This window comes from Triticum urartu, chromosome 1 (genome assembly GCF_003073215.2).
Source record: "Triticum urartu cultivar G1812 chromosome 1, Tu2.1, whole genome shotgun sequence".
In the NCBI taxonomy this organism is placed as follows: domain Eukaryota; kingdom Viridiplantae; phylum Streptophyta; class Magnoliopsida; order Poales; family Poaceae; genus Triticum; species Triticum urartu.
Window position 1 is genome coordinate 182013741 of NC_053022.1, and position 144179 is coordinate 182157919.

Below are 144179 nucleotides of genomic sequence, written 5' to 3' on the forward strand. Positions count from 1 at the left end.
TTCAAAGAAAGACCTTGGTGAAGCTGCTTACATATTAAGCATCAAAATCTATAGAGATAGATCAAGACGCTTGATAAGTTTTTTCAATGAGTACATACCTTGACAATATTTTGAAGTAGTTCAAAAATGGAACAGTCAAAGAAAGAGTTCTTGGTTGTGTTACAAGGTATGAAATTGAGTAAGACTCAAAGCCCGACCACAACAGAAGATAGAAAGAGAATGAAAGTCATTCCCTATGCCTCAGCCATAGGTTCTATAAAGTATGCCATGATGTGTACCAGATCTATTGTATACCCTACACTGTGTTAAGCAAGGGAGTACAATAGTGATCTAAGAGTAGATCACTGGACATTGGTCAAAATTATCCTTAGTGGAATAAGGAAATATTTCTCGATTATGGAGGTGACAAAAGGTTCGTCGTAAAAAAGTTACGTCGATGCAAGTTTTGACACAGATCTGGATGACTCTAAGGCTCGATCTAGATACATATTGAAAGTGGGAGCAATTAGCTAGAGTAGCTCCATGCAGAGCATTGTAGACATAGAATTCGCAAAATACTTAAGGATCTGTATGTGACAGACCCGTTGACTAAAATTATCTCACAAGCAAAACATGATCACACCTTAGTACTCTTTGGGTGTTAATCACATAAATGATGTGAACTAGATTATTGACTCTAGTAAACCCTTAGGGTATAGGTCACATGACGATGTGAACTATGGGTGTTAATCACATGGTGATGTGAACTCTTAGTGTTGAATCACATGGCAATGTGAACTAGATTATTGACTCTAGTGCAAGTGGGAGACTGAAGGAAATATGCCCTAGAGGCAATAATAAAGTTATTATTTATTTCCTTATATCATGATAAATGTTTATTATTCATGCTAGAATTGTATTAACCGGAAACATAATACATGTGTGAATACATAGACAAACAGAGTGTCACTAGTATGCCTCTACTTGACTAGCTCGTTAATCGAAGATGGTTATGTTTCCTAACCATAAACAAAAGAGTTGTTATTTGATTAACGGGATCACATCATTAGGTGAATGATCTGATTGACATGACCCATTCCATTAGCTTAGCACCCGATCGTTTAGTATGTTGCTATTGCTTTCTTCATGACTTATACATGTTCCTATGACTATGAGATTATGCAACTCCCGTTTGCCGGAGGAACACTTTGTGTGCTACCAAACGTCACAACGTAACTGGGTGATTATAAAGGTGCTCTACAGGTGTCTCCAAAGGTACATGTTGGGTTGGCGTATTTCGAGATTAGGATTTGTCACTCCGATTGTCGGAGAGGTATCTCTGGGCCCTCTCGGTAATGCACATCACATAAGCCTTGCAAGCATTGCAACTAATGAGTTAGTTGTGAGATGATCTATTACGGAACGAGTAAAGAGACTTGCCGGTAACGAGATTGAACTAGGTATTGAGATACCGACGATCGAATCTCGGGCAAGTAACATACCGATGACAAAGGGAACAACGTATGTTGTTATGCGGTCTGACCGATAAAGATCTTCGTAGAATATGTAGGAGCCAATATGGGCATCCAGGTCCTGCTATTGGTTATTGACCGGAGACGTGTCTCGGTCATGTCTACATTGTTGTCGAACCGTAGGGTCCGCACGCTTAAGGTTTCGATGACAGTTATATAATGAGTTTATGAGTTTTGATGTACCGAAGGAGTTCGGAGTCCCGGATGAGATCGGGGACATGACGAGGAGTCTCGAAATGGTCGAGATGTAAAGATCGATATATTGGACGACTATATTCGGACATCGGAAAGGTTCCGAGTGGTTCGGGTATTTTTCGGAGTACCGGGGAGTTAGGGAATACGGGGGAGAAGTATTGGGCCTTATTGGGCCATACGGGAAAGAGAGAGGGGCTGCCTAGGGCAGGCCGCGCCCCCCCCCCCCCCCCCCCCCCCCCCCAAGGCCTAGTCCGAATTGGACTAGGGGGAGGGGCTGCGCCCCCTCCTTCCTTCCCTTCTCCCTTCCCCTTCCTTGTCTCCTACTCCTACTACATGGAAGGACTCCTAGTTGGACTAGGAAAGGGGGAATCCTACTCCCGGACTCCCCTAGGGTGCGCCATAGAGAGGGCCGGCCCTCCCCTCCTCCACTCCTTTATATACGGGGGCAGGGGGCACCCCATAGACACACCAGTTGATCTTCGTGATCGTTCCTTAGCCGTGTGCGGTGCCCCCCTCCACCATATTCCACCTCGGTCATATTGTAGCGGTGCTTAGGCGAAGCCCTGCAACGGTTGAACATCAAGATCGTCACCACGCCGTCGTGCTGACGGAACTCCTCCCCGAAGCTTTGCTGGATCGGAGCCCGGGGAGCGTCATCGAGCTGAACGTGTGCCAAGAACTCGGAGGTGCCGGAGTAACGGTGCTTGGATCGGTTGGACCGGGAAGACGTATGACTACTTCCTCTACGTTGCGTCAACGCTTCCGCTTCAGTCTACGAGGGTACGTAGACAACACTCTCCCCTCTCGTTGCTATGCATCACCATGATCTTGCGTGTGCATAGGAATTTTTTTGAAATTACTACGTTCCCCAACAAGTTGATCCACGTGATCATATTCTTAGCCGTGTGCGGTGCCCCCTTCCACCATAATCCTCGATAATATTGTAGCAGTGCTTAGGCGAAGCCCTGCGACGGTAGTACATCAAGATCCTCACCACGCCGTCGTGCTGACGGAACTCTTCCCTGACACTTTGCTAGATCGGAGTCCAGGGATCGTCATCGAGCTGAACGTGTGCTAAAACTCGGAGGTGCCGTAGTTTCGGAACTTGATCGGTCGGGCCGTCAAGACGTACGACTACATCAACCGCGTTGTGCTAACGCTTCCGCTATCGGTCTACAAGGGTACGTAGATCACACTCTCCCCTCTCGTTGCTATGCATCACCATGATCTTGCGTGTGCGTAGGAATTTTTTTGAAATTACTACGTTCCCCAACATATACTTCATCAGTGAAGAATATGACATCAATTCATCAGATCAATTTCATCAAGTAAAAGAATTGATAAAGCAGTATGAGGACGTGAGAAATGAAAATTCATTTCTTCATGATTAGCCTGCGTCCTATCAGGCATGCTCAGGTCTCCAGCAAATTCTTCAGACGATTACGTGCGTCTGGAGACCTGACCCTGCAGAAGAGATTAGTTCTTTTTCTTCACCACCCACATCTGAAGGGGTGGCAAAGAGTTCATCATTCTGCGAGCTCCATACGAGAAGGATGGCATAGAAGCCAGTCCATTTCGTTTCATATAAGAGGGGTTAGAGTAAGCATAAGAGTATGCGGAGAAATTCTTCGAGGACTTATGGACATAATGATTTGAAGAATAATGCATATATCCATAATCCTTAGATCTTCCCTGCGAAACAGACGGGTTAGCACGATGATGTTCATATGAGGACTTTGATCCATATGAGGAATTTGGTCCGTATGAGGACTTAAATCCATATGAAGAATTTGGTCCATATGAAGAATTTGATCTGGGGTTCCTATTCTTCACAGGTGGCGTCATGATGACATTCACCTGAAGATTTTCAAGGCATCTTTTGGGAACCCAGATTTTCTTCATAGGGGAGCCGTTCCTGCAGTTAGTGCCAACATATCTAGCAAATACTTCACCATTCTGATTTTTGAACAGTTTATAGTTGGAGTCAATTGACTCATCATCAGAATGAGGAGTTTCACATGCAAATCCAGATAAGTTAGATGGATCAACTGGAGGTCCCTTTGCAGCAACCCATGTAGTTTTGGGGTACTGCTCAGGCTTCCAATATGTACCATCAGCATTGGGTTTCCTCTCAAAGGTGATACCCTCTTTCCTAGGGTTCCTGTTGAGGATCTGCCTTTTAAGCACATCACAAAGAGCCTGATGCCCTTTGAGGCTTTTGTACATGCCTGTCGTGTACAATTCCTTTAGCCCTGCATCGTCAGTGATACTAGCAATGTCCTCAGATGAGGAATTAGTGATAGCAGAGGCATGTGAAGAATTTGAAACATTAGCAGTATTTGAACATTCAGGTGAAGAATTAGCAGATTCACGTTCAATGCACTTCAAGCATGGAGGAACAAATTCTTCCTGAGATGCGCTGATTTGTTGAGCAAGTAATGAATCGCGCTCCTTCTGAAGATCTTCATAACTCACTCTTAGCTTCTCAAGATCTTGCTTTCTTTGAAGAAATTCATAAGAAAACTTCTCATGGTCAGATAAGAGAGTGTTATGTTGATCTTGAAGGGTGTCATACTTAGTATGAAGTCTCTGAAGACTTTCAGCCAAAGCTTTTGACTGATCCATTTCTTCACCCAACATATCATCGCTCTTGTTTAGCATATAGTGAACTTTTTCCAAAGCTCTTTGTTGTTTAGTGGCAAGGGAAGCAAGTTTGACATAGCTGGGTCCAAATTCATCACTAGACTCGGATAGGTAGCATTCAGTTACCTCAGCATCTTTTGCCATAAGGCATGATGCAGAAGATGATGATTCTGGTTCGAATGTCATCGTTTTGAGAGATTCCTTGAAGTCCTCAAACCAAGGATCATGACAGGTTCGATGACCTTCATAGACCTCAGAGAGACGGTCCCAGATGAGTTTCGCATGATCAAGATGCATGATATTCCTGAACTGATTTTGTGACAGACTGGAGCAGATGACATCCTTCGCCGTGAGGTTTAGAAGAGTGTACTTGCGAATGTCATCGGCTTCCGCCATCTTGCATAGATCGGTCAGACCAATCTCAGTGACGGTCCACAGCTCATTGTTCATCGCCATGAGGCGTTTCTTCATCATGGCCTTCCACTTGGGATACTCGTGACCGTCAAATATGGGGCATGTCACTTTCGTCATACCTGCGGTCGACATAACCAAAACTCCAGGCGGTTAAACCAAAATCACACAGAACAAGGGAGTACCTTGCTCTGATACCAATTGAAAGTGCGTTATATCGACTAGAGGGGGGTGAATAGGCGATTTTTATGAAATTCTTCACTGAGGAATTTGCCGTTGAGGAACTTCCTTAGCGAAGAACTACTAGCAACGGAAGAAGTACTCAAAAGTAAACATAACAAAATACAAGCATAGTCATCATGATGAAATGAAGACAGGCACAGAGTACAGGAAGCGTAATCACAGGATAACACAGGATGAAGACAAACAGACTGAAGAAATTGAACTGAGGAAATTGAGAAAGTCTTCAGTCAAAGTCTTCAAACACAAATATGAACAAACACACAACACAGTTATGAGGAAATGAAAGAGTTGAGGAAATAGAACCAGTAAGCTTGGTGAAGACAATGATTTGGTAGACCGGTTCCAACTGTTGTCTCAGTTGTACGTCTGGTTGGAGCGGCTGAGTATTTGAACTCGAGGACACACAGTCCCGGACACCCAGTCCTGAACACGCAGCTCAGGACACCCAGTCCTCACCGTATTCTCCTTGAACTAAGGTCACACAGACCTCGTCCAATCACTCGTGGTAAGTCTTCAGGCGACTTCCAAACCTTCACAAACTTGGTCACTCGGCGATCCACAATTCCTCTTGGATGCTCTAGACCATGACGCCTAACCGTCTGGAAGAAGCACAGTCTTCAAAGGTAACAAGCGTCGGATCCACGCAGGATCAATCTCTTCAATGATGCACAATCACTTGGGGTTTGTAGGTGTTTGGGTTTTGGGTTTTTGGTTTTTCCTCACTTGATGATTTTCGCTCAAAGTCCTCAGAGGATGGGTTGCTCTCAAATGACAAGTGTCAGTTTCTCTCGGAGCAGCCAACCAGCTAGTGGTTGTAGGGGGCGGCTATTTATAGCCTAGGGAGCAGCCCGACATGATAAGACACAAATGCCCTTCAATGATATGACTGTTAGGTGGATAGATATTTTGGGACAGCTGGCGCATAGCACAGCAACGGTCGGAATTTTGAGTAGTAAAATCCTCAGGGCTATCATGTTCCTCACTGTGTAGGTAATCCACACTGGCGAATTCCTAACTCCTCAGTAAGGACTAATTCCTCAGAGACCAGCAGAACCTCGTCTCTGTCACTGAAGAAATTGACTGAACTGTATGAGATTTCCAATGGCTTCACTCGAAGGGATTGGTAGGTGTAGGATTTTGAGTTGAGCATCACATGGAAATTTTTCCTTAGTACTTCCTCGACCCCCTTTAACAGTACGGTGTTTCCTATGACTCAAGAAAGAGAAAAACAAAACTATGAAAATGAAAGTCTTCAAGCTTCATATTCCTCGCATGAATATCAAGTCTTCACGGACACACCAATTTCTTCACTTTCAAAGTCTTCATGAAAGTCTTCAGAGATGCCAAAATCTTCAGTTGAAGATATTCATTTTTAGGGGTCGACTTTTCCTGTAAATATCAAACTCCTCATAGACTTATAGACCTGTGTACACTCACAAACGCATTAGTCCCTTAACCTATAAGTCTTCAATACACCAAAATCACTAAGGGGCACTAGATGCACTTACACCTTCTCTCTTGTATGAAAACTAATTTCAGATGAATATCCTTGCTCAAAGGATAATAGGATCTCACGACAATACTGGGCTCTGCATTGCTCTTGTCAGTACCTCTTGCCCTTTGCCAGCATACTTACACTCATTGCTGTTTGATTATGTAGCATCATTGTAAATGTTCGCTTCTTTATCCTCCCTTTGCTTGAAATTATAAGATCTATATTTACTCTTAGATAAATGTAGAATTAACACAATGGTTATGAAGTTTTGGATTGCTCATGTAAGTACCTATTGTCATGTACTCCCGAATTAATTGCTGATCAATTGGATGTATTTAGAACTTAATGGTGCTAGATCCATTTGAGCGACAAGTAATAATGGACGGTGGTGCTATTACTGTACATGCATCGCGAGATAGTTTATTGTCTAGCATTACTCTGCATCTTATCTGCCCTGCCCTCCACTTTCTCCAAATTATCATATCTACATTTACTCTTACCAAAATGTTGAATAAAGCCAATGCCACTGCACACGTTGATGTCTGCATTCCTCTTGTCAGTACCTTTTGCCTTGTAACGCTGTACTTAATTAATTGCTATTTGATTATGTATCATCAGTCTGCACCTGAGCTTCATTATCCTCTATTTCTTCCAATATTATTTGATCTATATTTACTCTTTGCAAAATGTAGAATAATGGCAACGCTTATAAAGAATTTTCTTTGGGGAATTTATTGAATTATCCTTCCATCAACATGGAGAAGGGCTCTGTCCAGGCCGTGTTAACATGTAATGTAAGTTCATCCTTCTCAAGCCTTCAAACTTTGTTCTAGTATAGATTTGGATAGGCAACATTTCCTCCACTGTTGTTTACTTTGTTTTTTACATGTGATTGGATGTTTGCAACAACTACCAGTTTTAAATTGTAGTTGTAAAACATGTTCCTTATGCTGAACAGATCCATTTATTTGCTTATATAATTGTGAAACCTATTACATGTCTCCTTATTTCTCTTCCAGAGTCATATCTCTTATGTCAGGCAGAACTTTAGGGAAGATAGTGAGCCAAACCATCTTGAGGACAGCGAGATGACCCCAAGGTCCTATCTTGATGAAGACAGTGAGTTGAAGCTACTCACCAGCGGGTGTGAGACAACCTCTGTGCAGTCGCTGCCTCAATCAGTTCGACTTCTTCAGTCTCAACTTAAAGCGGAAAGGCTTGCTTCAGCTCAGCTCCGACTTGAAGTCAAAGATATAATGAAGATGTCAGGCGACTGCCGTGCGCACTATGGTGCCATACAGCTAGGGATGAAGCATCTATCGTTGACACAACTAAGGTCTCATCAGCTTGTTCGGCTGCTTGCGGGGCCCAACCTTTCCAGGTGTAACGCCCCGAGACCGTTGCGCCAGGTGTCTTCCAATTATTTGCCGTCGTTGCCATGTCATTAGCTTGTGTGTTGCATCTTGCCATGTCATCATCTGCATTGCATCATCATGTTTTCAAAACTTGCATCCGTCCGGGTTTCCCCAGTTCCGTCCGTTGTCCGTTCTGAGCCCAGACACACTTGCACGCGCCCGCGGCACGTCCGAATTATTATTTTATAAGTGGCCGGAAAATGTTCTCGGATTGGGTTGAAAGTTGGTGTGTGGTCTTATTATAGTGTAGATAGACCGCCTGTCAAGTTTCATCGCATTCGGAGTTCGTTTGATAGCCCAACGGATAACGATAGCGACATTATAGTCGGTCTAACGTCAGACGTTTTCGGTCTCCAGAAACAGTCGTCGGGCCTCTCTCTTATCTTCTCACAGCTCGAGCCCTTCCGCACAGTCCACTACCTACCGCCAGGCCCAACCTAACCCCTCTCGTCAGCCCGTGGACCTCCCCTCGCACGCGTCCAAAAGTTGTCCCGAACCCGACCCGGGCAGTCATCACCGTTGGATCCGGATCATCCCCGAACGTCTAGAAAACATCTCCGTTTTATTATTTGATATCCCTAGCCTATTTATCCGGGAACGTCCGATTAAGATCGGAGGGACCTTTTACCCCTAAACCTAAACGGCTTGCTATATATATATATACAGGGCAAACCCTAAAATCTAGGGACATTGTCCCATCCACCAAATCCCTCTCCTCTCCGCCGCCACCCACTCACCATCCCCATCGGGATCCTCCCAGATCCATCCACCCATTCCTAGCCGATCCCGACCAACTCCCTCGTTTTCAGCACTGGGCCAACCTCCTCCTCCGCCGGATCCACCCAATCCCGCAACCTCCTCCCGCAGCACGCCCGTCCTCAAGCCCCTGCCCCGAGCCTTCCCGTGCTCCTCCTCCTTGCTTCGTCGTCCAGCGCCGCCGCCAGGGACCGAATTAGCTAGCAAGATGAGCGTCGATGCCTGCTTCTTCTTCATCTTCCCGGGCTCCTTCTGTTTCCATCTCTCATCACCCTTCTTTTCTCTCTTTCTGTGAGCAAGGGATCCGCCATCGACAGCCGCAGCAGCGAACCTCCATGGACCCCGGCCGCTAACTCGGAGCTCCTCGTTGCCAAGTCCCGTGCCCCTGCTTCCCTGAGACCCGCGTCGTCGCAGCCGTGCTCCTTCCCCGAGCGTGCCTTGCCGTCGTCCAGCCGTGCGCGCCGTCACCCGTTCGTCTCCGATGGATCCGGGAAGCCGCCCATACGGGACCTCGTCAGCCTCCTGCTCCTTCGCCGCCCCGCGTCCCGCGCCATGGAAGCCCGTGCAAGCTTCCAGTGCCGCCTCGTCCTTGCTCCACCACCATCTCCGGGAGGCAACGCTCACGCCACTGTTTACCTGTCGCTGCCGTTTTTCTTCAGAAACGAGCAGAGTGAAGCGTCCATGCCCTTTGTTGACCAATTCCAGATCGACCGTGCCCTCCCCGTCGATCGCCTGGGCCACCCCTCCCACTCCTCCAAGGCCAGCGAGCCTCCTCAGCCTGGCAGCGACTGGCCCAGCCGCAAGCCCCGCGGCCCATCTTCCTCCTCCACAAACTGGGCCTCAGCCCAAAGTGAGCAGCCCCTCTGTTTTTGTCCTGTTGTTGGGCCAACAGTTTCGGCCCGACGTGTCTTTTTTTCCTGCTGCGAATTTGTCTAATTTTCAGAGAAAGACAGTTTTGCAGAAAAGCCCTTGTTCTTCATGCATTTAATAACTTCACAACCGTGCACCGGATCTAAATAAATTATATATGAAAGTTGCTTAGAATTTTGTCTAGTTTAATAATATGCAACTTTCATCCATGTTTGAAATGTTTAAAATGCTGTTTGATTAAATTTTCTTCTATGTCATGTTAAAATGCTTTAATTCATAACTAAATAACCGTAGCTCCAAACTTAACAAACTTTATATGTAAATGGGGTAGAAAAATGCCTAGTTTAACATGATGTGTTTACTTTGCATGTTTAATAACTCTAAAATATGGTTTAGAGCAGAACAGTACCAAACTGTAAAATATGCACATGAGGTTTTTTCGGAATTGTTGTTTGTTATTTCCGGCCTCATTTAAACTTGCCTAGATAGATAGTTTCTTTATGCTTCATCCCTTGCCATGCCATGCTTCATTAAACCGGACATGCATCATACTCGATTGTGCATCATGCCATGTTGATGTGTTGGTTGTTTACTATGTTGTTTACTTCTTTCCGGTGTTGCTTCTTCGGGTTGGTTCCGTTAACGCCGCGCTGTGAGGAACCGTTCGACTACGTCCGTTTGTCTTCTTCATGGACTCATTCTTCTTCCTTGCGGGATTTCAGGCAAGATGACCATACCCTCGAAATCACTTCTATCTTTGCTTGCTAGTTGCTCGCTCTTTTGCTATGCCTATGCTGCGATACCTACCACTTGCTTATCATGCCTCCCATATTGTTGAACCAAGCCTCTAACCCACCTTGTCCTAGCAAACCGTTGTTTGGCTATGTTACCGCTTTGCTCAGCCCCTCTTATAGCGTTGTTAGTTGCAGGTGAAGATTGAATTTTGTTCCTTGTTGGAACATGGAGATGTTGTTCCTTGTTGGAACATGTTTACTTGTTAGGATATCACAATATCTCTTATTTAATTAATGCATCTATATACTTGGTAAAGGGTGGAAGGCTCAGCCTTATGCCTGGTGTTTTGTTCCACTCTTGCCGCCCTAGTTTCCGTCATATCGGTGTTATGTTCCCGGATTTTGCGTTCCTTACGTGGTTGTGTTATAATGGGAACCCCTTGATAGTTCGCTTTGAATAAAACTCCTCCAGCAAGGCCCAACCTTGGTTTTACCATTCGCCACCTAGCCTTTTCTTTTGCCTTGGGAGTCGCGCTCTCGAGGGTCATCATTATTTTAACCCCCCCCCCCGGGCCAGTGCTCCTCTGAGTGTTGGTCCACCTTGTCAGCCGCCGGTGGCCACCAGGGGCAACTCTAGGCTGGCCTACTGGAAGTTTGGACAATCCGGTGTGCCCTGAGAACGAGATATGTGCAGCTCCTATCAGGATTTGTCGGCACATTCGGGTGGCTTTGCTGGTCTTGTTTTACCATTGTCGAAATGTCTTGTAACCGGGATTCCGAGTCTGATCGGGTCTTCCCGCTAGAAGAAATATCCTTCATTGACCATGAGAGCTTGTGATGGGCTAAGTTGGGACACCCCTGCAGGGATTTGAAATTTCGAAAGCCATGCCCGCGGTTATGGGCAGATGGGAATTTGTTAATGTCCGATTGTAGAAAACCTGAAGTTGACCTTAATTAAAATACATCAACCGCGTGTGTTACTGTGATGGTCTCTTTCCGGCGGAGTCCGGGAAGTGAACACGGTGTTAGAGCAATGTTTGACGTAGGCTGTTCTAGGATCACTTCTTGATCATAGTTTCTCGACCGTGCTTTGCCTTCTCTTCTCGCTCTCTTTTGCGTATGTTAGCCACCATATATGCTAGTCGCTTGCTGCAGCTCCACAGCATACCTTTACCTTACCCATAAGCTTAAATAGTCTTGATTGCGAGGGTGTGAGATTGCTGAGTCCCCGTGACTCACAGATACTTCCAAAACCAGTTTGCAGGTACCGATGTTACCGAGCAGGTGACGCAACCAAGCTCAAGGAGGAGCTCGATGAAGATCTTGTCCTTTGTGTTGTTTCATTTTAGTTGATCAGTAGTGGAGCCCAGTTGGGGTTGATCGGGGACCTTGTCGCATTTGGGGTTCTTCTTTTATTTTGGTTCCGTAGTCGGACCATGATTGTATTTGGATGATGTAATGCTTTATTCATGTATTGTGTGAAGTGGCGATTGTAAGCCAACTATGTATTCTTTTCCCTTATGTATTACATGGGTTGTGTGAAGATTACCTCACTTGCGACATTGCTTTCAATGCGGTTATGCCTCTAAGTCATGCTTCGACACGTGGGAGATATAGCCGCATCGAGGGCGTTACACCAGGCCTAGTGCCTTCTGAAGTGCTCTCGGTTTTGTATATTCTTTTGTCGGCACGTTTATATGCACTAGTGGCGACCTTTGATGCCCAGTGTATGTAATCCGCGGTCATGTTGCGCTTTATTATCACCGGTAGCGAACTTTGATTCCTAGTGGATGTAATATGCCGTAATTTCTTTATTGTATAGTCTAGGTTTATTCTTTGGTCGGTATGCTATAATTTAGGGTGGAAGGTTCAATGGATCTCAGTGTTGTCGGTCTTCAAGCCGGCCCGTTACTCATATGGGCCAAAACGTGGGCCTATAATCATCTTGGGCCATTAGCAGGTCTAAACCTATAGTAGTTTCCCGCCTTTAACATGCCGATTAAAGTTCTGGCCACCTGGGCCAGAGAATACCATGGGCTTTTAACAGGCTAAAACCTAGACTGGGCTAGCATTGAGCCGAAAAATTCACGGGCCAATATAGGCCGAAATTGCCTAAGGCCCATGTTGGGCCCAAATAGGACGATCAGTTAACACGCCAAAATATATCTCGGGCCTGTTTGGCCCAATAAAATTATGGGCTTTAAGCAGGCCGGTATCCACGCCGGCCATAGGCCCAAAAGTGTCACGGGCCATTATTAGATGGGTTGTAAGCAGGCCGAATTCAATGCGAGCTGTAATTAGGCCAACTGTTACACGGGCCATTAACAGGCTGATAGGCCAGTTTGCTGAAATTTATCCACGAAGACTATGGGCCATTAAGAGGCCTAAAGTTACTTCGGACAAGAAATAGCCCAGTTTCTGCGTGGGCCATTAAATGGCCTAAAGTTAAACCGGGCCGACAATGTCCCAGATACTCCACGGGCCGCTAACAGGCCGAAACTATTACCGGGCCGAACTGGTAAACGGGCATTTAATAGGCTGAAATACAAATCTGTCTTAGAACGGGACCAAAGGTACAGTGCCTGTTAAGGGGCCTGATCCGATATGGGCCGTAATTTGGCCGAAAACTTAGCAGGCTGTGAACGGGCCTGATCTGATATGGGCCTCAATTTGACCCAAAACATGGCAGGCTGTTAACGGGCTAGCCCACTAGTGTCTGAAAAAACATGGCGGGCCTTTAGCTGGGCTGGCCTTTTCACCGGAATGGGCCTCTATTGGGCCATGCCACGTGTCGACGTATCATAGGTGCCTCCTATCTAATGAGTGGATGACATCTGTCCCAACGAGGAGCTGACACGTGGTTCCGTCGGCCAATGAGAATTTTACACGTGGAAAATCCCCATTGGTCCGGGCTGTTAACGGGTTATCGAATCCAAAACTGGACCCGATAGCTTAACGGCGAGCCGTTACGGTCGATCCCACGTGTTGGTCACCCTTGACGAAAGCACTTCTATGACGCGCGCTTTATCGTCATGGAAGTGGACACTTCCGTGATGATAATTTTGGTAATGTCATGGAACACTTCTACGATAGCACAGGTATGACTATCTTGATTCTGTCATAAAATCGTCATGGATGTACATGCATGACAGAAAACATGACCTACTATGACAAACACGTATCATCACGAAAGTGTATTTTTTGTAGTGTATCAAAATATATTCTTGAGTCTCAACCAATTGTGTTTGGTGGATCCAATGCATGCACTTTGATATGGAACCTTAGGTCCCAACATCTTATTTCCATCTCCTCATGGTCTAGATGAATCTTTCTCTACGTCTAGAGAACGAATAACCATGCAAATTATGGATGGATAAGGCTTGTCCACAATAAATTTCTCCAATATAATCTGGATATAGACAACATGGTGTACCATAATGTATGAGCGAAGGTTCTGGAGGTATTACCCAAATCCTTCATCTCAAATTCTGTTATTTAGATGATCACATGCTTAACATGTATGGGTAATCATCAGTGTAGGAGTAATCCTTGTGTGTAAGGAACTCCCTACGTCAGTTGTACCAAATGTATCGACAATAATAAGCCATATGGTGACTTATTGATTTTACACAATGTATGTTGTGTTTTGTATTTCGATTCAGAAGTGAGATTCCATCGGGAACCATCTCTATGTGAATCTAGTGATCCACATGGATATGTATGCATCTATCAACTGCAGAGATAGATGATATTGTATGATGTCTACTACACAACCTTCTTCTTGTAGACGTTGTTGGGCCTCCAAGTGTAGAGGTTTGTAGGACAGTAGCAAATTTCCCTCAAGTGGATGACCTAAGGTTTATCAATCCGTAGGAGGCGTAGGATGAAAATGGTCTCTCTCAAGCAACCCTGCAACCAAATAACAAAGAGTCTCTTGTGTCCCCAACACACCCAATACAATGGTAAATTGTATAGGTGCACTAGTTCGGCGAAGAGATGGTGATACAAGTGGTATATGGATAGTAGATGACGGTTTTTGTAATCTGAAAATATAAAAACAGCAAGGTAACTAATGATAAAAGTGAGCATAAACGGTATTGCAATGCTAGGAAACAAGGCCTAGGGTTCATACTTTCACTAGTGCAAGTTCTCTCAACAATAATAACATAATTGGATCACATAACTATCCCTCAACATGCAACAAAGAGTCACTCCAAAGTCACTAATAGCGGAGAACGAACGAAGAGATTATTGTAGGGTACGAAACCACCTCAAAGTTATTCTTTCCAATCAATCCGTTGGGCTATTCCTATAAGTGTCACAAACAGCCCTAGAGTTCGTACTAGAATAACACCTTAAGACACAAATCAACCAAAACCATAATGTCAGCTAGATACTCCAATGTCACCTCAATTATTCGTGGGTATGATTATACGATATGCATCACACAATCTCAGATTCATCTATTCAACCAACACATAGAACCTCACAGAGTGCCCCAAAGTTTCTACCAGAGAATCACAATGAAAACGTGTGCCAACCCCTATGCATAGGTTCATGGGCGGAACCCGCAAGTTGATCACCAAAACATACATCAAGTGAATCACGTGATATCCCATTGTCACCACAGATATGCATGGCAAGACATACATCAAGTGTTCTCAAACTTTAAAGACTCAATCCGATAAGATAAATTCAAAGGGGAAACTCAATCCATTACAAGAGAGTAGAGGGGGAGAAACATCATAAGATCCAACTATAATAGCAAAGCTCGCGATACATCAAGATCGTACCACCTCAAGAACATGAGAGAGAGAGAGAGATCAAACACATAGCTACTGGTACGTACCCTCAGCCTCGAGGGATAACTACTCCCTCCTTGTCATGGAGAGCACCGGGATGATGAAGATAGCCACCGGAGAGGGATTCCCCCTCCGGTAGGGTGCCGGAACGGGTATAGATTGGTTTTCGGTGTCTACGGAGGCTTCTGGCGGTGGAACTCCCGATCTATTGTGCTCCCCGATAGTTTTAGGGCATATGGATATATATATAGGCAGAAGAAGTACATCAGGGGAGCCACGAGGGGCCCACGAGGGTGGAGGGCGTGCCCAGGGGGTGGGTGCGCCCCCCTACCTCGTGCCTTCCTCGTTGCTTCCCTTACGTAGACCCCAAGTCTTCTGGATTGCTTCCGTTCCAAAAATAAGTTCCGTGAAGTTTCACGTCAATTAGACTCCGTTTGATTTCCCTTTTCTGCGATACTCTAAAACAAGGAAAAAACAAAAACTGGCACTGGGCTCTAGGTTAATAGGTTAGTCCCAAAAATCATATAAAATATCATATAAATGCATATAAAACATCCAAGGTTGATAATATAATAGCATGGAACAATCAAAAATTATAGATACGTTGGAGACGTATGAGCACCCCAAGCTTAATTCCTGCTCGTCCTCGAGTAGGTAAATGATAAAAATAGAATTTTTGATGTGGAATGCTACCTAACATATTCATCACGTGTTTCTCTTTATTGTAGCAAGAATATTCAGATCCATAAGATTCAAGACAAAAGTTTAATATTGACATAAAAATAATAATACTTCAAGCATACTAACTAAGCAATTATGTCCTCTTCAAAATAACATGGCCAAAGAAAGTTATCCCTACAAAATCATATAGTCTGGCTATGCTCCATCTTCACCACACAAAATATTTAAATCATGCACAACCCCGATGACAAGCCAAGCAATTGTTTCATACTTTTGATGTTCTCAAACTTTTTCAATCTTCACGCAATACATGAGCGTGAGCCATGGACATAACACTATAGGTGGAATAGAATGGTGGTTGCAGAGAAGACAAAAAGGGAGAAGATAGTCTCACATCAACTAGGCGTATCAATGGGCTATGGAGATGCCCATTAATAGATACCAATGTGAGTGAGTAGGGATTGCCATGCAACGGATGCACTAGAGCTATAAATGCATGAAAGCTCAACAAAAGAAACTAAGTGGGTGTGCATCCAACTTGCTTGCTCACGAAGACCTAGGGCACTTGAGGAGGCCCATTGTTGGAATATACAAGCCAAGTTCTATAATGAAAGATTCCCACTAGTATATTAAAGTGACAACATAGGAGACTCTCTATCATGAAGATTATGGTGCTACTTTGAAGCACAAGTGTGGTAAAAGGATAGTAGCATTGTCCCTTCTCTATTTTTCTCTCTCTTTTTAGTTTTTATTTGGGCCTTCTCTTTTTTTATGGCCTCTTTTTTTCGTCCGGAGTCTCATCCCGACTTGTCGGGGAATCATAGTCTCCATCATCCTTTCCTCACTGGGACAATGCTCTAATAATGATGATCATCACACTTTTATTTTCTTACAACTCAAGAATTACAACTCGATACTTAGAACAAAATATGACTCTATATGAATGCCTCCGGCGGTGTACCGGGATGTGCAATGACTCAAGAGTGACATGTATGGAAGAATTATGAACGGTGGCTTTGCCACAAATACGATGTCAACTACATGATCATGCAAAGCAATATGACAATGATGAAGTGTGTCATAATAACGGAACGGTGGAAAGTTGCATGGCAATATATCTCGGAATGGCTATGGAAATGCCATAATAGGTAGGTATGGTGGTTGTTTTGAGGAAGATATATGGTGGGTTTATGGTACCGGTGAAAGTTCTGCGGTACTAGAGAGGCTAGCAATGGTGGAAGGGTGAGAGTGCGTATAATCCATGGACTCAACATTAGTCATAAAGAACTCACATGCTTATTGCAAAAATCTATTAGTTATCGAAACAAAGTACTACGCGCATGCTCCTAGGGGGATAGATTGGTAGGAAAAGACCATCGCTCGTCCCCGACCGCCACTCATAAGGAAGACAATCAATAAATAAATCATGCTCCGACTTCATCACATAACAGTTCACCATACGTGCATGCTACGGGAATCACAAACTTCAACACAAGTATTTCTCAAATTCACAACTACTCAACTAGCATGACTATAATATCACCATCTTTATATCTCAAAACAATCATCAAGTATCAAACTTCTCATAGTATTCAATGCACTCTATATGAAAGTTTTTATTATATCCCTCTTGGATGCCCATCATATTAGGACTAATTTGCTAACCAAAGCAAATTACCATGCTGTTCTAAAAGACTCTCAAAATAATATAAGTGAAGCACGAAAATAAGTAAACAACACATGAAAAACAGAATCTGTCAAAAACAGAACAGTCTGTAGTAATCTATATCAAATGTACACTTCTGGAACTCATAAAATTCTCAAATAAATTGGTGGAGCTGAGTAATTTGTCTATTAATCATCTGCAAAAACAATTAACTAAATAGCACTCTCCAATAAAAAATGGTAGCAATTCTCGTGAGCGCTAAAGTTCCTGTTTTTTACAGCAAGATCAACAAGACTTTCCCCAAGTCTTCCCAACAGTTCTACTTGGAACAAACACTAATTAAAATATAAAAACTCAATCATAACAAAGGCCAGATAAATTATTTATTTCTAAACAGGAGCAAAAAGCAAGGAACAAAAATAAAGTTGGGTTGCCTCCCAACAAGCGCTATCGTTTAACGCCCCTAGCTAGGCATGATGATTTCAATGATGCTCACATAAAAGATAAGAATTGTAACATAAAGAGAGCATCATGAAGAATATGACTAGCACATTTAAGTATAACCCACTTCCTATGCATAGGGATTTTGCAAGCAAACAACTTATGGGAACAAGAATCATCTTGCATAGGAAGGTAAAACAAGCATAACTTCATAACTTTAAGCACATAGAGAGGAAACTTGATATTATTGCAATTCCTACAAGCATATATTCCTCCCTCATAATAATTTTCAGTAGCATCATGAATGAATTCAACAATATAACCAGCACCTAAAGCATTCTTTTCATGATCTACAAGCATAGAAATTTTATTACTCTCCACATAAGCAAAATTCTTCTCATTCGTAATAGTGGGAGTATCATAAGAAACTCGAATACTATAAATTGTTTCCAAATTAAAAGAGTAATGTTCAGAAAAGGGGTAATCATAATCATGACAAGTTTTATAAATATAATCATCACTACTTTTTATAGCATATGTATCATCACAATAATTATCATAAGTAGCAACTTTGTTCTCGTCATAATCAATTGAAACCTCTTCCAAGATAGTGGAATCATCACTAAATAAAGTCATGAACTCTCCAAATCCACTTTCATAATTATCATAATAAGATTCAACATCCTCCAAAATAGTGGGATCATTACTTCCTAAAGTTGACACTCTTCCAAACACACTTTCATCAATATAATCATCATAAGCAGGAGGCATGTTTTGCATATCAAATTTTGGGAGACTAAAAATATCATCTTCATTAAACATAGCATCCCCAAGCTTGGGAAAAACATTAATTGCAGCAAATATATTCTCAAAAACATCATATTCATCAAACATAGCATCCCCAAGCTTGGGCCTTTTCATATCATAAGCATAATCACCCTCATCATTAATAGTATAGATAGCACCAATAGTATAGCAATTATCATATTCTTCCAAGCAAGTGCCAAAAAGATTTTCAAGATCATAAGAAGTATCATTATCTTCCCAATCATAATCATCACAACAAGCAATAGGCATAACGAGATCATCATCAAGTGAAACATCTTCCACAATTATATTTTCATGAGGCACAACAGTAATAGGAGCAGCATTATTTGGGAGAGATATCTTTTACCTCTCTTCCTTTTTCTTTTCTTCTTCTTCACCACATCATGTGTGGGTTCAATACTCTTTTTGGAGCTCCTTATTAATGAGGTTGGTTGAATAGAAGGCTCCTCCTCGTTACCTGATTCATCATAAGAAATAATAGGAGGATATTGGGAAATCTCTTCCCTTTCATTAGTATTCTCTTCATCCTCTATTTGTTTTCTTTTCTTTATGTAATTGGCAATATAAGGGTTTTCAATGCAATTCACCACACAATACATATAAATTTCCTCTAGATCAAAATTAAGAACTCTATAAAGGGCAAATTCTGGAATAACCTTAGTTATACGTTTCGTTTCTTCATAACCCAAGATCAAACTAAGTTCATTATGATGTGCAAGAGAAATCAAGTCATCACAATTTTTGGACACGATACGATCATGAAACAATTTGCATTGGGTACTGAAATGATCACGTTCATTGCAAAGTTCACAAGTACGGCTAAGAAAATTTAAATTTTCAGCACAAACATCTAGCCTTTCTTGCAACCATTTAGTTTCTAAGTACTTATAACTCATGCAATATCTATCTTCCCTATTTGGTGTGTACTTGCAAACCCAACGCACTCCACAAAAATTGACATGTTTATAGGAGACATTTTCATCATAACTAGTGCAATCATAATTAGTACTATGGATATTCAAGGAGTTCACACTAACAACATTGCAATCATGCTCATCATTCAAAGATTTAGTGCCAAACATTTTAATGCATTCTTCTTCTAACACTTTGGCACAATTTTCCTTTCCATCATACTCACGAAAGATATTAAAAAGATGAAGCGTATGAGGTAAACTCAATTCCATTTTTTATAGTTTTCTTTTATAAACTAAACTAGTGATAAAACAAGAAACTAAAAGACTCGATTGCAAGATCTAAAGATATACCTTCAAGCACTCACCTCCCCGGCAACGGCGCCAGAAAAGAGCTTGATGTCTACTACAAAACCTTCTTCTTGTAGACATTGTTGGGCCTCCAAGTGCAGAGGTTTATAGGACAGTAGAAAATTTCCCTCAAGTGGATGACCTAAGGTTTATCAATCCGTAGGAGGCGTAGGATGAAGATGGTCTCTCTCAAGCAACCCTGCAACCAAATAACAAAGAGTCTCTTGTGTCCCCAACACACACAATACAATGGTAAATTGTATAGGTGCACTATTTCAGCAAAGAGATGGTGATACAAGTGGTATATGGATAGTAGATAATGGTTTTTGTAATCTAAAAATATAAAAACAGCAAGGTAACTAATGATAAAAGTGAGCACAAACGGTATTGCAATGCTAGGAAACAAGGCCTAGGGTTCATACTTTCACTAGTGCAAGTTCTCTCAACAATAATAACATAATTGGATCACATAACTGTCCCTCAACATTGAAAGTGCAACTATCCCTAGGTGGTTTTGGTAATTCATAACAACATATAGCTCATTGAGCTGATACTATTCCAAGATGATTATTTCAGGAAAGCTCAATGATTGGCATGGCATGGATGTGAAAGTGGAACCCTCAAAATGCTAAGGACAAAGGATTGGCTCAAGCTCAAAAGCTCAAGACTCTTCATTTTATATTTTAGTGATCCAAGATCACATTGAGTCTTTAGGAAAAGCCAATACTATCAAGGAGGGATGAGGTGTTGCTTAATGAGCCTCTTGCTTCATGTGCTTAGTGATATGCTCCAAAACCCTCAACTACTTTCCCATATCCACATATGACCTAAACCCTAAGCCAAACTCGGTCCTACCGATTCTTCCTATCCAGCGCCACCGAGTTTCACTTGTCATTAGCCACTGCCAAACCCTAGCAATTCGGTCCTACCGATAGGGATCTCGGTCTCACCGAGATGGGGTTGCAAACTCTCTGTTTCCCTTTCGTAACTTTTCGGTCCCACCGAAAGAGCGAATCGGTCCCACCGAGATTGCAATGTAAAGTCAGTGTTTCCCCTTTGTAACTTTTCGGTCTCACCGAGTTCCACTCGGTCTCACCGAAAGAGCAAATCGGTCCCACTGAGTTTGCCTGACCAACTCTCTGGTTAGCTAATTACCAAATTCGGTCTCACCGAGTTTGTGTAATCGGTCTCACCGAGATTACGTTATGCCCAAACCCTAACCACATCGGTCCTACCGAGTTGCATATCAGTCCCACCGAAAATCACTAACGGTCACTAGGTTTACATTTTCAATCCGACCGAGCTTATTGATTCGGTCCCATCGAGATTGGAAAACTGTGTAACGGTTGGATTTTGTGTGGAGGCTATATATACCCCTCCACCTTCTTCTCATTCGAGAAGAGAGCTATCAGAACACACGCACCATTCCAACTCATATGTTCTGAGAGAGAACCACCTACTCATGTGTTGAGACCAAGACATTCCATTCCTACCATATGAATCTTGATCTCTAGCCTTCCCAAGTTGCTTTCCACTCAAACCCTCTTTCCACCAAATCCAAATCCTATGAGAGAGAGTTGAGTGTTGGGAGACTATCATTTCAAGCACAAGAGCAAGGAGTTCATTACCTACACACCATTTGTTACTTCTTGGAGAGTGGTGTCTCCTAGATTGGCTAGGTGTCACTTGGGAGCCTCCGACAAGATTGTGGAGTTGAACCAAGGAGTTTGTAAGGGCAAGGAGATCGCCTACTTCGTGAAGATCTACCGCTAGTGAGGCAAGTCCTGTGTGGGCGATGGCCATGGTGGGATAGGCAAGGTTGCTTCTTCGTGGACCCTTTGTGGGTGGTTGCTTCTTCGTGGACCCTTCGTGGGTGGAGCCCTGTGTGGACTCACGCAACCGTTACCCTTGGGTGGAGCCCTGTGTGGACTCGCACAACCGTTACCCTTCATGGGTTGAAGTCCCCATCAACGTGGATGTAGGATAGCACCACCTATCCGAACCACGGGAAAAACATATGTGTCTCCAATAGTGTTTGAATTCTCCAAACCCTTCCCTTTACATTCTTGCAAGTTGCATGCTTTACTTTCCGCTGCCTATATACTCTTTGCATGCTTGCTTGAATTATGTGATGATTGCTTGACTTGTCCTAAATTAGCTAAAATCTGCCAAGAACTAAAATTGGGAAAAGGTTAAGTTTTTATTTGGTCAAGTAGTCTAATCACCCCCCCTCTAGACATACTTTCGATCCTACAAGTGGTATCAGAGCTTTGGTCTCCATTTGCTTGATCTCCATAGCTTTTGGTGGTCATAGCCTTGGTTTCACAACCTAGGAGAGTATGGCGTCTAGCGAGGGAAATTATCACCGTAGAGGTCCTTACTTTGATGGTACTAATTTTGCTAGTTGGAAGCATAAAATGAAAATGCATATTCTTGGACATAACCCTGCCGTTTGGGCTATTGTGTGTGTTGGTTTGCAAGGTGACTTCTTTGATGGGAGAGAACCGAACCGTGAAGCTACCGCGGATGAGTTGAAGATGTTGCAATACAATGCTCAAGCTTGTGATATTCTCTTCAACGGATTGTGCCCCGAAGAATTCAACAAAATCAGCCGTCTTGAGAATGCAAAGGAAATTTGGGACACTTTGATTGATATGCACGAAGGTACCGACTCCGTCAAGGAATCCAAGTTGGATGTGCTCCAAAGCCAACTTGACAAGTTCAAGATGAAGGATGGTGAAGGTGTCGCCGAAATGTACTCTAGGCTTGCTCTCATCACAAATGAGATTGCCGGCTTAGGAAGTGAAGAGATGACCGATAAATTCATCATCAAGAAGATTCTAAGAGCCTTGGATGGAAAATATGATACCGTGTGCACATTGATCCAAATGATGCCCAATTACAAAGATCTCAAGCCAACGGAAGTGAATGGAAGAATTGTTGCTCATGAGATGTCACTTAAGGATAAAGAGGAACTTCACAACAAATCAAGTGGTGCCTATAAAGCCTCATGTGAAGCCCCTACATCATCAAGTGAGAAACAAGACTTCAATGAAGAATTGAGCTTAATGGTGAAGAACTTCAACAAGTTCTACAAGAGTAGAAGCAAAGATAGAAGCTTCAAGTCAAGGTCCTACAATGACAAAAGATCTTCTAGTCAAGAGCGAAACTGCTACAATTGTGGAAGACCCGGACACTATTCAAATGAGTGTATGGCTCCCTACAAAAGAAGAGAAGATTCTCCAAAAAGAAGAAGCAAAGAATCACCACCAAGAGAGAGAAGGAGTAGAGATGATCGTTATGAACGAAGATACTCACGGAGAAGCAAGGATTCGGAAAGGAAGGAAAAATCATCAAGGAGCTACACAAGACGAAGACATCAAGCTCATGTTGGTGAATGGGTATCCGGCTCTGACTCCGACAGCCACTCCGAGAGAAGTTATTACTCCGGCTCCGAAGATACTCAAGATGAAGGTGTTGCCGGTCTAGCACTTGTGTCAACCAACTCCTACGACATATTTGACTCACCAAATGAGGGAATTGGAAGATGTTTCATGGCCAAAGGTCCTAAGGTAACACACCCCGAGTATGTTGATTTCAATAGTGATGAAGATGACTTGTTGGGTGATGATTAGCTTGTTGACAACTCTAGTGATGAATACTATGATGAAATGTCAATTAAACATGCTAATCAAGATAAAACGAATGACAATGATAAGGAGAAGATTGAGGCCCTAACTAAAGAACTAAAAACTCTTAAGTTAGCTCATGACACTATCTTCGAAGATCATCGAGAACTTTTAAGAGCTCATGAGAAATTACGCTTTGAAAAGCTCAATCTTGAGCAAGAGCATGAGTTCTTAAAAGCAATCAATGATGATCTCCGCAAGAAAAGTTCTTCTTACATTGCCAAGCGTTTACTCTTATCCACTTACATGCCTCAAGTCAAGTCTAACAAGAAAGATTCTTCCTCTAGTAGTAACAATGATCATGCTAAATCCAATATTGTTGCTTCTAGTAGTTCTCTTGATTCCACTAATGATTCTCTTCGCCAAGTTACACTTGAGAAAGAAAATAGCTTATTGAAGGGAATTATAAAGAAAGGAGTGTAAAAAAGCCTTGCCGGGAGTAAGCAATTCGAGGAAATTGTGCGCAAGCAAGGAATGCACCGGAGGAATCAAGGTGTTGGTTTTGAACGAAAGTTCAATGCCAATGGAGTTGAGTGGGAAGAAGATCAATACCCCAAGACAAAGTTTGTCCCTCAACAAGAGAAGTATACTTCTTTCAAGGGGACACAAGCTCAAGATGATCTTCCACCACAAGACTACAAGCAAAAAGGCAAGGACAAGCTTCAAGAGGAAATCGATGCATTTGAAGAAGCTCCAAAGACCTTAGTCAAGTGGATTCCCAAGACTACTTCAAGTTCCACTTCATCAAGTACGACTACAACTCCAAGGATTCCCATCAAGATGATGTGGATCCAAAAGAAGAAGAACTAGAGAGTTCTTGAGGGTGACTCCGCCAACATACTTCACTCTTATCATTTTGGCAAGAACAAGTGCAATCAACTTCCACATCTTGCACTAGTTCAAGGAGTCACAAACCCTCTTGTTGGTAAAACAAGGGACAAGGTAACCTAAAAAGTTTTCATGGACATCATCTTTTGTGTGCATCACTCTATGTCTATGGATATCCTTGCTTGTTCCTTGTGGGACTAACCCATGTAGGTATTGAAAGTGCAATTCACTCAAATGGATAGCTCCAAGAGATCTACATCAACATTGAGCATCCACATCTTCAATATCTACATGAAGTCATCATCGACAAAACCCAAGGTTAGTTCATCCCTCTTAAGGGGGATATCACATCTAGGGGGAGCTTTACTCTAAGACTTGAGCTAAAGCAACTCTAAAGATGTGAACAAAACAATGCTTTATGTAAAAGTGGTAACCCCACTTGAGCTTAAACGATGAGTATGACCTATGATCAAGTGCTCTCACTTGACTCCTAAGTCAATATACTCATATATACCGAGTTTCAGTAACTGCACGTAGTTATGAATCTCGGTGCCACCGAGTCGTTCCACTCGGTCACACCGACAGGGTCAGGCTATATATAGTCACGGGCAAAATTTGAAAATTTCTCCGAACCCTTCGCCCGCGCGATAGCCTGCTCTGCCCTCGAGGTCTCCGGATCGTCTTCTCGCCGCCAGCAGCCTCCGGTCGCTGGTCTCCGTCGCCGTCAACGGGAATTCTGCCCCGCCGTTGCCGCCGTAGCAAGTCCCCACCGAACTAGGGTATGGACTTGATCTTTGTGCTATTCCTCAATCTGATTCCTAGCACATTGTGATCATATTGATTCTTGCCACATTTGAGAAACTTCTATCTAGTCAAAACGCCCATAGATTAGGTTTGATTCGAAAATTCTAGGTTTAGGTTTCCGCTGAAACCATCTCGGACCCACCGAGTTGAAAAACTCGGTCCCACCGATTTGGCTTATGCCATTGCACAAGTGAGACTCGGTCTGACCGAGAATTACTTATCGGTGTGACCGATTTTTGAACTCAGTGAAACCATAGCAGTCTCGGTGCCACCAAACTGTGACTCGGTCCTACCGAGTTCACTAGTTTAGGTTCCAAAACTGCTTCGGTATCACCGAGTTTGAAAATCGGTAGATCCGAGATGATTTCAGTAGGAAACTAAAACTAAGTTTTTGGATCATTCTTTTGCAAAAATACTCTGCATTTTGTGATGCTCATCTTTTCTATCTCATCTATAATCTATTCACAGGGTCAGCAGTTAGTTTGCAGCATGTCAGACCAGAGTGATAGCCAGAATCTGTCAGAACAACAAGTGGTGATGAGTGAGGGCACTAGTCCCTCTAGTTCATCTGATGAAGGCAGCAGGAGCACTCCTAGTAACTTGCCAAAGGCTGCCACGAGACAAAGGAAGAAGAGGACTTCAGATTCCGAGGATGAGGACTATGTGGCAGAGGAACATGCCACTTCTAAGAGAATTGAGCCAGCTCAAGGCACTAAGCCAGGTCTGAAAATCAAGAGGCCAGCAGGCAGGCAGCCCATGTCAAAGGCTAGAGCCTCAACTGAGAAGCCCACTCCCCAAGAGCCAGTGGCAGCTGAGGGCAAGAAAAGGAAGGAGAGGGTGAAGAAGACTGTGGCTAGAGTGCTTGGAAAAGCTTCCATCATGGAAGAAGAAGAGGAAGAAGAGGTAGCTGCACCAGCACCCAAGGCACCCAAGCTGATGGGTGATGCCATAAGGTCAGGGGCTACTGCATCTAAGCCCAAAGCTACCTCCAAGCCAAAACCTAAGAGAAATACAAGGAGCATTCCTGCAGCTGAGAAGAACAAGGCCCCAGTGCCTGAGACTGTTGCTGAGGATGAGGAGGAGAATGTCCTGAGAAAGCTAAAGCCCAAGATTCCAGACCACAACGATGCTCATCCTGTGGCTGAGGATATGAAGCTCAGGAGAGATTCAGGGCTGAGGAAGTGGAGAGAAGCAGACCCGTATGCTTCAAGGAGAAGGACAGCAGTGGACTACAGGTTTCACACCAAGGAGCAGCAGGATTTCTATGAGACTGTTTTGCTAGATAAGAAGCCAATTGTCTGTGACATGAGATGGGTTGACTGGACCTACATGAGGGAGAAGGAGGAATACTACCCAGGAGTATTTGACAGCTTTAATGCTTGTGGAGTAGCTGACTTTGTTGGGCAGAAGCTCACAAAGTGGAACGAGGAACTGATCATGCAATTCTACTCCACGGCACACTTTTATCCAGATGGGAGGATCACATGGATTTCTGAGGGTACAAGGTACCAATCCACAGTTGCTGAGTGGGCACAGATCATAAATGCCCTAGAGGAGCAAGATGATGACTTGGATATCTATGCCAAGAAGAAGATGGACCATAACTCCATGTCCAATATGTACAAGGAAATTCCCAATGAAGCTCTTGACACCTTCAAGTTTGGCTCTGTGCATTACCTTCTGTCAGGACTCCCGATGATCAATTGGATACTAAGACACACCTTATTGCCTAAGTCTGGAGATCACAAGATGATCAGAGGCCATGCTATCAACTTGCTACATGTGTTTGATGTGCCTCAGAAGTTCAAGGTGATGAGCCTCATAGTGGAAACAATTAAGAGGACTGCAGCAGATCAAAAGAGGAGCTGCGGATATGCCCCTCAAATTCAGGAGCTCATCAACTCCAAGATGGCACGGGCATATATCTATTGGACAAGGAACACCTGCCCATCCGTCCAGATTTCGAGGACAATCAAGTTGTCATGACTGAGAACGAGCCATCATCTGCCCAAGCATTTGCAAAGAAGGAGAAGGCGAGGAAGGAGAAAGCTGCCAAGATGCCTACCCAAGAGGAGGCATCTGAATACTTCTTGAAGACTAAACAAGAGCAGCTTGGTTACTTGATTGCATCCACGCTGAGGATTGAGAAAAGTCTGGCCACCCTCACTCAGAATCAGCAGAGCCTAGAGAGAATCATGGAATAGAAGTTCTATGACCTGGATGTCAAGGTAACAGAAGTTCAGTCTGCAGTGGAGCAGCTCCAGGAGGACATGCAGAAGAGGAGAGGCAGGACTACCACTCATACCTTTGCCAGAATGCCACGAGGCCCGAGGTCATCTCCCGTGCCAGTTGCTGACACCAGAGCCACCACTTCAGCACCAGCTACAGCCTCAGTTCCACCAGCTCCAGCATCTACTTCAGCTCCAACTCCAGCGACTACTTCAGCATCTACCGAAGCCTTCGTCCTTGGAGTGATCCGGACTCCACCACCACCTGAAGATCAAGCCTGAGCGTCGATCTAGTGCTATGCATTTTCTAGGAACTTTTTGGTAACTTGTTGCCAAAGGGGGAGAAGATGTATAGATCATAGGCTTCGAGAGAGAGAGTGTTGCTTTTCTCTCTTGCTTTATTTGGTGGTTTTTCGAACTTGTTTGCTTTTGAGTGCTTGTTTGGTACTACGTCATTATTTGTGAGACATTGATAATCATGTGTTTGATCATAAGCTACACTTAATGTTTGCTTAATATTATCATCTTATCTATCTTGTGTGATCATTCACTTTTCTTGGTGATGAGTGCATGTATTTCATTCTTATCATTTTAAGCGCTCCACCAAGATGTATGTGACATGGAAGAGTAACCCATGACTCTAACTCTTTGTGCATTTGCAGTCCAAAGCAAATTTTAAATATGCACAAATTTAGGGGGAGCTCTTACTTATCACATACTTCTCAAAGCGACGATATATTTCATGCTTATTATCATTTGTCGAAGCTTTGATCTATATGTTGGTCATCAATTACCAAAAAGGGGGAGATTGAAAGTGCAACTATCCCTAGGTGGTTTTGGTAATTCATAACAACATATAGCTCATTGAGCTAATACTATTCCAAGATGATTATTTCAGGAAAGCTCAATGGATTGGCATGGCATGGATGTGAAAGTGGAACCCTCAAATGCTAAGACAAAGGATTTGCTTCAAGCTCAAAAAGCTCAAAGACTCTTTCATTTTATATTTTAGTGATCCAGATCACATTGAGTCTTTTAGGAAAGCCAATACTATCAAGGAGGATGAGGTGTTGCTAATGAAGCCTCTTGCTTCATGTGCTTAGTGATATGCTCCAAAACCCTCAACATACTTTCCATATCCACATATGACCTAAACCCTAAGCAAACTCGGTCCCTACGATTCTTCCTATCCGGCGCCACCGAGTTTCACTTGTCATTTAGCCACTGCCAAAACCCTAGCAATTCGTCCTACCGATAAGGATCTCGGTCTCACCCGAGATGGGGTTGCAAACTCTCTGTTTCCCTTTCGTAACTTTTCGGTCCCACCGAAGAGCGAATCGGTCCCACCGAGATTGCAATGTTAAAGTCAGTGTTTCCCCTTTGTAAACTTTTCGGTCTCACCGAGTTCCACTCAGGTCTCACCGAAAGAGCAAATCGGTCCCACGAGTTTGCCTGACCCAACTCTCTGGTTAGCTAATTACCAATTCGGTCACCGAGTTTGTGTAATCGGTCTCACCGAGATTACGTTATGCCCAAACCTAACCAATCGGTTCCTACCGAGTTGCATATCAGTCCCACCGAAAATCACTAACGGTCACTAGGTTTACATTTTCGGTCCGACCGAGCTTATTGAATCGGGTCCCACCGAGATGGAAAACTGTTGTGTAACGGTTGGATTTTGTGTGGAGGCTATATATAACCCCTCCACCTCCTTCTCATTGAGAAGAGAGCTATCAGAACACACACCACCATTCCAACTCATATGTTCTGAGAGAGAACCACCTACTCATGTGTTGAGACCAAGACATTCCATTCCTACCATATGAATCTTGATCTCTAGCCTTCCCAAGTTTCTTTCCACTCAAACCCTCTTTCCACCAAATCCAAATCCTATGAGAGAGAGTTGAGTGTTGGGAGACTATCATTTCAAGCACAAGAGCAAGGAGTTCATTACCTACACACCATTTGTTACTTCTTGGAGAGTGGTGTCTCCTAGATTGGCTAGGTGTCACTTGGGAGCCTCCGACAAGATTGTGGAGTTGAACCAAGGAGTTTGTAAGGGCAAGGAGATTGCCTACTTCGTGAAGATCTACCGCTAGTGAGGCAAGTCCTGTGTGGGTGATGGCCATGGTGGGATAGGCAAGGTTGCTTCTTCGTGGACCCTTTGTGGGTGGTTGCTTCTTCGTGGACCCTTCGTGGGTGGAGCCCTGTGTGGACTCGCGCAACCGTTACCCTTGGGTGGAGCCCTGTGTGGACTCGCGCAACCGTTACCCTTCGTGGGTTGAAGTCTCCATCAATGTGGATGTAGGACAGCACCACCTATCCGAACCATGGGAAAAACATCTGTGTCTCCAATAGCGTTTGAATTCTCCAAACCCTTCCCTTTACATTCTTGCAAGTTGCATGCTTTACTTTCCGCTGCCTATATACTCTTTGCATGCTTGCTTGAATTATGTGATGATTGCTTGACTTGTCCTAAATTAGCTAAAATCTACCAAGAACTAAAATTGGGAAAAGGTTAAGTTTTTATTTGGTCAAGTAGTCTAATCACCCCCCCTCTAGACATACTTTCGATCCTACAAACATGCAACAAAGAGTCACTCCAAAGTCACTAATAGCGGAGAACGAACGAAGAGATTATTGTAGGGTATGAAACCACCTGAAAGTTATTCTTTCCAATCAATCCATTGGGCTATTCCTATAAGTGTCACAAATAGCCCTAGAGTTCGTACTAGAATAACACCTTAAGACACAAATCAACCAAAACCCTAATGTCACCTAGATACTCCCATGTCACCTCAAGTATCCGTGGGTATGATTATACGATATGCATCACACAATCTCAGATTCATCTATTCAACCAACACATAGAACCTCAAAGAGTGCCCCAAAGTTTCTACCGAAGAATCACGACGAAAACGTGTGCCAACCCCTATGCATAGGTTCCTGGGCGGAACCCGCAAGTTGGTCACCAAAACATACATCAAGTGAATCACGTGATATCCCATTGTCACCACAGATACGCACGGCAAGACATACATCAAGTGTTCTCAAATCTTTAAAGAGTCAATCCGATAAGATAACTTCAAAGGGGAAACTCAATCCATTACAAGAGAGTAGAGGGGGAGAAACATCATAAGATCCAACTATAATAGCAAAGCTCGCGATACATCAAGATCGTACCACCTCAAGAACACGAGAGAGAGAGAGAGAGATCAAACACATAGCTACTGGTACATACCCTCAGCCCCAAGGGAGAACTACTCCCTCCTCGTCATGGAGAGCACCGGGATGATGAAGATAGCCACCGGAGAGGGATTCCCCCTCCGGCAGGGTGCCGGAACGGGTCTAGATTGGTTTTCGGTGGCTACGGAGGCTTCTAGCGACGGAACTCCTGATCTATTGTGCTCCCCGATAGTTTTAGGGTATATGAATATATATATATAGGCGGAAGAAGCACATCAGGGGAGCCACGAGGGGCCCACGAGGGTGGAGGGCGCGCCCAGGGGGTGGGCGCGCCCCCTACCTCGTGCCTTCCTTGTTTCTTCCCTTACGTAGGCCCCAAGTCTTCTGGATTGCTTCCGTTCCAAAAATAAGTTCCGTGAAGTTTCAGGTCAATTGGACTCCGTTTGATTTTTCCTTTTCTGCGATACTCTAAAACAAGGAAAAAACAGAAACTGGCACTGGGCTCTGGGTTAATAGGTTAGTCCCCAAAATCATATAAAATAGCATATAAATGCATATAAAACATCCAAGGTTGATAATATAATAGCATGGAACAATCAAAAATTATAGATACGTTGGAGACGTATCATTGTACTGCCAATGATATAAGTAATCGGATAGAGATTCCACCTCTGGAGAATAGTTGGGTATCTGCGTGAACCCTTGTGCTACAATACTTGCTCTATGTTTCACCACCCTGCTATTCTCAATTATGTTTGCAGAAGAAAACTGGTGTAGGTATTGCTTATGAATACCTTCCCATTATTGAGCAAGATTATTTCTACCTAGATTGTATCCTTTGCTTGAGTTCAGTCCGAGTGTTGTTCACACTTTGCCATGGCCATGGTCTTTGGATCTGATTCATTTGAAAGGTTTCTGCAATCTAGTTGAAAAATGTATGTCGAAAGTTGTAGTCTTCCGGAGATATGTTTCTCTAGAATCTATATATCAATTTAGAGTTGATGGAAATATCGTTACCCATGGTGACTGTTCGCCATTTCCAATGCAATTGAGTCGGGTATTCTGATGTCCCGGTCATTGTGTGCACTATGACCTGGGTTGGTGGAGGTTGCCCATCCACTGGGTGTATACCACCCATTAGGTGTCTGTCAACGTGAAGTTGACTTGCATTTACTGATTCAGAAGCCTCGATATCCCTGCTTGCGAGAAGCTGAATCCTGATGTAATTTTTCCATACATCTCCCATTGTTGCTTCGAACGGAGAGTGAAGTGGATTGTGTTGGTACATTCACTCTTTCAGGCATTTTTTGCAGGATTGTAGGATTGTGTGACACCTTTATAGTCAGTAAATGAATCTGGCAAGTTATTTGCAATGTGTTGCAAATCTTCTGGACGCATGGTTCAGATCTTCGAGTACGTGGATTTGAGGCAGAAATGTATTGAACATTCCACTAATTTCCTGGCATTCTTTATGGTACTTGAACTCTCCCCCTAATGCCTATAAATGTTCCTCATTGAATCGCCATACTGGCCTTGAATAACTCCCCGTCCGAGGGGCTTGAGGTATTGACGAACATATAGTTATTCCTCACATAGATCCCAACTATATGTTGAGGGGCCAATGATGTATGTCGGGGTGGTGATATCGGTGTGTAACCGAATTACCACAAGTGGGAAATACTTGGTAGATTTCTACATATCAAAGATAGAGAGGGATAATATTATGCAGTTCGGTCATGAGCGTGTAAAACTACATCACTCCAACGTAAAGTTGGTAAGTTGTAATTCCAGAGTAAAGATAATGCAATGAGCTTAACTCTTTGGATAAAGGATTCTACCAATCCATTTTGAGTCTAGACATTAGGACAAAGTGCTAACCTTCTATCCTAGGGCCATATTAAAGGCACAAAGGAGAATTATGCAACGTTGCCCATTCGATTTGCTTGAAATCGATGGTTAGGATAATCAACAAATGGTTTTTGTGTGGATAAAGACACACTTGAGACCATCATGCATATGTGTCTTTTAAAACCATGGAATACCCGAATAGTCTAGTCAATGGTTGGGAAGAGTGACTTACCTTGCCTTGATGCATTCAAGGAGTTTGAGTGGTTCAGCATAGACTTCAAGGTGCGTGAGCCTTAAAATTAGCTTCCCTGCATCAGATGTAGCGCACATAAAATCCAAATATTGTTAGAATTTAGCATCATAATAGTAACCAATGGAATTGCTGATAGTTTCTATTTCAACCCAATGTCCCGATGACCAAGGCGAGTATGCCAAGTTTGTCATACAAAAGACATTCTTGAAAACTATCTTGTACGCAACATGTGCTACGGGTTTTGTAGTATGTGTAATACAATCCAGACGATAAGGAGATAATGTGTTTTCCATATCCATATATGTTGAAGAGAAAATATTCCTCTTTATTTGTTGGGGAACGTAGCATGCAATTTCAAAAAAATTCCTACGATCACGCAGGATCTATCTAGGAGATGCATAGAAACGAGAGGGAGAGAGTGTGTCCACGTACCCTCGTAGACCGAAAGCGGAAGCGTTAGGTTAACACGGTTGATGTAGTCAAACGTCTTCACGATCCAACCGATCCAAGTACCGAACGTACGGCACCTCCGTGTTCAGCACACATTCAGCTCGATACGTCCATCAAACTCTTGATCCAGTAGAGGGTCGAGGGAGAGTTCCGACAGCATGACGGCATGGTGACGGTGATGGTGATGTGATCCGCGCAGGGCTTCGCCTAAGCACTACGATGCTATGACCGGAGGAGTAAACTATGGAGGGGGGCACCGCACACGGCTAGGAGAACAACTGTTGTTCCTTTGGGGTGCCCCCGCCCCCCGTATATAAAGGAGGGGAAGAGGAGGTGGACGGCCCAAGGGGCGCGCGCCATGGGGGGAGTCCTACTAGGACTCCACTCCTAGTAGGATTCGCCCCCCCTTCCTTCCAACGGAGAGGGGAAAAGGGAAAGGGGGAGAGGGAGAAGGAAAGGGGGGCCGCGCCCCCTTCCCTTGTCCAATTCGGATAGGGCAGGGGGAGGCGCGCGCCTCCTCCTGTGGCCTTCCTCCCTCTCGCCACTATGGCCCATTAGGCCCATTAACTTTCCGAGGGGGTCCGTTAACCTCCCGGTACTCTAAAAAATCCCCGAACCTCTTCAGAACCATTCCGGTGTCCGTATATAACCTTCCAATATATGAATCTTTACCTCTTGACCATTTCGAGACTCCTCATCATGTCCGTGATCTCATCCGGGACTCCAAACAAACTTCGGTCACCAAAACACATAACTTATAATACAAATCGTCATCAAACGTTAAGCGTGCGGACCCTACAAGTTCAAGAACTATGTAGACATGACCGAGACACATCTCCGGTCAATAACCAATAGCGGCACCTGGATGCTCATATTGGTTCCTACATATTCTATGAAGATCTTTATCGGTCAAACCGCATAACAACATACGTCATTCCCTTTGTCATTGGTATGTTACTTGCCCGAGATTCGATCGTCGGTATCATCATACCTAGTTCAATCTCGTTACCGGCAAGTCTCTTTACTCGTTTGGTAGTGCACCATCACGTAACTAACTCATTAGTCACATTGCTTGCAAGGCTTATAGTGATGTGCATTACCGAGAGGGCCCAGAGATACCTCTCCGATACTCGAAGTGAAAAATCCTAATCTCGATCTATGACAACTCAACAAACACCTTCGGAGACACCTAAAGAGCATCTTTATAATCACCTAGTTACGTTGTGACGTTTGATAGAACACATGGTGTCTTTCCGGTATTCGGGAGTTGCATAATCTCATCGTCAGAGGAATATGTATAAGTCATGAAGAAAGCAATAGAAATAAAACTAAATGATCATTATGCTAAGCTAACGGATGGGTCATGTCCATCACATCATTCTCCTAATGATGTGATCCCGTTCATCAAATGACAACACATGTCTATGGTCAGGAAACTTAACCATCTTTGATTAACGAGCTAGTCTAGTAGAGGCATACTAGGGATACTTTGTTTTGTCTATGTATTCACACATGTATCAAGTTTCCGGTTAATACAATTCTAGCATGAATAATAAACATTCATCATGATATAAGGAAATATAAATAACATCTTTATTATTGCCTCTAGGGCATATTTCATTCATTATTGTCATCATAAGTTTCGCTATGGAAAATATTTTGATGGATATCTCCATAGTTCAGTAGGGTACGAGTTGAACAGGGACACAATAAAGCATCCTTGATGGTACTCGAGTACCCATAGGGATAGTAAATATGACTTGGATTGAGCCAACTATTACCTCATCGCGTCTAGCGATTTCAAAATATCTCCTTTTCTATCAATGAGGGTGGAAACATTTTACTTCCCTGAGTATAGAGTTCGTGGTGCATATGCCCACAATACACATATCATCTTTCATTAGATTGACCCCGTAGAAATCTACATATAGACTTCAGGATTCTCATATGAAAATTATTGTCAGATATATAGAATACATACATATGTATTGTACCAAAGTGCTGATACAATATATGATGAAAAAATACTTATGTTCTTATTGGAACATCATAAATGGACATAAATTATATTGACCACTTAGGAGATTGAGAGACTATTCATAGCCTCCAGACATGTCGGTTGAGGCATATTCAAGTATTCAACCATCACATTCTTCGTGCCCATAGGGTCCCTTCACCATTGGTGATGTCGGGTTGAAGGTTTAAGTGAGCAAACCTTTGCCCTTGAGGTCCTCTGCGTTCCAGGGATTGTTAATACAGAATACCAAATGCTAAGATGTGGATCGATATAATGCCTTATGACGTATAAGACAACATTTTTTTCTATTAGTAGTGTGATCCCAACCAGAAGTGAATCCTACGGGTCTTAGATTGCACACATTATCCCACGAAACACAAGAGCGATCATGTTCTCCATGGCCTGGGTAGGGCAATGGTGGCCCTTGAGGGCGAATGCCTAAAATCCCTAGCCATCAGGTACCAAAGATAATTAATTTACGGTCAGTAAAGTAAAGACCATCATGGTTAGTGTTGTAATGAATTTTGCAAAATTAATGGATATTTCAAGGAGTTACTTGAAACCATTAGTGTGAACTTCAAATTGTTAAGCATAACACCTTGTAGATACTCCCCAAAATAAATTTTGGGGTCCATCTCTCATCACTAGATAGTATAATCTAATGAAATCAGTAGATACTCATATTTCTAGTACCTTATGTCATAACTTAATAAAATGTATGGAAGAGAATATTGTTGAGTAATCATAATGTCAAATATGACAAAATGTAGGCTTAAGCAGTAGTGGTGATAATCTACAAAGCAGTAGAACTACACACTATCTAGTGATCCCAATACATCAATTCAAAGAAATCACTTTGAATTTTGCATCCATATTTGCAAGATATTGAAAATCTCAATTGCAAATAGATGTCATTATTCTCGACAGGCCCGTATGTGGGCAGGTGCAACCGGAGCAACTGCACATGAAGGGGAACGTAGTAATTTCAAAAAATTTCCTACGCACACGCAAGATCATGATGATGCATAGCAACGAGGGGAGAGTGTGATCTACGTACCCTTGTAGATCGACAACGGAAGCGTTTGGTTGATGTAGTCGTACGTCTTCACGGCCCGACCGATCAAGCACCGAAACTACGGCACCTCCGAGTTTTAGCACATGTTCAGCTCGATGACGATCCCCGGACTCCGATCCAGCAAAGTTTCGGGGAAGAGTTCCGTCAGCACGACGGCGTGGTGACGATCTTGATGTACTACTGCCGCAGGGCTTCGCCTAAGCACCGCTACAATATTATCGAGGACTATGGTGGCTGGGGGGCGCCGCACACGGCTAAGAGTAAGATCACGTGGATCAACTTGTGTGTTTCTGGGGTGCCCCTGCCTCCGTATATAAAGGACTAGAGGGGGGGTGCGGCCAGCCTAGGAGAGGCGCGCCAGGAGAGTCATACTCCCTCTGGGAGTAGGATTCCCCCCCCCCAATCCTAGTTGGAATAGGATTCGCGGAGGGGGGAAAAGAGAGAGGGTGGCTGGCCCCCTCTCCTTGTCCTATTCGGACCAAGGGAGGGGAGGGGCGCGCGGCCCATCTTGGGCTGCCTCTTCTCTTTTCCACTAAGGCCCACTATGGCCCATATAGCTCCCGGGGGGTTCCGGTAACCTCCCGGTACTCCGGTAAAATCCCGAATTCATCCGGAACACTTCCGATATCCAAACATAGGCTTCCAATATATCAATCTTTACGTCTCGACCATTTCAAGACTCCTCGTCATGTCCGTGATCACATCCGGGACTCCGAACAAACTTCGGTACATCAAAATGCATAAACTCATAATATAACTGTCATCGTAACCTTAAGCGTGCGGACCCTACGGGTTCGAGAACAATGTAGACATGACCAAGACATGTCTCCGGTCAATAACCAATAGCGGAACCTGGATGCTCATATTGGCTCCTACATATTCTACGAAGATCTTTATCGGTCAGACCGCATAACAACATACGTTGTTCCCTTTGTCATCGGTATGTTACTTGCCCGAGATTCAATCGTCGGTATTCCAATACCTAGTTCAATCTCGTTACCGGCAAGTCTCTTTACTCGTTCTGTAATACATCATCCCGCAACTAACTCATTAGTTGCAATGCTTGCAAGGCTTAAGTGATGTGCATTACCGAGAGGGCCCAGAGATACCTCTCCGACAATCGGAGTGACAAATCCTAATCTCGAAATACGCCAACCCAACATATACCTTTGGAGACACCTGTAGAGCTCCTTTATAATCACCCAGTTACGTTGTGACGTTTGGTAGCACACAAAGTGTTCCTCCGGTAAATGGGAGTTGCATAATCTCATAGTCATAGGAACATGTATAAGTTATGAAGAAAGTAATAGCAACTCACTAAACGACCGGGTGCTAAGCTAATGGAATGGGTCATGTCAATCAGATCATTCACTTAATGATGTGATCCCGTTAATCAAATAACAACTCTTTGTTTATGGTTAGGAAACATAACCATCTTTGATTAACGAGCTAGTCAAGTAGAGGCATACTAGTGACACTTTGTTTGTCTATGTATTCACACATGTATTATGTTTCCGGTTAATACAATTCTAGCATGAATAATAAACATTTATCATGATATAAGGAAATAAATAATAACTTTATTATTGCCTCTAGGGAATATTTCCTTCAGCACAGGCCCCCCAAGATCTTGGGGCCCCTAATTTTTTAAGTACAGTACATGATTATTATTACTATAGTTAATCTAGCATTACTAGAGATTAAATAAGGCACCCATGGCCCAGTCATGTCCCGGTCTTATCTTCACAAGAGTCGACGCAGTGGCGTATGCAAACGCATCAAATTCTGCTCAGTGTCAGCCATAAATCAAATCGCTACAACTTAATACTTCGTCTCCTCGTCTCCTCTCTCTGACTTTTCTCCAATGGATTCATAATTTAATATTTCAAAGTAATAAATATTTTTTTGGGGTATGATTTATATCTTTGATATTTCTCAATGGTTAATGGAAAATATTCCAATTAATTTTCCTGTATATGGGGCCTAAATTCTCATTTCGCACCGGGGCCAAAAATTTTGAGGTACGGCTCTAATTCTCGACATGTGGGAAACATGGAAATATATTACATCATAGATAGATTCTGGAATACATGGTACTCAACAGAAAAACAATACTGAAATAGATGTACTGAATTTAACAGAGTCTAAAACAGGAATAAAATCATTGCTAGAAGTGCTTTTAGAACACTAATGTTCTGCTAAAAAGCTAGTAATTAAGTAGGGGCTGGTGGTGGCCCAGTAAGCTTGCAAATGGGCCAACTAAGGCAGCCATCGCAAAAGCCAGACCAGCCTGGTCAACCGGTCGGATAAGGGAGAGAGCGACCAGGAGCAAATCTAGCCATGTCTCAATCCCCATCCCAGGACAGACACAGGCGGAGATTCCCATGGTCGGTCGGGCGCATCACCGGCGGCGAGATGAGCTCCCGCCGCGCTCGTCCTCGTCGGAAGAATCTCCAAGAAGGAGGGTGTCGGGCGCGACGCCGTTGGAGGCGCCGTTCGCGAGCCCGAGCGCCGGCGGGCTCCATGTGCTAACGCAGCCGGAGCGGCTGCTCGACGGCGGGCTCGCCAGCGGGACACCGAGCTCCAAGACGCGACGGCTGAATCTCATGCACGGCAAAGACGGAGGAGTGGCAGGGGAGCCGCAGCCCATGGGGGACAGCATATGCGGGTATCTCGGCGGCACGAAGGCGAGCGCGTGACTTGCGGCGATCTCAACAACCGCGGGGGTCGGAGATGGCAGCGACGCGGCCTCGTGCTTGTCGTTGTCAAGGACGACGATGTCGTTCCCCAGAGGCAGAACTGCTTCAACAGGGGCGACGGGGTCGACGTGCAGCATTGGAATTTCCGGTCCGGCGTCCAGTCAGTTGATCACCGCGGGCACCAGAGGCGCGAAGTGCTGCGCTTGCGCGGCCGGCTCAAAAGCCTGCACTGGCAGCGGCGTACATTGTAAGTCCGGCTCTAGGATCTGCACCGACATGCTCGCGACGCCTGTTCTGGTGGTGGTGACGACGACCCTAGCAACGCGCGCACTCCACGCTGGAAGCAGCGGAGTCTGCCAAAACCATTGTTAGGATTTAAAAAGTAGATTAATTAGCACATGCTAATTAATGAATAATCATTAGCAAAGGGATGTGTCCAACCCCGAATAGTCATGTCTCTTCTCTCTCTGTTCAACATGCACCTGTTCGGAGGGATGCTTCCGAACAGGCAGATCTTCTTCCCACTTCTTTCAGATGTATATATACTTGAGAATCAATAGAAATCAATGATAATCATCCATTACTTTCATTCAATCTCATTTTACTCGAACACGTTATCAGCACGCTCTTAACCCAGAGCAATTTAGCCACACAGGAGTCCGCAACAGCGGAGAGATATCTGACGCATTTGAAGGCGCAACAATGTCTTGAGCGCGACGCCCGTCCGATGACAAAGTCCTCCGATGCTCTGTCCACGGCACACCAGGAAGCACCCAGCGCCCGACGGCCATGTCGCTGCCCCCGGCGAGGCTAACAAGAACATAAGAAAAGGATACATGTCATCAAGACTCAAGCATGAAGACTGGCTCCAGAAAGCCCAAAGCGATTTTCAATTCTTGATCTAATTGCTACGATTGACATCAGTGCTAGTACTAATTACCTACAGTAATTGTTTTGTTCTTAGCTAGCATGAGTGGCGGAGCTAGGCAGGTTCTTCAGGGGGGCAAGTAGAAATAATAGATGTGTGTGTTTGTACTCCAAGCACCCCTTCAAAAATTTCTTCCAATTTTTATTAAGGCTGTAGGGTACGGTTAGAATTTAATTATTAATCCCCGTTTTTCCTAATTGAGACGGTTGCCTCACATTTTTTTGGTGACACCCATCAAGGGCTATATATATGTTTATGTAATTCCATTATCAATGAGAATAAGGATTCTCTCGTTTTACTTTGCAACACATTATCAGCACACTCTGCCGAGAGCGACTTGGACGCACAGGGAAGAAAAGATAGAAGAGGCCTCCAAGAAACATGATTTCCATCCAGCGCTTACGACGATGCCTTCCAGCGGCGAGGACGCGACCGCCCATCGCCCGACGTTGCCTTGAAGATCAAAGGGAGCACATATGATCTCTCAGAGACCGATAGCTTGGGCCGTTGATGGAGAACTTCAACACCATCGTGACCTACAAACACACTGAATGAGAATCAATCAACGTGGATCGACCATCGTCCGGTTTGCATATGCACTCATTTAATTTAGAGTTAAATACACTATAGATGCCCTAACTTGTCTGGCGCGGTCAGTTTAGTGCCTAAACTTAAAAAATACATAAAAATGGTGCCGTAACTTGTCTAGGCATTGGGGGGTGGCAAAGTGTATATTTTTTATACTCCAAGCACCCCTTCAAAAATTTCTTCCAATTTTTATTAAGGCTGACGGGCCATGGTCCCTGTAGGCTACGGTTAGAATTTAATTAATCCTATTAATTCCCGTTTTTTCTAATTGAGACGGTTGCCTCACATCTTTTTGGTGACACCCTTTAGGGGCTATATATATGTTTATGTAATTCCATCATCAATGAGAACAAGGATTCTCTCGTTTTACTTTGCAACACATTATCAGCACACTCTGTCGAGAGCGATTTGGACGCACAGGGAAGAAAAGATAGAAGAGGCCTCCAAGAAACATGGTTTCCATCCAGCGCTTACGATGATGGCTTCCGGCGGCGAGGACGCGACCGCCCATCGCCCGACGTTGCCTTGAAGATCAACGGGAGCACGGATGATCTCTCAGAGACCGATAGCTTGGGCCGTTGATGGAGAACTTCAACACCATCGTGACCTACAAACACACTGAATGAGAATCAATCAACGTGGATCGACCATCGTCCGGTTTGCATATGCACTCATTTAATTTAGAGTTAAATACACTATAGATGCCCTAACTTGTCTGGCGCGGTCAGTTTAGTGCCTAAACTTAAAAAATACATAAAAATGGTGCCGTAACTTGTCTAGGCATTGGGGGGTGGCAAAGTGTATATTTTTTATACTCCAAGCACCCCTTCAAAAATTTCTTCCAATTTTTATTAAGGCTGAGGGGCCATGGTCCCTGTAGGCTACGGTTAGAATTTAATTAATCCTATTAATTCCCGTTTTTCCTAATGGAGACGGTTTCCTCACATCTTTTTGGTGACACCCTTCAGGGGCTATATATATGTTTATGTAATTCCATCATCAATGAGGACAAGGATTCTCTCGTTTTACTTTGCAACACATTATCAGCACACTCTGCCGAGAGCGACTTGGACGCACAGGGAAGAAAAGATAGAAGAGGCCTCCAAGAAACATGGTTTCCATCCAGCGCTTACGACGATGCCTTCCGGCGGCGAGGACGCGACCGCCCATCGCCCGACGTTGCCTTGAAGATCAACGGGAGCACGGATGATCTCTCAGAGACCGATAGTTTGGGCCGTTGATGGAGAACTTCAACACCATCATGACCTACAAACACACTGAATGAGAATCAATCAATCGTGGATCGACCATCGTCCGGTTTGCATATGCACTCATTTAATTTAGAGTTAAATACACTGTAGATGCCCTAACTTGTCTGGCACGGTCAGTTTAGTGCCTAAACTTGAGAAATACATAAAAGTGGTGCCGTAACTTGTCTAGGCATTCAAATACGGTGCCTCTGAACGTATACCGTCGTATCAAGTGCCCGTGTGGCATGCCAGCATGTCGCTAGGCCACATGTCAGTTGTTGCGGACATGTTATGAGTTGTGCATGTAGTTTTTACAAAAATACCCCTGGACTTCAGTTAATTCTAAAAAAAATCGTTGCGGGCGCTGGACGCACGCTTATTTTTTTAGGAGAACACGCCTATACTTTAATTAACTTTCACAAAAGTATAAACACAAGATTGCCTGAAGAGAATTCGAACCATGGACTTCCTGCTTGGCTAACAAACAAGCGGACCAAGGGCATACGTTGGCTCTCTTCTTGATATTTTTTTGCAAGTGTTAATTAAAATGAAGGGGTATTTTTTGCGTGAATTAATTAAAATCCAAGGGCATTCCTATAAAAAAACACGCATAGCTCACGGCGCGCCCAGCGCCTACAACAACTGACATGTGGCCCAGCGACACAATCGCATACCGTGCGGGCACTCGATACAGCGGCATACGTCCAGAGGCACCGTATTTGAATGACCAGACAAGTTACGACACCATTTTTGTGTACTTTTCAAGTTTAGACACCAAACTGATCATGTTGGACAAGTTGCACATGTAGTGTATTTAACTCTTTAATTTAATTCATTGATTGATTGGCTATAAGCATGTTCAGTGCGTACTTGTTTGAGCGGATAAACCGACGCATTGCATACTTTTCTCCATCGTTGTTGATCGGGACGGCGATCGAACGCGACGGAGCCGTGCCCCTGGCAAGCGGCGGCCAACCGGCCGCTGCTCCCCATTCCGATGGCAGGGGCAAACGACGAACGGAGGAGGCGCCCTTGCGCAGTGCTCCTTCCTTCGACCGACTGGTGCGCCGCGGCACCATGGGGAACGACGACTACGGCCTCGCCCCGGTCCTCCTTGCAGAGCCATGGCCCTCAGCCCGGCTTGACGCGGCACAGATGCCTGAGGTGCAGCCGCGCCTCTATCATGCCGGTAATGGGCATCGACCTACCGCGGCTCCCTCGGGCGCACGCTCGGTGACGCACCCTCGGCCTCGGCTACAGCGTGGGTCACCCCATGGCGCACGACTGCTCATGTCTGCGCTCTCTCCTACAGAGGTCTCTCTTTGGTGCAGCGCGCTGTGCGTGGTCTGGCGAGTGGCGGACCCCGACGGCGCGGTACCCGGCCCAACGCGATGCTTCTCATCCCAGCGGGACCTTGGCGGAGACGAGGCTCTTCCTCCGGCAGGCAGCCCGCCCCCGACGCTCAGCGAGGTCCGAGTTCGACGTGAGGCGTCCTCCGGGGTTTCCCGTGGCACGTATGCCTAAGGAATTGGCGGCAACGCAGCAATTCCTACCGCGCGGAGATTTCCCGCTGACCAGCGGCGGAAGCCCATGGCTGCCCGCGCCACGGCCGCTCCCGCGGCGACGCCACCTGTCGCCGCTCACATACACGTGCCGACTGTGCCCGAGACCTCAGCCCTCGTGTGGCATGGTGGCGCCCTAGGCCAGCCATGGTTGGCGGCGGCGATCCTCTCTTCTGGCGAGCAAGTCCTCCCGGCACGCGCCATGTGTGTCATCGTCCCGTCGGCGGCGGTTACGACTTCCGGTCAGTAACCGCACGGAGTGAGAGAGAAACCAGGGAAAACCTTATCTCTTGCGAGTTTCCACTAATTCCTGTACGTTTCCGGATAATTCAACATGGTCAAAGTAGTGCTATTCACTAGCACTTGTCATCTTTAGACCATGTATACGCATTTAACCCATTTTCTGTTAAGTTATAAAATTTCAGAAATGTGTGTGGTGAAATGTGATTGCTATTGCAATACACCGACATTATTTTGCGATTGAGATTAAATTTTCTCGCACAACAATATTGGTTTGCCATTGAGAAATATATATTTTCTCGCAAAACAATCTCATTGCGATTGAGATCAATTTTCTCTCGCAACATATTAATTCACCCCGCTGAATTATCTTGCAATTTGATACAAGATCATCTTATTTTATTTGATGTGTGTACAATTCAAGTTTTTCACTTGAGGATCAAATTTGCAACATCACTACTATTCATTACAATAGTAGTGTGTATCTATTGAGTACCTTGTATTCCAGAATAAACTATGATGTAATATATTTCCATGTTATTCTACATGTTGAGATTATACATTCATTATTTGTAATCAAGACTCTAATTTCTTGCAAATAAAAATCAATTCATCTTAATTGAGCCTGTTGTCTCAATACGAGCAAAATTGATATGCAATTTTTTAGTGATTTTTTCAAATTGATGTATTGGGATCACAAGGTAGTGTGTAGATCTACTACTTTGCAGATTATCACCACTACTGTTAAAGACTATATTTTGTCATTATAATTGATTTACAAAGTGTTCTCCCACACATTTTACTAAATCATGACATAAGGCATTACGAGTGAGTATCTACTGATTTCATCAAATTATACTCTCTAGTGTTGCGAGAACTACTCCATTTTGGAGATTATCTTCAAGGTGTCATATTTAGCAATTTGAGATTCACACTAATGGTTTCAAGATAACTTCTTGAAATACCCATTGATTTTCCTAAGTTCATTACAACATCAACCATGATGGTATTTAATTTATTGGTTGTAAAATTAACTATCTTTAGTTTACCCATAGAGGTAACACATGGCTATAGAGTTTGAGGCATTCGCCCTCAATGGCCACCACTACCCTAGATGGGTGTAGGATCGAGAAGAGGTGTCTAGGAGGGGGGGGGGGGATTAGACCCTCAACGAAGAAAAGTAATAATTTTTAATTTCTTCAAGTTAAGGTGGAGTTTTAGCACAAGTTTAAACATCCACAATACATTTCAAGCAAGCATGTCAAGAGTATATGGACATCGTAAAGTAAAGCATTCGAGTTGCAAGAATGTAAAGGGATGTGATTGGAGTATGCAAACACAATTGGAGACACGGAGATTTTTGGGGTGGTTCCGATAGGTGTTGCTATCGTACATCCACGTTGATGGAGACTTCAACCCACGAAAGGTAACGGTTGCGCGAGTCCACGGAGGGCTCCACCCACGAAGGGTCCACGAAGAAGCAACCTTCTCTATCCCACCATGGCCATCACCCACGAAGGACTTGCCTCACTTGGGTAGATCTTCACGAAGTAGGCGATCTCCTTGCCCGTACAAACTCCTTGGTTCAACTCCACAATCTTGATGGAGGCTCCCAAGTAACACCTAACTAATCTAAGAGACACCACTCTCCAGAAGGTAATAGATGGCGTGTTGATGATGAACTCCTTGCTCTTGTGCTTCAAATGATAGTCTCCCCAACACTCAACTCTCTCTCACAGATTTGGATTTGGTGAAAAGATGATTTGAGTGGAATGCAACTTGGCAAGGCTAGAGATCAAGATTCTTGTGGTTGGAATGGAATATCTTGGTCTCAACACATGAGTAGGTGGTTCTCTCTCAGAAAATGTATGATGGAAGTGTAGACACGTTCTGATTGCTCTCTCCATGAATGAAGAGTGGGTGGAGGGGTATATATAGCCTCCACACAAAATCTAGTCGTTACACACATTTCACCAAACTCAGTGGGACCGAATCGAGAAACTCGGTCAGACTGATATGGTTCAAAATGTGAACGTTAGGAATTTCGGTGGGACCGATATGATCAACTCGGTGGGACCGATGTGCTAGGGTTAGGGTAAAACCTCAACTCGGTTTGACCTATTACACAAATTCGGTGGGACCGATTTTGGTAATAAGCAAAACAGAGAGTTGGTGAAGCAAACTCGATGGGACCGATTGCATATCTCGGTGCGACCGAAATTATTGCAACAGGTAACAGAGAGTTTACAAGCCCATCTCGGTGAGACCGAGATTCCATCAATGAGATTGAACTGATTAGGGTTTCTGGCAGTGGCTATGTCAAATGAACTCGGTGGCGCCGGATAGATCAAATCGGTGGGGCCGAGTTTGACTTTGGTTTAGGACATATATCGAAATGAGAAAGTGGTTGAGGGCTTTGGAGCATATCACTAAGCACTTTGAGCAAGCAAGCCATTAAGCAACACCTCACCCCCTTTTAATAGTATTGGATTTTCCTATGGACTCAATGTCATCTTGGATCACTAAAATGAAAATGAAGAGTCTTGAGCTTTTGCCAATCCTTGTCCTTAGCTTCTTGAAGGGGTTCCACATCCTCTTGTCCATGCCACTCCACTGTTGAACTCATCTAAAATATACTAGATAAATGTATTAGTCCAACAAGAGATATGTTGACATTAATTACCAAAAACACCTAGGGAGCACTTGTGCTTTCAATCTCGCCCTTTTGATAATTGATGACAACATTCATCAAAGCTTTAGATAAAGATATGAAGAATAACAAGTAAAGCTTTGGAAAGACATGTAACATGCATAGGCTCCCCCTACATGTATGCAATCATGTAAATATGGAATATAAGAGAATGTGAATGCATAAGCATGATAGAGCAAGCAATGAGTTACATGTATCTTGGCTATATGCATCAGAGCAAATGATGTGGATTTAAGAAGTGTGCCTTCATGTTCATGAGTCCTTCTTGCAAACAATATGTACATTAGCAAGAGATCATCATGGACATGAGTGTGATGCATATACTTACCTTGTGGTCTTAAGTTGGCTTTGGAAGAGATGAACCTGAGTAAACAAGGTTAGATAACACAGAAACTTCTACTAAACATAGCAAGAACCGCAAACCACAAGAGTACCAAGATTGGGATGACATGTAGTGAGTGAGTTCTGGGTACTCTATTTGAGTATAGACATGGGCCCAAACAGTAAAGATATGCAGTGAATTCTAAGATTTCCTTCCCTTAGATGTCTTTTTCCCCCTGAATCTTATATGGGATACTAGGAGAAGGTAGGGACAAGAAAATCAGAGCAAAACGAGAAAAAACGCACAAAGAAATCATAACACATACTAACATGTCTTTCCCCTCTTAAGGACATGTGACTTCTCTCCTCTTGAATACCAAGCATCTGGGCTCTCTCTCTCTTTGATGTGATTGAGCACTCTCCCCCTTTGATGTGATTAAGCTTTGATGTGATCTTTCTCTCCCCCTTTGACATCAATTTCCAAGAAGGGGTTTTCTGGAGTGTGAGTCGAATAGGTTTGGTCCTTGAGTCACATGACAAAGCAATATAGAATGTGATGCAGGTAGAGGACAAGAATCATTGAGTGGAGCTGAAACAAATATGCAGGATGCAAATGGCAAAGTGTCTCCTCAGCATTGAAATAGGTAACACCGAGTTGTTTTCTTTGGTGGCACCGAAGTAGTTCGGTTAGACCGAAAAAGACAAACCGGTGAGGCCATGTTCAATATAGAGAGAAAACAGTTGTCATCTCGGCTCACTAGGCAAATAAGATCTCACGAAGATTTGCAATGAATTGGATGCAGGGAATGCAGACAAGAACGGAGAAATTAAAGAAATCTAGATGAAGTTTTTTTATTAAAGAAGGGGAACTAATATGCAAGAGACAAATGTAAGAACTCAGAGAAACACAAGAGAACTTCATCTAGAATTGGTCGGCGACAAAGTCGCCTATGTTAAAAGCTGTCAGGACCCCAGTCCTAAGTCACACCGATCTAGCATGTAACACATCATATCACTTTGCGGCCTCACGCACGGTATTCCCACGGGTGCCACCATACCTGGCCTGGGACCGTTTGCGCCTTTTGGCTCATGTATATGATAGTGTCAATAGCATCCATATGAAAAAGAACCCGGGATGACATGACTAGTCGTAAAGTAGCACTAACTTACAGGGACAGGCATACATGACCCAGCAACGAACATGTCGGTCATCAACGTATGAACCCAAGTCGTAGCAAGATATAAGGACTTAAAGGAACAACGCGTGGAATTTCCCCGAAGGGACAGACACAGGAACGAAGAAGGACGCATGCCGGCCAACCTAAGTGTTCCGGGGTAGTAGCAAGCTACCATGGCTCAGTGGAAGCACTAGGAGACACAGAGTATATTGATTGAGGAGTCAAGTGAGAACACTTGATCATAGGTCATACTCATTGTTTAAGCTAAAAATGGGGTTACCATTTTCTGTTTAAGCATTTTGATGTATTCACATCTTGTTGAGCTGCTTTGACCCATGACTTGGGGTAAAACTTCTCTAAGATGGAATAACATACCTTGGGTGGTGGTGTTGATCTTGATCGTGTAGTTGAACTTGTGTGGGATGCTCAAGGTTGATGTAGCTCATCGAGAGTTGGGAGCACCACTTGTAGTTTTGAGTTCATCTACCTACATATGTTAGTCTTGCAAGGAAGAGCAATTGTGTATCCAAAATGACAATCATGAAATTTGATATCAAGTGAAATTTGATGTAAAGAAGTTGTCAAAGGATATGTTGAAAGATTTCATGCTTCCTTGTCTTCAACCACCATATTGTAGAGTCTTGGTGATGTAGAGATTGCTTAAGATGTGAGTGTTTTGCATTCTCATAGATTTATATTCATCCAAGTACCTACAATGGTTAGATAGCATGCAAGGGTGCAAGTATATATCCAAGACATATGATCATCATCATAAGAGAAGTATCAAGGATTAGTCAAAGGCTCATGACTTGCATGTATCCAAATGGAGTGACTACTCCAAGTTTGAGGCATCAATGATATTCAATTCACCTCTCAAATGGCAAAATACTTTCTCATCAAGCGGTTTGGTGAATATATCCGCCAATTGCTTATCGGTACGAACATGCTTAAGATCTATGTATCCTTTGGCAACATGATCTCGAATGAAATGATGACGAACTTCAGTATGCTTAGTTCGAGAATGCTGCACGGGATTGTGAGCAATATTAATAGCACTTTCATTGTCAGAAAGCAATGGAACATGTTTCACATAGATCCCATAATCTTTAAGAGTTTGGGTCATCCAAAGTAATTGAGCACAACATGAACCGGCGGCAATGTATTCCGCTTCGGCGGTAGATAAGGATACCGAGTTTTGTTTCTTGGAGGACCAAGACACAAGAGATCTACCAAGAAATTGACAAGTACCCGAAGTGGACTTTCTATCAACCTTGTCTCTGGCATAGTCCGAGTCGGAATAGCCAACAAGATCAAAAGAAGATCTCTTAGGATACCAAATGCCAAAATTTGGTGTATGTATTAAGTATCTCAATATCCTTTTCACAGCTTTAAGATGACATTCTTTGGGGGCCGCTTGATATTGTGCACACGTGCACACACTTAGCATACTATCGGGATGGTAGGCACATAGATATAACAATGAACCAATCATAAAGCGATAAACCTTTTGGTCAACCGGCTCGCCATCCTTGGTCAAGTCAAGATGTCCACTAGTAGGCATGGGTGTATCCATACCTTTGCATTCTTGCATGCTGAACTTCTTGAATAGGTCCTTGGTATACTTTGTTTGGGAAATAAAGGTACCCTCCTTAATTTGCTTGATTTGCAAACCAAGAAAGAATTTGAGTTCACTCATCATAGACATCTCAAACTTCTCCGACATTAGCTTTCCAAAATTTTCACTAAAATGAGGGTTAGTTGAACCAAATATGATATCATCAACATAAATTTGGCACACAAATAATTCACCATTAACCCTTTTAGTAAAAAGAGTAGAATCAATTTTTCCAATCTCAAAGCCTTTTTCAATAAGGAACTTGGCCAAGCATTTATACCATGCTCTAGGAGCTTGTTTAAGACCATAAAGAGCTTTGTGAAGTTTGTAAACATGGCCGGGTTTCTTAGGATTAACAAAGCCAGGAGGTTGTTTAACATAAACTTCCTCCTCAATTTCACCATTTAGAAAAGCACTTTTAATGTCCATTTGGTACAAGGTAATATCATGGTGATTTGCATAGGCAAGTAAGATGCGGATGGACTCAAGTATAGCAACGGGGGCATATGTCTCACCATAGTCCATACCTTCGACTTGAGTGTAGCCTTGGGCGACGAGACGTGCTTTGTTGAGATCGACTTGTCCATCTTCGTCTTGCTTGTTGCGAAACACCCATTTGGTACCAATGATGTTGTGGTTGTTGTCGGGCTTCTCGACCAATGTCCACACTTGATTCCTCTCAAAGTTGTGTAGCTCTTCATGCATGGCATTTATCCAATCTGGATCTTCCAATGCTTCTTCAACCTTCATAGGTTCAATACTAGAGATGAATGAATAATGTTCACAAAAATTAGCCAAACGAGTTTTAGAGCGAGTATGCTCCCGGTTTGGATATCATTGAAGATTTGTTCGACGGGATGGTCTCTTGTGACTCTTGATCTAACTCGTGAGAGCTTTTGCTTGGGTCGGGGTGGAACATCTTCTTCATCATCTTGTTCTTCCTCTTGGCCTTCTTCGTTGTTGATGTTGTCGTTCTCTTGTCGAGGTGGAGAAGGCGGTTGATGAGGTTCATCTTGGTACTACCTCGTTTTCTTCAACTTGGTGTGTCCCACTTGTGGATGCCTCTGTGTCAACTCTTGGTTCACCTTGTTGTGAGGTAGAAGCTTCCACTTGGACGGACGAGGTACTCTCCTTCACCTCCGTTGGACGAATCTTGCTAATAGACAAGTCTTGGTTTGCTTCTGAAGGGTCTTTATCTCCTACATCAATTGGCAATTGCTATACTTGCGAGCCGTTAGATTCAACAAACTTCACATCTACCATCTCTTCAACCTTTTAGGTGAAGTTGTTGTAGACATGGTAGGTGTGAGAGTTTGAGCCATAGCCAAATAGGAAACCCTCATGAGATTTAGGAGCAAATTTAGAACGACGATGCTTATCAAGAATGTAACACTTGGAGCCTAATACTCGAAAGTATCCAACTTAGGGTTTGTTACCGGTGAGAAGCTCGTATGCCGTCTTGCCGAGTAGCTTGTGAAGATATAAGCGATTTGTTGCATGACAAGCTGTCTCAACCATTTCAGCCCAAAAGTATTTTGGCGTCTTGTCCTCATCAAGCATCATTCTCGCCATCTCAATAAGAGTTCGGTTCTTCCTCTCAACAACTCCATTTTGTTGAGGTGTGTACGTAGCCGAGAACTCGTGTGAAATCCCTTCTTCATCAAGAAAGGTATCCACATTTGTGTTCTTGAACTCTGTTCTGTTGTCGCTGCGAACCTTCTTGATCTTCACTTAAAATTGATTTTTGGGCCTTCCTAGCGAAATTCTTGAAGATCTTTTGGACCTACGATTTATCAACAAGAAAGAACACCCACGTAAATCTTGAAAAATCATCTACTATGACTAGACCAAATGAGTTTCCATCGACACTTTTATAGGCATTGGGACCAAAGAGATCCATATGAAATAGCTCGAGCGGTCTTCTCGTGGTCATGATGTTCTTCACGGGGTGGCTTCCTCCAACTTGTTTTCTTGCTTGACAAGCACTGCATAATCTATCCTTGTCAAATATAACATCTTTCACTCCAAGGATATGATCACCTTTAATAAGCTTATCAAGGTTTCGCATGCCCACGTGACCTAACCTTCTATGCCACAACCAGCCTTTAGAAGATTTAGCAATTAAGCAAGTTCTAGGTTGAGCCTTTTTTAGTGAAATCAACAATGTATAGATCACCTCTACGTATACCGGTAAAGACCATTTTATGATTATCTCTACGAAACACTTGGCAATCTACTTCAGTAAATATAACATTCAAACCAAAGTCAGCAAGTCTAGATACGGAAAGTAAATTATAGCCAAGGGATTCAACGAGCATAACATTTTGTATGGAGCTATCATGTGAGATGGCCAACTTACCAAGGCCAACCACCTTACCCTTTGAGTTGTCACCAAAGGTAACATACTTTCGAGGGCCTTTGTTTTCAGCAAGCTCACGAAACATGTCCTTGTCTTCGGTCATGTGATTGGTACATCCACTATCAAGGACCCATTACTTTCCTCCAGCCATGTAGTCACGAATATTAGCCATAAGACCAAAGTGTCTCATAGACTCATCGAGATCAAACTCACTATCATCATCCTCATCATAGTATCCATGTTTAACATCGTATTGTGATGAATCAATTCCTAGAGAGAGTGATTCATTAGATAAATGATCATCACAATATTCATCTTTATGAATTCTAATGGCTTCGGAGATGATATTGCTAATGACTCCAACATCTCCTTTGGCACGCATGAGGTTAGTAAGCTCAAATAGACAATCACCAAACTTAGGATCATTGGATTTCATCTTACTCAAAGCAATGGACTTGTGAAGAATCTCATCTAAGTTTTGCAAGGAATAATTTGGAAATCGTTCCTCGAGAAATCTCCATATGGTGTAAGCACAATCAAGAGCAGGAAAGCTAGCAATCAAGTTTCTAGGCAAACCTCTAGTGATAAGATTAACAGTTCTAAGATTACGGATCATGTCCATAGACTCATCAAGGGTATGATGCAAAGGATCAACGTGAGGTGCACAAGGGCTAGTAATGATATTCATGGAAAATCTCAGGCATCTCAATTTTCCATTCATGAAAGAACTCTCCATCAAGTATAGACACTCTACATCTAAGACTCCCCAACATAGACTCATCCATCTTCCTCCAAAGGTGTTTAAACCAAAGCAATGGAGACCAATGCTCTGATACCAATTGTAGGATCGAGAAGAGGTGTCTAGAGGGGGGGGGGTGATTAGACCCTCAACAAAGAAAAGTAGCAGTTTTTAATTTCTTCAAGTTAAGGTGGAGTTTTAGCACAAGTTTAAACATTCACAATACATTTCAAGCAAGCATGGCAAGAGTATATGAACAACGGAAAAGTAAAGCATGCGAGTTGCAAGAATGTAAAGGGATGGAATTGGAGTATGCAAACGCAATTGGAGACACGGAGATTTTTGGCGTGGTTCCGATAGGTGGTGCTATCGTACATCCACGTTGATGGAGACTTCAACCGACGAAGGGTAACAGTTGTGCAAGTCCACGGAGGACTCCACCCACGAAGGGTCCACGAAGAAGCAACCTTCTCTATCCCACCATGGCCATCGCCCACGAAGGACTTGCCTCACTTGGGTAGATCTTCATGAAGTAGGCGATCTCCTTGCCCATACAAACTCCTTGGTTCAACTCCACAATCTTGACGGAGGCTCCCAAGTAACACCTAACCAATCTAGGATACACCACTCTCCAAAAGGTTATAGATGGTGTGTTGATGATGAACTCCTTGCTCTTGTGCTTTGAATGATAGTCTCCCCAACACTCAACTCTCTCACACAGATTTGGATTTGGTGGAAAGATGATTTGAGTGGAAAGCAACTTGGGAAGGCCAGAGATCAAAATTCTTGTGTTTGGAATGGAATATCTTGGTCTCAACACATGATAGGTGGTTCTCTCTAAGAAAATGTATGCTGGAAGTGTAGGCACGTTCTGATTGCTCTCTCCATGAATGAAGAGTGGGTGGAGGGGTATATATAGCCTCCACACAAAATCTAGTCGTTACACACATTTCACCAAACTCGGTGGGACCGACTCGAGAAACTCGGTCAGACCGATATGGTTCAAAATGTGAACATTAGGAATTTTGGTGGGACCGATATGATCAACTCGGTGGGACCGATGTGCTAGGGTTAGGGTAAAACCTCAACTCGGTTTGATCGATTACACAAACTCGGTGGGACTGATTTTGGTAATAAGCAAAACAGAGAGTTGGTCAAGCAGACTTGTTGGGACCGATTGCATATCTCGGTCCGACCGAAATTATTGCAATAGGTAACAGAGAGTTTGCAAGCCCATCTCGGTGAGACCGAGATCCCATCGGTGAGACCGAACTGATTAGGGTTTCGGGCAGTGGCTATGTCAAATGAACTCGGTGGCACCGGATAGATCAAATCGGTGGGGCCAAGTTTGACTTTTGGTTTAGGACATATGTGGAAATGAGAAAGTGGTTGAGGGCTTTGGAGCATATCGCTAAGAACTTTGAGCAAGCAAGCCATTAAGCGACACCTCATCCCTTTCTAATAGTATTGGATTTCCCTATGGACTCAATGTGATCTTGGATCACTAAAATGAAAATGAAGAGTCTTGAGATTTTGCCAATCCTTGTCCTTAGCTTCTTGAAGGGGTTCCACATCCTCTTGTCCATGCCACTCCACTGTTGAACTCATCTGAAATATACTAGATAAAGGTATTAGTCCAACCAGAGATATATCATTAATTACCAAAAACACCCAGGGAGCACTTGTGCTTTCACTGGGCCATGGACATCATGACCGCTCGTGTCTCGTGGGATAATCTGTGCAATCCTGGATTCATCTCTAGTCAGGATCACACCGCAAATAGAAAAATGGTGTCTTATATGTCATAAGGCATTAGATTCAGATCTCAGCATTTGGTTATTCTATATCAGCAATTCCTAGGGTACAATGAACCTCAAGGGCAAAGGTTTGAATTTTACTTCAACCTTCAATCCGACATCACCAGCTGTGACGGGACCCTATGGGCACGGAACGTGATGGTTGAATATGCCTAAACAGACATGTTTGGAGACTGAATAGTCTTTCAATCTTCTGAGTGGTCAATACAATTAATGTCCATTTATGATGTTGTAACAACAACATAAGTATTGTTGTCATCATATATTGTATATCACAATATATTGTATCAACACTTTGATACAAATACGTTTGTATGTATTCTATATATCTGACAGTGATTTTCATATCGAGAATCTTCATGTCTATAAATATATTTCGACGGGAATCAATCCGATGAAAAATGATATGTGCCTTGTGGTCATATGCACCACAAACTCAGGGAAGTCCAATATTTCCACTCTCATCGAGTCATATTTACTATCCCTATGGGTACTCGAGTAACATCGGGATGCTTTATTGCTTCCCAGGTTTAACTCGTACCCTACTAAACTATGGAGGTATCCGTCAAAATAGTTTCCATAGCGAAACCTATGATGACAACAAACAGAAATAACTTCTTTTTACCATATGCAATGGATATGGAAAGCACATTATCTCTATATCATCTGGATTGTACTACACATACGACACAACCCGTAGCACATGTTGCGTACGAGATAGTTTTCCAGTGTGTCTTGTACATGAAAAACTTGGCATACTCGCCTTGGTCATCGAGACATTGGGCTAAAACCGAAACTATCAGCAATTCCAATAGTTTACGATTATTATGATGCTAAATTCTAACAACATTAATGTTCAACACATTTTCTGCCCCAATTCCACGTACTCAAAGATCTGAACCATGCGTTCAGAAGCTTTGCAACACATTGCAAATAACCTGCCAGATTCATTTACTGACTATAAATGTGTCACACAATCCTGCAACCCTGCAAAAATATGCCTGAAAGAGTGAATGTACCAAGGAAAACCACTCCACTCCCCGTTCGAAGCAACAGGTGGAGATGTATGGAAAAAGTACATCAGGATTCGGCTTCTAGCAAGCAAGGATATCAAGGCCTATGAATCAGTAAATGCAAGTCAACTTCACGTTGACCCACACCTAATGGGTAGTATACACCCTGTGGATGGGAAACTTCCACCAACCCAGGTCATAGTGCACACAGTGACTGGGACATCGAAATACCTGACTCAACCGCATTGGGAAATCATGAGTAGTCAGCATGGGTAACAATATTTCCATCAACTCTATATTGATATATAGATTCTGGAGAAACATATAACCGGAAGTCTACAATTTTCGACATATATTTCTCAACTAGATTATAAAAATCCTTTCAAACGATTCAAATCCAAAGACCATGACCATTGAAAAGTGTGAACAACACTCGGAGTAATATCAAGCAAAGGGTATCATCTAGGTTAAATAATCTCGCTCAATAATGGGAAGGTATTCATAAGCAATACCTACACCAGTTTTCTTCTAGAAACAGGATTGAGAACACCAAGGTGGTTAAATAGGGAGCAAGTATTGCAGCACAATGGTTCATGTAGATACCCAACTATTCTCCAGAGGTGGAATCTCTTTCCGATAACTTATATCATTGGCAGTACAAAATCATCTATCTCTGCAGTTGATAGATGTAGTGATTACATATCCATGTGGATCACCAGATTCAGACATATATGATTGATTCGATGGAATCTCAATTCTGAATCGAAATACAAAATGCAACATACATTGTGTAAAATCAGTAAGTCACCATACGCCTTATCATTATCGGTACATATGGTACAACTGACGTAGTGAGATCCTTATACACAAGGATTACTCCTACAATGATGATTATCCATGTTTGTGTGTCTGCAATGACGACACATGTAATCATCTAAATGACCGAGTTTAAAATGAAGGATTTGGGTAAACCAAAATACCGCTCGTTACTACGAATTGAGCACCTTCATTCATACATTATGGTATACTATGTTGTCTATATCCATAATATTGGAAAATTCATTGTGGACAAATCTTATCCATCCATAACTCTCATGGTAGTTCATTCTCTAGACGTAGAGAAAGATCTACTTAGACCAAGAAATGATGGAAATAAGATATTGGGACTCAACGTTCCGTAATGCCATGGACCCACCAAACACAAATTGGTTGGTACTCAAGAATATCTTTCGATATCTCCAAGGCATCAAACATCTTGTCTGGGTTTTTTCGGTTTCACAGAAATGTGAACACCGATATCATTGGATACATCGATCAGATCCCCACTATGTCAGATTGTAGACACACTTAGTGTTCCTACTAGGTGCGGTAGCCCTCTCATGAAGAGTCTTCAAAACATACCTCATGGCTACATCCACCAACCATTATCTCAACGATAATTTTTCTTGTGTTACCCGGATGCAAACATGTTACATAATAAGCAATATCATTATATTGCATATCTTGCAAGTCAAATCATGCGACTGATTTGTTCACCAGGTCTCTACCAACTTCTATGTTCCATAAATGTGTTCATGGAATTGGTATATGACGACTTCGGAATATGCAAGAATCAAGGAGAATGTCTTCCTGAATTGTTCCTATTAAAAGCACCATATTATACTCTTTTTCCCTTCATGAGTTTACTTTATAGGTTCTCATAAAGGTTTTTAATGAGGTAATATCAACACAAGATCATAAGTCATATTTTCTGTTTTCCCCACCGGGTTTTTTAAGAAAGTATATGTGACATATTTAGTGTCCTCTAAAACTCTGAGTTTTCTCGCATTGAGTTAAAAGAGACAATAATCATTATATGTTGCATTATTTTTTTTCTTATTTTTCCCACTGGGTTTGAAGGAGTTTTGGCAACATATCAAACACCTATCTCATATTTTTCCCACAGGGTTTTTGGAGGAACTTTCTCAACATGATTATATTTACACTAGCAAGCATGGATTTGAAGGAAATATGCCCTAGAGGCAATAGTAAAGTTATTATTTATTTCCTTATATCATGCTAAATTTTTATTATTCATGCTAGAATTGTATTAACCGGAAACATAATACATGTGTGAATACATAGACAAACAGATTGTCACTAGTATGCCTCTACTTGACTAGCTCGTTGATCAAAGATGGTTATGTTTCCTAACCATAGACATGAGTTGTCATTTGATTAACGGGGTCACATCATTAGGAGAATGATGTGATTGACATGACCCATTCCATTAGCTTAGCACACGATCGTTTAGTATTCTGCTTTTGCTTTCTTCATGACTTATACATGTTCCTATGACTATGAGATTATGCAACTCCCATTTACCGGAGGAACACTTTGTGTGCTACCAAACGTCACAACGTAACTGGGTGATTATAAAGGTGCTCTACAGGTGTCTCCAAAGGTACTTGTTGGGTTGGCGTATTTCGAGATTAGGATTTGTCACTCCGATTGTCGGAGAGGTATCTCTGGGCCCTCTCAGTAATGCACATCACTTAAGCCTTGCAAGCATTGCAACTAATGAGTTAGTTGCGGGATGATGTATTACGGAACGAGTAAAGAGACTTGCCGGTAACGAGATAGAAGTAGGTATTGAGATACCGACGATCGAATCTCGGGCAAGTAACATACCGATGACAAAGGGAACAACGTATGTTGTTCTGCTGTTTGACTGATAAAGATCTTTGTAGAATATGTGGGAGCCAATATGAGCATCCAGGTTCCGCTATTGGTTATTGACTGGAGACTTGTCTCGGTCATGTCTACATAGTTCTCGAACCCGTAGGGCCCGCACGCTTAACGTTACGATGACGGTTATATTATGAGTTTATATGTTTTGATGTACCGAAGGTTGTTCGGAGTCCCGGATGTGATCAAGGACAAGACAAGGAGTCTCGAAATGGTCGAGAAATGAAGATTGATATATTGGAAGCCTATGTTTGGATGTCGGAAGTGTTCCGGGTGAAATCAGGATTTTACCAGAGTACCGGGAGGTTACCGGAACCCCCCGGGAGCTTAATGGGCCTATATGGGCCTTAGTGGAAATAGAGGGAAGCAAGGAGAGTGTGGGGCGCGCCCCCCAAGGCCCAAACCGAATTGGTTTAGGGAAAGGGGGGCCTGCCCCCTCTTTCCTTCTCCTCTCTCTTTCCTTCTCCCGAATCCTATTCCAACTAGGAAAGGGGGGGAGTCCTATTCTCGGTGGGAGTAGGACTCCTCCTGGCGCGCCCTCTCCCTGGCCGGCCGCACCCCCCTTGCTCCTTTATATACGGGGCCAGGGGGCACCCCATAGACACAACAATTGATCTGTTTGATCTTTTAGCCGCGTGCGGTGCCCCCCTCCACCATAGTCCACCTCGATAATACTGTAGTGGTGCTTAGGCGAAGCCCTGCGTCGGTAGAACATCAACATCGTAACCACGCCGTCGTGCTGACGAAACTCTCCCTCAACACTCGGCTGGATCGGAGTTCGAGGGACGTCATCGGGCTGAACGTGTGCTGAACTCGGAGGTGCCGTACGTTCAGTACTTGATCGGTCAGATCGTGAAGACATAAGACTACATCAACAACGTTGTACTAACGCTTCCGCTTTCGATCTACGAGGGTACGTGGACAACACTCTCCCCTCTCGTTGCTATGCATCACCATGATCTTGCGTGTGCGTAGGAATTTTTTTGAAATTACTACGTTCCCCAACAGTGGCATCCGAGCCAGGTTTTATGCGTAGATGTCATATGCACGAGTAGAACACAGGTGAGTTGTGGGCGATATAAGTCATACTGCTTACCAGCATGTCATACTTTGGTTCGGTGGTATTGTTGGATAAAGCGGCCCGGACCGACATTACGCGTACGCTTACGCGAGATTGGTTCTACCGACGTGCTTTGCACACAGGTAGCTGGCGGGTGTCAGTTTCTCCTACTTTAGTTGAACCGAGTGTGGCTACGCCCGGTCCTTGCGAAGGTTAAAACAACACCAACTTGACAAACTATCGTTGTGGTTTTGATGCGTAGGTAAGAACGGTTCTTGCTAAGCCCGTAGCAGCCACGTAAAACTTGCAACAACAAAGTAGAGGACATCTAACTTGTTTTTGCAGGGCATGTTGTGATGTGATATGGTCAAGACATGATGCTAAATTTTATTGTATGAGATGATCATGTTTTGTAACCGAGTTATCGGCAACTGGCAGGAGCCATATGGTTGTCGCTTTATTGTATGCAATGCAATCGCCCTGTAATGCTTTACTTTATCACTAAGCAATAGTGATAGTCATGGAAGCATAAGATTGGCGAGACGACAACGATGCTACGATGGAGATCAAGGTGTCGCGCTGGTGACGATGGTGATCGACGGTGCTTCGGAGATGGAGATCACAAGCACAAGATGATGATGGCCATATCATATCACTTATACTGATTGCATGTGATGTTTATCTTTTATGCATCTTATCTTGCTTTGATTGACGGTAGCATTATAAGATGATCTCTCACTAAATTTCAAGATAAAAGTGTTCTCCCTGAGTATGCACCGTTGCCAAAGTTCATCATGCCCAGACACCAGGTGATGATTGGGTGTGATAAGCTCTACGTCCATCTACAACGGGTGCAAGATAGTTTTGCACACGCAGAATACTCAGGTTAAACTTGACGAGCCTAGCATATGCAGATATGGCCTGGAACACTGAGACCGAAAGGTCGAGCGTGAATCATATAGTAGATATGATCAACATAGTGATGTTCACCATTGAAAACTACTCCATTTCACGTGATGATCGGTTATGGTTTAGTTGATTTGGATCACGTGATCACTTAGAAGATTAGAGGGATGTCTTTCTAAGTGGGAGTTCTTAAGTAATATGATTAATTGGACTTAAATTTATCATGAACTTAGTACCTGATAGTATCTTGATTGTCTCTGTTTGATTGTAGATAGATGGCCCGTGCTGTTGTTCCGTTGAATTTTAATGCGTTCCTTGAGAAAGCAAAGTTGAAAGATGATGGTAGTAATTACACGGACTGGGTCTGTAACTTGAGGATTATCCTCATTGCTGCTCAGAAGAATTACGTCCTGGAAGCACCGCTGAGTGCCAGGCCTGCTGCTAATGCAACTGCAGACGTTAAGAACGCCTGGCAGAGCAAAGCTGATGACTACTCGATAGTTCAGTGTGCCATGCTTTACAGCTTAGAACCGGGACTTCAACGACGTTTTGAACGTCATGGAGCATATGAGATGTTCCAGGCGTTGAAGTTAATATTTCAAGCAAATGCCCGGATTGAGAGATATGAAGTCTCCAATAAGTTCTACAGCTGTAAGATGGAGGAGAATAGTTCTGTCAGTGAGCATATACTCAGAATGTCTAGGTACCATAATCACTTGACTCAGCTGGGAGTTAATCTTCCGGTTGATAGTGTCATTGACAGAGTTCTTCAATCACTGCCACCAAGCTACAAAAGCTTCGTGATGAACTATAATATGCAAGGGATGAATAAGAAAATTCTCGAGCTCTTCGCAATGCTAAAAGCTGCAGAGGTAGAAATCAAGAAGGAGCATCAAGTGTTGATGGTCAATAAGACCACCAGTTTCAAGAAAAAGGGTAAAGGGAAGAAGAAGGGGAACTTCAAGAAGAACAGCAAGCAAGTTGCTGCTCAGGAGAAGAATGTGACGCCCCGAGTCCGATTGCCAGGTGTCTTCCAGTTAGTCGCTGTGTTGCCATGTCATTTGCTTGCGTGTTGCATTTCATCATGTCATCATTTGCATAGCATCATCATGTTTTTTCAAAACTTGCATTCGTCTGGGTTCTCCGAGTTCTCTCCGTTGTCCGTTCTGAGCCCAACCACACTTGCACGCGCCCGCGGCATGTCCGAAATAGTATTTTATAAGTGGCCGGAAAAATGTTCTCAGAATGGGACGAGAGTTGACGTGTGGTCTTATTATAGTGTAGATAGACCGCCTGTCAAGTTTCATCGCATTCGGACTTCGTTTGATAGCTCAACCGTTAAACTATAGCGGCATTATAGCCGGGCACACGTCAGACTTTTTCGGTCTCCGAAAACAGTCGCCGGATCTCTCTCTCTTCTCTTCTCTCTTCTCTTCTCTCAGCTCGAGCTTTCTACACAGTCCGCTACCAACCCCCCAGGCCCCGAAACCCCCTCCTTGCACAGTGCATCGGCCCCTCGCGCGCGTCCGAAAGTTGTCCCGAACCCGACCCGGACTGTCGCCACCGTTGGGTCCGGAACATCCCCAAACGTCTACAAAACATCTCCGTTTTATTATTTAGGCTCCCTAGCCTATTTTTCTTGACTGTCCGAATTTTGATCAGAGGGACGAGGTAGCCCCTAACCTAATCTGTGATGTATATATACCCCACTCCTAGTCTTTTGGGACAAACCCTAAAATCTAGGTCTTTTGTTCCCCCTCAGCCGCCGCCACACTCCACTGAATCCACATCGGGATCCTCCCCGATCCAAAATATCCCCCTCGTTTCTTCATCGGACCAGCCAACAAAAATCCATCCTTCCCTCGATCCCTTCGCTCTACCGAGCCAGAGCGCTCTGCCTTGCGCGCACGATCCAAGGGAGGAGATCTTCCTCTGCCATCCATCGCCCAAAGGAGCAAGGCCCTCGTGCCTGTTTTCCATCGCCTTCACCATCCCGCAAGCAGCAGCAATAGGACCATGGTCTTCGTCCTCGCCTCTTCCTCCTCTGCTCGAGACGCGCCCCGAGCATCTCCACCCTCGCCGCCTCAGTTGAGTGTCACCCTGGTTCCCGTTCTCTCCTTCCTCCGGTCCCCTCATCTCAACTCCCTCTCGCCTCTCTCTATAGGAATCCTCCAGGACGCCGCCGCCATGGATGGGTGAGCCCCGCGCCGAGCCGCAAGCCCCTGCGCCCCTTCCGCCGGAGAACGCCGCCCTGCCCCAGATCCACCCGTCCCTGGCCTCGCCGCAAGACGCCATGCCTTCGCCTCGCCGGTTACCGAAGATCGCGTCGCCCCTGTTTTCCCTTGACCCCCTCTGGATCGAGGAGAAGGACGACGACAGGCGTGCAGGCCGCGTGGGCCGCATCTAGCGCCAAGATTCGGCCTGCTTCCCCTCCGAACTGGGCCTGGCCCATGGGTGAGGCCGCCCCCGTGCGCCCTCCTTTTTTTCTCATGTTGGGCCAGCCTGCAGATTCGGCCCGTTATGTTTTTTTTCAGTTCAGGAGGTTTTCCCTAATTTTCCAGAGACGACCATTTTGCAGAAAGGTCCCTAAACTTCATGCATATAATAACTTAATAACCGTGCATCGGTTTAAAATGATTTATATATGAAACTTGTTTAGAATTTTGTCTAGATTCATAATATCCAACTTTCATGCATGTTTGAAATATTTAAAATGTTGTATGTGTAACTTTGTCCATATGCATGCTAAAATGCTTTAATTCATAACTAAATAACCGTAGCTCCGAATTAAATAATCTTTATATGTAAATGGGGTAGAAAAATGCCTAGTTTAACATGGTGGCTTCACTTTGCATGCTTAACAACTCTAAAATTATGATTAGGGCAGAATAGTACCAAACCTAATATATGCATATGGGGATTTACCGGAATTGTTGTTCGTTGCTTCCGGCCTCATTTAAACTTGCCTAGATAGGTAGTTTTGTTGTGTTTCACCCCTTGCCATGTTAAGAACATTTAATATTGTTGGGTACATAACGAGATCGAACTAAATAACTTGTGGTGGTGTTTCGTCAATATGCAACTCGTTGCATATTGCGCTCCACTTAATTTGTAGGGTTGCTTATGCACTTTGCCATGCCATGCTTCATTAAACCGGACATGCATCATACTTGTTTGCGCACCGTGCCATGATTTTGTGGTGGTTGTTTACTATGTTGTTTGCTATTTTCTGGTGTTGCTTCTTCGGGTTGGTTCCGATAACGTCGCGTTTGTGAGGACCCGTTCGTCTATGTCTGTTTATCTTCTTCATGGACTCATTCTTCTTCCTTGCGGGATTTCAAGCAAGATGACCATACCCTCGAAATCACTTCTATCTTTGCTTGCTAGATGCTCGCTCTTTTGCTATGCCTATGCTGCGATACCTACCACTTGCTTATCATGCCTCCTATATTGTTGAACCAAGCCTCTAACCCACCTTGTCCTAGCAAACCGTTGTTTGGCTATGTTACCGCTTTGCTCAGCCCCCCTTATAGCGTTGTTAGTTGCAGGTGAAGATTGAAGTTTGTTCCTTGTTGGAACATGGAGATGTTGTTCCTTGTTGGAACATGTTTACTTGTTGGGTTATCACAATATATCTTATTTAATTAATGCATCTATATACTTGGTAAAGGGTGGAAGGCTCGGCCTTATGCTTGGTGCTTTGTTCCACTCTTGCCGCCCTAGTTTCTGTCATATCGGTGTTATGTTCCCGGATTTTGCGTTCCTTACGCGGTTGGGCTATTATGGGAACCCCTTGACAATTCGCCTTGAGTAAAACTCCTCCAGCAATGCCCAACATTGGTTTTACCATTTGCCACCTACCCTTTTCTTTTCCCTTGGGAGTCACGCTCCTGAGGGTCATCATTATTTTAACCCCTCGGGCCAGTGCTCCTCTGAGTGTTGGTCCAACCTGTCAGCTACCGGTGGCCACCAGGGGCAACTCTGGGCTGGCCTACCCGTACCTAAGACAATCTGAGTGTGCCCTGAGAAAGAGATATGTGCAGCTCCTATCAGGATTTGTCGGCACATTCGGGCGGTGTTGCTGGATTTGTTTTAACCTGTCAAAGTGTCTTGTAGAACCGGGATACCGAGTCTGATCGGAACATCTCGGGAGGAGGTCTATTCCTTATTTGACCGTGAGAGCTTGTCATGGGCTAAGTTGGGACTCCCCTGCAGGGATTTGAACTTTGAAAGCCGTGCCCGCGGTTATGGGCAGATGGGAATTTGTTAATGTCCGGTTGTAGATAACTTGAACCTTAACTTAATTAAAATGAATCAACTGCGTGTGTAACCGTGATGGTCTCTTTCCGGCGGAGTCCGGGAAGTGAACATGGTGTTGGAGTTATGCTTGACGTAGGTTGTTCTAGGATCACTTCTTGATCATAGTTTCTCGACCGTGCTTTGCCTTCTCTTCTCGCTCTCTTTTGCGTATGTTAGCCACCATATATGCTAGTCGCTTGCTGCAGCTCCACCTCATACCTTTACCTTACCCATAAGCTTAAATAGTCTTGATCGCGAGGGTGCGAGATTGCTGAGTCCCCGTGACTCACAGATACTTCCAAAACCAGCTTGCAGGTGCCGTTGAACCGTGCAGTTGACGCAACCAAGCTCAAGGAGGAGGTCGATGAAGATCTTGTCCTTGGTGTTGTTTCGTTATAGTTGATCAGTAGTGGAGCCCAGTTGGGGTCGATCGGGGACCTTGTCGCATTTGGGGTTCTTCTTTTATTTTGGTTCCGTAGTCAGACCTTGTTTGTATCTGGATGATGTAATGCTTTATTCATGTATTGTGTGAAGTGGCGATTGTAAGCCAACTATGTATCTTTTTCCCTTATGTATTACATGGGTTGTGTGAAGATTACCTCACTTGCGACATTGCTTTCAATGCGGTTATGCCTCTAAGTCGTGCTTCGACACGTGGGAGATATAGCCGCATCAAGGGCGTTACAAAGAAACCCAAGTCTGGACCTAAGCCTGAGACTGAGTGCTTCTACTACAAGCAGACTGGTCATTGGAAGCGGAACTGCCCCAAGTATTTGGCGGATAAGAAGGATGGCAAGGTGAAAAAGGTATATGTGATATACATGTTATTGATGTGTACCTTACTAGAGCTCGTAGTAGCACCTGGGTATTTGATACTGGTTCTGTTGCTAATATTTGCAGCTCGAAACAGGGACTATGGATTAAGCGAACACTGGCAAAGGATGAGGTGACGATGCTCGTGGGAAATGGTTCCAAAGTCGATGTGATCGCAGTCGGCACTCTACCTCTACATCTACCTTCGGAATTAGTATTAGACCTAAATAATTGTTATTTGGTGCCAGCGTTGAGCATGAACATTATATCTGGATCTTGTTTGATGCGAGACGGTTATTCATTTAAATCAGAGAATAATGGTTGTTCTATTTATATGAGTAATATCTTTTATGGTCATGCACCCTTGAAGAGTGGTCTATTTTTGATGAATCTCGATAGTAGTGATACACATATTCATAATGTTGAAGCCAAAAGATGCAAAGTTGATAATGATAGTGCAACTTATTTGTGGCACTGCCGTTTAGGTCATATCGGTATAAAGCGCATGAAGAAACTCCATATTGATGGACTTTTGGAACCACTTGATTATGAATCACTTGGTACTTGCGAACCGTGCCTCATGGGCAAGATGACTAAAACACCGTTCTCTGGTACTATGGAGAGAGCAACAGATTTGTTGGAAATCATAAATACAGATGTATGTGGTCCGATGAATGTTGAGGCTCGTGGCGGATATCGTTATTTTCTCACCTTCACAGATGATTTAAGCAGATATGGGTATATCTACTTGATGAAGCATAAGTCTAAAACATTTGAAAAGTTCAAAGAATTTCAGAGTGAAGTTGAAAATCATCGTAACAAGAAAATAAAGTTTCTACGATCTGATCGTGGAGGAGAATATTAGAGTTACGAGTTTGGTCTACATTTGAAACAATGCGGAATAGTTTGCAACTCACGCCACCCGGAACACCACAGCGTAATGGTGTGTCCGAACGTCGTAATCGTACTTTACTAGATATGGTGCGATCTATGTTGTCTCTTACAGATTTACCGCTATCATTTTGGGGCTATGCTTTAGAGACGGCCGCATTCACGTTAAATAGGGCACCATCGAAATCCGTTGAGACGACGCCTTATGAACTGTTGTTTGGCAAGAAACCAAAGTTGTCGTTTCTGAAAGTTTGGGGCTGCGATGCTTATGTGAAAAAGCTTCAACCTGATAAGCTCGAACCCAAATCGGAGAAATGTGTCTTCATAGGATACCCAAAGGAGACTGTTGGGTATACCTTCTATCATAGATCCGAAGGCGAGACATTCATTGCTAAGAATGGATCCTTTCTAGAGAAGGAGTTTCTCTCAAAAGAAGCGAGTGGGAGGAAAGTGGAACTTGATGAGGTAACTATACTTGCTCCACTATTGGAAAGTAGTTCATCACAGAAACCGGTTTCTGTGACGCCTACACCAATTAGTGAGGAAGTTAATGATGATGATCATGGAACTTCAGATCAAGTTACTACTGGACCTCGTAGATCAAACAGAGTAAGATCCACACCAGAGTGGTACGGTAATCCTGTTCTGGAAGTCATGCTACTAGATCATGATGAACCTACGAACTATGAAGAAGTGATGGCGGGCCCAGATTCTGCAAAATGGTTTGAGGCCATGAAATCTGAGATGGGATCCATGTATGAGAACAAAGTATGGACTTTGGTTGACTTGGCCGATGATCGGCAAGCAATTGAGAATAAATGGATCTTCAAGAAAAAGACTGACGCTGACGGTAATGTTACTGTCTATAAAGCTTGACTTGTTGCAAAAGGTTTTCGACAAGTTCAAGCGATTGACTACGATGAGACCTTCTCACCCGTAGCAATGCTGAAGTCTGTCCGAATCATGTTCGCAATTGCCGCATTTTATGATTATGAAATTTGGCAAATGGATGTAAAAAATGCATTCCTGAATGGATTTCTGGAAGAAGAGTTGTATATGATGCAACCAGAAGGTTTTGTCGATCCAAAGGGAGCTAACAAAGTGTGCAAGCTCCAGCGATCCATTTATGGACTGGTGCAAGCCTCTCGGAGTTGGAATAAACGCTTTGATGGTGTGATCAAAGCATTTGGTTTTATACAGACTTTTGGAGAAGCCTGTATTTACAAGAAAGTGAGTGGGAGCTCTGTAGCATTTCTGATATTATATGTGGATGACATATTGCTAATTGGAAATGATATAGAATTTCTGGATAGCATAAAGGGATACTTGAATAAGAGTTTTTCAATGAAAGACCTCGGTGAAGCTGCTTACATATTGGGCATCAAGATCTATAGAGATAGATCAAGACGCTTAATTGGACTTTCACAAAGCACATACCTTGACAAAGTTTTGAAGAAGTTCAAAATGGATCAAGCAAAGAAAGGGTTCTTGCCTGTGTTACAAGGTGTGAAGTTGAGTAAGACTCAATGCCGGACCACTGCAGAAGATAGAGAGAAAATGAAAGATGTTCCCTATGCTTCAGCCATAGGCTCTATCATGTATGCAATGCTGTGTACCAGACCTGATGTGTGCCTTGCTATAAGTCTAGCAGGGAGGTACCAAAGTAATCCAGGAGTGGATCACTGGACAGCGGTCAAGAACATCCTGAAATACCTGAAAAGGACTAAGGCTATGTTTCTCGTTTATGGAGGTGACAAAGAGCTCATCGTAAACGGTTACGTTGACGCAAGCTTTGACACTGATCCGGACGATTCTAAATCGCAAACCGGATACGTGTTTACATTAAACGGTGGAGCTGTCAGTTGGTGTAGTTCTAAACAAAGCGTTGTGGCGGGATCTACATGTGAAGTGGAGTACATAGCTGCTTCGGAAGCAGCAAATGAAGGAGTCTGGATGAAGGAGTTCATATCCGATCTAGGTGTCATACCTAGTGCATCGGGTCCAATGAAAATCTTTTGTGACAATACTGGTGCAATTGCCTTGGCAAAGGAATCCGGATTTCACAAAAGAACCAAACACATCAAGAGACGCTTCGATTCCATCCGGGATTTAGTCCAGGTGGGAGACACAAAAATTTGCAAGATACATACGGATCTGAATGTTGCAGACCCGTTGACTAAGCCTCTTCCACGAGCAAAACATGATCAGCACGAAGGCTCCATGGTTGTTAGAATCATTACTCTATAATCTAGACTATTGACTCTAGTGCAAGTGGGAGACTGAAGGAAATATGCCCTAGAGGCAATAATAAAGTTATTATTTATTTCCTTATATCATGATAAATGTTTATTATTCATGCTAGAATTGTATTAACCAGAAACATAATACATGTGCGAATACATAGACAAACAGATTGTCACTAGTATGCCTCTACTTGACTACCTCGTTGATCAAAGATGGTTATGTTTCCTAACCATAGACATGAGTTGTAATTTGATTAATGGGGTCACATCATTAGGAGAATGATGTGATTGACATGACCCATTCCGTTAGCTTAGCACACGATCATTTAGTATTCTGCTATTGCTTTCTTCATGACTTATATATGTTCCTATGACTATGAGATTATGCAACTTCCGTTTATCGAAGGAACACTTTGTGTGCTACCAAACGTCACAACGTAATTGGGTGATTATAAAGGTGCTCTACAGGTGTCTCCAAAGGTACTTGTTGGGTTGGCGTATTTCGAGATTAGGATTTGTCACTCCGATTGTCGGAGAGGTATCTCTGGACCCTCTCGGTAATGCACATCACATAAGCCTTGCAAGCATTGCAACTAATGAGTCAGTTGCTGGATGATGTATTACGGAATGAGTAAAGGGACTTGCCGGTAACGAGATTGAGCTAGGTATTGAGATACCGACGATCGAATCTCGGGCAAGTAACATACCGATGACAAAGGGAACAACGTATGTTGTTATGCGGTTTGACCGATAAAGATCTTCGTAGAATATGTGGGAGCCAATATGAGCATCCAGGTTCCGCTATTAGTTATTGACCGAAGACTTGTCTCAGTCATGTCTACATAGTTCTCAAACCCGCAGGGTCCGCATGCTTAACGTTACGATGGCGGTTATATTATGAGTTTATATGTTTTGATGTACCAAAGGTTGTTCGGAGTCCCGGATGTGATCAAGGACATGACGAGGAGTCTCGAAATGGTCGAGACATGGAGATTGATATATTGGAAGCCTATGATTGGATGTCGGAAGTGTTCCGGGTGAAATCAGGATTTTACCGGAGTACCGGGAGGTTATCGGAACCCCCCGGGAGCTTAATGGGCCTTAGTGGAAATAGAGGGAAGCAAGGAGAGTGTGGGGTGCGCCCCCAAGGCCCAAACCGAATTGGTTTAGGGCAAGGGGGCCGGCCCCCTCTTTCCTTCTTCTCCTCTCTCTTTCCTTCTTCCTAATCCTATTCCAACTAGGAAAGGGGGGAGTCCTACTCCCGATGGGAGTAGGACTCCTCCTGGCGCGCCCTCTCCCTGGCCGGCCGCACCCCCCTTGCTCCTTTATATACGGGGGCAGGGGGCACCCCATAGACACAACAATTGATCTGTTTGATCTTTTAGCCGTGTGCGGTGCCACCCTCCACCATAGTCCACATCGATAATACTGTAGTAGTGCTTAGGCGAAGCCCTGCGTTGGTAGAACATCAACATCGTCACCACGCCGTCGTGCTGACGAAACTCTCCCTCAACACTCGTCTGGACCGGAGTTCGAGGGACGTCATCGGGCTGAACGTGTGCTGAACTCGGAGGTGCCGTACGTTCGGTACTTGATCGGTCGGATCGTGAAGACGTACGACTACATCAACCGCATTGTACTAACGCTTCCGCTTTCGGTCTACGAGGGTACGTGGACAACACTCTCCCCTCTCGTTGCTATGCATCACCATGATCTTGCGTGTGCGTAGGAATTTTTTTGAAATTACTACGTTCCCCAACAGGATTAGGGGGAGTGTTAGGATTTAATTAATCCTATTAATCCCTGCTTTTCCTAACCGAGGCGGTTGCCTCACATCCCTTCAGTTGCACCCCTTTAGGGGCTATATATATGTGTGTAATCCCATCATCAATGAGAACAAGGATACACTTTACATCTCTTTCTCTTGTCTCTCTCGTTTTACTTTGCAACAACTACAACATAGCTCCGCCTTTAGCTAGCATAGCAGGAGTCGCTGACCATGGAAGAAATCCATGGCGATATAGAACACAGAGGAACCGGAAAAAAGTAGCGGGCGTTGGCCTCAATCGACCAACAAAAATTGAAGGCCACAATACATAACCCCGAGTAAGAACAATGATATTATCTCAAAATCAGAGGTGACAAATGGCATGGATCTTCCATGTTGTTGCTTATATTTTCCTTTGTAAAGAACATCGTTGATGCCCTCTCTTCGCACACGGTCGCTACCACTTGCCATGGACGATCGTCACCTCGATATCCATGGCCTTGGTCTCTGTGATCTGTGTGCTCCATGCACTCGCGATCATCGACGCCAAACCATCATGGCGCAACAGCGCCCATGTCCCACAGTCATGCTCATCGCGGAGCGATGGCACCAGCGGCCGCGTCCTTCTGACCAGCTGCTCCTAGTGCTACATCCCAAGGCGGTGACGACCCTCGATGTTGCCATGGCCCACGTCCCTGGCTTGGCGTGTAGCGACCCGACCTCACATGGCCAAGTCTCTGTGCTTCAGTGTCATCCTTGGATCAGTAATGCTGACACACACAGTACTCGAAGGATTTATAACAGAGTGGCAATCACACACTTATTACATCGAATGTCTCAAAAGAGAACTTATTACAATAATATGGCTTAAGGCCATCTAATACGATAACAACAGAAGGCTTGGAAGATAAGGTGAGTCCATCAACTCCAACGGCATAGCTGAGCTGCACGGCAACGACCTAACGAACCTTACTCCCCGTTTGAAAAGTCTGCAACATAACACGTTGCAGCCCGAAAATGGGTCAGCACATGGAATATGCTGGCAAAGTAACACAGTAGAGCAAGAACAGAATAATGCTATCACTACATGCATATTTGGCTGGTGGAAAGCTCTATGGTTATAGTTTCTGCGAAAAGCTAATTTTTCCCTACAACAAAGGAATAGATTTTAATTTAACTATCATGGTAGTTGAAACATCATTGAGAAGGTTCCTCCAACTCAATCCCAATTAAAGTGATTAACATCCCAACAATATTAATTAAGAATGATGAGATACATGTGATAACCCAAATACTAGATACTCAAGAATTGTCCATATTCGGGGACACGGCTAACCATGATTAGATTATACACTCTGCAGAGGTTTGCACACTTTTCCCCACAAGACTCGATCGCCTCTGTTGGATTTCTCGCACTACAAGGTGTTTGAGAAACGGATGACCGAGACACAGTCTTTCCAAAACATTAACTCTCTACTCCGGACAGACCATACCAAACCTACATCCCACTACCTGCTGATCTGCCTCTTCAAGAGCTTCATGTAACTTACTCAACTATGCTAGAGCCCATAATAGCTTGTGGCTGCACACGGAAGTTTCTAGCATGAATCATCTCAGTTCCCTTTGAGCCTGGGTGGCGGTCCATAGGAAGATCACACGGGTACTCCAGGATTTCCAAAAATACATGCAACACTGGGTACTCCAGGTGCCTCAATCCACCCAGATGTTAATTTAAGTTGCCACCTTAAGTTGAACCATTAATTAACAAACTCACATCTATCATGGATTTCACTCAAACCCAAACCACATCTACGAGCATAGCATAGCATAACAATATAAGCAACGCATAGAAGTAACTCCCAGGGGTTTGAATGTAACAGGGTAATAGGTTCTACCTCATCAACTACTTCCCAACCCACATGTTAATGACATCCTAATCATGCAATGTTTGAGGATTGGAACTAATGCATAAAAACTGGGTGATAAAAGGGATATGATCAAAGTGTTACTTGCCTTGCTGATGGTTTGTGAAACCTAGAGACTTGTAGTAGCACGCTTCTCACTCCGGGTGTTTTATCGCAAACAAACAATAACATACATAAGAAACAAGCAAAGATGCGCAAGAAAAACTCAAAATAAAAGAGGTTGACCAGAAGGTTCAACTTAAGAACTCCGGTTCGCAAAAAGAATCAAATCAAACGGAGCAACGAAACTCAAACGGCGAAAGAAAGAAGCTTCGTTTACTAATCTGGACCTAGGTCAAATTTTATAGTAGTAAAAACTTATTTAAGTTGTTTAAATGGAAAGAGGGTTTCGAGACGAAACTCTAGGCGCTTGAATCGCCTGATTTCGACTAACGAGCGAAAAGATAAACAGAAACTAAGATCGGATCAGAAATCGCGATCGAGAAAAACTCGCGGAATAAATCCGATAAAAGAAAACTGACGAACAGAATAATGAACGAACGTTCGTTATCTGGATCTAAACGAAGAATGTGTTCGTTAAAGCGAACGAACGAGCGAACGCTCGCTAAAAAAAATAAAGCGGAAAAACCGATCTATAAAATAACGGAAACTAGGGTTTTTCTAAAAAAACCGGTTTTTCTTTAGAAAACCGGGGCGGTGCGGCGGCTACCTCGGCTCAGCTCCGGCGGGGCTCCGGTGCGGCGACGGGGCGGCGTGGGGTGGCGGGGCTGCGGCGGCGGCTGCGGGAGGCGGCGGGAGGCGGCGGCGGCTCCTGGCGACGGCGCGGGCGGCTGCAGGCGGCGGGGCGAGGGGCTGCGGGCGGCGGCGGTATTTAAAGGGGAGGGGGCGGCGGCTGCTTGGGGAAGGGGGCAAGGCAGCGGCGGCTCCGGCGCGCGGGAGGCGGTGGCGGCTCGGGCCGGCCTGGCTCGGCTGGGCCTTAGGCCCAGTCAGGCGCGGGAACTTTATTTTTTTAAATAATAATTTCGCCGACCAAAATAAAATCCTAGAAAAATAAATAAAAATCTAAAAATGCCAAAACAAATTTTCACCGTCTAAATAAAATATTTAGAACGAGATGAACATTTTCTTGGCCCTAAAATGCAATTTTGAAAACGTGCAATTTTTCTAATGCAAACAAAATTGCAATAAAAGCCAAATAAAACAAATAATTGATTTTAATATTTTTCCTCCAATATTTCAATTATCTTAGAGAAGTCATATTATCTCCTCTCATATATTTGGATATGAAATATTTTTGGAGAGAAAAATAATTAAAACCAAAATCCTTGTTTCAAAATTTGATAAAATCAAATTTGAAAACGGGGAAGAATCCCTAACTCTCTCCGAGGGTCCTTGAGTTGCTTAGGATTTCATGGATCGCGAGACGGAAAACAAATAAAATATGATATGCATGGATGACTATGTATAACATTCCAAATTGAAAATTTGGGATGTTACAAACCTACCCCCTTAGGATGAATCTCGCCCTCGAGATTCGGGTTGGCTAGAAAATAGGTGTGGGTGGTCTTTGCGAAGATCATCCTCTCGTTCCCAGGTGGCTTCGTCCTCGGTATGGTGGGTCCACTGAACTTTGCAAAACTTGATAACCTTACTGCGAGTGACTCTGCTGGCAAACTCAAGAATCTTTACTGGCTTCTCCTCGTAAGTCAAATCACTGTCCAACTGAATTGCCTCCAAGGGTACTGTATCTCTTAACGGTATATCGGCCATCTCATCATGACACTTCTTCAACTATGCAACATGAAACACATCATGAACTCCTGACAATCCCTCAGGTAATTCCAGCTTGTAGGCAACTTCTCCCATCCGTTCCAAAACACGATACAGTCCTACAAATCTTGGAGCTAACTTTCCCTTAACTCCAAAACGTTTCACTCCTCGCAAGGGAGATACTCGCAGATATACTCTGTCTCCAATTTCATAGGTTACCACTTTGCGTTTTGAGTCCGCATAACTCTTCTGCCTGGACTGAGCAATCTTTAATCTATCACGAATCAATTTAACCTTCTCCTCAAACTCTTTGATTAAGTCTGGTCCAAACAACTGTCGGTCTCCTACCTCATCCCACATCAAGGGTGTTCTGCACCTGCGTCCATACAGGGCTTCAAACGATGCCATCTTCAAACTGGCTTGGTAGCTATTATTGTACGAGAACTCTGCGTAAGGCAAATTGTCATCCCAACTAGATCCATAATCTAGCGCACAGGCTCTCAACATGTCCTCCAAAATTTGGTTCACTCTCTCGGTCTATCCATCTGTCTGTGGGTGAAAAGCTGTACTGAACTCTAATCTCGTCCCCAAAGTCTGGTGTAATTGATGCCAAAACTTTGAAGTAAACTGTGTTCCTCTATCCGATACGATGGTCCTCGGAACTCCATGCAGACATACGATCCTGGACATATAAATCTTGGCCAACTTTGCACTGGTATAAGTGGTTTTCACTGGGATGAAGTGAGCCACTTTGGTCAAGCGGTCAACTACTACCCATATAGAATCATACCCTGCTTTAGTCCTGGGCAATCCGGTGATAAAGTCCATGCCAAGTTTATCCCACTTCCATTCGGGTATCGGCATAGGCTGTAATAATCCTGCTGGCTTCTGATGTTCTCCCTTCACTCGCTGACATACATCACATACGGCTACATACTCGGCAATATCCTTCTTCATACCGGTCGACCAGAAACGTTCCTTCAAATCCAGATACATCTTGGTGTTTCCGGGGTGTATCGAGTATGGTGAGTCATGAGCCTCTTGAAGTATTAACTTCCTGATCTCCTGGTTATTGGGCACATAAACTCGGTCCTCAAACCATAGGGTATCGTGCTCATCTTCACGAAAACCTTTGGCCTTTCCTTTGCTCATCTTCTCCTTTATCTCGGCAATCTCCTTGTCATCCTTCTGAGCTTCCCGAATCTTGTCCAGCAATGTCGACTGGACTTCCATTGTTGCAACGAATCCTCTAGGAACAATCTCCAATCGAAGTTCCATGATATTCTCTGCTAACTCCTTTGGCAATCCCTTACTTTCAAGGATATTAGCATAACTCTTCCTGCTCAAGGCGTCTGCTACAACATTGGGCTTTCCTGGGTGATAGTGTAGCTTCATATCATAATCCTTTATAAGCTCCAACCATCTCCTCTGTCTAAGGTTCAGTTCCTTCTGGGTGAAGATGTACTTCAAACTCTTATGGTCCGTGTATACATCACATCGGTTTCCAATAAGGTAATGCCTCTAGGTCTTCAATGCATGCACTACAGTTGCTAACTCCAAATCATGCATGGCATAGTTCAACTCATGAGGTTTTAGTTGTCGTGACGCATACGAAACAACTCTTCCATCCTGCATAGGTACACATCCAAGTCCTAAGCGAGAGGCGTCGCAATACACTTGGAATTCCTTATGTATATCCGGCAGTGTTAGCACTGGTGCTGTAGTCAACCGTTCCTTCAACTCCTGGAAACTTGCCTCGCAATCTTCTGACCATTTAAACTTAGTATCCTTCTTTAACAGTTCAGTCATTGGCTTCGCAATCTTGGAAAAGTTCTCAATGAATCTCCGATAATAACCTGCGAGTCCAAGGAAACTGCGGATCTCGCTAACTGAGGTGGGTGCCAACCATTCAGTGACTGACTGAATTTTGCTGGGGTCTACTGCTATACCTTCTCCCGATATAACATGTCCAAGGAACCCGACTTCCTTCAACCAAAACTCACATTTGCTAAACTTAGCATACAACTGGTGTTCCCTGAGTTTCTCGAGAACTAAGCGCAAATGCTCCTTATGTTCCTCCTCGTTCTTCGAGTATACCATAATATCATCAATAAACACCACAACAAACTTGTCCAAATACTCCATGAACACCTTGTTCATCATGCTCATGAAATAAGCAGGGGCATTAGTCAGTCCAAATGACATGACCGTGTACTCGTATAATCCATACCGCGTCGTGAACGCTATCTTTGGTATATCCTTCTCACGTATCTTCAACTGATGGTATCCTGATCGCAGATCGATCTTGGAAAACACCTTAGCTCCTTGCAACTGATCAAACAGATCGTTGATCATCAGCAGTGGGTACTTGTTCTTAATCGTCACCTCATTCAAGGCTCAATAATCAACAACCATCCTTAGGGATTTGTCCTTCTTCTCAACCAAAAGCACAGGGGCTCCCCAAGGTGATGAACTTCTTCGAATGTATCCTTTTTCCAATAACTCCTTGATCTGTTTCTTAATTTCCTCCAGATCATTTGCGGGCATCCGATAGGGTCTCTTGGATATTGGTCCTGTTCCTGGCAACAGCCCTATCAAAAACTCAATGTCTCTATCCGGTGGCATGCCTGGTAACTCCTCGGGAAAAACATCCGGATAATCCTTCACTACAGGCACTTCCTCCTGAACAACTCCCGTAAGGGCATTCACTTGGCTCCTCCTAGGCACATGCCTAGACACATACTTAATCCTTTTTCCCTCCGGGTGGTAAGATAAATCGACTTACTAGCACAGTCAATACTCCCCCCAAACTTTGACATCCAATCCATACCTAATATCACATCCAATCCTTGTGACTCCAAGATAATTAGGTCGGACGGAAAAACATGTGTGCCAATGGTTAAGGGTACCTGGCCGCACCATCGGCTAGCCATGTATTCTGCTCCGGGTGAGCTCACTAACAGAGGGGTCCTAAGGGTTTGGGTTGGTAGTTTAAACTTATCCACAAATCCCCTTGATATGTATGAATGCGATGCACCAATATCGAAAAGAACAAGAGCAGTAAATGACTTAACCAAAAACTCACCTATTACCGCGTCCGGCTGCTCTTCAACCTCCTCCACGTTAACGTGGTTCACTTGTCCTTTGTTGAATGGATTGGGTTTCTTCCCAGCGCTCCCATTTCCGTTTCCATTCCTTCCTTCAGGGCACTCCGTGGCGTAGTGTCCAGTCTTCCCACACTTGAAGCAAGTAACGTGACTTAGGTCTCTTTTGGTGGGTGTGGCTAGTTTGGGGCGATTTTGATTATTGTTGGCTCCGTTCCCATTCCCATTCTTAGAACCATTGTGGTTATGCGATCCTCCTCCAGTGTGGTTGTGACCTCCATGGTTATGAACAAGTCCTACCGAATTCTGGGTTAGGCGAGGCCTCTGCTGACCTCCTGAGTTATACTTCCCTTGTCCATACTTTCTCTTGCGGCTCTCAATCTGCTGCTGCTTCCCTTCAATCATAAGAGCCTTATCTACCAACTCCTGGTAGTTGTTGAAGGTTTGTACCATCAACTGCATGCTCATCTCATCATTCAGCCCTTCCATAAACTTCTCCTGCTTCGCGGCATCTGTGGCCACATCATCAGGGGCATAGTGTGATAACTTGCTAAAATCATCCACGTACTGAGCCACAGTACGGTTCCCCTAGCGTAGGTTGTGAAACTCCCGCTTCTTCATCTGCATAGCTCCAGTTGAGACATGGGCCGTGCGGAAAGCTTGTTGAAACTGGTCCCAAGTGACGTTGGCTATGGGGAAAGTGGCTGTGTAATTCTCCCACCATGAGGCTGCAGGTCCATCCAATTGATGTGCGGCAAAGCTCACCCTCTCAGCATCTATGCAACCTGTAGTGGTTAACTCCCTTCCAATACGGCATAGCCAATCATCAGCAACTATTGGCTCAGTGCTACTGGAAAACACCGGCGGTTGTAACATTAGAAAACGGGCTAGGTTGTCCACTCGCGGCTGATACGTCTCCAACGTATCTATAATTTTTGATTGCTCCATGCTATATTATCTACTGTTTTGGACTATACTGGGCTTTATTTTCCACTTTTATATTATTTTTGGGACTAACCTATTAACCGGAGGCCCAACCCAGAATTGCTGTTTTTTTGCCTATTTCAGTGTTTCGGAGAAACAGAATATCAAATGGAGTCCAAACGGAATAAAATCTTCGGGAACGTGATTTTCTCACCGAACGTGATCCAGGAGACTTGGACCCTACTGCAAGGGATCAAAGAGGAGGTCACGAGGGTGGGGGCGCGCCCCCCTGCCTCGTGGGCCCCTCGGTGCTCCACCGACGTACTCCTTCCTCCTATATATACCTACGTACCCCCAAACGACTAGAACAGGAGCCAAAACCTAATTCCACCGCCGCAACTTTCTGTATCCACGAGATCCCATCTTGGGGCCTGTTCCGGAGCTCCGCCGGAAGAGGGCCGTCATCACGGAGGGCTTCTACATCATCATAGCCCCTCCGATGAAGTGTGAGTAGTTTACCTCAGACCTTCGGGTCCATAGTTAGTAGCTAGATGGCTTCTTCTCTCTCTTTGAATCTCAATACAAAGTTCTCCCCCTCTCTTGTGGAGATCTATTCGATGTAATCTTCTTTTTGCGGTGTGTTTGTTGAGATTGATGAATTGTGGGTTTACGATCAAGTCTATCTATGAATAATATTTGAATCTTCTATGAATTCTTTTATGTATGATTGGTTATCTTTGCAAGTCTCTTCGAATTATCCGTTTGGTTTGGCCAACTAGATTGGTAGTTCTTGCTATGGGAGAAGTGCTTAGCTTTGGGTTCGATCTTGCGGTGTCCTTTCCCAGTGACAGAAGGGGCAGCAAGGCACGTATTGCATCGTTGCATCGAGGATAACAAGATGGGTTTTATTTCATATTGCATGAATTTATCTCTCTACATCATGTCATCTTGCTTAAGGCGTTACTCTGTTTTTAACTTAATACTCTAGATGCATGCTGGATAGCGGTCGATGAGTGGAGTAATAGTAGTAGATGCAGAATCATTTCGGTCTACTTGTCACGGACGTGATGCCTATATACATGATCATGCCTAGATATTCTCATAACTATGCTCAATTCTGTCAATTGCTCAACAATAATTTGTTCACCCACCGTAGAATACTTATGCTCTTGAGAGAAGCCACTAGTGAAACCTATGGCCCCCGGGTCTATTCTCATCATATTAATCTCCATCACTTTAATCTTGCTTTGATTTTTTACTTTGCCTTTACTTTTTACTTTGCATCTTTATACCAAAAATACCAAAAATATTATATCTATGAGATCTCACTCTCGTAAGTGACCATGAAGGGATTGACAACCCCTAATCGCGTTGGTTGCGAGTAGCTATCGTTTTGTGCAGGTACGAGGGACTTGAGCGTGGCCTCCTACTGGATTGATACCTTGGTTCTCAAAAACGGAGGGAAATACTTACGCTACTCTGCTGCATCATCCCTTCCTCTTCGGGGAAAACCAACGCAAGCTCAAGACGTAGCAAGAAGGATTTCTGGCGCCGTTGCCGGGGAGTCTACGCAAAAAGTCAACATACCAAGTACCCATCACAATCCCTATCTCCCGCATTACATTATTTGCCATTTGCCTCTCGTTTTCCTCTCCCCCACTTCACCCTTGCTGTTTTATTTGCCCTCTCTCTCTATCCTCCCTCTCTATTTGCCTCTTTTGCCCGTTCTTGTTTGCTCGTATGGTTGGAATAGTTATTTATTTATTACTAAACAGAGAACCTAAAACTTATGGATCCTCATCCACTTGCTAATCTTTTTAAGAGATCCAATTATGATGAACCAATTTCTAGTGAGTTTTGTGCACTAGATTATCTTTATGAGGTTTTGCCTGAAATTTGTGAATCTAAAAAGTGTGATGAATTACTTTATGATGCAACTCACGAAGCATGATTGCAATGATTTTATTATAAATTCTATTTATGCAAATTGTGCTAATAATATGCAAAACCCTAAGCTTGGGGATGCTAGTTTTGCTATGTCCTCTACTTGTTGCAATGATCATGATTGGGGTGATTCTTCTTTTGATCTTGAAAATTTATTTACTCCCCATGATGATTATGAGATTGATAATAGTGTTTGCAATAATAATGAAAGTGGATTTGGAAGAGTGTCAACTTTAGATCCCATATATTTGGATAATGTTCAATCTTATGAAGTTTTTGATAAAAGTGGGTTTGAAGAGGTCATGACTTTAGTTAATGTCAATCCCACTATTTTGGAAGAGTGTCAACTTTGAATTCATGTGGATCATGTTGAAAATATTTTATGTGATAGATATTTTGTTGAATTTGCTTATGATCCTACATGTAATTATTACGAGAGAGGAAAATATGGTGGTAGAAATTTTCATGTTACTAAATTACCTCTCGTTATGTTGAGATTGCTATTGTTTCTTTCCACTTCCTTGCATATTCTAGTTTTTGCTTGCGATGATAATTTGTTTGCCTATAAGATGCCTATGCATAGGAAGTATGTTAGACTTAGATATGTTTGTCACGTGTTTTATGATGCTCTCTTTGTGCTTCAATTCTTGTCTTTCATGTGAGCATCATTGAAATATTATGCCTAGCTATAAGGCTTTAAAGAAAAGCGCTTGTTGGGAGACAACCCAATATTTTTCCTTGCTGTTATTCAATAAATAAATTATCTAGCCTCTGTTTTGGTTGTGTTTTTTTGTGTTTAATTAGTGTTTGTGCCAAGTAGAACCGTTGGGAAGACTTGGGGAAAGTCTTGTTGAACTTGCTGTAAAAAACAGAAACTTTAGCGCTCACGAGAACTGCTGTAATTTTTATTTGAAGAGTGATATTTAGTTAATTCTTTTTGCAGATGATTAATAGATAAATTCCTCACGTCCAGAAATTTATTTTAGAATTTTTGGGGTTCCAGATCTTGCGCTAGCTACATATTACTACAGACTGTTCTGTTTTTGACAGATTCTGTTATTCGTGTGTTGTTTGCTTATTTTGATGAATCTATGGCTAGTAAAATAGTTTATAATCCATAGAGAAGTTGGAATACAGTAGGTTTAACACCAATATAAATAAAGAATGAGTTCATTACAGTACCTTGAAGTGCTATTTTGTTTTCTTTCGCTAACGGAGCTCACGAGTTTTCTATTTTGAGTTTTGTGTTGTGAAGTTTTCAAGTTTTGGGTGAATTCTTGTGATGGATTATGGAACAAGGAGTGGCAAGAGCCTAAGCTTGGGGATGCCCATGGCACCCCCAAGATAATCCAAGGACACCAAAAAGTCAAAGCTTGGGGATGCCCCGGAAGGCATCCCCTCTTTTCGTCCACTTCCATCGGTAATTTACTTGGAGCTATATTTTTATTCACCAACATGATATATGTTTTGCTTGGAGCGTCTTGTATTATTTGTGTCTTTGTTTGTTAGTATGCCACAATCATCCTTGCTGTACACATTTTTAGAGAGCCATACATGAATTAAAATTTGATGGAATACTCTATGTGCTTCACCTATATCTTTTGAGCTAAGTAGTTTTGCTCTATGTGCTTCACTTATATCTTTTGAGCGTTATAATTTTTCTCTATGTGCTTCACTTAGATATTTTAGAGCTGGTGGATTTGTTTTAAAGAAACTATTGATCTCTCATGCTTCACTTAAATTATTTTGAGAGTCTCTTAATAGCATGGTAATTTGCTTAATAATAATATGCTTGGTATTCAAGATTTGTGAAATTTTTTTTGAGTGTGTTGAATGCTAAGAAAAGATTGAAGCATGATAATTGTTTTGAGATATGGAGGTGATAATATTAAAGTCATGCTAGTTGAGTAGTTGTGAATTTAAAGAATACTTGTGTTAAAGTTTGTGATTCCCGTAGCATGCACGTATGGTGAACCGTTATGTGATGAAGTCAGAGCATGATTTATTTATTGATTGTCTTCCTTATGAGTGGCGGTCGGGGATGAGCAATGGTCTTTTCCTACCAATCTATCCCCCTAGGAGCATGCGCGTAGTACTTTGCTTCGATAACTTCTAGATTTTTGCAATAAGTATATGAGTTCTTTATGACTAATGTTGAGTCCATGGATCATACGCACTCTCACCCTTCCACCTTTGCTAGCCTCTCTAATACCGCGCGCCTTTCGCCGGTATCATACACCTACCATATACCTTCCTCAAAACAGCCACCATACCTACCTATTATGGCATTTCCGTAGCCATTCCGAGATATATTGCCATGCAACTTTCCACCATCTAGTTCATCATGACACATTCATCATTGTCATATTGCTTAACATGATCATGTAGTTGACATAGTATTTGTGGCAAAGCCACCGTTCATAATTTTTCATACTTGTCACTCTTGATTCATTGCATATCCCGGTACACCGCCGGAGGCATCCATATAGAGTCATACTTTGTTTTAGTATCGAGTTGTAATCATTGAGTTGTAAATAAATAGAAGTGTGATGATTATCATTTAATAGAGCATTGTCCCAAATAAAAAAACAGAAAGGCCAAAGAAAAAAAAGAAGGCCCAAAAAAAGAAAATAAATAAAAAGGGGCAATGCTACTATCCTTTTTCCACACTTGTGCTTCAAAGTAGCACCATGATATAGCAAGTCTCATATATTGTGCTTCAAAGTAGCACCATGTTCTTCATATAGAGAGTCTTATATGTTGTCACTTTCATATACTAGTGGGAATTTTACATTATAGAACTTGGCTTGTATATTCCAATTATGGGCTTCCTCAAATTGCCCTAGGTCTTCGTGAGCAAGCAAGTTGGATGCACACCCACTAGTTTCTTTTGTTGAGCTTTCATACATTTATAGCTCTAGTGCATCCGTTGCATGGCAATCCCTACTCACTCACATTGATATCTATTGATGGGCATCTCCATAGCCTGTTGATATGCCTAGTTGATGTGAGACTATCTTCCCCTCCTTTTTGTCTTCTCCACAACCACAATTCTATTCCACCTATAGTGCTATATCCATGGCTCATGCTCATGTATTGCGTGAAGATTGAAAAAGTTTTGAAAAAGTTAGAGTATGAAAAAATTGCTTGGCTTGTCATCGGGGTTGTGCATGATTTAATACTTTATGTGGTGAAGATGGAGCATAGCCAGACTATATGATTTTGTAGGGGTAACTTTCTTTGGCCATGTTATTTTGAGAAGACATAATTGCTTTGTTAGTATGCTTGAAGTATTATTATTTTTATGTCAATATAAACTTTTGTCTTGAACCTGTCTAATCTGAATATTCATACCACAATTAAGAAGATTTACATTGAAATTATGCCAAGTAACACTCCGCATCAAAAATTCTCTTTTTATCATTTACCTACTCGAGGACGAGCAGGAATTAAGCTTGGGGATGCCTGATATGTCTCCAACGTATCTATAATTTTTGATTGCTCCATGCTATATTATCTACTATTTTGGACTATATTGGGATTTATTTTCCACTTTTATATTATTTTTGGGACTAACCTATTAACCGGAGGCACAACCCAGAATTGCTGTTTTTTTTGCCTATTTTAGTGTTTCGAAGAAACAGAATATCAAACGAAGTCCAAACAGAATAAAATCTTCGGGAACGTGATTTTCTCACCGAACGTGATCCAGTAGACTTTGTTCTGATCACGAGGGTGGGGGGCGTGCTCCCTGCCTCGTGGGCCCCTCGATGCTCCACCGACGTACTCCTTCCACCTATATATACTTACGTACCCCCAAACGATCAGAACATGAGCCAAAAACCTAATTCCGCCGCCGCAACTTTCTGTATCCACGAGATCCCATCTTGGGGCCTATTCCGGAGCTCCGTCGGAAGAGGCCTGTCATCACGGAGGGCTTCTACATCATCATAGCCCCTCCGATGAAGTGTGAGTAGTTTACCTCAGACCTTCGGGTCCATAGTTAGTAGCTAGATGGCTTCTTCTCTCTCTTTGAATCTCAATACAAAGTTCTCCCCCTCTCTTGTGGAGATCTATTCGATGTAATCTTCTTTTTGCGGTGTGTTTGTTGAGATTGATGAATTGTGGGTTTATGATCAAGTCTCTCTATGAATAATATTTGAATCTTCTCTGAATTCTTTTATGTATGATTGGTTATCTTTGCAAGTCTCTTCGAATTATCCGTTTGGTTTGGCCAACTAGATTGGTAGTTGTTGCCATGGGAGAAGTGCTTAGCTTTGGGTTCGATCTTGCGGTGTCCTTTCCCAGTGACAGAAGGGGCAGCAAGGCACGTATTGCATCGTTGCCATCAAGGATAACAAGATGGGGTTTATTTCATATTGCATGAATTTATCTCTCTACATCATGTCATCTTGCTTAAGGCGTTACTCTATTTTTAACTTAATACTCTAGATGCATGCTGGATAGCGGTCGATGAGTGGAGTAATAGTAGTAGATGCAGAATCGTTTCAGTCTACTTGTCACGGACGTGATGCCTATATACATGATCATGCCTAGATATTCTCATAACTATGCTCAATTCTGTCAATTGCTCAACAGTAATTTGTTCACCCACCGTAGAATACTTATGCTCTTGAGAGAAGCCACTAGTGAAACCTATGGCCCCCGGGTCTATTCTCATCATATTAATCTCCATCACTTTAATCTTGCTTTGCTTTTTTACTTTGCCTTTACTTTTTACTTTGCATCTTTATACCAAAAATACCAAAAATATTATATCTATGAGATCTCACTCTCGTAAGTGACCGTGAAGGGATTGACAACCCCTAATCGCGTTGGTTGCGAGTAGCTATCGTTTTGTGCAGGTACGAGGGACTTGAGCGTGGCCTCCTACTGGATTGATACCTTGGTTCTAAAAAACTGAGGGAAATACTTACGCTACTCTGCTGCATCATCCCTTCCTCTTCGGGGAAAACCAACGCAAGCTCAAGACGTAGCAGCGGCGGGTTGTTGTTGTTATTGTTGTTGTTGTAGTTGTTGTTGTTGTTGTTGTTGCCCTGGTTCTGAACTAGCAATTGCATAAAAGTATTCTGCTGCTGGATCAACTGGGCGAGCTCCGGTGGGAAAGCAAAACCGGGGTCATGTCTCGGAGGCATCTGATGGGTTTAGATGGAAGAGATCAGAATAGAAAAGGGGTCTAATGAGAAAACACTACCCATATGCACATGAGACAAACACAAACATTTCACTCAATCAATCAAGCAAGGGCATACAAACGGTCTAGGACTATCGCAAAGTGCTCATCTACTACTAATTACATGGGGAAATACTACTAATATATGGTGGTCATCTAGAAATTTTGATCAGTGGAAGACTCCATGATGTCTGCTCCAGCTTCGTCTTCAAAGTCATTATCACTAGGATCGGAATTGGTGTCGTCGATGATGATGTAGTCCTCGGGGCATATCTCCTTGGGTTCTTCTTCTTCTATTGGTGCCGGTCCTCCCATGAATACTCTGATCTTCTTGACTAGTTCGTCATTCTTCTCCAGTAGTGTCTTGATTTCCTCCTCATATCCATCGCGTGTAAACTTGAGTTCTTCCTCCAGCTCGATGATTCTAGTCTTTGCCTTTTTCAAGTCCATCATGTCCGCGCACATCTAGTTCTCCTGACGTCGAATGTGCTGGTTTAACTCCTGGATGAAAGCTGCAATGGATCTATCCTTCCTGGTGCTAATTACTTCCCATTGCTCGTCTCGACGCCCACATATTTGGTAGATGGTGTCCTTAAGCTCCCTGTTGTAGACCTCTCCAATGCGTCCCATGGTAATGTGGGCTGCCATGCTCTTGCCTAGACTCCAGGTGGGTGCTTCAAAAGAAAACTCTATGGGTTTAGAAGTCGGCGAGAACGTCCTTCCTGGAACTTGTACTTGAACCATCCAACGCTCCTCTTCAGGTAAAGTGGCGTTGTATGTTCCGGTGAAGCTTGGTATTCCAATGTTCAAGTACCTAGTGACTTCCTTCAAGTGGCGTCCAAAAGGTGTGTCTTCATCTGGTTGCGCAAACTTGTTCTTCCTCTCCGCCATCCTAAAGAGTAGAAAATGGAGAGAAGTCAGAAATGAGTAGAGAAGTGTGACCTAGGGTTTATCTTAGTGGTCGTGTCCTACACTCAGCGCGTGCTCTGATACCATCTTGTAGCGACCCGACCTCAGATGGCCAAGTCTCTGTGCTTCAGTGTCATCCCTGGATCGGTAATGCTGACACACACAGTACTCGAAGGATTTATAACAGAGTGGCAATCACACACTTATTACATCAAATGTCTCAAAAGAGAACTTATTACAATAATATGGCTTAAGGCCATCTAATACGATAACAGCGGAAGGCTTGGAAGATAAGGTGAGTCCATCAACTCCAACGGCATAGCTGAGCTACACGACAACGACCTAACAAACCTTACTCCTCGTCTGAAAAGTCTGCAACATAACACGTTGCAGCCCGAAAACGGTTCAGCACATGGAATATGCTGGCAAAGTAACACAGTAGAGCAAGAACAGAATAATGCTATCACTACATGCATATTTGGCTGGTGGAAAGCTCTATGGTTATAGTTTTTGCGAAAAGCTAATTTTTCCCTACAACAAAGGAATAGATTTTAATTTAACTATCATGGTAGTTGAAACATCATTGAGAAGGTTCCTCCAACTCAATCCCAATTAAAGAGATTAACATCCCAACAATATTAATTAAGAATGATGAGATACATGTGATAACCCAAATACTAGATACTCAAGAATTGTCCATAACCGGGGACACGGCTAACCATGATTAGATTATACACTCTGCAGAGGATTGCGCACTTTTCCGCACAAGACTTGATCGCCTCTGTTGGATTTCTCGCACTACAAGGTGTTTGAGAAACGGATGACCGAGACACAGTCTTTCCGAAACATTAACTCTCTACTCCGGACAGACCATACCAAACCTACATCCCACTACCTGCTGATCTGCCTCTTCAAGAGCTTCATGTAACTTACTCAACTATGCTAGAGCCCATAATAGCTTGTGGCTGCACACGGAAGTTTCTAGCATGAATCATCTCAGTTCCCTTTGAGCATGGATGGTGGTCCATAGGAAGATCACACGGGTATTCCGGGATTTCCAAAAATACAGGCAACACTGGGTACTCCAGGTGCCTCAATCCACCTAGATGTTAATTTAAGTTGCCACCTTAAGTTGAACCATTAATTAACAAACTCACATCTGTCATGGATTTCAATCAAACCCAAACCACGTCTACGAGCATAGCATAGCATAACAATATAAGCAACGCGTAGAAGTAACTCCCAAGGGTTTGAATGTAACAGGGTAATAGGTTCTACCTCATCAACTACTTCCCAACCCACATGTTAATGACATCCTAATCATGCAATGTTTGAGTATTGGAACTAATGCATAAAAACTGGGTGATAAAAGGGATATGATCAAAGTGTTACTTGCCTTGCTGACGGTCTGCGAAACCTAGAGACTCGTAGTAGCACGCTTCGCACTCCAGGTGTTCTATCGCAAACAAACAATAACATACATAAGCAACAAGCAAAGATGCGCAAGAAAAACTCAAAATAAAAGAGGTTGACCAGAAGGTTAAACTTAAGAACTCCGGTTCGCAAAAAGAATCAAATCAAATGGAGCAACGAAACTCAAACGGCGAAAGAAAGAAGCTTCGTTTACTAATCTGAACCTAGGTCAAATTTTACAGTAGTAAAAACTTATTTAAGTTGGTTAAACGGAAAGAGGGTTTTGAGATGAAACTCTAGGCGCTTGAATCGCCTGATTCCGACTAATGAGCGAAAAGATAAACAGAAACTAAGATCGGATCAGAAATCACGATCGAGAAAAACTCGCGGAATAAATCCGATAAAAGAAAACCGACGAAGAGAATAATGAACGAACATTCGTTATTTGGATCTAAACAAAGAACGCGTTCGTTAAAACGAACGAACGAGCGAACGCTCGCTAAAAAAAATAAACTGGAAAAACCGATCTATAAAAAAAACTTAAACTAGGGTTTTTCTAAAAAACCGAACGGTTTTTCTTTAGAAAACCGGGGCGGTGCGGCGGCTACCTCGGCTTGGCTCCGGCGGGGCTCCGGTGCGGCGACGGGGCGGCATGGGGTGGCGGGGTTGTGGCGGCGGCGGCGGGAGGCGGCTCCTGGCGGCGGGGTGGGCGGCTACAGGCGGCGGGGCGAGGGGCTGCGGGCGGCGGCGACTTGGGCTCTAGGAGGGGGGGGTATTTAAAGGGGAGGGGGCGGCGGCTGCTTGGGGGAGGGGGCAAGGCAGCGGCGGCGGCGGCGGCTCGGGCCGGCCTGGCTCGGCTGGGCCTTAGGCCTAGTCGGGCGCGGGATTTTTTTTAATAATAATTTCGCCGACCGAAATAAAATCCTAGAAAAATAAATAAAAATCTAAAAATGCCAAAACAAATTTTCACATCTAAATAAAATATTTAGAACGAGATGAACATTTATTTGGCCCTAAAATGCAATTTTGAAAACGTGCAATTTTTCTAATGCAAACAAAATTGCAATAAAATCCAAATAAAACAAATAATTTATTTTAATATTTTTCCTCCAATATTTCAATTATCTTAGAGAAGTTATATTATCTCCTCTCATATATTTTGATATGAAATATTTTCGGAGAGAAAAATAATTAAAACCAAAATCCTCGTTTCAAAATTTGATAAAATCAAATTTGAAAACCGGGAAGAATCCTCAACTCTCTCCGAGGGTCCTTGAGTTGCTTAGGATTTTGAGGATCGCGAACAAATAAAATATGATATGCATGGATGTCTATGTATAACATTCCAAATTGAAAATTTGGGATGTTACATGGCGGAGGACTACGGTGGCCAGCTCCACGCAACCAGGCCGACGAACAACACGTGCGGCAGACCTCGGCCCTGTTGCCGCTATTCCCGGTGGAGATGGCGCCCAGTGCACTCGGCGTCATTGGGCCGGCGTGCCCTCGACGCCTTGGCATCCAACTCGCCGTGCGATAGCGCTCTCCAGCGTGGCTCTCATGTAGCACAGCGACAACGCCCGACGCCTTGAGCGTCAAGGTAGTGCATTCTTGAGCCAAACCAATCCCTCGATTGGTAATCGCACAAGACATTTGGATAAGAAACCTTATTCCTTCTGTTGTTTTGCATCATGATACCTGTATTTTCAGGAATTAGCAAAATACTAGAAACGAGTCTAATCTGACAGTACTATTAATTAGTTATCTCTGTTTAGACCATGCCATTACCAATATTTGGTTTTCAATGATGTTTCTGCTGAGTACAAAGTACTCCAGAATAAAATTATGATGCACTTTTTTCTCCATGTTTCCTATATGTCGAGATTAATTACATTATTATTTGCAATTGAGTTTTCAATATCTTGCATATAATAGGAAAAATGGCCTCCCTACCAACCCCCCCCCCCCCCCCCCCCCCCCCCCCCCCCACTCCCATGATCCCATCCAACCCACCCAATCCAACCAGCCAAATATATTTCCCTTCAAAGGGATCCCTTCAATGGTCCACTATACATTGCTCATCAACTGGATTTTTCATTTGGACATCATTTCAGGTCTGAGGTTTGTGATCTATTTGCATCTACGGTCAACCCGATGTCACCATCTACTGGTTTCATTCTGATGGCTGATAACCCACAAGTATAGGGGATCACAACAGTTTTTGAGGGTAGAGTATTCAACCCAAAATTATTGATTCGACACAAGGGGAGCCAAAGAATATTCTCAAGTATTAGTAGCTGAGTTGTCAATTCAACCACGCCTGAAAGACTTAATATCTGTAGCAAAGTATTTAGTAGCAAAGTAATATGGAAGTAACGGTGACGGTAGCAAAAGTAATAGTAGCAGTTTTGTAACAATCATAACAGTGGCAACGGAAAAGTAACTTAGCAAAGATCAATATGAAAGGCAATGGATCAATGATGGATAATTATGTCGGATGGCATTCACGATGCAACGGTTATAACATAGGGTGACACAGAACTAGATCCAATTCATCAATATAATGTACTCATGTATTCCGAATATAGTCATACATGCTTATGGAAAAGAACTTGCATGACATCTTTTCTCCCACCCTCCCATGGCAGCGGGGTTCTATTGGAAACTAAGGGATATTAAGGCCTCCTTTTAATAGAGTACCAGACCAAAGCATTAGGACTTAGTGAATACATGAACTCCTCAAACTACGGTCATCACCGGGAAGTGTCCCAACTATTATCACTCCAGGGTTGCCGGATCATAACATGTAGTAGGTGACTATAACTTGCAATATCGGACCAAGAACACAAATATATTCATGAAAACATAATAGGTTCAAATCTAAAATCATGGCACTCGGGCCCTAGTGACAAGCATTAGGCATAGCAAAATAATAGCAACATCAATCTTAGGACATAGTGGATACTAGGGATCAAACCCTAACAAAACCAACTCGATTACTTGGTAAATCTCATCCAACCCATGATGGTCCAGCAAGCCTACGATGGAATTACTCACGCACGGCGGTGACAATCATGAAATTGGTGATGGAGGATGGTTGATGATGACGATGGCGATGGATTCCCCTCTCTGGAGCCCAAAATGGACTCCAGATCTGCCCTCCAGAGGAAGAACGGGGCTTGGCGACAGCTTCGTATCATAAAATGCGATGAATCCTTCTCTCTGTTTTTTTCTCCCAGAACGTGAATATATGGAGTTGGAGTTGAGGTCGGTGGAGGTCCATGGGGCCCACAAGGATGGAGGGTGCGCCCCAGGGGGGTGGGCGTGCCCCCCCTCCCTTGTGGCCAGGGTGTGGGCCCCCTTCAGTTGATTCTGTCGCCAATATTTTTTATTAATTCCAAAACCGATCTTCGTGAATTTTCAGGTCATTCCGAGAACTTTCATTTCTGCACAAAAATAACACCATGGCAATTCTGCTGAAAACAACGTCAGTCCAGGTTAGCTCCATTCAAGGGCAAAAGAGTTTGGAAAAGTAGATAAGACGGAGACGTATCAACTCCCCCAAGCTTAACCCATTGCTTGTCCTCAAGCAATTCAGTTGACAAACTGAGAGTGATAAAGAAAAACTTTTACAAACTCTGTTTGATCTTGTTGTTGCAAATATGTAAAGCTAGCATTCAAGTTTTCAGCAAAGATCATGAACTAACCATATTCACAATAAAATTTAGGTCTCACATTGACTCATATCAATGGCATAATTAAATAGCGAGCAATAATAATAAATCTCAGATGACAACACTTTTTCAAAACAATCATCATATGATATAACAAGATAGTATCTTGCTAGCCCTTTCTGAGACCGAAAAACATAAATGCAGAGCACCTCTGAAGATCAAGGACTGCCTAGACATTGTAGTTCATGGTAAACAGGTCCAGTCATACTCAATATAAATTAATAACAATGCATACAAATGATAATGGTGTTCTCTAACTGGTGCTTTTTATAAGAGGATGATGACTCAGCAATAAAAGTAAATAGATAGGCCCTTCGCAGAGGGAAGCAGAGATTTGCAGAGGTGCCAGAGCTCGAGTTTTGAAACAGAGATAAATAATATTTTGAGCAGTATGCTTTCATTGTCAACGTAAAAACTAAGAGATCTCGGTATCTTCCATGCTACATAGATTGTAGGTGGTTCCCAAACAGAATGGTAAAGTTTATACTCCCCCACCACCAACAAGCACACTCCACGACTGGTCCGAAACAACGGGTACTGTCCAACTAACAACAGTCTTGGGGGAGTTTTGTTTGCAATTATTTTGATTTGATTTGAGCATGGTACTGGGCATCCCAGTTACCGGCCATTTTCTCATGAATGATGAGCGGAGTCCACTCATCATGAGAATAACCCACCTAGCATATGGAAGATATCGATAGCCCTAGTTGGTATATGAGCGATTCGAGCATACAAAACAAATTATCATTTGAAGGTTTAGAGTTTGGCACATGCAAATTTACTTGGAACAACAGGTAAATACCACATATAGGTAGGTATGGTGGACTCATATGGAACAACTTTGGGGTTTATCGAAGTGGATATACAAGCAGTATTCCCGCTTAGTATAAGTGAAGGCTAGAAATAGACTGGTGAACGACCAACTAGAGAGCGACAACAATCATAAACATGCATTGAGATTAACCAAAATTGAATGCAAGCATGAGTAGGATAAAAATCACCATGTACATAAATATCATGGAGGCTATGTTGATTTTTTTTCATCTATATGCGTGAACATGTGCCAAGTCAAGCCACTCGAATCATTCCAAGGAGGATACCATCCCATCATACTACATCACAACCATTTTAAAAGCATGTTGGCACGCAAGGTAAACCATTATAAACTCCTAGCTAATTAAGCATGGCATGAGTAACTATAATCTCTAATTGTCATTGCAAACATGTTTCATTTATAATAAGTTGAATCAAGAACGATGAACTAATCATATTGACAAAAACATGATAGGTCGAGTTCATACCAGCTTTTCCTCATCTCAATCATTTCATCATATATCGTCATTATTGCCTTTCACTTGTACAACCGAACGGTGTGGATAATAATAGTAGTGCACGTGCATTAGACTAAGCTGGAATCTGCAAACATTTATTCGAAAGAGAAGACAAGGCAACATGGGCTCTTTGTTAGATCAACAATAATGCATATAAGAGCCACTCAACATTTTCATCGTGGTCTTCTCCTCTCGACCCCCAAAGAAAAGAAAAGAATTTCTGTAGGATCAAAAGTATGTCTAGAAGGGGCGGTGATTAGACTACTTGACCAAATAAAAATCTAGCCTTTTCCCAATTTTAAGTATTGGCAGATTTTAGCAACTTAGCACTAGTCAAGTAAACAACCTACACATGCAAGTATAAGAGTATAGCAGCGGAATGTAAAACATTGCACATGAAGGTAAAGGGAGGAGTTTGGAGAGAGCAAATGCAATGTAGACACGGAGATTTTTGGCGTGGTTCCGATAGGTGGTGCTATCATACATCCACGTTGATGGAGACTTCAACCCACGAATGGTAACGTTTGCACGAGTCCACGAAGGGCTCCACCCACGAAGGGTCCACGAAGAAGCAACCTTCTCTATCCCACCATGGCCATCACCCACAAAGGACTTGCCTCACTAGGGTATATCTTCACGAAGTAGGCGATCTCCTTGCCCGTACAAACTCCTTGGTTCAACTCCACAATCTTGACGGAAGCTCCCAAGTGACACCTAACCAATCTAGGAGACACCACTCTCCAAAAGGTAATAGATGGTGTGTTGATGATGAACTCCTTGCTCTTGTGCTTCAAATGATAGTCTGCCCAACACTCAACTCTCTCTCATAGATTTGGATTTGGTGGAAAGATGATTTGAGTGGAAAGCAACTTGGGGATGGCTAGAGATCAAGATTTATGTGGTTGGAGTGGAATATCTTGACCTCAAGACAAGTGTAGGTGGTTCTCTCTCAGAAAATGTATGTTGGAAGTGTAGGCATGTTCTGATGGCTCTCTCCATGAATGAAGAGTGGGTGGAGGGGTATATATAGCCTCCACACAAAATCTAATCGTTACACACAATTTACCAAACTCGGTGAGACGGAATCATGAAACTCGGTCGGACCGATTCAGTTCAAAATGTGAATGTTAGGATTTTCGGTGGGACTAACACGTCCACTCGGTGGGACCGATTTCATTAGGGTTAGGGAATAACGTAATCTCGGTGAGGCCGATTACACAAACTCAGCGGGACCGGTTTTGGTAATAAGCTAACCAGAGAGTTGGTTAGGCAAACTCGGTGGAACCGATTCACTCATCTCGGTTGGAACGAAATGTTACGAAGGGAAACAAAGAGTTTGCAATCCCATCTCGGTGAGACCGAGATCCCTATCGGTGAGACCAAAGTGACTAGGGTTTTGTGGCAGTGGCTATGTCAAATGAACTCGGTGGCGCCGGATGGAAAGTTTCGGTGGGGCCGAGTTTGACTTTTGGTTTGGGACATATGTGGATATGAGAAAGTGGTTGAGGGTTTTGGAGCATATCACTAAGCATTTTGAGCAAGTAACCCATTAAGCAACACCTCATCCCCTTTTAGTAGTATTGGCTTTTCCTATGGACTCAATGTGATCTTGGATCACTAAAAGGTAAAATGTAGAGTCTTGAGCTTTAGAGCTTGAGCCAATCTTTTGTCCTTAGCATTTTGAGGGGTCCACATTTCTAATCCATGCCATGCCAATCATTGAGCTTTCCTGAAATATTTATCTTGAAATAGTATTAGCTCAATGAGCTATATGTTGTTAGGAATTACTAAAACCACCCAGGGATAGTTGCACTTTCAATCTCCCCTTTTTTGGTAATTGATGACACCATATAGATCAAAGCTTCGACAAATGATTATAAGATTGAACTACATCGTCGCTTTGAGAAGTATGTGATAAGCAAGAGCTCCCCCTAAATTTGTGCATTATTTAAAATTTGCTTTTGAATGAAAATGCACAATCAATTAGCATCATGGGTTACTCTTCCATGTCACATACATCTTGGTGGAGCGCTCAAAATGATATAACTAAAAAGCATGCACTCATCACCAAGCAAAGTGAATGATCATATAATAATATAAGAGATAATATCATCCAAGCAAGCATTAAGGTAGCATATGATCAAACACATGATCAAACAAGTACCTCACACAAACAAAGACATAGTGTATCATCCAAGCGCATAAAAAGGTTCAACCAAAAACAAGAGGGATAAAAAGCAACTCTCTCTCTCTCTCTCTCGAAGCCTATGATCTATACATATTTCTCCCCCTTTGGCAACAAGTTACCAAAAAATTTGAAAATGCATAGCTATGCGTCTCTCAGGCTCAGTCTTCGGGAGGTGGTGTAGAGAGAACTCCAAGGACGAAGGCATCTGTCGATGTAGTTGGAGCTGGTGGAGCGGCTGCTAGAGGTGGTACTGAGGCTGTAGCTGCTGGTGCTGACAAAGTAGTTCTAGAGACTGGTACTGGCACTGCGGCAGACCTCTGACCTCGGGGCACATGCTGAAAAGCATCAGTAGTTGCCTTCCCTCTCCTCTCTTCTGCTTCCTCCTAGAGCTACTCAATGGCAGTCTGTATCTCAGTTACCTTGAGGTCAAGATCATAGAATTTTATCTAAACAATCCTCTCCAGGCTCTCCTGATTCTGAGTCAGGGTGGCCAAGCCCTTCTCAATCCTCAGTGTAGCTTCAATTAGATAGCCTAATTGATCTTGTTTTGACTTGAGGAACACCTGAGATGCTTCTTCTGCACTTGGCATCCTTGCAGCTTTCTCTGCCCTAGCTTTGGCTCTCTTCTCTTGTGCTTGTACTAAAGATGGTTCCTCCTCATTCATCACAACCGTGTTGTCTTGAAATTCAGGATAAAGGGGTAGATGCTCCTTGTCCAACAAGTATGTTCCTGTGCCCATCTTAGAATTGATGAGCTCCTGAATATGTGGAGCATACCCACAACTTCTCTTTTGGTCAGCAGTAGTCCTCTTGATTGTCTCTACAATCAGACTCATGACCTTGAACTTCTGAGGGACATCAAAGATTTGCAGCATGTTGATGGAATGTCCTCTGATCATCTTGTGATCTCCTAACTTGGGTAGCAATGTGTGCCTTAGGATCCAGTTGATGGCAGGCAGACCAAACAACAGGTAATGTACAGATCCAAGCTTGTGAGTCTCCAAAGCTTTATCAGGGATCTCTTTATACAAGTTTGCCATGGAGTTGTGGTCTTCCTTCTTCTTGGCATAAACATCCAAGTTATCCTCATGTTCCTCTGGGGCATTGATCAGCTTGGCCCATTCTTCAACAGTGTATTGGTACCTAGTACCTTCAGACATCCATATGATCACCCCATCTGGGTAAAAATGAGCAGTGGAGTAAAACTGCATGATCAGCTCATCATTATATTTTGTGAGCTTTTGTCCAACAAACTCATCTACTCCACATGCTTTGAAGCTTTCATATGCGCCTGGGAAGTGATCTTCATTATCCTTGATGAATTCCCAATCAACCCATCTCAGGTCACAAACAATGGGCTTCTTGTCGAGCAAAATTGTCTCATAGAAGTCTTGCTATTATTTTGTGTGGAACCTGTAGTCAACTGCAGTCCTTCTCCTCACAGCATAGGGATCAGACTATCTCCACAATCTTAGTCCAGCATCTTTTCTGATGTGCATGTCTTCAGCTACTGGATGAGTATCATTGTGGTCTGGTATCTTGGGTTTCAATTTCCTTAAAACAAGAGACTCATCATCCTCTTCTTCAGCTTGAGGCACTGGGGCCTTGTTCTTCTCTTCTGCAGGAATACTTCTAGTGTTTCTCTTGGGCTTTGACTTATGAGCTTGAGCTTTGGGAGCAGACTTGGGCTTTGATGTTGTAGCCCCTGACTTAATTGCATCTCCCATAAGCTTCTTGAGCTTTGGGTGCTGGAGCATCCTCTTCCTCTTCTTCTGCGGGATCCTTGAACATGGATGATCTCCCTAGAACTCTGGCAATGGTCTTCTTGACCCTCTCCTTTCTCTTCTTGCCTTCTCCAGCCTCTTTGGGTTCAAGAGTGAACTCCATAGTTTCTTCCAAGGCTGCTTTCCTAGGCTTGGATGTTGGCATTCTCATGGCAGGTGCCTTCTTGTGCATCCCTGGGTTTGTTGTAGCAGCTGAGCCATACTCCTTCTTCAACACTTTCTTCTTTGAGGTGGCCTCATCCTCAACAGCCACATAGTCTTCATCCTCAGAGTCTGAGGTTTTCTTCTTCCTTGTCCTGGTGGCTACCTTGGGAAAGTTACTAGGTGTGCTCCTGCTGCCATCATCTGAGGTGCTTGATGGATCTGAACCCTCACTCAATTGCACATGTTCCTCAGATTTGTTCTGACTGTCACTTTGGTCAGACATCTTGGCAATCACTGACAGCAAACCCTATGAATAGATGTAGATGAGGTAGAGTGGATGAGCATCACAAAGTGCAGAGTTTTTGCAAAACAGATGACTTAAAACTTAGTTTTAGTTCTCCATAGAAAGCATTTCGGAGCTACCGATTTGATAAAATCGGTGATACCGAAGCAGCTTTTGGAACCTAAACTAGTGAACTCGGTCAGACCGAGTCATAGTTCGGTGGCACCGAGACTGCTAGGGTTTCATAGAGAATCGAACTCGGTCACACCGATTTTCAATTTTCGGTCAGACTGAAAATGCATGTGCTATGGCTTAAGCCAAATCGGTGAGACCGATATCTACAATTCGGTCAGTCCGAGATGAGTCCGGCAGAGACCTAACCCTAATTTTCAAATCCAATCTAATCTAAAGGAAGTTTTCAGTTGATGGATTGTTTGCATATGTGGTCATGATCATGGCAAAGTAATGTGCTACGAATTAGAGTTGGGAAATAGCACAAAGAGTCAAACTCATACCCTAGTTCGGCGGGAGTTCGCTATGGCGACAATGGCGGAGCAGAATTCCATTGACGGCGACGGAGACCAGCGACCGAAGGTCACTGGCGGTGTGGAGACGATCCGTAGACCCGAGGAGGCAGAGCAGGACACGCGCGGGGTGAAGGGTTTTTGAGAAATTTCCAAAATTCAACCCGTCGGTATATATATCCTGACCCTGTCGGTGTGACCAGGTGGAACAACTCGGTGGCACCGAGATGCAGAATTGCGAGCGGTTACTGCAACTCGGTGTGACCGAAAAGTTCAAATTAGTTGCACCGAGATGGAAAACCTAGATCAACTTAGTGAACTCGGTGTGACCGAAATGGATGACTCGGTCATACTGAAATGCACAAAGAGGTTTTGGAAGTTTAAGTCTATGACGAATCGGGGACTCCGAGTGCTCCTCACACAGAGTGGTTCGAATCTGACTTGATTAAACTTTGTGATGTAGCATGAATAGAGTTTGAGACGAGAAAAGCACAGATAGCTAGTGGAGGTTCTTAGGCATTCTTGTTCATCCCCTTGGCGAACGAGAAAAATGCCAAACAATCAAAACAACAAGGGGATGTCCTCGAATGAGTAAAATATGCAACCAACATGCTCCACAATAAAATGGCAAATGAAATATGTGGCAGAGCATGCACAAACACTCTAGCATCTATCAAGCAATTGGCGATGACTAGGTCATCTATATATGAGTATATTACCGAGGAGTCAAATGAGAACATTTGATCGTAGGTCATACTCATCGTTTAAGCATAAGTGGGGTTTCCACTTTTACATAAAGAATTGTTGTGTTCACACCATTAGAGTTGCTTTAGCTCAATTGATTAGAGTAAAGCTCCCCCTAGATGTGAGATCCCCCCTAAGAGGGATGAACTAACCTTGGGTTTTGTCGATGATGACTTCATGTAGGTGTTGAAGATGTAGATGCTCAATGTTGATGTAGACCATTTGGAGCAATCCATTAGAGTGAGTTGCACTTTCAATACTGTAACGCCCACGATGCGGCTATACCTCCCACGTGTCGAGGCACGACTTAGAGGCATAACCACATGGTGGTTTTGTCGCAAGAGGGGTAATCTTCACACAATCCCATGTACTGAATAAGAAAGGGATGAAGAGTTGGCTTACAATCGCCACTTCACACAAATAGCAAGTTAAACATACATCATCCAGAGTACAATCAAGGTCCGACTACGAAACCAAAATAAAAGAAGACAACCCCAAATGCTAGATCCCCGATCGTCCCAACTGGGCTCCACTACTGATCATCAGGAAATGAAACATAGTAACGACAACGGTCTTCATCGAGCTCCCACTTGAGCTCGGTTGCGTTACCAACACTGGTATCATCGGCACCTGCAACTGTTTGGAAGTATCTGTGAGTCATGAGGACTCAGCAATCTCACACCCGCGAGATCAAGACTATTTAAGCTTATGGGTAGGATGGGGTAGAGAGGTGGAGTTGCAGCAAGCACTAAGCAAATATGGTGGCTAACATACACAAATAAGAGCGAGAAGAGAAGCAACGCAACGGTCATGAAGCTAGAAGTGATCAAGAAGTGATCCTGAAACTACTTACGTTCAAACATAACCCAAACCGTGTTCACTTCCCGGACTCCTCCGAAAAGAGACCATCACGGCTACACACATGGTTGATGTATTTGAATTAAGTCAAGTGTCAAGTTCTCTACAACCGGATATTAACAAATTCCCATCTGCCACATAACCGCGTGCACAGCTCTCGAAAGTTTATACCCTACAGGGGTGTCCTAACTTAGCCCATCACAATCTCTCACAATCAACGAAGGATATTCCTTCTCTCAGAAAGACCCAATCGGTCTCGGAATCCCGGGTACAAGACATTTCAACAATGGTAAAACAAGACCAGTAAAGCCGCCCGACGTGCCAACAAATCCCGATAGGAGTCGCACGTATCTCGTTCTCAAGGCACACCGGATTGTCCAAACTTCTGGTAGGCTAGCCCAGAGTTGCCCCTGGTGGCCACCGGCAGTTGACAGGTTGGACCAACACTCAGAGGAGCACTGGCCCGGGGGTTTAAAATAAAGATGACCCTTGAGTCTGCAGAACCCAAGGGAAAGGTATAGGTGGCAAATGTAAAACCAAGGTTGGGCCTTGCTGGAGGAGTTTTATTCAAAGCGAACTGTCAAGGGGGTCCCATAACCCCAACCGCGTAAGGAATGCAAAATCAAGGAACATAACATCAGTATGACGGAAACTAGGGCGGCAAGAGTGGAACAAAACACCAGGCAAAAGGCCGAGCCTTCCGCCCTTTACCAAGTATATAGATGCATTAATTAAATAAGATATATTGTGATATCCCAACATGTCCATGTTCCAACATGGAACAAACTTCAACTTCACCTGTAACTAACAACGCTATAAGAGGGGCTGAGCAAAAGCGGTAACATAGCCAAACAACGGTTTGCTAGGAAGGTGGGTTAGAGGCTTGACATGGCAATATGAGAGGCATGATAAACACGTGGTAGGTAGCGTGACATAGCGATAGAGCGAACAATTAGCAAGCAAAGATAGAAGTGATTTCGAGGGTATGGTCATCTTGCCTGAAATCCCGAAAGGAAGAAGACTGAATCCGTGAAGAAGACAAACGGACATAGTCGAACGAATCCTCACAAACGTGACGTTACCGGAACTAACAAGAAGAAGCAACATGGTAAAGGAGCAAACAACATGGTAAACCAACAAGCATAAACATGGCATGATGCACAATCAAGTATGATGCATGTCTGGTTAAAGAGGCATCGCATGGCAATATGCAACAAACAATACTACAAATTAAGTGGAGTTCAATATGTAACAAGTTGCACATTGACGAAACACCACATTCGATTATTTAGTTCACTCCTGGTTATGTACCCAACAAAATTAAATGTTCTTAACATGGCAAGAGGTGAAACATTAGTAAAATACACAGTTAGGCATTTTAAATGAGGCCATAAACATCAAACAACAATTTCGGTAAATCCTCATGTGCATTAGCAATTTAATGCAACAACATCTTTAAACATTTTAAATGTTATTATCATGATGTGAATGACATGTGCAAGTTTTATGCAATTTTCGTTAAAAGTTGACATGAGGATATTATGAAGCATTTGTCACCGTCGTGGAAAGAAAGGGTGCCACAGCGACGATAACTAAAACGGTGCCACGGCAACGTTCCTGTTCTGGTAACTCAATTGAGATGCCGGTGAAAAAGAACAAGTGTGTGGAACATGCAAGAGTGATAGGGAGTGATCCCGGTTACCGGGTGTCCCACATGACGGTGGCAAGGAAACGAGAGACACTTCGGACACGGTGCAGACAAAGGGTGCATCTCATACAACACACATGCATTCGTTCACGGGCATCGTCTCGGGGTTATACCTTCGGAGCGTGCGTTTAAGGAACGGATCGGGTTCGATGCGGAGTAGGGGAAGTAGTAGTGCTATTGTTCATCGGTGATCATCGGGACGGTAGTGGAAGTAGAGGCACACGACATCTTGATGAAAATCATGGCGGCGGTAGTTGTACACATGTTGTAGCCGAACTTGATGGAACCAATGTCCTCGAGGGTAGTTGTGGTACTTGGGGTCTTCGGACTACCGGTCTCGGTTCTTGTGACAGTAGTGGTACAAGGTCGTCGTGGGAAGTAGTCATACTCGTGAACTTGTCGGATCCACGGCGACGGTAGTGGAACTTCACGAATCCGTGGTCTCCAGGCGTAATGGTACTTGGCGAATCCCGAAACATTCTTGACGATCCAAAATGGCACAAGTGAGATGCACATCCACGGAGTCTTCCGACTTGGGCTCCGGGTACCGGATTTGACGAGCCCAGAGAGACGATGGAGAAAGCAAACAGCGGTGCATCAACAGACACGAGGCCACAAACATGACTTGGGGCTCCCCGAACCCATGGAAACGGCCGGTAGCAGGAGGCTGCTAGTGGAGGCAGGGCCACACCGAGGTCGAAGGTGGCCGGGCGAGCTGGACGGAGGTCGTCCGCGGTCAGACGAAGCAGCAGCAGCAAGGCACGGCAGCGCACGCGAAGCTGTAGGCCAGCATGGTGGCCTCCATGACTAGCGGCCATGCGAGTCGCATGAGGCAATGCGAGCGAGCAAAGGACGGTCGCGTCGGGGTCCTGTGGAGCTCGGCGGCGGCGGTCGCAGGCCGGTGGCGAAATGGCCGTAGGGGAGGAGAGGTCGGCGTGAGCACACGCGTAGGGCGGCGGCCCGCTTGGCGGCGAAGTTCACGGGCTGGAGGTGCGCGCAGGCTGCGAGGGAGGGATGAGAGGGTGAGGAGCATGGCAGGCAATCGAAGAGAGGGGCGCGCACGTGCTGGGGAGCTCCTCTCCCTGGCGAGGTGTGTGGGTGCGTGAGGCGGCGGGAGGAGGAATCGAGGGAGAGAAAGGGATCGAGCGAGGTGCTGCGTGAGGGTGGCGGCGTGAGGGAGAGAGCGAAGGGAGAGAGGGGATCGAGCAGGGTGCGGGCTAGGGTTAGGAAGGAGATCGGCCTGGGCTTGGTTGAGTTCATGGGCCTGCTTGGTGGGAGGTCCAAGTGGCTAGTTAGGCTGAACTCCTCTCTCTTCCATTTCTCTTTATTTGCCAAAAACAGCAAATAGCAAAGAAAGAAAATGAGAGAAAGAAAAGGTTGGAGAAGGAATTTGGGCACGGGGATAATTTCCCCGGACTCAAAAAACTGCGAGGAATAAATAAAATGGCAAGAGGATTTTTTAGAGAAAAATAAATTCACACATGTTGAATTTATTCAACATGTTTGAATTTCGAACCCCATTCGAATGGACTCTAAATGGGCTAAGATTTGAGGAGATGCTCCCACACATTAGATGTGATGGGGAGTAGTGGCGGCGGCTGAGAGGATCCCTAGGAAATAGGGTTAGGTCCAAAATGGACTAGGGATAGACTATATATAAGGGAAGAAGGGGGGTTTTTCGATCATCCGATCGAAATCGTACGGTCCGAGACAAATAGGCCAGTGAGTCCCAAAAAACGGAGATGTTTTATAGATGTTTGGGGATGATCCGGACCCATTGGTGACGACAGAGCGGGTCGGGTTCGGGATAGTTTCGGACATGGGCGAGGGGTCGATGCACTGTGCAAAGAGGGAATAGGTGGTTTGATAAGGGGGAATCAAAAACCTGGTTGGTCTCGGAACAGTCAACGGAGGTGAGGGGTTTGACGGGCTCAGAAAAGAGAGAGAAGAGAGATGTCCGGTAGCAGTTTCGGAGACCGAAACATCCGATGAATAAACCGACTATATTGCGGCTGTATGTTTAATGGTTGGGCTATCAAACGAGCTCCGAATGCGATGAAACTTGACATGCGGTCTATCTACACTATAATAAGACCGCACGCCAACTTTCAACCCATTCCGAGAACATTTTTCGGCCACTTATAAAACAATATTTTGGAGGTGCCGCGGGTGCGTGCAAGTGTGTCTGGGCTCAGAACGGACAACGGAAAGAACTGAGAGACCCGGACGGATACAAGTTTTGAAAACATGATGATGCAATGCACATGATGACATGGAAAGATGCAACATACAAGCAAAAGACAAGGCAACAATAGCGAATAACTCGAAGACACCTAGCGCATCGGACTCGGGGCATTACAAATACCTACACGGGTTAGTCCCACAAGGAACAAACAAGGATATCCATAGACATAGAGTGATGTTCACATAAGATGATGTCCATGAAAGCATTAGGTTACCTTGTACCTTGTCTTATCAACAAGAGGGTTTGTGACTCCTTGAACTAGTGCAAGATATGGAAGTTGTTTGCACGTGTCCTTGCCAAAAGATATGAGTGAAGTGTTGACGGAGTCACCCTCAAGAACTCTCTAGTTCTTTTTCTTCGGGATCCACACCATCTTGATGGGAATCCTTGGAGTTTTAGTCGTAGTTGATGAAGTTGAACTTGGTGTAGTCTTGGGAACCCACTTGACCAAGGCTTTGGAAGCTTCTTCAAATGCATCAATCTCCTCTTGAAGCTTGTCCTTGCCTTTTTGCTTGTGGTCTTGTGGTGGAAGATCATCTTGAGCTTGTGTTCCTTGGAAACAAGTAGGATCATACTTATCTTGTTGAGGCACACAATTCGTCTTGGGGTATTGATCTTCTTCCCACTCAACTCCATTGGCATTGAACTTTTGTTCAAAACCAACACCTTGATTCTTCCGGTGCCTTCCTTGCTTGCGTACAATTTCCTCAAATTGCTTACTTCCGGCAAGGCTCCTGTAAACACCTTTCTCTATAATTCCCTTCAATAAGCTATTTTCTTTCTCAAGTGTAACTTGGCTAAGAGAATCATTAGTGGAATCAAGAGAACTACTAGAAGGAATAACATTGGGTTTAACATGATTATTGTTACTACTAGAAGAAGAATCTTTCTTACTCTTGTTGCTAGATTTAACTTGTGGCATGTAAGTAGACAAGAGTAATCGCTTGGCAATGTAAGAAGAACTTTTCTTGAAAAGATCATCATTGATCGCTTTTAAGAACCCATGCTCTTGCTCAAGGTTAAGCTTTTCGAAGCATAACTTCTCATGAGTCTTTAAAAGCTCTCGATGATTTTCCAAGGTAGTTTCATGAGCTAACTTAAGAGTGTTTAGTTCTTTAGTTATACGCTCAATCTCCTTCTTATCATCGTCATTCCTTTTATCTTGATTAGCATGATTAATATCAAGTTCATCATAGTTTTCATCACTAGAATTGTCAACAAGTAAATCATCATCACCTAGTGAATCATCTTCATCACTATTGAAATCAACATACTCGGGGTGTGATACCTTTGGGCCTTTAGCCATGAAGCATCTTCCAATTCCTTCATTTGGTGACTCAAATATGTCATAGGAGTTGGTTGACACAAGTTCTAGACCGGCAACACCTTCATCTTGAGTATATTTGGGTCGGAGTGATAACTTCTCTCGGAGTGATTGTCGGAGTCGGAGCCGGATACCCATTCATCAACATGAGCTTGATGTCTTCATTTTGTGTAGCTCCTTGATGATTTCTCCTTCCTTTCCGAATCCTTTCTTCTCTGTGATGTTCTTCGTTCATAATGGTCATCTCTACTCCTTCTCTCTCTTGGTGGTGATTCTTCTCTTCTACTTCTTCTTTTGGGAGAATCTTCTCTTCTTTTGTAGGGAGCCGTACACTCATTGGAGTAGTGTCCGGGTCTTCCACAATTGTAGTAATTATGTTCACAACTTGAAGATCTTTTGTCACTGTAGGACCTTGACTTGGAACTTCTTTCCTTGCTTCTACTCTTGTAGAACTTGTTGAAAATCTTCACCATTAGGCTCAATTCTTCATTGAAGGCTTGTTTCTCACTTGATGATGTGGGAGCATCACATGCTTTGTAAGCACCACTTGACTTGTTGTGAAGCTCTTCCTTATCCTTGAGTGACATCTCATGAGCAAAAATTCTTCCAATGACTTCCGTTGGCTTGAGATCTTTGTAATTGGGCATCATTTGGATCAATGTGCACACGGTATCATATTTTCCATCCAAGGCTCTTAGGATCTTCTTGATGATGAATCTATCGGTCATCTCTTCACTTCCTAAGCAGGCAATCTCATTTGTGATGAGAGCAAGCCTAGAGTACATTTCAGTGACACCTTCACCATCCTTCATTTTGAACTTGTCAAGTTAACTTTGAAGCACATCCAATTTGGATTCCTTGACGGAGTCGGTACCTTCCTGCATATCACGCAAAGTATCCCAAATTTCCTTTGCATTCTCAAGATGGCTGATTTTGTTGAATCCTTTGGGGCACAATCCGTTGAAGAGAATATCACAAGCTTGAGCATTGTATTGCAGCATCTTCAATTCTTCCGCGCTAGCTTCATGGTTCAATTCTCTCCCATCAAAGAATTCACCTTGCAAGCCAATACACACAATAGCCCAAACATCGAGGTTATGTCCAAGAATATGCATTTTCATCTTATGCTTCCAACTAGCAAAATTTGTACCATCAAAGTAAGGACCTCTACGGTGATAATTTCCCTCGCTAGACGCCATACTCTCCTAGGTTGTGAAACCAACGCTATGACCACGAAAAGCTACGGAAATCAAGGCAAAAGGAGACCAAAGCTCTGATACCACTTGTAGGATCGAAAGTATGTCTAGAGGGGGGGTGATTAGACTACTTGACCAAATAAAAATCTAGCCTTTTCCCAATTTTAAGTCTTGGCAGATTTTAGCAACCTAGCACTAGTCAAGTAAACAACCTAGACATGCAAGTCTAAGAGTATAGCAGCGGAATGTAAAACATTGCACATGAAGGTAAAGGGAGGAGTTTGGAGGGAGCAAACGCAATGTAGACATGAAGATTTTTGGCGTGGTTCCAATAGGTGGTGCTATCGTACATCCACTGTAACGCCCTCGATGCGGCTATATCTCCCACGTGTCGAAGCACGACCTAGAGGCATAACCGCATTGAAAGCAATGTCGCAAGTGAGGTAATCTTCACACAACCCATGTAATACATAAGGGAAAGGGATACATAGTTGGCTTACAATCGTCACTTCACACAAATACATGAATAAAGCATTACATCATCCAGATACAATCAAGGTCCGACTACGGAACCAAAATAAAAGAAGACTACCCCAAATGCTACATCGACCCCAACTGGGCTCCACTAGTGATCAACTGGAAACGGAAAACAACACAAAGAACGAGATCTTCATCGAGCTCCTCCTTGAGCTTGGTTGCGTCGCCGGTACGGTTTCATCGACACCTGCAAGCTAGTTTTGAAGTATCTGTGACTCACGGGGAATCAGCAATCTCACACCCTCGCGATCAAGACTATTTAAGTTTATAGGTAGGTAAAAGGTATGAGGTGGAGCTGCAACAAGCGACTAGCATGTATAGTGGCTAACATACGCAAAAGAGAGCGAGAAGAGAAGGCAAAGCACGGTCGAGAAACTATGATCAAGAAGTGATCCTAGAACAACCTACGTCAAACATAACTCCAACACCGTGTTCACTTCCCGGACCCCGCCGAGAAGAGACCATCACGGTAACACACGCGGTTGATGTATTTTAATTTAGATCAACTTCAGGTTTTCTACAACCGGACATTAACAAATTCCCATCTGTCCATAACCGCGAGCACGACTTTCGAAAGTTCAAATCCCTGCAGGGGTGTCCCAACTTAGCCCATCACAAGCTCTCACGGTCAACGAAGGATATTCCTTCTAGCGGGAAGAGCCGATCAGACTCGGAATCCCGGTTACAAGACATTTCGACAATGGTAAAACAAGGCCAGCAAAGCCACCCAGATGTGCCGACAAATCCCGATAGGAGCTGCACATATCTCGTTCTCAAGGCACACTGGATGAGCCAGACGTCGGGTGGGCCAGCCCAGAGTTGCCCCTGGTAGCTCCGGACATCGCTCAGTTTGGACCAACACTCAGAGGAGCACTGGCCCGGGGGTTTAAAATAAAGATGACCCTTGAGTCTGCAGAACCCAAGGGAAAGAAAAGGCTAGGTGGCGAATGGTAAAACCAATATTGGGCCATGCTGGAGGAGTTTTATTCAAGGCAAACTATCAAGGGGTTCCCATTATAACCCAACCGCGTAAGGAATGCAAAATCCGAGAACATAACACCGATATGACGGAAACTAGGGCGGCAAGAGTGGAACAAAACACCAGGCATAAGGCCGAGCCTTCCACCCTTTACCAAGTATATAGATGCTTAATTAAATAAGAGATATTGTGATACCCCAACAAGTAAACATGTTCCAACAAGGAACAACATCTCCATGTTCCAACAAGGAACAAACTTCAATGTTCACCTGCAACTAACAACGCTATAAGAGGGGCTGAGCAAAGCGGTAACATAGCCAAACAACGGTTTTCTAGGATAAGGTGGGTTAGAGTCTTGGTTTAACAATATGGGAGGCATGATAAGCAAGTGGTAGGTATCGCAGCATAGGCATAGCAAAAGAGCGAGCAACTAGCAAGCAAAGATAGAATTGATTTCGAGGGTATGGTCATCTTGCCTGAAATCCCGCAAGGAAGAAGAACGAGTCCATGGAGAAGACAAATGGACGTAGACGAACGGGTCCTCACAAACGCGACGTTATCGGAACCAACCCGAAGAAGCAACACCGTAAAGAAGCACACAACATAGTAAACAAACCACACATGAACATGACATGATATGCAGGATGCGGTATGTGATGCATATGCATGATTTGGACTTGAATGATTGAACCTGGCCTCCACTTGGAAATCCAAGAGTGCCACTGGAAAGGTGAGGGGATTTCGGTCGAAATCGATATAAAGATCACCGGAATCGGATGCACGGTTTTGAAATGGCAAGCAAAACAAATATGGCCACGGTCTGCGATAATCAGCAAGTAGCCATCTAAATGCATCAAGATAAATATGCTACAGCACTCAAACATCGCAGCAAGATACATGGGAGGGATCCACTCATGAAGCTTGACAAAAGATGAACACTGAGCTACGACTAATGCATCCATTAACAGGTTCAAACAAGCATGGCAAAAGGGCAAATGATAACAGGTTTCAGACTTAGTGAAATTAACACAAGTCTGGAATTTATCATCAGGAAGCATACTTTGGAGCATGAAAACTATATGGTACAGGAACTTAACATGTCAAAGCAAGGCGTGGCATGAAGCTACTCAAAGCACTTAACAAAAGTCCCTTAGTGACTTTGAGCCAAAAGGGATCAGAAAATACAATTGCAAGCATGTGAACATAGCAAAAACATAAACAGATTTCAGACTTAGTGAAAAACTGGAGCATGCAAATCAGTTAACGAGTAGGCAAGTTTACGAGCTCGATGCACTCACTATAGAGCATGGAAGGACTAACAAAGAATACACCCATCAAGAATACATGGCATAGAAGCTAGACATGGCAAGAACAACAACATAGCATGCACGGATCAATAGCAACATCCTCGGCAAAATCGCTAAACAAGTTAACAATCTGCCAGGGACACTTTATAGCAAACATATAGCTCGATTGACTCAAGCTAGGGTGCTCCATAATTGCAAACAAAGACACGAATGGATAGAGCACAACAATATTAACAAAACATCCTTACTGATCATCCTCAAAAGAGGCACGGATCACTAGGAAACAACATGAACATATGGCATAACGACAAAAACAGAACAAGGACTTAGGTGGAAAGCACCACTGTAAAGATGGCATGCCATATAACAAAACACATTACCGATTATGCTACTTTGCAAGCTTGTGCTAGTCACCACAAATATCACAAAAATACATGGAAAGCACCACTATAAAGATGGCATGGCATATAACAAAACACATGTAGAGCTCAGGATCATAGCATGCACACATTAATCATGGAAAAAATGACAAAATGCCATTTGATGAAACAGATCTGACAAATTTATCACATAGCCCTCTTCCAACCGCATTCGGGCATCAAGATGAGCTCAAATGAAAATGATGCAATGAGATGAAACGATGTACTCGTCGAGACGAACATTTTGATATGATACACGCATAAATCGGAGCTACGGATGCTGAGTTATGATGCGATAAGATGCCAAAAAGTTAGGGTTTTAGGAGGAGAAAGTCAACCGAGAGGGGATCTAGATCTCAGATCCAGATCGCACGGATTTCGAGGTGGCGGCGTACTCGCCGGAATTGACGACGACGGCGGCGGCCGGAGATGGCGGAGCTCGCCGGAGCTCCGGGACGGCGACGGCAAGCTGACGATGGCGGGGACGGCGAGGTACGACGACAAGGTGGCGCAGAGCCGCGGTGGCTAGTGTGCAGCTCCAGCCGGCGCGGGGGCGGCGCGGCGGAGGCGATCTCCAGCGGGCGGCGGGGCGAACGCCGGCGAGGAGGCCGGGGGACAGCGCGGCGAGGCGGCCTGTGGCGCGGGCGCCGGCGAGCTTCAGCGGATCCGGGGCGGTACGACCACCGAGTCGGCGCGAGGCCCGGCGCGGGCCGGCCGTGGGCTCCGCGGGCCGGCGGCGGCTCCGAAGGAGAGAGAGGAGGCGCGGGGACAAGTGGCGCTCCGCGAGTGGCTGAGGGCGGCGACAAAGCTGAGGTGTCGCGCTACCATTGGTCAGAGCGATGTGGCGGCGGGGTGGACGCGTCCGCCGGTGGGACGGACATGTCCGTCGGTGTGCGGGGGGAATTTTAGGGTTTCACCTGCGCGGATTTCCGGGGAGAGCCACATATATATAGGTAGAGGGAGCTAGGAGAGTCCAAATGAGGTGCGGTTTTCGGCCACGCGATTGTGATCGAACGACCGAGATGATGGAGAGGTATTAGGTGGGTTTTGGGCCACTTTGGAGGGGTGTTGGGCTGCAATAGACACAAGGCCTTTTCGGTCTCTCGGTTAACCGTTGGAGTATCAAACAAGTCCAAATGGCACGAAACTTGACAGGCGGTCTACCGGTAGTAAACCAAGGCCGCATGACAAGTCTCGGTCCAATCCGAAAACGTTTAACACCCGCACACGAAAAGAGGTAGAAAGGGACACCGGGTGACATAGGAGCGCCGGATTGCAAAACGGACAACGTGGAAAATTCTCGGATGCATGAGACGAACATGTATGCAAATGAAATGCACATGATGACATGATATGCAATGCATGACACGCAAGCAATGACAAGGCAACAACAGCGAATAACTGGAGGACACCTGGCACATCGGTCTCGGGGCGCTACATCCACGTTGATGGAGACTTCAACCCACGAAGGGTAACGGTTGCACGACTCCACGGAGGGCTCCACCCATGAAGGGTCCACGAAGAAGCAACCTTGTCTATCCCACCATGGCCATCGCCCACGAAGGACTTGCCTCACTAGGGTAGATCTTCACGCACTAGGCGATCTCCTTGCCTGTACAAACTCCTTGGTTCAACTCCACAATCTTGACAGAGGCTCCCAAGTGACACCTAACCAATCTATGAGACACCACTCTCCAAAAGGTAATAGATGGTGTATTTATGATGACCTCCTTGCTCTTGTGCTGGAAATGATAGTATCCCCAACACTCAACTCTCTCTCACAGATTTGGATGTGGTGGAAAAATGATTTGAGTGGAAAGCAACTTGGGGATGGCTAGAGATCAAAATTTATGTGGTTGGAGTGGAATATCTTGACCTCAACATAAGTGTAGGTGGTTCTCTCTCAGAAATTTATGTTGGAAGTGTAGGCATCTTCTGATGGCTCTATCCATGAATGAAGAGTGGGTGGAGGGGTATATATAGCCTCCCCACAAAATCTAACCATTACAGAAAATTTACAAAACTCGGTGAGACCGAATCGTGAAACTGGGTCAGACCGATTCAGTTTAAAATGTGAACGTTAGGATTTTCGGTTGGACCGACATGTCAACTCGGTGGGACCGATTTCATTAGGGTTAGGGCATAAAGTAATCTCGGTGAGGCGGATCACACAAACTCGATGGGACCGATTTTGGTAATAAGCTAACCATAGAGTTGGTCAGACAAACTCGGTGGGACCGATTCGCTCATCTCTGTTGGACCGAAACGTTACGATGGGAAACAGAGAGTTTGCAATCCCATCTTGGTGAGACCGAAGTGACTAGGGTTTTGTGGCAGTGGCTATGTCAAATGAACTCGGTGGCGCCGGATGGAAAGTTTCGATGGGGCCGAGTTTGACTTTTGGTTTGGGACATATGTGGATATGTGAAAGTGGTTGAGCGTTTTGGGGCATATCACTAAGCATTTTGAGCAAGTAACCCATTAAGCAACACCTCCATCCCCTTTTAATAGCATTGGCTTTTCCTATGGACTCAATGTGATCTTGGACCACTAAAAGGTAAAATGTAGAGTATTGAGCTTTAGAGCTTGAGCCAATCTTTTGTCCTTAGCATTTCGAGGGGTCCACGTTTCTAATCCATGCCATGCCAATCATTGAGCTTTCCTGAAATATTTATCTTGAAATAGTATTATCTGAATGAGCTATATGTTGTTAGGAATTACCAAAACAACCCAGGGATAGTTGCACTTCCAATTTCAAAGAAACACACTGAAATATTTTTGGAGTTTTTGTTTTTGTGAAGAAAGTAAAACAAGAACGAGAAAACTATTTACACGGGAAAGCTCCCACCAAGCAAAAGAAGAACAAGAAATATTTTTGGGTTTTCTTTTAATACTACAACTAAGAATGCATGGAAAGTAAACGAACTACAACTAAATTTTTTGTTTTTTCTTAAGGTTTTTCAAACACACAAGAAGAAAGCGGAAAAAACAAATAAACTAACAAGGATAATACAATGAAAGAGTATGAACACCGAGAATTGAAATGAATGTGTGAAAATGAATGTAATGTCGGTGAGGAATACGTACTCCCCTAAGCTTAGGCTTTTGGCCTAAGTTGGTCTACGCCCATGGATCAAAGTAGCCCTCTCCGGTGTACTGAGGAGGATCCTGGGGGTTCCACTGGTTAGCAAGCTCCTGTGGATCCCATTGATAAATGGATTCCTGATATGGATTAGGTGATGGCTCTGGCTCAGGAGGTGGGGATCATGTCCCCTCCCAGTATGCATGAATGTCCGCGGGCAAAACGAAGTACCTGCCTGAATGAATATCGAACAAAGTAGGTGCTGACATGGTAATAATCTAACATGTGCCCTCGCTGAATATCAAGTTATAAATAGGTCTCTTTTCCTCATCATGGCGAATAAAACTTATGTGCTACCATGCTATCATAATCTAAATATATAGTGGGTAGTAGTTTTTCCTCTTTCTCATAATGCCTAATGGGTCGTCTAGCAAGGCGGGAAGCGAAGATACCTCCAAAAATAGGCCCCTTTGTACGGTTTAGACTCAACCGTTTAGCAACCATAGGCCTAAACTGAAAGTTCTATCACAAAGTAAACCATGGCACAAAATGGCCAGGTCAGGGGCACTAATGTCTCCACTCTCTCCACGGCCAATCAAACATCTCCCAACAAATAATGAGTAGTAGCGCAGAGGAAAATGTAAACTGGCCACTCTCGCTTCCGACACCCTTCTCCTCTCCCCTACGGTGACTTCATAAATAAAATCTTCCACATCACTAGGACGTGGTTCCTCGATGCTACCCTCATAAGGTAATTTACAAACCTCACAGAAGGCATAAAGCGTCAATTTCTTGTACTCATCATATAAGTAAAAGTCTACCATGGGTGGTGATCTCCTAGCATGAAAATGAAAATTTTGTACGAAAGTATTTGTGAGTAGGAGATACTAATCACAATGGTCGAGGAGGAAGTCGGTGGTGCCTGCATTCTCATCCAAATAATAGAAATCATCATAAATGTCGGCCACCTGCAAGAATGCATCACATGGCCATTCACATGGCCGAATCTCCGCGGCGTGAGGAAGATTATACTTGGGCTTATCCTTCTCCTCATTTTCCTTTTCCTTCGAACCCTAGCTCGAGGAGCCTCTCAACAATCTCCTCATCATTTTCTTCCTCTGAAAATTACTGAAATTTTTAGTGACTCAAAATAAAAGTGAACCAAACTCTACAAGATTGATAGCAACTACTCCTACAAGTGTTTAGAATCTGTATCATGCATCAAAACTACTTTGGACCATATAAATTTGACATGCAAGCTCAACAACAGGGTCACCAAAGCAGCAAAAAATGCAATAAATAAAGCACTAGAACAAAAACTAATTGGAACATTGGAGGAGTCACATACCGAAGAACAATCCCCCAAAGCAGTTTTGTGAATGGAGCTTTGAGCAAGGAGATCGAAAATGGCAGCAAAATGAGCAAGAACACGAGCTTGAGCTATGGAGTGATTTTTTCTGGAGGAAGAAGGAGTGGATGGGTGCTGGAATAAGTGGAGGGGACCCACGTGGGGCCCACAAGGACAGGGGCGCACCCTCCACCCTTGTGGCCAGCTGGTGAGGTCCCCTGGTGTGTTCTTAGCACCAGAAATTCTAAAATATTCTATAAAAAATCATATTAAATTTTTAGGGCATTTGGAGAACTTTTATTTTCGAGACATTTTTTATTTCACGGATAATTCAGAAAAAAGACAGAAAATACTATTTTTTTCTTTATTTGAACTAAATAACAGAAAATAAAATATGGGTACAGAGAGTTGTGCCTTCTAAATTCATCCATCTCATGCTCATCGAAAGGAATCCATTAACAAGGTTGATCAAGTCTTATTAATAAACTTCTTCCGAATGACATGAACCAGAGAATTTTTAAATAACACTAGGTTACCTCAACGGGGATATGCATTTCCCCAACAATAAGAATATCATATTTATTTTTGACAGTAGGAAGAGGGAATTCAAAACCTCCAATTGTAATAGTTGAAACTTTGCTGATAGAATTGATATTATGAACTTGAGGTTGTTTCTTCAGAAAGTGTACCATATGCTCATTACCATTAACATGAAAAGTGACATTGGCTTTATTGCAATCAATAATAGCCCCTATAGTATTCAAAAACGGTCTACCAAGGATGATCAACATACTGTCGTCCTTAGGAATATCAAGAATAACAAAGTCTGTTAAGATAGTAACGTTTGCAACCACAACAGGAACATCCTCACATATACCGATGGGTATAGCAGTTGAGTTATTAGCCATTTGCAAAGAGATTTCGGTAGGGGTCAACTTATTCAATTCAAGTCTATGATATAAAGATAAAGGCATAACACTGGCTCCAAGATCACATAAAGCAGTTTTAACATAGTTTTTTTTAATGGAGCATGGTATAGTTGGTACCCCTGGATCTCCAAGTTTCTTTGGTATTCCACCCTTAAAAGTATAATTAGCAAGCATGGTGGAAATTTCAGCTTCAGATTTCTTTCTTTTATTAGTAACAATGTCTTTCATATACTTCACATAAGGAGGCATTTTAAGCATATCAGTCAAACACATACGCAAAAAGATAGGTCTAATCATTTCACCAAAGCGCTCAAAATCCTCATCGTCCTTTTTCTTGGATGTCTTAGGAGGAAAGGGCATGGGTTTCTAAGCCCATGGTTCTCTTTCTTTACCATGTTTCCTAGCAGCGAAGTCTCTCTTATCATAACGTTGATTCTTTGATTGTGGGTTATAAGATCAATAGCAGGTTCACTCTTTACATCATTATCATTACTAGGTTGAGCATCAATATGAACATCATCATTAACATTAGCACTAGGTTCATGTTCATTACCAGATTGTGTCTTAGCATCAGAAATAGAAATATCATTGGGATTCTCAGGTGTGTCTAAAACAGGTTCACTAGAAGCATGCAAAGTCCTATTAGTTTTCTTTTTCTTTTTAATAATAGGACTAGGTGCATCAGTATTAACTCTTTGAGAATCCTGCTCAATTCTCTTAGGATGGCCCTCGGTATACAAAGGTTCCTGGGTCATTTTACCACCTCTAGTCATAACCCTAACAACATTATCATTATTCTTACTATTCAACTCATTGAGCAAATCATCCTTATCTTTAAGTACTTGCTCTACTTGAGTTCTAACCATGGAAGCATGTTACTAATAAGCTTAAGATCATTAGCAGTTCTACTCATATAATCACCCAAGTGGTCAAGCATGTAAGCATTATATTTCAATTGTCTACTAACATAAGCATTGAAGTTTTCTTGTTTAACAATAAAATTATCAAACTCATCCAAGCATTTACTAGCAAACTTATTATAAGGGATATCACCTTCATCAAATCTATGGAGAGAGTTTACCTCTACTATCTGTGTTGGGTTATCAAGAGTTATTTGTTCAATAGGCGGTAAATTTTTAACAGCTTTAGCTTTAATACCTTTTTCTTTCATAGATTTATTTGCCTCTTGCATATCTTCAGGACTGAGAAATAGAATACCCCATTGTCTGTAACCAGGGACACGGCTAATCGATTAGGTTTTAACCCTCTGCAGAGGTTTGTACACTTTACCCACAAGATTCGATCCCTCTTTTTTCGTTCTCGCACTTCACGGTGTTTGAGAACAAGACGACTGAAACATGGTCTTCCGAAGAGTTCCCCTGACCACTGTCCGGTGCTCATCCAATCCTACCATAGTTCTACATCTGCTAGCACCGTCCCAGCTAGAGTCACCACTAAGGTCAACCAAGCCAAAGCCCATAGTGACTTGCGGTTGCACAGGTAAGCTTCCGGGCCTGAAGTATTCTTCCGTCTCTTTGCGTCTGGGTGAAGCTTTCCGCAAGATGTCATGGTACTTCTCCATGCATCCCGGCCATCCACTGGTTCCTCCACGGTGCCCGTCAACCGTCCTTCACCCAGTAGTGTGTATTGAATTCTCGTCTCGAGTCTTGAAGTCTTGAGGCCTTGAAGATGCAGTCCTTGCAGATTCCATCATGGGGTTGTTACTGACATAGAGTCCTCCTTCTTCACACCACTCTCGTGCACTCATACCAAACCCCGTCTACTATAGCGTAGCATCAAAACTATATAACGTCCCGGGCTTGGTAACAGGTAGATGGGTTCCTACCTCATGCATTCTACTCAACTACAAGATTCAATAAAACTACTGGAGGGATTGTTGAAAGGGTGCTACTACATGCAAATAAAACATAGGTATGAAAAACATGGTCAAAGTGAACTTGCCTGGTATTACTTGATGAATATAACAACGCTTTCAGAATAATGACTTAGTAGAACAATTCGTCACTCCATTGAAAATCTATATAGTCAAACATAGCATTCATATAAGCAAACATACTAGCAAGAAATTCCAACACTCATAATAAAACCAACAAATAAATTGCAAAACAACAAGGGACACCAAATAGGAACAAAGGAAAACTACACAACAAAACTACTAAAGAAAACACTAAGACAATAGTAAACAATACTAAAACAATTTATGAAAACTTATTTACTCCTAAATAACAGAACCAATAACAACATATATTGAAGTGGCAAAAGAAATACATTAAAACTAATAAAACTATTTTTATCAACTATCACTATGAACTAAACAAGCAAATACTAAAACAGTAGCTAAAAACACTAATAAATAACTACAAAAATTTATCTACTGCAGTCTAACAGAAACATATGACAACATGTAAAAATATACAAAAAGAATTAACTAAAAATAATTAAAAACACTAATTATATGACTAAAACAACTACATAAGCAAAACATAACTGTTTTCGCAATAAACCTAATTAAAATAAACGAAAACTAAATAACTATAAGCTACTGGATAGACAAAACAATAACAAAATAGTAGCAAAAAGAATCAATCGAAAATATTTCATAAAACTCAAGATACGGCCAAAATAGTGATTTGAATAAATTTCATCAAACTAAAATTTAAACTACTCAAATCTGAAATCCAATTGTTCTAACAGAAACTTCGAGAAATTTTGAATCCAATGAAAAAAGAATCTCTCAATTTGGATCTAAAACATAAAAGTTATAACCAATGTCAAATAGAAACTATTCTGAAACTACAACAGAAAGAAAAAACAGTACGATCAGTCAAAGGCCACATGGCGCTACGCGGCTGGACTAAAGCGGTGGCTGAAAAGAGCTAGCGGATGGACGACCTAACCGTAACAGAAAACGGTTTTGGGCAAAAACAAGATCTAATCTAACGCATCCGATGCAGATCTAATGGTGGAGTGGGAGTGGAGAGCTCACCGCGGTGGTCGACGGCTGCGTGGGCTTCGGGAGTCGGCGGCGAGGCGTCTCCGGTGGTCGGCAGCATCGAACAAGGCCACAGGCAGGTGCAGCAGCGTGTGGCGTCCCAAACGATGGTCGTGGCGTCGGCGGAGGTGGTCGGAGACGTCGGCGGTGAGCTCGAGGTGGAGACGGCGCTCGGTGGTCGTCGGCGTTGGTCCTACGGCGGTCCTCCGGTGAAAAAAAGGGAACCGGGCGATGCGGTAGAGGGTGGCGCGGCTGTTGGTGGTGTTGGGCGAGGTCCGGGGTAAGCGTGGGCGGCGGAGTGAGCGACGGCATGCGGCGGCGGAGGCGGACTCCGGCGAGAAATTGTGACGAGGAGAGGCGACGGGAGTAGGGGCTTTAAGGGAGAATCAGACGAGGGGCAAGAGTTATATATAGGGGAGGGTGCTTGGAGAAGGGGGCGAGGGGATTCGTGATCCCGAGAAGATCGGGACTCCGGTGGCGGCGGGGCGACTTGGCGTGGGGAGGAAGAAGAGGAGGAGCGGGCCGGGTCGGACAGTAGGCCCCGCGCGTCAACGCTAGTGGGGAAATGAGTGAGGGGGCGGGCAACCGATGCGGAGGTGGTTCGGGCGCGGGCGTGGTAAGTGGGCCGAGGGAGGGAGAGAGAGAAGGGTAGGTGGGCCTCGGTTCGTCGACTTTGGCCATTTTTTTCTTTTTTGAAATAAGGAGAGACAAGAAAACTAAATAAAGGAAAAACAATAAGACTTTTATATAGACATATTATATATCAAATTTTTGAGAAAACTAAATCCTAAAACATGCACATATTTTCATGTACAAATATAAGCCATAAATTTTTTAATAAAGCAGACAATGGCACTGTTGCAATAAAACCCAATAAAAATCATTTTTAAAATACCAAAATGATTTCAAAATTATTTTCTGCTAATTTTCCATTGAAGGGAATCATTTTACCCGTATTTACGTTTATTTAATTTTAGGAGAAAAATAATTTGATTAAAAGTCAAATAACTCCTAAATGGTTTTGAAATTGAAATTCAAACCACTTCCAAATCTTTTCCGTTTGTCCTCATTCGAATATATTTCAAATTTGCCCCTGGTTTGGAGTGTCATATTACTCCTCTCTTTATTTTGCAATGGGTCAGAGGAATTTGAAACTATTCAAATGGGAGGGATTCCAAATGGAATTTCAAAAGTGGTTTAACTCCCCACTCTCTTTCATTTAAACTTCGGAGAAGTCATTTCATCTCCTCTCTTGAAAGTCCTTGAGTGGCATGAAGTTTGCATTACTTTCAAATGAGGTTTCAAATCATTTCAGATGGAAATCCTTTTGGGAAAGTCCTTTTATTCCCTATCATTCAACTTTCAAAAAGTTTCAAATTGCACTCAATTTCACCCAATCATTCACACAACGATCAAACAAACAATCAAAACTATTTATTTAATATAACATCCCAAAATATAGAATTTTGGGATGTTACAAACCTACCACACTTAAAATGAATCTCGTCCTCAAGATTCGAAGAGGCTAGCAATAAAAGGTTAGGGTTTGGGGGTCTTCCAGCAATTCCATTGATCGGAATGGTCTAGTGTGCTACCACACTTAAAATAAGGGTTATGGTTCCAAGAAAACTCATGTACCCAGACGATGTGGGTCTTCTCATATTCTCTGGGATAATTCGTTCAGTGAGGCTCTTCCGGTAGGGGCATAACCTTTTTTCTCAAAATCTTGTGTCCTCTCAATCCTGGTGAGGTTCTTCCGAGGATGAGTCTTCTCAGTTGATAGGTCTGTCGCCAGTACTAAACAACTATCGAAAATCTCATGGTGGTCAACAATTAATGGTTTCTCCTGCATAAAATGGGTCTAGGCTAAATCTCACCATATAACCTACGATTGGCAACAATTGCCTGTATAGGGTTTCATCGTTCTACCATTCTATGGTTTAAACAAGGTTTGACGTCGTTGTCTCTCTACTATAAGTAAGTCACTCAGATTTACCATTCCAAATAGCAAGATCGAATGATCAGAGTAAGTCGGTATGGTGATCAATCCATTCCGCACCCGAATCATTGCCCTGTATAAGGTTTAGCGAATCTCGCATTTCTAACACTCGGTCATTCTCACAAGCATTGCACAATTTCTCTTGTCGTCGAACTAGGTTCGGGTAATTCCATTATTTCTGCAAGCTGAACAAAACATCTATCGTTCTTCACGACTCTCATATTTTTGCGTATCCTCCTAGTAAACGTATGTTGATTGAATCACCGATTCTTCCAAATTTCTTCCTTCATCAAGGTTATGTCTGTTCCTTTTCAAATCCTGGGCCTGTGGGTTATGGCCCACTTCAACACTTGTACAAGTTTAACTCATCCTTGGAGTAACTCTTGTTCCATATTACACCTCCTTTAAATCCAATAGTACTCCGTTTCTTAATAACCATCGTATCAAAAGAAAAACTCCAACCTTTTTTGTCCAAACTCCAATCTGTGGGGTATATTTCCTTTTCCGTTGGCCGGGTGTCCCTTACACGGTACTACCACCGTTGAAATGCACAAATTCTTCCATGGACCATATTTCTCATATCCTCGAAAATGGTCAACATCTTTGTTCATAGAGTAAAAACTCATATAATATGACATATGAAATCATAACACATTAACTTTATTGATTCATGATTGCATTACAATCTCTGAAACTCACATTACATAAATTCAACTCCATATCCTCATGAAAAATAAATGTGCTTCCTACTACACTTATTATAAATACCAAAATCTCAACTACTCAGCTCCAGCTTTCATTTGATCTAAACATTCCCTAGCAAAATGTCTTGCTTCGTTGCAGCGAAAACAAATGACTTCCGACATGTCTCAGGGCTTCTTTGTGACTATGTAGGCTCCTTGGATTTTTTTTCTTTTCTAGACATTTATCAGTGTAATGACCTAAATTCTTGCACCTGTAACAAGTGATATGACCGAGGTTCTTCTCTGTAGAAATTGGGTTGTTCTGGGGATGCCTTCATTTTCTCTTCCTGGGTTTCTTTGTAATGATCAGAGCGTCTATTTCCTGGTGGTCAAACTTCACTTCTGCTGTCGGAAAATCTCTCAGATACTCTTCTCTATCCTTTGTGCAATACCGTGAAAAATGTCCTTCTTCTACACATGAATAGCAGGCATGAACGTAAAATCTATTTAGGCCTTCACCATTAGGATCTTCAATAACTTCCTTCATCACAGGTTCTTTTGAATTTCCCTCAGGGTATATTTCACGGCTTCTTTCTTCTGCTTGGTAATTTTCTTGTACCTTGGAGTAAATGTGACACTGACCAGGGTAGTGTGTAGTTCCTTCACACAGGAAACAAGTAACTTGCCCAGTCGGGCACTCTTCGGCTAGGTGAATTCCTTCACAATGAGGGCATCCATCCTTGTGTTCTTCATTAGTGCGTCATATTTCTCCACAAATCTTGCGGGCACAAGGTTTCTTGATCGGGTTATCCCAGTGCTTCCGAATGAGACGGGATCTTAACAGAGTCTTCTTGAATTCCACCCAAGTTCTTGTTCCGCTGCATCCTTGTATGGCTTGATGCATTTTCCACCAGGTTGCAGCACTTTTTGTAAAGTACCGAAGAGCGTCCTAAGGGCTTTCATGTCCTAAGGGCTTTCCAATTTCTAGGATAGGTCTAATCATTTCAGCAAAGTGCTCAAAATCCTCATCATCCTTTTTCTTGGATGGCCTGGGAGGAAAAGGCACGAGTTTCTGAACCCAAGGCTCTCTTTCTTTACCATGTTTCCTAGCAACAAAATCTTTCTTATCATAACATTGATTCTTTGATTGTGGGTTATCAAGATCAACAGCAGGTTCAATTTCTACATCATTATCATTACTAGGTTGAGAATCATCATGAACATTATCAGTAACATTATTACTAGTTTCAGGTTCATTACCAGATTGTGTTTCAGCATCAGAAATAGAAATATCATTTGGATTCTCAGGTGTTTCAATAACGGGTTCACTAGAAGCATGCAAAGTCCTATCATTTTTCTTTTTCTTCCTTTTAGAAGTACTAGGTGTATCTATATTATTTCTCTGAGAATCTTGCTCAATTCTCTTAGGATGGCCTTCAGGATACAAAGGTTCCTGAGTCATTCTACCAGTTCTAGTAGCCATGCTAACAACATTATCATTATTTTTATTATAGAATTCATTGAGCAAATCATTTTGAGATTTAAGTACTTGTTCTACTTGAGTGGTAACCATAGAAGCATGTTTACTAATAAGTTTAAGTTCACCTTTAACATTAGCCATATAATCACCCAAGTGTTCAAGCATATTTGAATTGTATTTCAATTGTTTACCAAAATAAGCATTAAAGTCTTCTTGCTTAGCCATAAATTTATCAAACTCATCTAAGCATGGGCTAGCAAACTTAGTAAATGAGATTTCAGCTTTATCATATCTATAGAGAGAATTTACCTTTACTACCTGTGTCGGGTTATCAAGACCATGAGTTTCTTCAATAGGTAATGTATTAAGATTATATGTTTCTTCAACAAGCGGTAAATTAATACCATGTATTTCTTCAATAGGATGTAAATTCTTAACATCTTCAGCTTTAATACCTTTTTCTTTCATAGATTTCTTTGCCTCTTACATAACTTCGGGACTGAGAAATAGAATACCTCTCTTCTTCGGAGTTGGTTTAGGAATAGGCTCAGGAATTGGCTCCGGAGGTGTCCAATTATTTTCATTTGTCAACATATTGTTCAATAAAATTTCAGCTTCATCCGGTGTTCTTTCCCTGAAAACAGAACCAGCACAACTATCCAGGTAATCTCTGGAGGCATCGGTTAGTCCATTATAAAAGATATCAAGTATTTCATTTTTCTTAAGAGGATGATCAGGCAAAGCATTAAGTAGTTGGAGAACCCTGCCCCAAGATTGTGGGACACTCTCTTCTTGAATTTGCACAAAATTATATATATCCCTTAAAGCAGCTTGTTTCTTATGAGCAGGGAAATATTTAGCAGAGAAGTAATAAATCATATCTTGGGGACTATGCACACAACCAGGATCAAGAGAATTAAACCATATCTTAGCATCACCCTTTAATGAGAACGGAAATATTTTAAGGATGTAAAAGTAACGAGTTCTGTCATCTTTAGTGAACATGGTGGCTATATCATTCGATTTAGTAAGATGTGCCACAACAGTTTCAGATTCATAACCATGAAAAGGATCAGATTCAACCAAAGTAATTATATCAGGATCAATAAAGAATTCATAATCCTTATCAGTAACACAGATAGGTGAAGTAGCAAAAGCAGGGTCAGGTTTCATTCTAGCACTTAGAGATTGCTTACTCCATTTAGCTAATAACTTTTTTAGTTCATTTCTATTTTTGCAAGCTAAAATAGCGAAAGAGGCTTCTTGATCAAAAACACAACCCTTAGGAATAACAAGTGATTCTTCATCATCACTTTCATCAGTATCGTCAGATTCAATATTTTCAATTTCTCTATCCCTAGCAATTTTTTCATCAAGAAAATCACTAAGTGGCACAGTAGTATCAGGCATAGAGGTAGTTTCATCATAAGTATCATGCATAGCATAAGTGGCATGATCAATAACATGCGACATATCAGAACGAATAGCAGAAGCAGGTGTAGGTGTCGCAAACTTACTCATAACAGAAGGTGAATCAAGTGTGGAGCTAGATGGCAGTTCCTTACCTCCCCTTGTAGTTGAGGGATAGATCTTGGTTTTCGGATCTCTCAAGTTCTTCATAATGATAAGCAGATATGTATCCCAAGTGACTCAAAGAATAGAGCTATGCTCCCCGGCAACGGCGCCAGAAAATAGTCTTGATAACCCACAAGTATAGGGGATCGCAACAGTTTTCGAGGGTAAAGTATTCAACCCAAATTTATTGATTCGACACAAGGGGATCCAAAGAATACTCTCAAGTATTAGCAGCTGAGTTGTCAATTCAACCACACCTGGAAACTTATTATCTGCACCAAAGTATTTAGTAGCAAAGTAATAAGATAGTAGTGGTAACGGTAGCAAAAGGTAACAGAAGTAAAAGCAATGTTTTTGGTATTTTGTAGTGATGATAGCAGTAGCAACGGGAAAGTAAATAAGCGAAGAACAATATGTGGAAAGCTCGTAGGCAATGGATCAGTGATGGAGAATTATGCCGGATGCGGTTCATCATGTAACAGTCATAACCTAGGGTGACACAGAACTAGCTCCAGTTCATTGATATAATGTAGGCATGTATTCCGAATATAGTCATACGTGCTTATGGAAAAGAACTTGCATGGCATCTTTTGTCCTACCCTCCCGTGGCAGCGGGGTCCTTATGGAAACTAAGTGATATTAAGGCCTCCTTTTAATAGAGTACCGAAACAAAGCATTAACACATAGTGAATACATGAACTCCTCAAACTACGGTGATCACCAGTAAGTATCCCGATTATTGTCACTTCGGGGTTAACGGATCATAGCACATAATAGGTGACTATGGACTTGCAAGATAGGATCAAGAACACTCATATATTGATGAAAACATAATAGGTTCAGATCTGAAATCATGGCACTCGGGCCCTAGTGACAAGCATTAAGCATAGCAAAGTCATAGCAACATCAATCTCAGAACATATTGGATACTAGGGATCAAACCCTAACAAAACTAACTCGATTACATGATAGATCCCATCCAATCCATCACCGTCCAGCAAGCCTACGATGGAATTACTCACGCAAGGCGGTGAGCACCATGAAATTGGTGATGGAGGATGGTTGATGATGACGATGGCAACGGATTCCCCTCTCCGGAGCCCCGAACGGACTCCAGATCAGCCCTCCTGAGAGGTTTTAGGGCTTGGCGGTGGCTCCGTATTGTAAAACGCGACGATTTCTTCCCTCTAAATTTTTTCTCCCCGAAACACAATATATGGAGTTGGAGTTGGAGTTGGAGTCGGAGAGGTAACAGGGGTCCCACGAGGTAGGGGGCGCACCCCACCCTCGTGGAGAGGAGGTGGGCCCCCTGGCCTTCATCTTTTGCAGGTATTTTTCTTATTTTCTGAAAAGTGGCTTCGTGAAGTTTCAGGTCATTCCGAGAATGTTTGTTCCTGCACATAAATAACACCATGGTAATTCTGCTGAAAACAACGTCAGTCCGGGTTAGTTCCATTCAAATCATGCACGTTAGAGTCGAAAACAAGGGCAAAAGTGTTTGGAAAAGTAGATACGTTGGAGACGTATCAGGACACGGCTAATCGATTAGGTTTTAACCCTTTGTAGAGGTTTGTACCCTTTACCCGCAAGATTCGATCCCTCTTTTTTCGTTCTCGCACTTCACGGTGTTTGTGAACAAGACGACCGAAACATGGTCTTCCGAAGAGTTCCCCTGACCACTGTCCGGTGCTCATCCAATCCAACCGTAGTTCTGAAGGAAATATGCCCTAGAGGCAATAATAAAGTTATTATTTATTTCCTTATATCATGATAAATGTTTATTATTCATGCTAGAATTGTATTAACCGGAAACATAATACTTGTGTGAATACATAGACAAACAAAGTGTCACTAGTATGCCTCTACTTGACTAGCTCGTTAATCGAAGATGGTTATGTTTCCTAACCATAAACAAAAGAGTTGTTATTTGATTAACGGGATCACATCATTAGGAGAATGATGTGATTGACATGACCCATTCCATTAGCTTAGCACCCGATCATTTATTATGTTGCTATTGCTTTCTTCATGACTTATACATGTTCCTATGACTATGAGATTATGCAACTCCCGTTTGCCGGAGGAACACTTTGTGTGCTACCAAACGTCACAACGTAAATGGGTGATTATAGAGGTGCTCTATAGGTATCTCCAAAGGTACATGTTGGGTTGGCGTATTTCGAGATTAGGATTTGTCACTCGGATTGTCGGAGAGGTATCTCTGGGCCCTCTCGATAATACACATCACATAAGCCTTGCAAGCATTGCAACTAATGAGTTAGTTGTGAGATGATGTATTACGGAACGAGTAAAGAGACTTGCCGGTAACGAGATTGAACTAGGTATGGGATACCGACGATCGAATCTCGGGCAAGTAACATACCGATGACAAAGGGAACAACGTATGTTGTTATGCGCTCTGACCGATAAAGATCTTCGTAGAATATGTGGGAGCCAATATGAGCATCCAGGTTCCGCTATTGGTTATTGATCGGAGACCTGTCTCGGTCATGTCTACATTGTTCTCGAACCCGTAGGGTCCGCACGCTTAAGGTTTCGATGACAGTTATATTATGAGTTTATGAGTTTTGATGTACAGAAGGAGTTCAGAGTCCCGAATGAGATCGGGGACATGACGAGGAGTCTCGAAATGGTCGAGATGTAAAGATCGATGTATTGGACGACTATATTCAGACATCGGAAAGGTTCCGAGTGATTCGGGTATTTTTCGAGTACCAGAGAGTTACGGGAATTCGCCGGAAGAAGTATTGGGCCTTATTGGGCCATACGGGAAAGAGAGAGGGGCTGCCTAGGGCAGGCCGCGCGCCCCCTTCCTTGTTTCCTACTCTTGCTACATGGAAGGACTCCTAGTTGGACTAGGAAAAGGGGAATCCTACTCCCGGTGGGAGTAGGACTCCCCTAGGGCGCGCCATAGAGAGGGCCGGCCCTCCCCTCCTCCACTCCTTTATATACGGGGGCAGGGGGAACCCCATAGACACACAAGTTGATCTTCATGATCATTCCTTTGCCGTGTGCGGTGCCCCCCTGCACCATATTCCACCTCGGTCATATTGTTGCAGTGCTTAGGCGAAGCCCTGCGACGGTAGAACATCAAGATCGTCACCACGCCGTCGTGCTGACGGAACTCCTCCCCGACGCTTTGATGGATCGGAGCCCGGGGATCGTCATCGAGCTGAACGTGTGCCAAGAAATCGGAGGTGCCGGAGTAACGGTGCTTGGATCGGTCAGATCGGGAAGACATACGACTACTTCCTCTATGTTGCGTCAATGCTTCCGCTTCGGTCTACGAGGGTACGTAGACAACACTCTCCACTCTCGTTGCTATGCATCACCATGATCTTGCGTGTGCGTAGGAATTTTTTTTGAAATTACTATGTTCCCCAACAGTGGTATCAGAGCCTAGGTTTTTATGTGTTGATGTTATATGCACGAGTAGAACACAAGTGAGTTGTGGGCGATATAAGTCATACTGCTTACCAGCATGTCATACTTTGGTTCGGCGGTATTGTTGGATGAAACGGCCCGGACCGACATTACGCGTACGCTTACGCTAGACCGGTGCTCCCGACGTGCTTTGCACAAAGGTGGCTAGCGGGTGACAGTTTCTCCAACTTTAGTTGAACCGAGTGTGGCTACGCCCGGTCCTTGCGAAGGTTAAAACAGCACCAACTTGACAAACTATCGTTGTGGTTTTTTGATGCGTAGGTAAGAACGGTTCTTGCTCAGCCCGTAGCAGCCACGTAAAACTTGCAACAACAAAGTAGAGGACGTCTAACTTGTTTTTGCAGGGCATGTTGTGATGTGATATGGTCAAGACATGATGAGATATAAGTTGTTGTATAAGATGATCATGTTTTGTTGAAGTTATCGGCAACTGGCAGAAGCCTTATGGTTGTCTCTTTATTGCATAAGATGCAAGCGCCAAATAATTGCTTTACTTTATTGCTATGCGATAGCAATAGTTGCAAGAGCAGTAGTTGGCGAGACGACCATGTGACGACACCTTGATATAGATCAAGATGATGGAGATCATGGTGTCATGCAAGTGACGATGGAAATCATGACGATACTTTGGAGTTAGAGATCGAAGGCACAAGATGATGATGGCCATATCATGTCACATATTTTGATTGCATGTGATGTTTATCTTTTATGCATCTTATCTTGCTTTGATTGACGGTAGCATTTTAAGATGATCTCTCGCTAATTATCAAGAAGTGTTCTCCCTGAGTATGCACCATTGCGAAAGTTCTTCGTGCTGAGACACCACGTGATGATCGGGTGTGATAGGCTCTATGTTCAAATACAACGGGTGCAAAACAGTTGCACACGCGGAATACTCAGGTTATACTTGACGAGCCAAGCATATACAGATATGGACTCGGAACACGGAGACCAAAAGGTCAAGCGTGAATCATATAGTAGATATGATCAACATAGTGATGTTCACCAATGAAACTACTCCATCTCACGTGATGATCGAACATGGTTTAGTTGATTTGGATCACGTAATCACTTAGAGGATTAGAGGGATGTCTATCTAAGTGGGAGTTCTTAAGTAATATGATTAATTGAACTTAAATTTATCATGAACTTAGTCCTAGTAGTATTTTGCAAATTATGTTGTAGATCAATAGCTCGCGTTGTTGTTTCCCTGTGTTTATTTTGATATGTTCCTAGAGAAAATTGTGTTGAAAGATGTTAGTAGCAATGATGCGGATTGGATCCGTGATCTGAGGTGTATCCTCATTGCTGCACAGAAGAATTATGTCCTTGATGCACCGCTAGGTGACGGACCTATTATAGGAGCAGATGCAGACGTTATGAACGTTTGGCTAGCTCAATATGATGACTACTTGATAGTTTAGTGCACCATGCTTAATGGCTTAGAATCGGGACTTCAAAGACGTTTTGAACGTCATGGAGCATATGAGATGTTCTAGGAGTTGAAGTTAATATTTCAAGCAAATACCCGAGTTGGGAGATATGAAGTCTCCAACAAGTTCTATAGCTAAAAGATGGAGGAGAATCGCTCAACTAGTGAGCATATGCTCAGATTGTCTGAGTACTACAATCGCTTGAATCAAGTGGGAGTTAATCTTCCAGATAAGATATTGATTGACAGAATTCTCTAGTCACCATCACCAAGTTAGTAGAACTTCGTGATGAACTATGATATGCAAGGGATAACGGAAACGATTCCCAAGCTCTTCGTAATGCAGAAATTGACGAAGGTAGAAATCGAGAAAAACATCAAGTGTTGATGGTAGACAAGACCACTAGTTTCAAGAAAAGGGCAGAGAGAAGAAGGGGAACTTCAAGAAGAACAGCAAGCAAGTTGCTGCTCAAGTGAAGAAGCCCAAGTCTGGTCCTAAGCCTGAGACTAAGTGTTTCTACAGCAAAGGGACTGGTCACTGCAAGCGGAACTACCCCAAGTGATTGGCAGATAAGAAGGATGGCAAAGTGAACATCAGTATATTTGATATACATGTTATTGATGTGTACTTTACTAGTGTTTATAGCAACCCCTCAGTATTTGATACTAGTTCAGTTGCTAAGATTAGTAACTCGAAACGGGAGTTGCAGAATAAACATAGATTAGTTAAGGGTGAAGTGACGATGTGTGTTGGAAGTGGTTCCAAGATTGATATGATCATCATCGCACACTCCCTATACTTTCGGGATTAGTGTTGAACTTGAATAAGTGTTATTTGGTGTTTGCGTTAAGCATGAATATGATTTGATCATGTTTATTGTAATACGGTTATTCATTTAAGTAAGAGAATAAATTATTGTTCTGTTTACATGAATAAAACCTTATATGGTTACACACCCAATGAAAATAGTTCGTTGGATCTCGATCGTAGTGATACACATAATCATAATATTGAAACCAAAAGATGCAAAGTTAATAATGATAGTGCAACTTATTTGTGGCACTACCGTTTAGGTCATATTGGTGTAAAGCGCATGAAGAAACTCCATGTTGATGGGCTTTTGGAATCACTTGATTATGAATCAATTGATGCTTGCGAACCATGCCTCATGGGCAAGATGACTAAGACTCTGTTCTTCGGAACAATGGAGCGAGCAACAGATTTGTTGGAAATCATACATACTGATGTATGTGGTCCGATGAATATTGAGGCTCGCGACAAGTATCATTATTTTCTGATCTTCACAGATGATTTGAGCAGATATGAGTATATCTACTTGATGAAACATAAGTCTGAAACATTTGAAAAGTTCAAAGAATTTCAGAGTCAAGTGAAAAATCATCGTAACAAGAAAATAAAGTTTCTACGATCTGATCATAGAGAAGAGTATTTGAGTTACGAGTTTGGCCTTCAGTTAAAAACAATGTGAAATAGTTTCACTACTCACGCCACCTGGAACACCACAATGTAATGGTGTGTCCGGACGTCATAACCGTACTTTATTAGATATGGTGCGATCTATGATGTCTCTTACCAATCTACCACTATCATTTTAGGGTTATGCATTAGAGACAACTGCATTCACGTTAAAAGAGCACCATCTAAATCTGTTGAGACGACACCGTATGAAAAAGTTTTCATCCTGATAAGCTCAAACTCAAATCGGAGAAGTGCGTCTTATAGGATACCCAAAAAAATGTTGGGTACACCTTCTATCATAGATCCGAAGGCAAGATATTCGTTGCTAGAATGGATCCTTTCCAGAGAAGGAGTTTCTCTCGAAAGAAGTGAGTGGGAGGAAAGTAGAAAACTTGATAAGGTAATTGTACCTTCTCCCTTATTGGAAAGTAGTTCATCACAAAAATCTGTTCTTGTGACTACTACACCAATTAGTGAGGAAGCTAATGATGATGATCATGTAACTTCAGATCAAGTTACTACCGAATCTCGTAGGTAAACCAGAGTGAGATCCGCACCAGAGTGGTACGGTAATCCTGTTCTGGAGGTCATGCTACTTGACCATGACGAACCTACGAACTATGAAGAAGCGATGGTGAGCCCAGATTCCGCAAAATGGCTTGAGGCCATGAAATCTGAGATGGGATCCATGTATGAGAACAAAGTATGGACTTTGGTTGACTTGCCCGATGATCGGCAAGCAATTGAGAATAAATGGATCTTCAAGAGGAAGACGGACGCTGATAGTAGTGTTACACTATCTACAAAGCTAGAATTGTCGCAAAAGGTTTTCGACAAGTTCAAGGTGTTGACTACGATGAGAGTTTCTCACTCGTATCTATGCTTAAGTCTGTCCGAATCATGTTAGAAATTGCCGCATTTTATGAAATCTGGCAAATGGATAAACAAAACTGCATTCCTTAATAGATTTATTAAAGAAGAGTTGTATATGATACAACCAGAAGGTTTTGTCAATCCTAAAGGTGCTAACAAAATATGCAAGCTCCAGCGATCCATCTATGGACTGGTGCAAGCATCTCGGAGTTGGAATATACGCTTTGATAAGTTGATCAAAGCATATAGTTTTATACAGACTTGCGATGAAGCCTGTATTTACAAGAAAGTGAGTGGGAGCACTACAACATTTCTGATAAGTATATGTGAATGACATATTGTTGATCGGAAATAATGTAGAATTATTCTGCAAAGCATAAAGGAGTGTTTGAAAGGAATTTTTCAAAGAAAGACCTCGGTAAAGCTGCTTACATATTGAGCATCAAGATCTATAGAGATAGATCAAGACGCTTGATAAGTTCTTTCAATGAGTACATACCTTGACAAGATTTTGAAGTAGTTCAAAATGGAACAGTCAAAGAAAGAGTTCTTGCCTGTGTTGCAAGGTGTGAAATTGAGTAAGACTCAAAGCCCGACCACGACAGAAGATAGAAATAGAATGAAAGTCATTCCCTATGCCTCAGCCATAGGTTCTATAAATTATGCCATGATGTGTACCAGATCTATTGTATACCCTACACTGTGTTAAGCAAGGGAGTACAATAGTGATCTAAGAGTAGATCACTGGACAGCGGTCAAAATTATCCTTAGTGGAATAAGGAAATATTTCTCAATTATGGAGGTGACAAAAAGGTTCGTCGTAAAAAGTTATGTCGATGCAAGTTTTGACACAGATCTGGATGACTCTAAGTCTCGATCTAGATACATATTGAAAGTGGGAGCAATAAGCTAGAGTAGCTCCGTGCAGAGCATTGTTGACATAGAAATTCGCAAAATACTTACGGATCTGAATGTGACAGACCCGTTGACTAAAATTATCTCACAAGCAAAACATGATCACACCTTAGTACTCTTTGGGTGTTAATCACATAGCGATGTGAACTAGATTACTGACTCTAGTAAACCCTTTGGGTGTTGATCACATATCGATGTGAACTATGGGTGTTAATCACATGGTGATGTGAACTATTGCTGTTAAATCACATGGCGATGTGAACTAGATTATTGACTCTAGTGCAAATGGGAGACTGAAGGAAATACGCCCTAGAGGCAATAATAAAGTTATTATTTATTTCCTTATATCATGATAAATGTTTATTATTCATGCTAGAATTGTATTAAACGAAAACATAATACTTGTGTGAATACATAGACAAACAAAGTGTCACTAGTATGCCTCTACTTGACTAGCTCGTTAATCGAAGATGGTTATGTTTCCCAACCATAAACAAAAGAGTTGTTATTTGATTAATGGGATCACATCATTAGGAGAATGATGTGATTGACATGACCCATTCCATTAGCTTAGCACCCGATCGTTTAGTATGTTGCTATTGCTTTCTTCATGACTTATACATGTTCCTATGACTATGAGATTATGCATCTCCCGTTTGCCGGAGGAACACTTTGTGTGCTACCAAACGTCACAACGTAAATGGGTGATTATAAAGGTGCTCTACAGGTATCTCCAAAGGTACATGTTGGGTTGGCGTATTTCGAGATTAGGATTTGTCACTCCGATTGTCGGAGAGGTATCTCTGGGCCCTCTCGGTAATACACATCACATAAGCCTTGCAAGCATTGCAACTAATGAGTTAGTTGTGAGATGATGTATTACGGAACGAGTAAAGAGACTTGCCAGTAACGAGATTGAACTAGGTATGGGATACCGACGATCGAATCTCGGGCAAGTAACATACCGATGACAAAGGGAACAACGTATGTTGTTATGCGGTCTGATCGATAAAGATCTTCGTAGAATATGTGGGAGCCAATATGAGCATCCAGGTTCCGCTATTGGTTATTAACCGGAGACGTGTCTCGGTCATGTCTACATTGTTCTCGAACCCGTAGGGTCCGCACGCTTAAGGTTTTGATGACAGTTATATTATGAGTTTATGAGTTTTGATGTACCGAAGGAGTTCGGAGTCCCGGATGAGATCGGGGACACGACGAGGAGTCTCGAAATGGTCGAGACGTAAAGATCGATATATTGGACGACTATATTCGGACATCGGAAAGGTTCCGAGTGATTCGGGTATTTTTCGAGTACCGGAGAGTTGCGGGAATTCGCCGGAAGAAGTATTGGGCCTTATTGGGCCATATGGGAAAGAGAGAGGGGCTGCCTAGGGCAGGCCACGCGCCCCCCCAAGGCCTAGTCCGATTTGGAATAGGGGGAGGGGCTGCACCCCTTCCTTGTTTCCTACTCTTACTACATGGAAGGACTCCTAGTTAGACTAGGAAAAGGGGAATCCTACTCCCGGTGGGAGTAGGACTCCCCTAGGGCGCGCCATAGAGAGGGCCGGCCCTCCCCTCCTCCACTCCTTTATATACGGGGGCAGGGGGCACCCCATAGACACACAAGTTGATCTTCATGATCGTTCCTTAGCCGTGTGCGGTGCCCCCCTCCACCATATTCCACCTCGGTCATATTGTTGCAGTGCTTAGGCGAAGCCCTGCGACGGTAGAACATCAAGATCGTCACCGCGCCGTCGTGCTAACGGAACTCCTCCCCGACGCTTTGCTGGATCGGAGCCCGGGGATCGTCATCGAGCTAAACGTGTGCCAAGAACTCGGAGGTGCCGGAGTAACGGTGCTTGGATCGGTCGGATCGGGAAGACGTACGACTACTTCCTCTACGTTGTGTCAACGCTTCCGCTTCGGTCTACGAGGGTACGTAGACAACACTCTCCACTCTCGTTGCTATGCATCACCATGATCTTGTGTGTGCGTAGGAAATTTTTTGAAATTACTACGTTCCCCAACAAGTTCTACATCTGCTAGCACCGTCCCAACCAGAGTCACCACTAAGGTCAACCAAGCCAAAGCCCATAGTGACTTGCGGTTGCACAGGTAAGCTTCCGGCCATGAAGTATTCTTTCGTCTCTTTGAGTCTGGGTGAAGCTTTCCGCAAGATGTCATGGCGCTTCTACATGCATCCCGGCCATCCACTGGTTCCTCCAGGGTGCCCGTCAACCGTCCTTCACCTAGTAGTGTGTATTGAATTCTCGTCTCGAGTCTTGAAGTCTTGAGGCCTTGAAGATGCAGTCCTTGCAAATTCCATCATGGAGTTGTTATTGGCGTAGAGTCCTCCTTCTTCGCATCACTCTCGTGCACTCATACCAAACCCCGTCTACCATAGCGTAGCATCAAAACTATATAACGTCCCGGGCTTGGTAACAGGTAGATGGGTTCCTACCTCATGCATTCTACTCAACTACAAGATTCAATAAAACTACTAGAGGGATTGTTGAAAGGGTGCTACTACATGCAAATAAAACATAGGTATGAAAAACATGGTTAAAGTGAACTTGCCTGGTATTACTTGATGAAGATAATAACGCTCTCAGAATAATGACTTAGTAGAACTATTCGTCACTCCATTGAAAATCTATATAGTCAAACATAGCATTCATATAAGCAAACATACTAGCAAGCAATTCTAACACTCATAATAAAACCAACAAATAAATTGCAAAACAACAAGGGACACCAAATAAGAACAAAGGAAAACTACACAACAAAACTACTAAAGAAAACTCTAAGACAATAGTAAACAATACTAAAACAATTTATGAAAACTTATTTACTCCTAAATAACAGAACCAATAACAACATATATTGAAGTGGCAAAAGAAATATATTAAAACTAATAAAACTATATTTATCAACTATCACTATGAACTAAACATGCAAATACTAAAACAGTAGCTAAAAACACTAATAAATAACTAGAAAATTTATCTACTGTAGTCTAACAAAAACATATGACAACATGTAAAAATCTACAAAAAGAATTAACTAAAAATAATTAAAAACACTAATTATATGACTAGAACAACTACATAAGCAAAACATTACTGTTTTTGCAATAAACCTAATTAAAATAAACTAAAACTAAATAACTATAAGCTACTGGATATAAAAAACAATAACAAAACAGTAGCAAAAAGAATCAATCGAAAATATTTCATAAAACTCAATATACGGCCGAAATAGTGATTTGAATAAATTTCATCAAATTAAAATTTAAACTACTCAAATCTGAAATCCAATTGTTCTAACAGAAACTTCGAGAAATTTTGAATCTAATGCAAAAAGAATCTCTCAATTTGGATCTAAAACATAAAATTTATAACCAATCTAAAACAGAAACTATTCTGAAACTAAAACAGAAAGAAAAAAACACTACGATCGGTCAAAGGCCACGTGGCGCTACACGGCTGGACTAAAGCGGTGGCTGAAAAGAGCTAGCGGATGGACGACCTAACCGTAACAGAAGACGGTTTGGGGCAAAAAAAGATCTAATCTAACACGTTCGATGCAGATCTAACGGAGGAGTGGGAGTGGAGAGCTCACCGCGGTGGTCGACGGCGGCATGGGCTTCGGGCGTCGTCGGCGAGGCGTCTCCTGTGGTCTGCGGCGTCGAACAAGTCCACAGGCAGGTGCAGCAGCGTGTGGCATCCCCAACGATGGTCGTGGCATCGGCGGAGGTGGTCGGAGACGGTCGGCGGCGAGCTCGAGGCGGAGACGGCGCTTGGTGGTCGTCGGCGTTGGTCCTACAGCGGTCCTTCGGTGAAAAAAAGGGAACCGGGCGACGCGGCAGAGGGTGGCACGACTGTTGGTGGTGTTGGGAGAGGTTGGGCGTGAGCGTGGGCGGCGGAGTGAGCGACGACATGCGGCGGCAGAGGTGGACTCCGGCGAGAAATTGCGACAGGGAGAGGCGACGGGAGTAGGGGCTTTAAGGGAGAATCAGACGAGGGGCAAGAGTTATATATAGGGGAGGGTGCTTGGAGAAGGGGGTGAGGGGATTCGTGATCCCGAGAAGATCGGGATTCCGGTGGTGGCGGCGCGACTTGGCGTGGGGAGGAAGAAGAGGAGGAGCGGGTCAGGTCGGACAGTAGGCCCCGCGCGTTAGCGGCAGCTGTGGAGATTGCCGCTCGGTAGTACACAGGTGAGAGAATATTGCAAGGGAAGGAGGATCATGCCGCGGTGTCAACCGTATCGGAATACGCGCTCTCATATGCGCAGCACCCGCCGAGTCGGCGCGGGCGGGAATCTGGTGGTCCGGTGGTCGCGTCGGAGAGGGAGGGACATTACGGAGGCGATACGTGTCAGTTTAGATAGAGTGCCTCTCCAGTTTCCCCATTTCGTGATGCGACCACCGGTCGGCTTCTCGGCCTTTTTCTAATTCTGTGAGAATAAGGGCATGCGGCGACATAGAGACACTGGAATGATAATAGAGGAAAACAATATACGCAATAGTATTATATATAGAGAAGGTGATTTACCACAGTGGTTTTAGAAACTGAGGTCTCACTACAGTGATCATATCTTATCGATTGGTGCAGGTCGGCGGCAGCTCGATATGTTCCTATATTTACAAGCGTGTCAGACCGTCCACTATGGCCCGATGATTGCACTGATATAACCTCAAGTATAATGGCATAACCTTTTTATAATGTATATCTCTCAACAATGATTATTCATAATTTGTGTTCTTTGTTTTCCTAATTTTTACTCTTTGAGAGGAGTTATATGTTCCCTTACTCCTGTGCTTTATCGCGTGTCTAATCTCTCTGGTTTGAGATAGGGGAAGAACTTTCTCATGGTTTTGTAATGACCTCCAGTCTCGAGAGTTAACGGCATACTACTGCGTTCTTTGAATAGCTTTGAAGTCTCACACCGTACTGCCTATTATAACGAAATCTGTCTCTTAGTTATTTACGTTCAGTTCCAATGCCCCATTGCCAGATTCGAGAGTTAAGGAAATAAAGAGTCAGAATATTATCAATTATTTTCGATCACTCAGTTTGTGACTAGTATTTCGGATATTACATCAGCTCCTTACACTCCTCTCTCTCTGTTTGGCATATAGAAGTGGTATGCTCCATGGCGTGGTAACCATAGTCGCTCCTGATTGATATTCATGTTGATGGCTGGTGGTCATGAGGACAAATTATCGTAATTTGTAAACGTGAGTTCATTGTATATCCCATCTCCTTCTTTAATTTGGGCTCACGTATAGACATCATCTCCTTTCGTGGCCTGTTTTCAAGTAAACTTTGTAACGCTTTTCTTGAAGTTTTGCTATATTTTCACATATTGTTTGCGTCTTTTGCAGCTGTATTCCTCTATCGTCTACCGAACAATCTATGATGGCTTGTGCTCTTCTTTCTATATACATCTGCTTATTCTACACATATTAACTCTTTTCACTCATATTAAGAAACTAGTTTTCTAACTTATCTACCTACTCTATACGGTTGCCCATGAATCTTGTATCACACACCGTTCAGCTGCTAATCTTCGAAGTTCAATCTCTCTCAAACACATTTGTGTCTATAATCAATAAACTTGGGGTCTGCCTACTTACCCTGAAAAATTGGGTAACTCATCTTACACCTGCTCCACACCTTATTTAGCGTACCTTCGGGAATGAGTTGTAGGCATGTTTTAACATACGATACTCGCAGGTGTGCTATTTTGGGAATTTTCCTTGATGGGGCCTTACTACTTGACGCGGATTATATATAGTAGCGGATATAGTCAACATCTCATCTATGCACAGGTCACTCTCTACGTGGCGAAAGCATTAGTATTGGGAGAAGCCTCCCATAGCTTGTTAGCGTGGAGATCTGCCTCTCTCTTATTACTTTTTCGTGCAGTGCTCTAGTTTGGAAGATAATTAGACTGGCCTTCAGGCGCTAGACTCTGTCTTCTTATGAGCGATGTGCGGATCTTTACTTCGTTAGTGCGATAATAGAGGATCCTTATCCTTTATGATGATGCACTTCTGGCTCATGGATTGGAACTTAGCGCTATGCTCACCGGAGTCGACTAGTGTCGATTTATACCATATGCTTTGAGTCATCACCTTTAAATGGGAAGGAGGAAATATCTCAATTTGAGTGAAACAACTGCGTAAAGGTATATGAATGAATAGACATAGATTATTTCACTGAAACTTATTGAGTGAATAAGGCTGGCTATCTTTAGTCAATCTTGTGAAGTAAGATGTGCTTCTCCAACATGCTCGTCTCGATCTTTCAGATATAGTGGCACATATGATATTGGATCATTTCTGATACCCAACTGTAAATTAACTATGGTATACGAAGTGATATTTATGATGATTCAACATTATCTCATTATCAACGAGATTATACTTGCTTTGTAGATGTCGTAAGAGTGGACTAGTTATCTCTTTTATTAGAATTAAGGATTTCTGTCTTGCGTCAGAGCTTTAGCTCGACGTATTATTCTTACAATGGACAAATCTCCTTATCTTAGCTAACAGTTTCTTATCATTTACATCATTAGAAGCAAGTCTCTAGAAGTTTCTTCATCCATAACATAACCCTCAGCTACAACAAGCAATTCATATCTAGGGGGAGAATCATAATCTCCTCAATATATCACCAGTTTCAGTAATTTCATTCTCTATAACCCTAGCAAGTTGTTCATCAAGAAAATCACTAGCACAGTATTATCAAGCAGAGAGTAGTTTCATCATAAGCATAATGCATAGCAGAAGTGGCATCATCAATTACATGTCACATATCAGAATCAATAGCAGGTGTAGGAGTTGCAAGTTTACTCAAAATAGAAGGATGATCAAGTGCAGAGCTAGATGGCAGTTCCTTACCTCCCCTCATAGTTGAGGGATAGATCTTGGTTTTGTTGTCTTTCAGATTCCTCATAGTAATCAATGATATAAATCCCAAGTGACTCAAAGATATAGCTATGCTCCCCGACAACGGCGCCAGAAAATGTCTTGATAACCCACAAGTATAGGGGATCGCAACATTTTTCGAGGGTAGAGTATTCAACCCAAATTTATTGATTTGACACAAGGGGAGCCAAAGAATATTCTCAAGTATTAGCAGCTGAGTTGTCAATTCAACCACACCTGAAAGACTTAATATCTGTAGCAAAGTATTTAGTAGCAAAGTAATATGGAAGTAACGGTGACGGTGCAAAAGTAATAGTAGCAGTTTTGTAGCAATCGTAACAGTGGCAACGGAAAAGTAACTAGCAAAGATCAATATGAAATGAGATCGTAGGCAATGGATCAATGATGGATAATTATGTCGGATGCGATTCCTCATGCAACAGTTATAACATAGGGTGACACAGAACTAGCTCCAGTTCATCAATGTAATGTAGGCATGTATTCTGAATATAGTCATATGTGCTTATGGAAAAGAACTTGCATGACATCTTTTGTCCTACCCTCCCTGGCAGCGGGGTCCTATTGGAAACTAAGGGATATTAAGGCCTCCTTTTAATAGAGTACCGGACCAAAGCATTACTTAGTGAATACATGAACTCCTCAAACTACGGTCATCACCGGGAGTGGTCCCCTATTGTCACTCCGGGGTTGCCGGATCATAAACCATAGTAGGTGACTATAACTTGATAGGATCAAGAACACAATATATTCATGAAAACATAATAGGTTCAGATCTGAAATCATGGCACTCGGGCCCTAGTGACAAGCATTAGATAGCAAAGTCATAGCAACATCAATCTTAGAACATAGTGGATACTAGGGATCAAACCCTAACAAAACTAACTCGATTACATGGTAAATCTCATCCAACCCATCACGGTCTAGCAAGCCTACGATGGAATTACTCACGCACGGCGGTGAGCATCATGAAATTGGTGATGGAGGATGGTTGATGATGACGATGCGGCGAATGGATTCCCCTCTCCGAGCCCAAAACGGACTCCAGATCTGCCCTCCCTAGGAAGAATAGGGCTTGGCGGGCTTCCGTATCGTAAAACGCGATGAATCCTTCTCTGATTTTTTTCTCCCCGAGCGTGAATATATGGAGTTGGAGTTGAGGTCGGTGGAGGTCCAGGGGGCCCACAAGGACGGAGGGCACGCCCCCACCCTTGTGGCCAGGGTGTGGGACCCCTTCAATTGATTCTTTCACCAATATTTTTTATTAAATCCAAAACTGATCTCCGTTGTTTTCATCATTCCGAGAACTTTTATTCTGACACAAAAATAACACCATGGCAATTCTGCTGAAAACAACAGCAGTCCGAGTTAGTTCCATTCAAATCATGCAAGTTAGAGTCCAAAACAAGGGCAAAAGAGTTTGGAAGTAGATACGATGGAGACATATCACTGGCATCATTTGGTAGATTGACGTTTAGGCTTGATCCATTAAATGTCAGCCTTGCTATATCATCATGCACTAGAGCCGCCTATGATGCAATCATCGTGATTCATATATCTAGTAATGTGTACCTATTTTTGTTTGCTCAAAGGTAGTGGGTTTCCATATAGTTCGTTCAAATTCCTTCACTTGTAATATGTTGAAATGTTAGTTCCATCTATGTAGTGGTGGGCCACCCTAATTGGATTTATGGAGAGAGATTATGGCTCAAAGAACAGGAGGCGGAATGGCATCTTGTGTCTTACAAAAAAGTCTCCACCTCGGTACGTCCCTGTCAATGAAGTTTATCGAAGATCCACAATGATCTCATCTCAGCCCCTCGGCCAAATCTAGGTATCATGATAATAGAGAGAGGTAATCATCAGATCTTATCAGGAGCTAATTCTATTCTGATTGGTAATCTCCGTATCACGCTCGCCGACACGGATGATCGGATCTTTCGTCCCAACAAGGTATGTAGCTCAACTACTCCCATGCATAACGGATCGATAGTGGCAGGGTCCAATGGTATTTCAAATTGCAACTCTAGTTCGGGTCGTCTTGATAACACGGAGCCCACCAACGCTCATTTACCACAGCCCAACGGACAACCCACCTTGGAATTGATTTGTATTCCAGATAAACCACCTAAAATTATTTTCTGCTCGAAATGCTTGGGATATGGTCATTATCTCTCTGGTTGTTGTAACAGTATTAGATGCAGAAGATGTTTTAGTTACAATCACATAGCTAGATTTTGTCTCAACAAGAAAAACCGCAAGGTGGAATATCGGATAAAATCGGATGCACCTGTCGTGCACAGTAAATCCCAGGAGCTTCCCCTTGCTCCTTCGCATTTTGCTACTCTGCCCAACAACCCTGCTGCACCTGAAACCACCACCGTTGACGGCCATGCCATGGCTTGCTACCCCTGCAATCCTTACCCACACCTCCCCGTCGGCACCACAATCATCACTCCTAGACCTGAGCACGCGCATCGAGGCTATGTCGTCCTGGGTGGTGAGCTCCCGATAGTCTGTGGTGAGTGGGTCATTGCTACTCTGGTTCCAGGCATCTCTCCTGAAGATTTTCCGGCCGCCAATGCAATGATCTCAGAGTTCCTGGAAGCTAGTGGTTGGCGGAGCAACTACACGTCGTGATGTGGTATGGGCACTATTCTGATTCAGTTTACTACTGCATGTTTGAGGGATTTTGCTGTCAGTAACAGTCTATATGAGATTAGGGACTCTGTTCTTCGCATCACTAGGCATGACAAGAGCTTGAACTATCGTAGTATTGCTTTTACCCATGATGTTTGGCTCATATTGATGAACTACCCGCTCGAGTGCTGGGATGTTGGAGTTGTCAGTCGTACTGTCTCTTAGTATGGTAGGTTTTTGATCTTGAACAAAGATCCTAGAGACAAAACTAGAAATATTGTGAAAGTCAGAGTTATGAGTGTAGATACACTTCCTGTTAGTATTATTGTTTTGCGCAATCTTGATGATGTTGGATATGGTGACTCATGGACATGCCCCACTTACATTCTATCACGTGAGGTAATTGGAAATCATGGTGGAGATGAGGATCCTCTTCCTCCTAATGGAGGTAATTCCCATCCACTACCACAAATCTAGGAAGGGTTTTGGCATGATGAGGTCCATGGAAACATCCCTATGGAACAGGTGGTTATCAATCCTCACAATGAGCATCTAGGATCTCCATATGAGGATGTTCATGTACCTGCTGCTGTGGGAAATGCAATGAATGAAAACAATGAGGTGAACCAGTCTGAATCTGATGTTAATGCTAATGATGAGATGCGGGTTGATGATGATGTTCATGAGAACAATGATGATGCTGATCATGAGAACAATGAAAACCAAATGGACTACATTCCTCTGCCTATTGTTGAAGAACAGAGCCACCCGGAACTGCTGGTTAGCAGCCCAATCTTTGTACCTACTAATGTCACCATGGACTGTTGGGAATGTAGTAATTTAAAATATCCTGTTCACAAAGACAAAGATCACTAGGTGAAAAAGACATAGCAACTAGCAGGTACAGCGAGTGTTGGGCCACGATCACACTCGAATAACGAAAAGCGGAATAACAAAAAAGTATAGCAACACGCAAGGTATGATAGCTAGATCGTACGAGAACTTCACAAGCAATGAAAAACACGATCAAAGAAACGCACCAAAAACTATGCGCAACCATCAGCAGAAAGTTACTTAGCCACGATATAAGACATCGACAAGATGTCGCTCCGGAACTAACCACTCCAGAAAATTGACATATAATCAGAAGGAAGAGGATGACCAGTCAACCCAACGACGACGTAAAAAAACAGGGTGACAATCTTGCATCGTATCATGAACGTACGCACGGAAGGCTTCGCTAAAGCACCGCTACAAAAATATATATATATCGGATGCAGAAGGACGATCGGCACGCATCCGGAATATCGGATCTCAGGACATCAATTGTTGTGATCATTTGGAAAAAGATGCACACCCCAAAACTCACCAAAAGAATAAATAAGGAGCAAAGGAGGAGAGAGGCCAGGACCTACAAGGACTGAAGGCAGCGCCGACACGTGTGGATAAACCATACATAGGACCATCGCTTGTCAAAAAAACATAAAGACTATAGGATATCCACCTCCGATACTGAATAAGAAAAGAGAGAAGCAGGGACAGGAGAGGAGGAAGGGGCCCACAATCCATAAGTCCTTTCACGAGACAGCACAACACAGGGGAAGAGAGTACGCAAGAGCAGCCACCATTAGAGGCACCTTTATCTTACTTGTCCGACAAGAATAATAGCAAACAACAATCCAAGGCACACGAAATAAGCTATTCACCACGATAGAGCTCATCAAAGCGTACTTCAGAGAACCAAACTCACACGCAATCAAAATCGGAATTTACGATGTAAAACGAATCGATAGATCAATCCAATATATCAAAGAATCTAATTACGTCCCGCCATTTGGAGCCTCCTAAGCTCTGTCCAACACGAATCTCAATCCAGGATCACATCGATCCTAAATCAAAACAGGTAACATCAAATGCTTCGCCTAAGCACCGCTACAATATTATCGAGGATTATGGTGGAGGAGGGCACCGCATACGGCTAATAGATCTCAAGGATCAATTGTTGTGTCTTTGGGGTGCCCACCTGCACCAGTATATAAAGGAGCAAGGGAGGAGGAGGCCGGCCCTACGAGGGGGCGCGCCAAGTGTGGAGTCCTACTAGGACTCCCTAGTCCTAGTAGGATTCCACCTCCCATATGGAATAGAAAAGAGGAAGGGAAAAGGAGAAGGAAGGAAGGGGGCGCCCCCCTTCCCTAGTCCAATTCGGACCACACCAAGGGGAGGGGTGCGGCCACCCTTGAGGCCCTTTTCCTTCTTTCCCGTATGGCACAATAAGGCCCAATACGTATTCCCGTAACTCTCCGGTACTTCGAAAAATACCCGAATCACTCGGAACCTTTCCGATGTCCGAATATAGTCGTCCAATATATCGATCTTTACGTCTCGACCATTTAGAGACTCCTCGTCATGTCCCCGATCTCATCCGGGACTCCGAACTCCTTCGGTACATCAAAACTCATAAACTCATAATATAATTGTCATCGAAACCTTAAGCGTGCGGGCCCTACGGGTTCGAGAACAATGTAGACATGACCGAGACACGTCTCCGGTCAATAACCAATAGCGGAACCTGGATGCTCATATTGGCTCCCACATATTCTACGAAGATCTTTATCGGTCAGACCGCATAACAACATACGTTGTTCCCTTTTTCATCGGTATGTTACTTGCCCGAGATTCAATCATCGGTATCTCAATACCTAGTTCAATCTCGTTACCGGCAAGTCTCTTTACTCGTTCCGTAATACATCATCCTGCAACTAACTCATTAGTTGCAATGCTTGCAAGGCTTAAGTGATGTGCATTACCGAGAGGGCCCAGAGATACCTCTCCGACAATCGGAGTGACAAATCCTAATCTCGAAATATGCCAACCCAACAAGTACCTTCGGAGACACCTGTAGAGCACCTTTATAATCACCCAGTGATGTTGTGACGTTTGGTGGCACACAAAGTGTTCCTCCGATAAACGGGAGTTGCATAATCTCATAGTCATAGGAACATGTATAAGTCATGAAGAAAGCAATAGCAACAAACTAAATGATCAAGTGCTATGCTAACGGAATGGGTCAAGTCAATCACATCATTCTCCTAATGATGTGATCCCGTTAATCAAATGACAACTCATGTCTATGGTTAGGAAACACAACCATCTTTGATCAACAAGCTAGTCAAGTAGAGGCATACTAGTGACACTTTGTTTGTCTATGTATTCACACATGTATTATGTTTCCGGTTAATAAAATTCTAGCATGAATAATAAACATTTATCATTATATAAGGAAATAAATAATAACTTTATTATTGCCTCTAGGGCATATTTCCTTCAGTCTCCCACTTGCACTAGAGTCAATAATCTAGTTCACATCGCCATGTGATTTAACATCAATAATTCACATCACCATGTGATTAACACCCATAGTTCACATCGACATGTGACCAACATCCAAAGGGTTTACTAGAGTCAATAATCTAGTTCACATCACTATGTGATTAACACCCAAAGAGTACTGAGGTGTGATCATGTTTTGCTTGTGAGAGAAGTTTAGTCAACGGGTCTGCCACATTCAGATCCGTAAGTATTTTGCAAATTTCTATGTCGACAATGCTCTACATGGAGCTACTCTAGCTAATTGCTCCCACTTTCAATATGTATCCAGATTGAGACTTAGAGTCATCTGGATCAGTGTCAAAACTTGCATCGATGTAACCCTTTACGACGAACCTTTTGTCACCTCCATAATCGAGAAACATATCCTTATTC